Here is a 144179-nt window from a genome sequence, read left to right as displayed (position 1 = left end):
GTACAGTATGTGGCCACACAGAACATTAAATCTGGGGAATGTTGCTGTGTCCTCAGACATTCTAAAACCAGTTGTCATTAAGATTGTAACATGTGCACAGAAAAGTAAAGAAAGACACTGTAGCAAATATGTTACACAGTAACTGTGCTATTATATGAGATGTACCAGGGCACAAACAGATCAGAAAATAAATCATTTTAAATATCAATTATTTTTTTGGCTTTGGTGCCAAAATGTCATATTCTATTATCTGCAAAGCACTACTCCATACTCAAAGACAAAGTAATGAAAATGAAACAACTGGCACAAATGGTATGAGCATGGAGTAAACCTGAATGAGGAATAATATATAACAAAAGTGCAATGGCTTTCTGTGTGTGTGCATACATGTGTTTCCACACACATCTGAGAGTGTGTGTGTGTGTGTATGTGTAAGGACAACGTGAAATTTGAATTTTTCCATCTCCATTATCTTGTACTGGTGTCTAATTATTGCTCCGATTGCTTTTCTCTAATGCTGGATTTTTAACCACAAACAGGGAACAGGATTTAACTGCAATTTAATACATTTTAACAGAGCATGAGTGAGGAAAACAATCGGAAGAAAAAAATTGAGTGGTCGTAATTCTCAACATTGCAGCATGGCAGGCCACTGGATGTGAAGGAAATAGAAGAGAAGATTCATCACTGGCTTTAATCACATTGCCTGGTTTCTGTAACTATAATATACTGTACCTCCATGGGGTGTTTGTGCTACTTTCAGTATGTTTCAGCGGTTGTTCTCTGAAAATAGATTTTTTATTAAAAGTGTTCTAGTCTACTGCCACAAGGTCATCAGGAACGTGGGGAGCCTCAGATGGATTTGCCCCATCTTAATGAAGGGGAGAAAGTCACCTAAACCATATGTATGTGTGTATACAGACACCAAAGAAAGCACATAATTATAGGCATACACGTTGAGGAGGGGGGGGAGGGAGGAATTGAAGGACATAGAGTGAAAGATTTTCGCTTTGAAAATTGCTTGTGAATTTATTCCCACCATCATGACACAAGTGACGTTAGCATGTCAGCAATCAGTGAGAATTTACAGTTTACTGCCCTTGGGCTTGTGTCTCTGAACGAGATTAAGCCACACTGTGAGGTCGGGTTCCCGAAACCAACACACTGGCTGGAATCCTTTGACTCACTCTGCCCCTCAGGTCAGAATGAAATAAGTGACCTGTCCATTTGTGCGTGCTTTTCGGCAGCAGCCTTGCTTCCTTCAGTTAGCTGCATGATAAGTTATACTCACTTATTGTCCATCCTTGCAATGGTCTTTATTCCAGGGAGAAAGTGCAGTGGTCCCAGCACCAATCCTTGTGGGACACCACTTTCCACAGTTTCCTGCTCAGATAATACCCACCCCCAATTACGACTCCTTGTATTCTACCCTGTAGCCTGTTCTGAATCCACTCTGAAATACCTCCTCTAATTCCCACTGTCTTCATTTTGCTAACAATTCTCTCATGCTGTACCTTATCAAATGCCTTTCAAAAATCTAAAGTATATAATATCAAAAGCCTGCAATATCAAAAACATGCAACCCACGCAGGGAGAGGGAGGTCACACACACACACACACACACACACACACACGTGAACAAAAAGGGTGGGACGCGACTCGGCTCGCGCCAAGAAATGGCGGGCCTCCTCCACGTCCCAAAATAAAAAACTAAACCCAAAGAAAAACAGGCAGGGACCGCTCCTTCAGCTCCCTGGAACCACTGCGGCCAGACGTCATCGTTCTCCCAGGTTACAGAATCCTCCGGACGGGGGAACGGGGCCATTCTGGGGAGAGGAGCAGGGGCAGCACCAGTTACCCCACTGTGGACTGGGCAGGACAGAGCACATTCACGCTTCACGGCGTTCCTCGGTGCACGTCCCCCGAGCCGAGTGAGGGACACCTCTGCTGGCCTCCTGCCCAGCCCAGGGCTCACTTCAGGTTGCCTTCTCTTCCCGCTCGTGTTTTCACCTAGCCGCTACCACCGTTCCTCTCCTCACTCGGCCGCCAACACGGTTCCAGGTCTGCAGTCCCCCCGCCACGCACACGCTACTCACACCTAAAAAGAAATCCCCCCCATGGGATTTCTCCCCCAAAAGAAAATAACAAAAAGAAAAATGAAAGTCAAAAAAGCAAATCCAAAATCCTCAATGAAAAAAAAACCCAGCCGTAATAACTAAAGTAAAAAGAAAAAGAAAATCCAAACAACAAAACAAAAATCCAAAAAATACCCCAAGTTAAAAAGTCTGTACAGAACCTGTTCCTTCCTGGCCACCCGAACACAAACTGCTGCAATCCCTGCTCTCTTATCCCTCTCCCCATGTCCAAGGAAACAAGCGGCAGCTGCGTGAGCTTGTTTACTGGTGAAGTGGAGAATACCAATTAACCCCAGTGCACATACACACGTGTGCTCCCAATTACCAATTAAGAAGTGCTCTTACCAAGCAGGCGGCTTGTCGGGCTCACCTCCTGACAACCACACAATAAGCAATCATTTCACTAAACTAGCTAGCTACCTCTAAATGTGAGTTTTTAAAAAGTTAGCTAGCCACTTAAGATAACTGTCAAGCATCACATTTGAGTTACCATTCTGTTTTTCTGCATAGCTTAGCATGTGGTTGTATAAAATGAATGTGACATCGATCCTACATTTTGAACAGAAAACCTATTCAACAAGCTATTTATTCTTTAATGAATAATGTGTTTTAATAGGTTTTTTTATATCTTCTTTCAGGGAAGATATAAGAAGGGGTGCAGGATCAATTATGTGTCTATAAAAATAGAATAAAAAGTACATTTGTAAATATTCATGCTAATAGCACGCAAGGCAGCTGAAGGAGATCTCCTAAATTGTCCAACTGGCCACAGAAGGATTTTTTATTTATTTTTTTGCTTATTGGCGAGTAGGCCCAACTGTCTACTCTATAGCAAACGCACAATAGATGAGCCTCACGGAAAGACTGAGTAATGGTATCAAGAGAAATCATCGCCATATAAGGCTGCTGTTTCTCCAGCTGCTGAGGGTTCCTGCAGCACTAGGCCCCCAACCACAAGCAGCTGCCTACCTGTGATTCTGGCTCGAAGGGAGCCTTCAATTGATTGCTAGGCTCGATAAAATAGTTTCCACCGGGACTTGGCAGAGACTGGGTCTATTTGGCAATACTACCTTGACTGGAACAAATGTGTGTGTATACAGTATGTACAAGGATTATCCTGATATAGGCCAGATGTTTAAGAAAGCCAATCTGAATTTATATTGACCAAGATTAATTTATAACCCCGAACAGGTAGTATATGAGGACAGATGTGCATTGCCATAGCTTTAAGTTCTCCTTATGAGAAATGTCTTGGTTTCTAAGTGATGTAGCTGTTTATGTGTCATCAATAAATATTGCCCACTCATCCTGGTTCGGCCACTGGATATGAGAGATGATTAGGAAAATACTTGTGGCCAGTGAAATGAATCCCAATAAGGCCCCTGATGTCATAACATTTGTATTCCAAGTTGATATCGCTATCTGTTGTTATCAGAGGAAGTACAAGCACTGACATTCTTTATGAGACGCTGAAGGCAACACCTTATTGAAGCTAGAAAGCATTGAGTTGTGTCAAACAGCCACAACATTCCTTTCCAGTGGCAAGCAATATCTGCTCTGAAGTATCCTAATTTTATTGCCGACCAGCTACATATTTGTTTCTCTCTATGGCAGCAGAATCCAGTTAGGTTCAATCATTAGATAAACATTTAACTTGTCTTAGAGATTTGAAACCTTCAAAGTCATTAAGGAATTATCACTTCAGGCGCAAGATAATGGCACGTCTCTCCCTGCCCTGCCAGTGAACTGTGTCACCTGGTCATTTGTGACCCAATACTTCAAATCTTAGGTTACAAACATCACTTTAGTATTAGGGCCATGTGATGTAAATCAACAACAGCTTAGTTTCTTGGTGTACTTTAGCTTCTTACAATATCCAAGCTAAATGTGTATTAAATAGTGACGTAGGTATAATGATTCTACTTGATTTCTTAACAATAACACTGGACAATAACAGCACACAATACAACGTGCAGTAATACAACTGCATAATATAACACAATATTACATTGTCAGTAACATAACCAGCAATGCATATATTTTTTGATACAGGTGATACTCATTTTCTTCAGTCCTCTTTCACCATTTATTTTTTTATAACAAAGTTCTTATTAATTCCTTATATTTGTCACTATTACTGTTTCCCCTTTCTACTTCATTCCTCATCCCTGTTTCTTCATTTCCAGGCTCAGTTTTACAGGGGAGGGGCCCAGGGTCAGGTCAGGCTCACCTAATCTCCTGAGGCACACCCCACCACATTTTAGGACTTCCTAATTTAGGACTTTGAAATTCCTCTACATTTTAAGATCATTGTGCTAATGACCTTGCTACCTGTTATCAGCAGTTTTGATTGACATAAATTTGCTTTCAAGTGATAGCCCAATTATTAATTGAAATTGTTACCGAGCTCTATATACAAAGACCAGAGACCACAAATTGCAGCTATAAAGTCTATAAATAAAACATCAAACATCAATACTAAAAAAAATTGTGAAATGGCAGGTAGTAAACTTTTGAAAAGAGCCTTGAAGTCATTTTCACTGGATCTCACCAACAGCTTTTTCATTTCAAAGTATAAGGTAACTAGCTACAAAAGGTCAGTGGCTTGGTTTCTAAGAAACTGCAAGTTGTGAATTTGTATTCATTGTTGCATTTGTTGTATTGTTGTACTCAACAGCAAACCTGTGGTGCTCTGTTACAAGTAGCTACAGTGGATTTTGCTAGCTCAAGGAAGAGTCATTTAAAAATTTTAACTCAGCATACCTCAAGCAAATGTAAAGTAGTTTCAGGTGGACTTTCCCCACAGGACCTGGAAACAATGTGCAATTTTTATATATTAAAGAGGTTAAAGAATAGCTTGTTTAGTCCATTTTAAATGAGTGATATCACAAGTCTATATTTAATTGTCTTTAATCCAGATAATTATATTTAACTGGCTAATCCAGAATAAAAAACCACCGAATGAAGCAAGCCGGTCGATAGCCAATGGCAATTTGACACCTCATATTCTGGGCTGAACCAGTAAAAACATATTGTTAAGTATACTGCCAGCTGGTGTCAAAATAAAAGCCTTCTTTTTCAAATATTCAGGGGAAAGCCTCCTTTTGGAAATATTCACCAGAACAACTCTAAATCTAAATCTGACTTGTCATAAAATTTATCTTTTTAAAAATATGTGACTCATGATGTGAGCTATTTCCCTGGGCCTGCTGAAAACAGTGATTTGAAATATATGTGTTTGTGTTGAACAGGTATGGTTGTATTGGGGAAAGACGTAAAAGTCTCTAAACAGAATGCAAAAATACCTCTGAAACTCATAAGGAATTTTTTAAAGAGGTACCTAGTCAGGACAGCAGTACCACAGGCGCACAGTTTCAGTACACCACAACGTGTCAAACTCAAGGCGCACAAAGTTATATACAGCCCCCCACAAATTTTTATCTGGCCCGCATATCAATCTACATATTCAGTTAAATCTGGCCCGTTAAATAGTGAGGACATTTGGTCCCTCGCAATACTCATTTGCAATGCAGGGCACACTGTGCTCTGCTATGGTCACACTGCATAGCATGCTTTCCCTCAATACACTGCCAGTTTTTCCCTTACAAAGACTCATTTATGGTGTGCAGAATATCAGCACGCCATCACAAAATGAAAAGTTGGTTAATAATGGGATTTATTTAGGAGCGGTGTACTCTTGCCCTCTTATTTCAGAGAGATGTGCCGTGTGCTTGCCCTCTGTCACAGCTAAGAAGATGCTCATCTCGAGGTGCTCAGCTGTTGCTTGTAAACACATCACATCAGTTCTCCTGCACCTAACACCCACTTGTTTGGAGACACAGTCACCAGAGATGAATGACCGCAGAAATATGCAACATCAACAAGGCCACAGAAGATAACTTTTTTGTTGAGCTATTGAGTGTTATTGTAACAGTGGAGACAAGAGGTGTAGCCAACCAGGGGCATCCCTGACTGAAGCCTTGGATCTGATTTGTTGAGCCCCAAACATGTTTGACAGTCAAATTATTCACTATCCATGATTCCACTCCTCCCCCCCCCCCCCCCCCCCCCCAGTCTGTGATCACAGTGTCCCTCCCCGATATGCACTCACAAGCTTTCAGTAGTGACCAAATTTGATTGGTAGATTGGGTAGATTAGATTGAGGAGAAGAGTTAAATCTGAGTCAATAGACTCAAAGAAAGTAGAAGCAACCACAAAATTAAACCCTAAATCTTATCTGTTGTAATTTTTATGTTGTGGTGTGATCCAGGTCAGCAGTAACTGATGGCTTTCAAGACAGGAAAATACTAACCTTTGAAAGCTCAGTTATTCAAATATAATTTCTGAAGAAATGTTTAATCTACTTTTGAATTGCTAAATTTTACTACTGTAACGATATTGCATAAACATATATGGAATGCCCTAGCGATCATAACATGATACCACAAAAAATATTTACATCAAGTTATTTAATATTATGCTTGTAACTATACAGTATCACAATGGAATCCTGGATAAGGCCACCACCACACTGTAATGATCAGCCCTGGCAACTTAAGTGTACTCAATGTATTCAGATCCTGCTCTGGTAAAGAAGAGGGTAGAACTGACTTCAGACTGATTTTAAGGTGTTCCTTTGCCCCTGTGCCCTTAGGTGCTGGAATTAATACTTGGTGATATACATACTGAATATATTCATAAATGAAGGTCCAACCAAGCATCTGATTGGGAGGGTTTTCATTGCAGCCTAATGCAACTGGCCTCAGGCAATAATGAAACAAACTTAACTGTGGGACTTTTGCTGCAGCACGAGAGAAGCAGAACACATTCACACTCCACAGTGCATGTAGCCTGCTCACCAGGGCGACTCAAATTGCATTTATCATGCCATGGTTCTGCATAGTCAACAATTATACCAGCCCAGGCTTGGCTCTTTGGCTTGTTCATCCCTGTGGTTAACACTGATGTGCAAATGTGTAAATCTCACTCCGGAGCAGATGGCAGATGCTCAAGCACATGAATGGCTGTTCCTCCACCACCATTTTACCCTGCAGATGAACTTTCCTTATTGTGTGTAAATGGCTATGAAAAAGATAACAGCAGCTGTAAATCAGCATGGGTGAAAACAAGAACCCATAGACCACTTAATTGTTTGACCAGACAGGAAACTACTAGGGAATAACATGCAAAAAGAAATGGAGAGAACAGCTTTGCTGGCTATCTTTTGTTTCAGTGCATTCCCATCCACAGTCACATGACTAAATTGATGATTAAGTTTGCCACACAGTAGTTCTGGGGATTGCCATGTGGTGCAGATACACCTGCCTTTACTCTCTGCAGCATTCATCTCCCCGCCCCCCCTCATTTCATTTTTCATTTGGATTTGTCATTCCGCACACATACTCACCTTAGGTTGCGCTGCCGCATTATTCCTTCCCACTGCCAAACATGCTGTCTTTCTCTCTCATACACACTCACACTCGCACGCAGAAAGAAAGAGAGAGAGAGACAGAGAGAGAGAGAGAGAGAGACTTATTTTGAGTTTTTAAAAATTGGTTTTGAAGGACTTTGTTTTACATCTTCCATTTGGAATTAGTACTGCAGTTGTGCTGTTTTTTTTTTACAGTATGTTAGTTTAGGCGTCCATTACATAACAGAGAAATGATCATGATCCCTGTCACTGTTGTCCTTTTCAGGTATTCAAGCCAAAAGCAAGTCATTTACAGAAAAACTGAGGTGAACAATGGCAGTGCGCCATATTCAACTCTTTCCTTGATAAATAACAGGTTCATTTCTGTGGTGTGGAGGATGACATGGTTGATGTATTGAGATCCTCGATGCAAACCCTCTGTGCTCAGCCACCCTATCAATGTTGTGCTACGCTCAAAGACAACACATGCTACTTCAAGAGTTTGACAATTTTTTTTTAATTTTCGTATAAAATATAAAGTATGGGGGTCAACTGAATATGTTGGTAGTTAAAAACATAACTTTCAATAGCATTTTTCCCCTGTAGTTTGGACCATACTTACAAATTTAGCATTTCAATGCGTTTGGTGAATGAGTGATGACAGACCTTGTGAGCTATGTGGAACTCCATCCACATTGATCAGGTAGAAAAATTGCTGTCAGTAATGTAATGCTGTGCAGTTCAAGAAAGATTGCCTGTAGCACTTAAAATGATTGCATTCAAAAGAAGACCAAAAGTTTTTTCCTTTACTGATCTTAAAAAGCCTTTCAATAGACTTCACAATCAAGAAGTAAAACAGGCAGCATTCTGTGGGCTTAAATTCCCACTGTTCAGAAAAGAGTGCTCTAGTATTCTCCATACATCTACAGCCTGCTCTGACCTCCCATTCAAGAGCTGAACCAGAACATTATTAGTCAATCTCCTCTGGTTCTTATTACTCCCACCTGCAAATTGGGCATATTATTGTAAATGAGGACAGTCAGTCTCTGAAATCAGGGTTCCATATGATGGGGAAACGAACCATAAAGCTTTCTGCTTTTGGTAGTGCAAAAGAGAAGAACAGCTTAATCTTCAAAAGCAGTCTTGAAGTTGGTTGTTTGTTCACAGGTTGTGAAACAAATGAATGAATAACTACTTACATGAATTTTTCCACCTTCATGAGCATGATTTGATCAGCAGAGAGAGTTTTATTGACAGCATTGGTTGAACAAGGTAGTTTCCACTGGGTTCTCTGGGCACTGGGCCAGTCTGCTTTTTGACAGTATGTGGACAGTATATGCTACAGGTACTGTATTGCAGACTGAGGCAGATCAGTGGAATAATGCTTTATGTTTAACATGGGAGCTACTCCATATTGGTCACAGTTAAGGATTTGGCATTTATCCGTGGTCTTGTGAAATAAAAGCTGTAGGCATGCTTCTAATAAGTTTATGAAAGTTATTTCAATGATAGTTTTTAACGTTTTATTGGCCCCATGTTTGAAATACTTTACGAAACGATGCTAATCAATATTGGCATTATTCGTCAATTAAGCATTCTATTACAAGAAATGCACCTAAATAATACATTTCCCACATTTACCGAAACATATAAAACCTTTCTTTAATACCTTTTAAGAATTGTCAAGCAAAATTAACTAACAGCAGTCTGAATCAAATTCAGTAAAAGGCAGATTTTTAATAAACAGAATTTATCCTAGCTCACGTATTTAGTCCTTAACATACATCACTGCTGGGCTAGTGTTAATGTACAGCAGTCCCTTTGCATGCTCTTTACAATTCCTTATGAGACTTGAAAGACCAAATTGTCAACCAAGACACTCACACACACACACACACACACACACACACACACACACGCACAAAACAATATTTTCATGGACTGTATCTATTATTAAATATACTTGCTTGCACCTGGGCTGTGCTTATTGCTAGGTTATTGCTGACTGACGAATGAAGCCTCGATCGTGTTACATTGCTATTGTCTGCCATCTGTTTGCTTCTATATTTCATTTCTTTCTGTTGTGTGTGTGTGTGTGTGTGTGTGTGTTTCTATGCAGCAAAGCATTTAAGCATGTTTTTGCTGGTCAGCACAGTCATTTTTTGCACATTACTAGCATTTAGATTAGCCTCTAAATTATTGCTCTCCCAGTATCTCACAGAAGGCCTCATCGTAATCTCACACACTCACATATTTTCAGTAATTGTCATGAGACAGTTACAAGTAGGAGGTGCTTCTTGTTTGGTTGCCTAATTTTGATTCATATTGCATTTGTAGCAGTTTCCTAGTGTATTTATTATTTTACCCCACATCCTGTGCTCTCTATTTCCTCAGAATATTTAAGTATCTGCTTGTTGTGCATCAACATTATTGGTTTTACTTACTCATTTGTCACTATAATTTGCATTTGTATCATTTAATGCTCTGCATGGTACTCTGGATAAGGGTAAACACTATTTATTATTTGTAATTAATGCATTACAAATTAATTCAAATATTGAAATCCAATTACTAATGATTTACACTTAATTTGTAAAAACAGTTTCAACTATTGCCATTAAATAATGTATTTGTTATTTTATTCTGAGGTACCAAATGATGTATCAATGGAACTTCATTGTGTTTTTCCAGTTAAAAGCTTAATTGTAAAACAAACACAAATGGCGTTTGTATTTTTTCATTAACAATCAAATAAATCACTGTAAAAAATATTGTTCATTGTATGCACACTTGCTTTTGTATATCGAAAACTAAATTTTGCCAGCACCTTTTAAACAAAAAGAAAGTATACACATAACCTTGAATATAGAGCAGAAGGCAATAACCTCCTCTAATAAATGCAATATAAAACATTTTCACATAGATATGTCCCCACTCTGCTGCCTCAACCTCCCCACTCGCCTCTGCACATCCATCCCACAGCTAATAAATCCCTTCCCAATACATGAAAGGCATATTACTTTCTGCCCCTCTCTGCATTCACACTGAATGCAGTAAGCCCCTGAGTTCAGGTTAGTGGGCTTCACTGAGTGGAGAGTTAAGTGCCTTTATATATTGACATATTGGTTACAATTAGAAATGAATAAACAATTAATTACCATGTATATTATTGTGTGCCTTGAGCCCCTCTCAAGAGTCGTGGTTTAGCTTTACAATCATTACTTACTTGAATGTCTGACCAAAGCTTTATTCAGTTCTAAGTAATATTGTTAGCTATTTAATATTGATATTACATTTTTTTTTAAACTTCAAGATGAACCCCAGAGAGTTTACTTTGACAAATGAAGTCAATTTCTGCTCATGCTTCTCTCAACACATTGCATTAGTTTTATTTTGGCATGGATATGAAGCCCCAGGTTCATTTTAAGTAAGTTATGCGAGTAGAACCTCATTAACCAATGCCAGTATTTCACCTTCTGTTTACCAGAAAACCTTGGCATGTCTCACCCCTGAAGTTGTTGTACAATAGGATGGCTTCTCTCCTTCTCTGTGTGCAAATGTACATGTATGACTCAACTTCAAGCCCAAATGAGTGTGCATGAGTAAGGCTGACCCACAAAGCTTCTGCGTGTACACTAAACACTGTTTTGAAGGAGTGGAGAAGGCAGTGCCCCATCACCCTCTCGTATCGTTTTCCTATGGCCTGGTTTTCAGATGATGCGAGAGCTCTCAGCAGCTCAGCTGGCTATCACCGTTTTTCTGCCAGTTAGCACCAGCATGTGGAATATGACGTCTCTGTGTCTGACTATTTGAACAAGAGACTCCCACTGCCACATTCTGGAGTCATTCCTGGCCCCTGGAATGCAGGGGTCACAGGTGTCTCTAGCCAGGACACAGGCACGCACACACTCGCACATACACACACAGCTGTCTACACTGAAGGGCACAAAGACAAGCACTCTCCAACATTTCAATGCGTGCATATATGTGAGCATGCACAATGGTCCTCACAAATACACCAGTACATACACACGTGAGCATGCACGCAGACATTCACAAATGCATCAACAGTTACATACATAGATGAGAGAATGTGCTTATGTGCACGCATGCACGTACGCACGCACACACGCACACAGGATTTTGCCTCATTGATCTCAACCTGCCTCACATCAGCATCTTAAACAAGGGGAATTACCCAGGCTTATTTCTGTATTGATGACATCTCACCTACAGAGGAACAGGATAGGATGGGGTGATTGGAGGGGGGGCTCTGGGGGGGGGGGGGGGTGAGGGGAGGGGGTGACACAGCTTTGTTACCTGCTCAGTTTAAAATTTACAGACATCCGCCTAATTCTGATTCAAGGTTATCCGGCCTTGGTTCCAATTGAAATTGATTTGAAGTAATGCTTTCTCCCCCTCTCCACATAAGTCTTCATTAGCCAATCCCCCTGACCCACACTAAACCGGTGTCATTACCACAGCCATCATCAATATCCCCTCCTGTCCTATAACCAAACCCCACTGCCTCTGCTCAACGGGCTGCCCATTTCATTCACGTCAGTTCAATTTTAATCTCACTGCTGTCACAGCACATAAGCACTAAACCAGCTCAGCGCATGCTGGGATCTGCAGATAGAGCAACAAATGGTGTTCAGTGCGTCTAATAACACTAGAATCTGTTAGTATTTCAAGCCTTTTGCAATGCATGAAAAACGGGTCCTCATACATGGAATTCATTACCGATTGCTTCTGTTTAGTATGTTTTTTTATTTTTTTATTCTTTTTACCATTCTTGGCAGCTGCCTCAGCAACTCAAATTAAACTGAGGAAAACAAACACATAATGAAAGAAAAAGAAAGAGACAAGAGAGACACTGTGACAAAGTCTCAATTGCAAATTGGGTGCCAGGAACCACATTGAACAAAAGATTGAAGAAGAGGGCCTTGCATGCATGCGGATACAGGTGAATGCACTATAATGAGCAATTAAATGGTATCTACCTTAACCACCTTTGGGTATTTGTGACTAACTGAAGCAGAGAGATAAGGGGGAAAAATATGAACATGGAAGGATTTGAAGGGGATGCACAACCTAATTTGAAGCATGAAAGCTGCTGAATGGGGTGGCTCAAGGCTGAATAATCCCTGTTTCCATCAAAAACATAGCCTATATTTCCTCTTAAGCAGACCTCGCTGAAGTGGATGGAGCTTTAATGCAAATGTAATGGAAGTAGGTTTGCAGCTGGTTCTGAACTACAGCCTTTCTTCGTGGTCAGGACAGAAGATAATGTAAAAATTGCCTCAGTGAGCTAAACTGACCTAGGTCCTTTTCCAAGGGAGCCAAACGTATTGTTGACCTGTCTCTAGGGGGTGACAGCATCTTCTGGAGTGGGCTCATGTGCATAATTGAACACCATTACACAAACAACAACATCAACAGCGATAATAATAGATCTAATCTAACTGAATTATCTTCCCTTACAGAGTCTCCGGATCATACTTTACAGTGAAGATGCCTAGCACCCACTAGGGTGCGGTATGACAGCCATTTAGCACTAGTCAATTATCACGTGGTGGAGAGGGAGAGATTATTAAGACAAACAAATTGGAGGACTGAAGTTTACTGCATCGAACATGGCCATGGAGATAAGTAAGCAAAACATAATATAGATTACTTCTAATAACATCTCACACAGTTGAGCCCTTAAGGACAGTTGGAACAAATGCAATTTCCAACAAATACAATATATCTACTCTGCACTTAACTAGATATTAAGGCAAGTGACAGTGGATTCCTTAGTTCAACCAAACAAAAGAAGAGTCACACAAGCATTTAATTTGTTCCTGTGGAAAAAAATTGGAAATGGAATTGGTTATGGAAAATAGAAAATTATACATCTGAGTCATGATTACCACACAGTTGTTTATTTTATCACTGTATCCAGTGGTGACTACAATACTGTGGAATAGTTTGCCGTGAGATCTCTTGAACCTGCAAAAAAAACAACAAAAAAAACAACAAAAAAAACAGCAAAACTTATATATGTTCCTGTTTTTTTGTTTTTTTTTTTTGTTTTTGGGTGACAATTAAATTAGCATGTTGAGATAACGAAAGGAATGTAATGGCTTTAACTCTGATGACTTGTACTTAAGGGCTTGAATAGTATTTCTTTGTGTACTCGTATCTATTGCTGTACCATTGATTTTGTTTTTCCTGACCCTTTGTATGTATCTGCTGCTGCTATTTTGGACATGTTTCCAAAAAGTCCTTAGAACAATACAAGACTTTATGCTCAAATCATTGCCATTTGATAGCAAAAATAGGCCAACAATGTCTGATCTATGTTTGCATAAAATCCAGAATATTAAATTGTCATAGATACAGGGATATTCAAGACAATGACAAAAGGCCTCTTTCAACTGAGGAAAAATAACAAGAATGACAATAAAATGAAGTAAAACGATGATAGATACAGTTCAGATCATTGAGGGATTTTTTTATAACACAACTGCTATAAAACATTGTACTTTTCTTATACAAGATAAAAAATGAAGCTGTACTTTCAAAAGACTAGGGTAAGATGTGGTACAGTAGAAGTTTTTTACTTTCTGAAAATGGAATTGCACCGTGGCTTAAGTAATTATAGTACTTATTTGGATCTCCCTGCTGAAAATCCCAGCTAAAACCAGCTGGGATTCTAAGCCGGTTTATTATGGTTTAAAGCTGTGTTTTTCACACTTCAAGCTGGTCAACAGAGTAAGTTGGTGGTCGAACTGATGAACTAGCTACAGTACTATATAGGCTGGGCTGCTGGTGAAGTGTTGCCCTGTGATAGATTGGCAGCCAGTCCAGGGTGTATTCCTGCCTCGCGCCCTGGGTTAAGCACCAGCACCCCCTGCGTCCCTGCCCAGGATAAGCGGGTATGGATGGATGAATGGATTTACTTTATTAGAGGAGCCAATACAGTTGAGGCCAAACGTTTACATACACCTACGCTAAAGACATTCAAACTCAATTTTTCACAACTTACTTTATTCCCATAAGAGGTCATTTCAAAGTAAGAGCTAAGAGACAGATTTATTTCAGCTTCTATGTACTATATCAGATTTTCAGTGGGTCAAAGGTTTACATACACTTTGTTTGTATTTGGTTATTTGTAATTGCTTAACTTGAATCAAACGCTTTAGGTAGCCTTCCACAAGCTCACAACACCTTGCTGAAATTTTTTCCCATTCCTCCTGACAGAACTGGTATAACTCAGGTTTGTGGGTCGCCTTGTTCAGACACGCTTTTTCAGTTCAGTCCACAAATTTTCTATGGGATTCAGGTCAGGGCTTTGTGTTGGCCATTCCAATACTTTCACTTTGTTGTCTTTAAGCCATTTTGTTACAACGCTGAAGGTATGCTTAGGATCATTGTCCTGCTGGAAGGCCTAGTTGCGACCCAGTCTTTACTTTCTAGCTGATGTCTTAAGGTGTTGCTTCAGTATTTCTAGATAATCCTCCTTCCTCATGATGCCATCTATTTTCAGAAGTGCACTGGTCCCTTTTCCAGCAAAACACCCCCACGCCCATGCTTCACAGTTGGGATGGTGTTCTTCGGATTAAAAGCCTCACCCGTTTTCCTCCATACGTAGTTCTGATCATTATGTTCAATTTTAGTTTCATCTGACCAGAGAAAACTCCTTCAAAAGGCTAGGTCTTCATCCTGGTGATCACCTGCAAACTTCATTCTGGCTTTGTTATGCCGGTCTTGGAGTAGGGGCTTCTTCTTTGGGCGACAGCCTTTCAGGCCATGTATGATTCTCTTAATGGTGGATGTAGATACTTTGGTACCTGATGCCTCTAACTCCTTCACCAGTTCCTTTGTTGTTGTCTTGGGGTTCAGTTGAACCTTTCAGACCAAAGTTCGTTCAGCCCAGGGAGTTAATTTGTGCCTCCTTCCTGAACGATGCAGGGTCTGTGTGGTCCTTGCATCGTTCAGGTACCATTTTTATATTTGCATACAATATTTTGTACGGATGCTAGTGGTACCTTCAGTTGTTTTCGAAACAATCCTAAGGAGGAACAGGACTTGTGGAGGTCCACAATTTATTTTTCTGAGGTCTTGGCTGAGTTGCGTGGATTTTCCCATGGTACCAGGGGCATTTTTGTATAGAAATAAAGCAGTTATTGGGACGACAAGAGACTGAAATGTCCTTGGAGCTTTTCTATTATCTGAACATGTAGCCTTTCAGCTACAACATTTACCTATAAAACTTCCACAGTTGAAACAAAAATGAAATATCACAGTGAAAGGGTTCCCAAACTAATTTCCAAGCCCATGACCTGGTTAATAAGTTAGTGAGCACGACCCATCACTGCATGTAGGCCTGCTGCATGAAATGACTGTCATTCAAAGTGTACATCGTTCCTGTGTGTATGCATCACACCTCAACCTTTACATGAGTCCTGAGACATATTCTGTGAACCAGTGGTGTGTACTTTTGAGAAAAAACTGAAAAACAGCCATCCACACTATTGGACAAAGTAATGAATAAGTTTTTGTGAGATTCAGCATTGACTTGGATGTACTTACTGTGGCCATGCAAGCTTGGTGCAGTTTATAAAATAACTGCATTCTTTATTGTCCACATTGATATGTTCATATTTCATTTTCCACATTTTTGTTTGTGGTTATCACATTGTTATTCTTTGGTCATGGCCCAAAAGCATAAAAAATAATACACAGTATGTTTACCATAAAGCTGACTTCCAATAGATACAGCTTGAGTCACTGAAAATACAAAATACTTCCAAAAATAATAACATGAATAACATGCATGTACCATGGTTTTAAAAGCAGTTCATAATAAAAAATAAAATAAAAAGTTAAAACTAAATCAGACAGAGTAACTTGAAACAAATATGGGACTACAGTGGTAGAGAATATTATAATACTTTATGGGCCCTCAGCAACTTAAACCAGTTTTATTTAGAGCCATAATAAAAGGAATTGCATTTTTCTGTTTCGGTTCTCTGCGTTTGCACACAGCTCCTAATAAACATAACAAAACTTTCATAAAATATGACCGCTTTCTAAGCTCATGTTGCTGAGAAAGTGGTCATATTTTAATTTTCACGTAATATGTATATTGGTTGCCATTACAGAAGCCAAACCAAGCTTAAAATCAAATCATATCAACGGCTCTTTTCAAAAATAAAAACAGGATAATACTGAAATATGAAACAATATACAGCAGCACACTAGTATTAAAAGGGGAGAGGATTTTTCAATTTGGAGCAAAGATTTATGGCATTCCCCCCAGTAAAAGACGGGTCTGTGTATACAATGCTGGAGCACACATCACAAAATTTACTTCCCGCACTGTCCTTGCCTACTAAGATGGACTGGGAGTTGATGCTTCTGTCAGGTATTTAATCCCACTTGGCTAGTATAACACCGTGTCGTACAATATTACATATCAATACTGTTTATTCTCTATTCACAAGATGAAGCCATCATGTTCCATTTGCAAACCAACACTCACACAAAATAAATTCTAATGACCATATGCTATGAATATAAAATGGGCAGTTTTGACTGAGCTAAACAAGGACAAAGTGGTAAAAAGTTCTTTATGCAGTAAAAATAAAAGGCGAATCTTAAATTGAAGCTCACTTTCCCACAACAGGCTTTTCACTAGCAGCTATTTTATTTGAAGTTACCTTAAATTCTTTGATTCTGAGACGAGTTTCTTTTTAGGATTCTGCTTCCAGAGGGGTGAGGTTGCAAAAGTGCTAAGATTTAAATTAGTTATGAAGTTTCAATAGACAAAAAAGAAGACTAAAAGCCATTTTGAATTGAATAATAAACCTCACCATTCATTAAATGAAGAGAAAAACACAAGCAGGCTATTTCCTCCTGTACTTCTTTGAAGGTAGACGATGGGCAGTAAACGGGTAGTATTTAATAACTGTTTGCCAAGTCTATTCACGTGGCACTGGTAATGTGGCACATGCAAGCATGAATAAAAAGATTTCATTATTTTTATGATACAATTGGTCCGCAGGCCAGAAGCAATCATGCAGAAGGTGTAGATAGAAACTGTTCTACATTTTACTGCTGAAAGAGGAAAGTAGATAGCAATTTATTTTCAACAATAAAAAAAGTTATAATTTTAAAATGATACTTGTAATAGTACTGCATGTCTGGCCCTTGATTTGATTCACAATTCTCTACATGGCCGTCCATACAACTGAGTTTGACACCCCCTGCTGTAGACGAATGACAGTGATTCAGGTAGGCCTCCCATTCACACAAATCTCAAGGTTTGGAGGATCAGCAAGTGACCCTGATGACAAGGACCAAACTTTCCTTTCAAGGCTGTCCTCCATGCTGTTATTCCTTTCCCTGGAGTTCTCTTTGAATGACCCTGTTGAGGTTTGGTCTCAGAAAACTGTCACAGCTAGTTGAGGGCTATGTGCAATGTGCTCATAGAGAAACCTGACTAGAAAAATGATTTAGCAATATAAATTGTGAGCAAAGTCTACTATACTGCCAGACAAACTGCACAACTCTTAAAACTACTATGTACACTAATTATAATAATGGATTGTACATACCATGCAGTCCATAAGTATTTGGACAGTAACACAAGTTTTGTTGTGGCTCTGTAGTTCAACACATTGGATTCAAAATGAAACAATGAATATGAGGTTGATGGTGTTTTGGGTGATCTGTGTAGGAATTACATTTTATATATAATTACCAATGTGTACTGTCCTCAAATAAAATGTGCTGGAGTGCAGTGCCAAACCACAAAAATTCTGTCACTGTCCAAATATGTATATTGATCTCATTTAGAATAAATGGGGTAACTCATCTTAGCCATTGCCAAAGCATAGTATCACCTGAGTAATGCATCTCAGCCATTTCACGCTAGAACACACACAAGAACACACCCAGATTGGGAGAGCCATGTTTGGAATTTATCCAGGACACCTGGGAATCCCATATTTTTGGAAACATCACCAGAGGATCTTTTATGACCACTTGAAAACTATGTAACCTACTTTGAGAACTGCCTGAACTATAGTCAATACCTTCAGCAATGGTCATTGCAGGTGCATGCTATTTGGGAAGTCTTCAACAAACCTAATTTTAAAATATTGCGAGATGACTGATTATTCATGCTAGCGTTCCCAAGTACAATTTAAATGATCTACTTTCAAATACATTTCTCCAGTCTAAATGAGGAAAAAAATGCCAATCATTAATGATTAGAGTACATGCCAAAAATAAACAATTCTTAAATAAAAATAACATTATATATAGTTGCATTGTATATCTTGAGAGTGTAGTCACCTGGTGCTGATTAGAAACGCACAGCATTTACCACATTATCCTGTTGCAGGAATACAAGCCAGATGTAAACAACATAGAGAATGGCCTTTATTCTTCAAGCCAAAATACGAACAATACTTGCCCTACAATCAGGACTTGCTCAGGCATCTTAAGGTTGACCGGCATTGCCTTGGCTGCCTCCACAGAAAAAGACCTAGTGCACAGTGATATTGCCATTGCTCTTTGCAGTTTCTATATAAATGTGTTGAGCTGCGATAAATTCCAGACATGAATAGACTGTTTTCAAATTATTATAACAAAGTTTGTTTTAAAATTTGATATTAAATTCCTTACACATCGCATGTTTTTCAGAGATACCCTCCTGAAATTTCAAGCACTGCCTTAAACTCATTCACCACTCTGCTCATCAAACACCTCTTCTAATCACCTATTCTCTGGGTGATTTTCATTATTAGTCTTCCAGGCCACAAACAGCCTTGATGTGCTGCTCTTGTTGACAAACTCTCCTTCACAGACAATAGAATATCACTTAAGTCTCCCATTGCTGCAGGTTCTACTTGAAGAAAAAATATTACAGGAATAAGTTCATTTCTCACCCTCCTCTCCGGCGGAATTGGCCCTTGCACTATAATGATCAGACAACTGTGACGGCTTGTTGGATGGTCTTCCTGCACGCGCTACTGAAAGCTGTGCCTAGCAGCATTGATCAGAGCGATTTGTCTTAAACCTCCTAAAACATGCCAGTGTTTCTGGTCTCCTTTTCTGTCACTTTTTTGTATTTCTACATCTCATCCTTCACACCTGACAGCTAGTGGCATCATGACACTAGCACCAACTTAATGGGCAAAGGCAAGGGTATGGATATTATTTATTTTCAGTCAACAGTCACCATACACCTCTACACAAGCTCTCCGCCCATCAATCTCTATTAATCTCCTATATCGGTTCCTCCGCAGCTGAATTTCACCCCTTACTGCCTTCTCTCTTCCAAATGGTAGAATTAAAAACGTCCTATAATGCACAAACATGACGTGATATCACCTTTGCTCAAAGAAATATGAAATGCCCTGCATCTAGCATACAGTATTGGAACATTTCCAATCTTCAGGGAACTTGGATTACAGTGCAATGCTGCTTTCACTTCAGCAAATACTACCATATTATGCAGCTAAAAAATATTTGCTTAGATCACTTTCGGACACATTGTAAGGCACTATGGTGATATAAAGTAATGCAGATTTTATGGATCATTGTTGCGAATGTTTATTTTAATGTTCAAGTTTTGCTTGTATGTTTGACACTATGGCATGAAGTGAAATGCTATTACATCTTTAGAACACAATTAACATAATTGACAGAAAGTAAGTAATTTCCATTACCAAGCAAACCGATTGAATAAATACGTTATCATGAACACATCTTGACTTTTTGGTTGTTTTCTTACTGCAGACTTGCATTTTGGAATGTTCAATCATATGTGTTGGCTTGTCCTGTCCCTACAATTTGGGAAAAGCAGACAGGTACGCAACCATTTAAAAGCATGTGCAGCCAGCCTCCTTTTAACCTTGTGCCCACAAGCTAATCAGAGGAATACACTTATTGTACAGGTGGTGCATGCAGACTCCTGATTCCCAAATAGTGGAAGGGCACTAGGTCATTTGCACTTAAATTCTATGGAATTTAGTAGGCGCAATTATTCAGAGTGACTTGCAAATCATACATTTTTAAAAGTTTGATGCATACTGAAGCTACTCAGGTTAAGTACCTTGCTCAAGGTTATAATGGTGCTAATCCAGCTGGGATTCAAACCCACAACCTCGGAGTTGCAGGCGGAGTCAGGATTGAACACCAGACTGTGGGGTGTACCACCACATTGATACCTGCCTTCATTTGTCAATGTGAAAAAACAGATCTGAGGTTATCCAGCAATCTATTCACAACACATACACAGCCTAACTGCAAAGTAAGAGCTGAACCAAGAATGAAAGGTACATTCCTCACCAGTGAATACTGTGATTTACTTGATCAAAAGCAGTGAGAAATTAGGAGGAATCAATGTGGAGGGCAGAGAACAATCAATTACGGATAGAGTGTCAGCCTCTCTTGAGTGAGAGGAACTAAGACTCCAAACCACTGTGGATCCGGTAGAAAGAGTGCCGAGGAGAGGGGGAGAGGAGCTCAGACACGGGGTGATTGCTCGAGCCCTCTGACGGCACAGGGGTGGAGGCCAGGGAAGCTTGAAGGATTGGCCACTTTGAGATGATGTAATGCAAGCCGTCAGAAGAGAGAAGGTTAAGTGTGCGAATGAGTAAGTGATGCAGAACAGGGGACACTGTATCAAGCAGGAACATGAATACCATCCCCTAGAAGGCAGGCAGTGGGGTAATCGCTGTTAAGAGCTCTGAGTAAAGGACTGAATAGTAAAGTAGGAGAATAAGCACACAAATCAGTGGAAGAGGAAGGATCTCTGGTACAGTGATAAAAGATCACATCAAAACTAAGGTTACAAATAATTGCAGTCAACCAATGTAATGATAAATATACGAAGATCTTGTAAGATAGAAGATGATATATGTGTATTGCTACAGTAAGTGCTGTACAAGCATCTGCGTGTATGCATAATGCTCTGACAGATTATAAATGCGGATAACATTAAAATAGAAACAAACAGTGTATGGATGCAGCTTAGCTTCTCCCTCCAAACAGGAGTATTCTGCACATGGCAGGCTGTCACCATGGTGGTGTTTTGCTCAAAGGTGAAGATGGGCTGGAGGGCAAGAAGACACTGGCAGACGAAGGCACTCACTGGAACGAGGGAAGAAAAGGAGAAAAGACGTGCCATGTGAAAGACTGCAAAGTGAGAGGAAGACAAAAAAAAGAAAGATTTTATCTGAAACAATGGCAGTGATGGAAAGGCTTACCCTACATCAAATACATTGACAGAAAACCCTGTAGTGGAACTAACAAATGAAAGAGACTCATTCAGTAAGGGAAGTGCTTCTCACTCTCATTTCCTTTAACAAAATGTGAAGTATCTTCAGAAAGTGCTTCAGTGTAATATAATGGGTATCTTTTCAAATGCAGACCAATGAACCTGTGAAACTACAGGATAAGAAGTGTAGTGAGCGCTCCAGTGTTACAGCATATGTAAGCCTTTTTGCAAAACAGAAGTGGACAGAAATAAGCCTTGTTTGTTGTCATCATAACCCAGAGGAGTGGTACCATACAGTTCTCCATGGTCTGTCCTCCTGTCAAGACTCAAGTGGCGCATTTGCTCAAAAGATATTAAACTCAAACCACAACTTCCTATGAGGACACGCAGGAAGCTATAGCCAGGTGTGCATGTCTGTCAACGTTTAAAATGAAGACTTCTATGGAAGTGGTGGAAGCCTTTTTTTTTTGCATGCTTTACTGATAGCTTTACAGCAGGACGGAATGAGAGGCGAGCTGAAAGCTGGACGCATGTCATCTGCAGGAAATGAGAGGGGTCTGCTGCAGAGAAGATAATGGTATTGGACCAGGGAAGTGTTTAATGAATGTCTTCTGTTCTTACAGTTCACATTCACAACAACAACAGCATACATGGCAGCTGCAAACCCTGTCCCTAAACTGCAAAATAAGTCAATCCTAAGTATTTTAGTCTTATATTTAAACTTGAAATCTTTTATTTCTATTACTTTTTTTTGCTAAATAAGACAAGATTGCCAATGAGGTGATTGCTTTGGTCAAGATTTACTAATGGGGTAAGATTATTTCACTTGTAAAGCAAAAAGTACCTTGGAACAGGCTAATATTTTATTAATTAATATAGAAAATGCAAATGGTAATTCCAAGGGGAAAAAAAAAAAGATTTCAAGTGTCATTACAAGACTGAAAAGACTTTTCAGACTTTTATGCAGTATAAGAAGAAACAAAATAACCCTACTGTGATAAATGGATGACAAATCATTTATCTTTCCAAAACAATGCGGTGGCTCTCATTATTGTTATTTTGTATTTGCAGTCAGCTACAGGCCTGGAGTGCTGAAGTACTGCACATTGTCACATACTTTGATTGTTTTTAATCAGTTTTTCCAACTGTGGTCTATTTTTATTGTTATGGTCTTATAAATGAAACACTGTCACTGGAATAAAATTATATCCTGCAGCAATAATGTTCAAATAACATCAGTTCAGTAAACACTGATATACTTGCAGTTATTCCATTGCTGTTCAATCTACTGGCATTTTTGAGCAAGAACCAAAAGGTAGAAAATGGATGGACAATAACAGACAAAGGTAGATAGGACACCCATGGAGTGGACTTTGATTCAGGGACTAATGAAACAAGGCCCAAAGAACCTGGATGGTACTCAAAATCAAACTGAGTAAGTAATCTGACCCAGCAAGATAAAAAGAAAACTACATTCAACTCAATTTGTTCCGAAACTTCAAAATCACACTCAACTCTTGGAAATCTGACCTAAACATTTAATTAGACCCCCCAGTATAATGAAAACCACACACACCCATAATTTAACCTCACATGATCAGAATCAGACACTCAACCCAATATAGTTTACCCAACGGGGTTGTAAGAATCATTGACATTCTGATCTGCAACACACATCTACATTGCAATAATGAAGGCTGGTTTGTACTGATCAAGTTACTTTCAGCACCCTTGCTCTAGCTGTGTGGAGAAGAATATTTTGTCATTCATAGCTGACACGATTTCATCAATAATTCAACAAAAGAAACAAGCAAGCGTGCCTTCTCAGACAAATACAAGGTCTCATCTCAAAGAATATCAAATCTGAGATGGGCCTGGTAACATGGATTCAGAAATCAATGTTCACAGAGCCCCCAACACAGATCAATAGTGGGGTTTGAGGGGAATTTCTCATCACATACTACTGGCTCATCTCCACAGTAGTTGTTCTTTTCCACACTACCCCTTCCCTCAGTCCACAAAATTGCGACACTGCACAGAACCACCACGCCTCAGATTCATGAGGGAAGTTACCAAAGGCACCTGTAAGCAAGGCCACTTCTCACAATCCAAATCTTCACCTTCTGTCAAGCATAAACATTTTACCAGTTGTGGTGCTCATTTTGTGTGGGCTATTTAATCTTTTAAAAAAATAATAAGAATACATTAACAGTCAAGTTGCATCAACCATAATGATATCTGTTATTCATAAAAGTCCTGTGCATTGCATTTCCCTGTGGCTTTCATACTAGGCAACATCAACGAATGAAATTCAACCACAGACTATTTTGAGATTTGTGCCAACCCAGGTGGTCATTTAATTCATGCCCTCAAATTTTGTTTCTAAAAGGCGGAAGGGAAGACTGATTCTACCCTCACAATTTGAACGATTGGAACATTAGACTTCTCAAGTTGCAGCTGTTCATGTAACCAACAGTCTTGGGTTCAAAAACAACAGCTTAATTGCCATTTAGGATTAAAATAGATTTTAACTAAACTTTTTAATTATAGTGGGAGTCAACCTGTGCAGCAATTACTGTAATTTGCCAGTAAAAGTGTGAAACGTTACTGTGAGACGCAGTTAACAGGAGTATCGAATTAATGAGACAGCACAGACATTATCTATTGAAGTTGCATGTTGCATAGCATAAAGTCCACTTCGAAAAATACTTCCAAAAATTGTTAAAAAATGTCGCTTGGAGAAGAGTTGAATGCAATGAAGTTGAATGAAAGTTTTGGGTTCAGACAGCCTAAATTTCATATTATTTATTTATTTTTTAAACAGATGGGAAGTTCAGAAGTTTGTTACTTGAAGAGCATGGAGCTTACAGTTCAGAAGAAAACGGGCAGATATAATGTGTACTTCACACACCTAGTATTAATTGAGGACAGTACTTGTACACACTGTAGGATAATGTAATTATTCAACGCCAGTCTCATCATACCACACTTACACAAATTTGTACGAGATTGAAAGATGGAAATACACCCTTCAATTTGTGAGATTAATATGATCATGGAGGCACACCACATTTATATCTACAAACACCCTGACAATTAACAGATGCAAAAGATATGAAAATCAGCAATGGATATTCAGAAAACCTGTTTTTTTTTTTTTGTTTTTTTAAAACAAAACAAAAAACAAAAGCCCCCCCAGGCTGTGAGAGCTTACCTTTATTACTCATCTTTATACGAATTTAAGAGAATTTCTCTGAGGTTCAAACCCATAACTACTTGAGTCACATAAAGGAGCGACTGAGGAGCTTACTTCACTGTCTGTAGCTGAGGGGATGCACATCACTCAGCAGTCCTGTCAGATTGGGGAGATTTTCTGGCTGTTACAGCACATTCGCTAGCAGACAGTGTAATGCCAGGAGCCGGCTCCATGACTGCTCACACTACACTCCACTGTATCTGGAGACATCCTCCTTTTCTTACACAGTTCCTACAATGGTGATTTTTTACCAGTTTCTGTCCTAAGGGGATAACATCTCAATTGCATTAAAACAGGCTTAAAAAAATGGACAAAACCATGAAACAGAAGGTGAAATATGCATTTTATTTCTACTTTTTTTTTGTATTAACACCCAATTTCAGAATGGACCAAATACATGGGATTACATTTAAAAAATGGCCTGCGCACTTTTCCCTTGGTAGCACGCGAGTACTTTGGGCAGCTTAGTCATGTGATCAGACAGCCAGCCCGCTCCTCTCCTCCGTCACCCCTCTAGCTGTTGTGCCCTTGGAGAGCTTCGGCCATGAAAAGCTTGCCCAGGTTCTGCGAAGTGAACTCTTTCACGTTCTGGCAGTAGGTGTTGATTTGACCTGCGGTAGGGGGAGAGAGGACACAAAAACAAAGACAGAGCGCCAGGTGAGTGTGGGTGGGCGGCAGTGACAGAGCAGCCTGCTGAACCGCGGCGGTGTTAATGTCCCATTATGTCCGGGGTGCGCCGCGCGACGGAACACGGTCCCTCTTTAAAGATTGGTTTTCTGCATGGCGAGGCCAGCACGCCTCTACGCTCATTTAGCTGAGCCGCTGTTTTAAACAACCACCAGTGACGGAGAAAGATGAGGTTTCTGAGCTCAGACTCAGAACACTCCATCACCCAGATCCGGCTTCTTACACAATATCTGCAGGGAAAGGAAAGAATGTAAACACAATCCTGCTGTCTAACATTAGTTAAGTTACAAAGATTGGGGACCTACAATGAAAAATGTGTTGCTGCTGATAGCAAAATCAAATTCAGAAGTGCTATAGCTTCCAAAAGTCTGACAACCTTATGCTCAATTTGAAAAAATCTTAAACAAGACCATCTGTGAAGCTTACACTGAAATTACAGCCAAATACCTGGGGGGTCATATTAGTTTTCATGTTCACTGTGACCTTTATTTTGAAGAGCTGCCTACCAGAAATTACAAACAGAATAATTAGAGTAAGAAATGAAAAGCTGATGTTATGCACATGCATACATGTATGTTTCCATATTACACCAAAATATGTTTTTAATCTTTTACTCTACTACATAATTATTCAGTAATACTTCCACTGAGTCTCCCCTGGCTGGGCTCCTTTGTGAGAAAGGCAATCTGGACACAGGCAAGGTGTGACCAAGAAGCAGCTGGAATAGATGTTCATGGACCAGTAGGGGGCACTTTTACTACTGCAGCAAATAGAAATCCAATGCTCCAGCACAGAGAGGGGGCACTATGATGGAGGTGCTGTCCTTCCGATGAGATGTTAAACTAAGGTCCTGACTCACAGTGGTCATTAAAAACCCAATGCCACTTTCAGAAAGAGCAGTGGTGTCCTGGTTAAATTCCTATTAAAACTGACATTCTAAATCTCGCCACCTTAACCCCTACATCTGACTGCAATTCCAACCAACTTCGACTCCCCAGGCATCACTGCAAACAAATCTAGTTCTCAGTTGACCTACTTGATTAAATAGGGAAAAAAATCATTAACAAGAGCCCCTTGATTTTAACCCTTGATCCACCCCTCAGAAAGAGCTAAAATCACATTTAAAATGCCAACACCACTTCAAATAACCCATCCAATCAACAAACAAGCCAACCCCCTTCTTGCCTTAAACAGAAATACAGACCCTGGATACATTCAAAATTGATCTAGAATGCTGTCCAACAGAACTGCATTTAATTAGCAGTAAACAAAAAAAAATTCTTGCATTGACATGAAGCAAAGGGCAGATGACACCTGCCTCGCCATCAATGTAATGATGTGGGTTGTTCAAAGGGAAGGAGATCAATTCACAACAGGAGATTATTTTATTGGTAAGAAACAACATATCAATTCATAGATTTTTGGTTCCTCTTCAAGGTTCTCCAGTAGCCCCCGGCTACCCTGATCACACGGCCTCGTTCTAACAGCAGACTATCCCTGAGAGTCACACGTGTGCCCGAGTGCTTTCTAAGTCAAAGCTGTGCTAATCCTTGTCTATCCAGTCTCATCCACAAATGAACTCCACATATTCAATTCCCACTGAGATAGAGGAGGTGGAGTTGCTTGCGTTTGCGTGCGTGTTTGCTTGTGTATGTGTGTGACTCAGTCTGATAACACACAAAGGGGACAGGGAGGTCGGAGTGGACTGCCTGCGCCTGTCGCTCCCTCTCCATGCTGCAGCTGGATGGATAAGTCACTGGAGCACGGTGATTTATCACCATGCCTCTAATCAAGTCCTATAAGGCCCGGGCATGAGAAGATTCAATGTCCTGAAGCAGCATATTTCTCATCACGTGCACACGCACAAATACACACACGCACACAAAATCTACATGTAGATTACATGTAGTATACATACATACATGTACGTAAACACACACTCTATCCTCAAAGATCATCTTTTTCATCCTCGATACAAACCGTGGTTTGTTAGCTTAACATTAGACTTATTGATTATAAATAGGCCTCAGTGCCTTCCAGCCTTCCGGAGAGTAACACTGATGTTCTCCACTACTGTACATTGCTCTGGATAAGAGCATCTGCCAAGTGATTGTAATTTAATATAAAAAGAAAAACCACCCAGTCAGGAACACTACCAATACTGTCCACAACCAATCATATCCAAAAGAATAATACCACATTATATACTCTGGTTTTGACTAATCTATATAACAATAAATGAAGGTATAATTGCATATATATTTGTGTATCATTGCATGGCAACCTGCGCAAAAACAAAAGGAGCTGTAGATGAACCAGGAGCAATATATGGCCACGTTAAAAATAAGCAACAATAAACTGAGAGTTGAGAAAACAACTTTAAAATATAAAAATCCTTTCTAAAATAAGAAATCCAAACACGATATAGAACAGAAAAGCCCACAGCATTTCTTGGCTGAATACAAAGTTGATAATTGAAATAGTTTAACTAGAAACTGACTTAAAGGTTAGCAGTGCATTTTACATCAGTCTGTCACGGGCAATGCACAGCATTACATGGATCATTTGGGGTTGTACACAGTGAAATACGACACGCACAGCTCATAATACAAATACGCTACACCTAACCTGTTAAAAGGACAGCTTTTAACATCTACTCATGGAAGGTTCTGGCATTTCCTGGTGTGGAAGGAGATGTGGTTCACTAATGTTCCCACCCAGAGCTCATGCAAGCAGTTCAAAATACTCACAACTCTAATGAAGGCATTGTGTTTAAATGGCGGCACTGCTGTGGTGCCTGCAGTCAAAAAGCGTACTAAGCTTCCTGTCCAAACAGATTTTCAGTCACTTTCCCTCAAAAAATTCTAGCAATTACATGCCTGTCAACCAATTTATCATTTGTAATTCACCTTTATACCTGAGATGAGCATTGTGTGCAGGATCACGGGAGCATTGTGTGCAGAAGGAATCACGTTTTGGACATTTGACATGTTTTCAAGTATTAATGATTTCCTTAAACCAGCAGTAGTGGAATGTGCCTTCTTTGTTCACCTTCACAGAAAGTACTGATTTTGGCAGGAGGTACGGATCCTTATAAAATAATGAACCGAGCACCTCTCATTATGAGTACATCTGGTCAGGAAGGCCACCCAGGTGGAGGCCCCAAAAAGTTAGAGCACTCCTGAAAGAACTGTTAGGCTTTGGTGCCATTTTCTTCTAACTTACAGCCTCATCAATGCAGTTACTTGTACAGAACAAGGACAATTCTGTACTCTACAATAATTTCAATTAATTATGGTTTCATTTGGTCACTCTGCAGCACAGTGGAATGTGTCATAATTCTTTTTATCTTTAGTGCCTAAATGTTCTAATTATTAAATGGTTTTTCCACGTTCCCTTGAATACTAATGAAGTACTTCTGTCTAAAGCTGCGGTGGCAGCACTGGGCTGGAGACCGAGGTGTGTGCATAATTAAAGATCATATGAATGCTGCAGTGGGGAGTCTGACAGGAGCGGCTGATCGACCTTCAGTGCAGCGCAGCCTTCTTTAGAAGCATGCAGGCTCGATATACGCACACCGGCTCGCCAATTTATGCACTCCCGCTTACTAATCCATGCCCCCTCCCCTCACCTCCAGACATGCACCCCTGTTCATTAAGTCCCCAGCATGTAAATTTCAGTCAGAGGCCTGATGTGGAACATTATAATTACAGGCAGCCATGCCTGCCGTATGTAGCACAGATTGCTTGAACAGTTGCCGATGATTACAGCAACTGAACATGCAAAGCAGCATTTCAATTCGTTTATGATTTTTTTAAATGACATTAGTTTATTATAATCTTCAGCATTACCGTGGCAAAATGAAGTCACAGCGACCTAAATAGGTCAATTCCAATCGAGAGGCAAATTTATTAATAGTTAGAGTTAATGGTAGGATGTTGAAATTGGCTAATTGGTTTTTTTATTTTTTTTATTTCTTCGCTATCATTTTCACCTCACCATCAGTCAAAGCTGCTCAAGTTGGAGGTATTAACAAACCAAGAGCCCATACAACAAGAGGCAGATTAACAAGTGACGCTCTGAGCAAACAGCAAGTCATGCACAGCCTGAAAAAGAAAGGTCTTTGTGTTCTCGTGGAAATATTAGCACATGCTGATTTGTTCTGTGTAATTCTGAAAGGTGACAACCTTATAAACACACCGCCAAAGGTCGGTTACAAATTATTTGTGATGCTTGACCGAGAAGAACAAGACCAGCATGCGCTTTACTAATGCAATTAAAGAAGCATCCCAACTGAGCCAAATGTGAGTGTCAGAGCGAAAGCACAAAAGAAACCGTCCGAGAGAAAGTTAAACGGAAAAGAAATAAAATGACAAGAAAAAAGGTACTGGGTAGGGGAAAAAATGCGAACACAAAATAGGGGAGTGATGAAAGTGAGACAGTTGAACATGAACTGAGTGGCAGAAACCCATGAAGTGGCCAGTTTTGAAAACACTTCAGCCTGGCAGGTGCACAGAAAAGGGGAGGGGCCGTGGGACCATCATGCAAGTGGAGCAGCCCGGACGTATGAATCACGGCCGCCCGCGCAGCCAAAAGATACACGTTCCATTCCTGACCTGTAACACATTACTCTAATAATCACCAAGAAATAACATGTCAAAATAATTCCCTCTCAACCAATCTTCTCCTTAATGCAATTCATACATGACTCCGGATCACTCGCTCCCTCTGCATCTGCGCCCAGAGTGGGGATAAACTTCGCTCTTTAAAAACATAAATTAGCAGGAGCAGAGGAGAGGGGGGTGATTAACGCGGTCCCTAGGGGATGCGCTCTCCGTCAGCGCAGATTCGATCCCCACCCCGCATTCCCACGTTCGCCCGACGATGCGAGGACGGGGAACTGTTCTCGCTCCTTGCTCACACCAGGAAGAAAGCGCATCACGAGAATTTAAAGATCTCATGAATTTCTGATCGATTCTGGAAGGCTTACAACTGCGTCCACTGCAATTCGTATTCACGTGTCCTTTTTCAGAAGCAACTGGGCGCCATTACATGCGCAAGTGAGCCCTTTTGATGGCACTTAAATGTGGCCATCCTATATGGTGAGTGCTCAACTTCAGCCAACTTTAGACTAGTTTTGTGCTTCAGGATCGAGGTTATGGCACTCTTACTGGTGCCCTGCGATAATCTGACAGGGGGTTTACTGCAGTACTGTTATACTACACATAATTTAATTTAGCTCGTTGCGTCTGCACATACAAGGATGCTAATCTCGGCTTACTGTATTGACTATTCTGCAAGGCACTCTGGGTAAGTTTACTTACTAATGATGGGGCTTAGGGGCAGCCGGGGGAGGGGGGTGTTTACTAACGCGGTGCTGAGGAAGGCGTCGATGCGACTGCCTGGGGGTGTACTGACCTGCGATGAGGAGCGTGTCCATGCGGGCTGGGGCCTGGGGAGGCTTGAACATTTTGCTGAGGTCCTCCTCAGGCAGCGGGAGCTCTCCGCGTGACTGCCTCTGAGTGTTCTCCTGCTGACGCCTCTGCAGGTACTGCGCACACACAGAAATGAGAACATGAGAACGGGTGACCACTGTCATTTCTGCTTCTGACAGTACTTCATCTGGGCCTGGGAACAGAACCACTTTACAATTCAAATTGGGGAGAGAAGAGAGAGAGGGGGAGGGAGGGAGAGAGAGAGGGAGAAAGCGTGTGAGAGCAAGATTTATTTTTTATTTTTTTTGAGGAGAGGTTTGCACGATTGCTTTTCAGAAAAGTTGGGCAAGAAAAAAACCATTTGCATTAATCTGATCTTTCTCTACACTGTCAAACTCCGTATAGCTTATGCTGGACCAGTTATCTTTTGACTTGCAGGCACAGGCCGAGCTCCACCCCACCCCAGATCCACACACAGACAGGGCTGAAGACTGGCGCTTCTTCACAGGACCGCATTTAGTGGGCAGCACTCTGCATACAAACATCTAATCCATACATGGCTGACCTGTTCCCGTTTCAGTGTGACCCTCCTTATCGCAGCGTGAGGACCGCAGTGCACGCTATGTCCAATTCCCACAGCACTCGCTTCCCCGTGAGCGCAGGCCGCATCAAAGAGACCATAAAAAAACATTACCGTTATGAAGTCTGGTATGCCCAATTCAATAATACTTTATGGAGTATAAAGTAAATAGAGCGTCTGGACAAGTTTTCCAATTTCCATGCTGACAACTTATCTGGGCAGGCAGAGATACCTGCCGGCCATTTTGTAATGTTTGAGAGCTAAATTAAAAATGGTTTCTCCTGGCATGGCGATGAGAAATTGAGATTAATACAGGTCATTTGGTTTATCTAACATGCTGCAACCAAATGCAGAAGGGGGGTGGGGGGATGAGCGATGGAAACAATTAGAGTTGTGACGCAGCTCAGAGGCAGAGGGGGCATCTTGTGGCACTCCCTCCACGATTCAGAATTCTTTCCGGCAAGATTTGGGTAGGGCGGGAGACCCAGTTAGGATTCTCCCCTTGGCGGACACTAGCTGGATTCCAGTGGCTAACCCACCATTCCCCTCCCCACATCCAGCTCCCACCCCTCGTTTCGTCTCGTTTCTTTTTGTTTTCATTGGGTCTGATCCGTTCCAATTTCTGCTTTTTCCACATCTTCCCCTGAAACCCAATCTCTCGCTGGGTCCCCTCCTTTTGGGTCGAATAGATTCTGGCTGAGAATTTGTAGCCATCTCACAGACGCAATGCACCAGGAAGAAAGAATTCATGGCTATTTTTAACCTGCACATAACTGCAAGTCGCCCCACCCACACCACTTTCAAACTGAATGTACACTACCCTGGTACTTCCCTACACAGTAACCTTGATCATTCGTTTACTGCAGAGGTTGCCAAAAAAGTTTCAAATTAATGTTCACAAATTTACATGACCCCAGCCCTCTACACACGCCTAGTGCCTGCTGTAACAATACAGTTTTGCTATGACTACACTGAAATACCACAACTTCTCATGCCTCATTGGCTTATAAGTTAGGTTTGTTATCAAGTTGGACATGTAATAGTCTACATTCACATTTTACAAAAACAAAATATTACAAAAATTTCTTTCTTTTTTTTTTCTTAAACTTTTTCTCCCTAAAATGTTCATGCGACCCCCATCCTCAAGTCAGATGACCCCACATGCTGTTGCAACCCACAGTTAGGGAACCCCTGCTTTATTGTGTCTCAGCCCTCCCTTACAGATTCCATTTCTACAGTGGCAGTCCAGGTGGGGTAAGGCTCCCATCGGCGGCGAGTACCCATTTGTGGGGTTTATACTCAAAACCCCTTGGATCACTACAGCGGAAGCATGGCCTTGACAGCGGCAGTGCAACTGGTAAATCCCAATTCTGGGCAAAGAACAAGAAAAAGGTTTCGCTCTTTGGAATAACTTCTTTCCTGCGCACGCAGTCGAGGAGGGCGGGGAACGTGAACGATGGGGCTCGGAGCGGGCCTGTTCTCCAGGCATGCGTCGGGGGTGAGCACGGCGTGTCGCTTCGCTGCTCGCAGCCGGAGAGACACAGCGGGCCCCCACATCAAAGCAGGGGGCTGCGAAGGTGCCCCGTTATCAGCACCGGAGCTATTTCACACCTTTTACAGATGGGAATGGTGCTGGGGCCCCGCGTGTCTGGCCTGCTCTCAGCTGAAGGCTAATTGAATTACGGAGCGATAAGGCGCTGGGCTTTGAAAAGTGGTCCGGAGCCTGCGGTGTTAACAGACGCAAACGCCTCAGCAGCTCTCCCCTCCACTCCATTGCATCATGGATGCTCGAAAGCAAACCAGCGCTTATTCAGATGTTACTAATCAATAGGGCACAGCTGGGGGGGGGGGGGACCCTGGAGCATCACATGCAAAATGGAGGGCATCTTTTATTCCATTTGGGTTTGCCCACCTCCTTGTGAGGAGTCGCGCTGGTTACAAATGTGTATGCTGGAACACGGTAAAAGAAAAGCAGAAGGCTTTTTGACATTTAGTCTGCCAGGGCCATTAGCTGGTCTGTATTGGGTTTGAAACGACACTCAGATCAACTCATGAGAATTTACTTGATTTCTTTCTTTAAGCACGTCTTTTTAAAAGGGACGCAAGTCTGTGGTACAAACTGACAGTCCTGTGCGCTAGAGAGATATTTGGCTCTTCTCCCACAAAGCAAGAAAAGGGAAATCATTCAAGTACTGGGAAATGTACAGACAAAGAGAGAAAACATGGCTGCATCTAATTGCAGCTTCATCTGGGGCAGAATGATCTTTGCATCATTGGGTCCAGGTAAGGCTACATTGCCCAATGTAAGATGGGAGGCCCAGGACTGACAAACACCAAGCTTCTGGTGATAGCTTTCTGAATGAAAGGGTTGAGAATATAAGCAGATTTACATTCTATGCCAAAAGATAATGAAGAAAGAACATTCAAGAATGGGTTAACTTTATTGAAAGATGTCTCCATACACATTTAATCAGAACACACCCTCATTACAACAAGCCAGGTCAAATCAAATGGGAAAAACATGGTTGCGAGAGGAAGTGAAAAAGATCATGCAGAGAAAGGCATCCTAACAGCATGAAAGAGGGAGGGACCTTAGACAAGAAACAGGTGGAAGAGATGGTAGAGAGAAGAGTGAGAAGAGATGTGCGCATGCGTGTGTGTTACCTGGTGCTTCTGCTGTTGCTGTTTGCTCAGGTTGCGGCTGTAGGTGTTGTACTTGACGATATCCTGGCTCATGTCATCCACCCTGTCCATCAGCATCTGCAAACTCTTCTCCAGGTGGTTACTGTGGGAACAGAGGCAAAAGCAATGTTGACAATAATGCACAAGCACCCATGTGGAGATTAGAAAACGATCACATGAGAATTGAGGAAATATTGACGGAGCGACAGCTTCTTACAGGACAGAAAACACGAATGTGGTTCGGGTGAGCTTTCCAGCTTGGCAGAGATAAATCAGATATTTCCCCATGGCTTGTACATGGACCCATGATAATGTGGTGCATGACTGCTGCAGCACTGCCCAAGCACTAATTCTGACTTGTCAAGGAGAGTTTCCTTCCTAAACTAAGAACACCCGCAATACCCCACAACCAGAGCCTCTCGGCCAAGCAGCATTGGGTTACTGTGTCAATATTCAATCCATACTGATAGGACCCACTCTGACAGTGAAAACCAAAATTCCTTAGTTTAACGGAATCCACCCTCTCCTGTTTTCCTTCGATCGGTCCCTGTGCAGACCAGAATGAAACCAGATCGCTCGGTCGCTGCGTTCTGTGCGGCAAACGTCCACGTGAGCATCAACAAATAGTTAGCCAGATGTCTGGACACAAAGGGCTCTTTTCTCTCTCGCTTTCCTTGCTGTTTGGTTTTAAACCCTTATCTTAGCCTCTATCAAGAGAAAAAATGTCAACCACTTTAATAGATGTCTTCTAGTTTTTTGGACCACAAAAGGCACAGCTGGAGTCAAACTCCAGCAGGAAAAGAAAGCGAGAGCAACCAAAATGACAAACGGAATAGGCCCAGTTACTGATCCCACAGAAAGCCAGTACTCTTCAGGCAAAGAATTTTCAAAACATAAAAACAAACCAACAAGCCATGTATAAAGATGAGATTTGCATAAATGCATATGCCAATAGATTAAATACCACTGTATACTTTAATATAGGCAGAAGATATTTAAGCAACTAACCCATTTAAAAAGATTGGTGTAAAGCGGAAACAAGTGGATGGTTAGCTACTGTCGATTGACACCGTTTTCTCCAATATATTTAGAAACTGAAAAACTAAAATCAGATTCAGTATTTATATATCATTTTACCAGTCGCCTTATCAAACATTAACAGAAAGTATTGTGCTAGATCACTGAAAATGATGCTATGTCGCACATAGAAGAGATGCATTCTAACCGGCTGATGTTCTGCTGTCCGCTCAAAGAGACGCTGTCTCTAACAGTCTCACGTGGTGTTCTGAACTCTTAACACTAAAGAGTGAATTCACATGTACCGAACAAACAGTGTCCTCTGCCGAGATCCAGATTGTCACCCGGCCCTGCTCACACCATTTTATTAAAAAAATCAAGCATTAATCTACATTAGGTAATAATTATCTGTGATAATATGTAACATTAATCTAAAGCACCACAACCACGAGGTCACTTTTAAAAAGGATAAGGATCAACAGATGCTTGTGGCAAGGACATAACCTGACTGGAAGAAAGGGGGGATGCAACAGTGAAAAAGCAGAGGCTCCCCTCCCTGCGCATTTTTAAAAAAAGTGGTCACCTCCCTTACAGTTCACACACTATCACTTCCCTTCCACAGGAACTTATCTGACCCCAAACATGAATGAAATTAGCACACAACATGCAAGAAAATTCATTAATCATGGTTACAGTGCCGTTGCTTTATGATAGAGTTTATACAAGCTGACAATAGAGAGGCTTGTTTGGAAGTGCATAGCTCAGTAGAGCCTGTGGAAGGGGGGATAAATATCAGCACACTTAATCCAGTCTTTACAGGGAGGGAGCACAGGTCACGTCAGTTCAACTGCATGCTGGAGGCAAAGCCATTGTGTTGGTGTGATCTGTCAAATAATTTTTTTTTATGAAAAAGAATGACATTCACACTAATGTGTATCTGACTGACTGACTCTCCTCTGTTCTGGAGTTTGGCAGGGTCTGCAAATGCACAGACAATATCATCACTGTAAATATATCAGTCGTCTTTTTTTTTTAAACATTCTGTGAACTGCTGCTACAGAACAAATTATGTATTTTGCAGACTGTATCTTTTGCCAAAATTCAGGGGGGTGGCGGCGGTGGGGTCTTGTGTGTGTGTGTGTGTGTGTGTCCGGGCGCGTGTGTGTGCGCGCATGTGTGCTTGTGTGTGCCTGGGTCTGTGTGTGCACGTGTGTGTGCGCGCGTGTGTGTGTGTGCGGGTGTGTGTGTGTGTGTGTGTGTGTGTGTGTGTGCGTGTGCATGCGTGTGTGTGGCCCTGGCCAGCACAGTTTAACTTTCTGTAGAGGCTTTATGAATGAGTGCAGATCCTTCCTGACCCCCGCCCTTTCACAGTGCGCTCTGATTATTCGCTTCAGTCTAACGCACATGCACAGCTCACTAGCGCTCCCAGCTTCATCTGTTTGCACTGGAAAAGGCCTCTTTCATTTCTGTGTGCAGGTACAGCCGAGCGAGGGTCAAAGGAGAACAGGCATAATATGCATTTGTGAGCATGTGCAAACTCGAGTACTGCCATCTTTAACAGTAGGAGCAGCAATACTACTGACTTCACATTGCCCGATTCAATTTTCAGTAAACACAACCGTACTATAATTGAATAACCTTTCCCCCTTTTTTTACGTCAATGAAAAGACTCCCTGTGAGCTTTCCTTTAAACAGAGGGAAAGTCCAATAGCAGACTGATGGTATCAGACAACAGAACAGGGATGTGAAAGATGCGCATTTCTGACCGTCAAATAGTTGCTGTCTGAAAAGGGTAATTACCAACAAATCTTTTTAACTATTTGATGTAGGATACGGCTAAGACCAACATGCCACCACTTGAACCAGCGCAGATCACAAGATTAAAATGTTTTAAAAATAAAAACAACAAGCACACCTATATTTTTTCCAGAATGACTGCATGCTTTTTCACTTACTGCACAGGTTAATTCATGAGCCAATCTTCAACAAAGGGGCAAGCTATTGTCAAGTAAGACCCCGATTGTCAAGTAAGACTCGGAATAGTTAGTGCTGCCCACACATAGATGGTCATCACAACATTGTCGGACTTGGATAGAAGGTACGGAGAGAGGCAGCTTTTTCCACTACATTCAAGTCAAGCCGTGATGGTTTTTTGCACAACAGTACATCGCACAGGAGTTTATTTGGGCTCAACAAATGCCAGTAGGTCCCAGAACACTTCCCTCTACCATGCTTATGGGGGGCAATTAAATCTGTTGTGGTTTCAGCTGGACAGCTGTCACACTGAGGTCTCACTATGAAGCTGGATGCTTGTTCGCTGTGATCCCTTGGCCTTGGATTTTTGGTTCTTAGGTGGGTTAACATCATAGATCTTGACATGTGGTATGCAAGTTTGGCAGCCTATTTTTTTGCAACAGTGTTTTCATTGAGCTTTTCAAAATCATTTCATACATCATTCCTTTGCAAGCTGGCTATCTTTTCAACATCACAGTAACTAAAGTGAATGACAGCAAGCCCCGCCCACACCCCCTATAGCCCATTTACAGAAGTGACAGCCCTGTTCGGTGATCTTATATTTTGAACAGTTTGAGAATTAAAGCAAATTTTTAAAAAATTGATAATTTAATTTAACAATCGACTTGCAACTGACAATCAATGAATCAACAAATCTGTTCACATTCCGACACCAGTACCATCAAAAAAGCCCCCCACCATGCCAAAGCAGTCCAGTGCAAACACCCCAGTCCTTCTTACTGATCTCCACAAATACAATAAGGGTTACAGCAAGAGCCAAATTAATAACATGCAAGAAGCCTTTGAATTACAAAGCCTTAGTGTACAGCAGGACAGGCTATGTGGGCCTCCGTGTCAGAAAGACAAACACTTACTGCACAAAAACAAAGGAGGGCCTGGGCCTGACCCATCAATGACCGAACGGTTATCAGCCCCAGTGGCCGTGGAAGCCGCCGACGATTGATAAAATCAAACAAAGCAATGATGCTGCAGCTGACATGGAACTGCACCTCTGCACTTCAAAGAAAAGCGATGCTGTGGAAACCAGGACTGAAACACACAGTCACTGATTGATACTGGATTCCCTCGAGTCCAGCAAAAGCGGAATGGCGTATTGAGCTTTCGATGTGCGACGCGCGCAAGGATCGCTGACGAGAAACGCAAAACCGCATTCATGTCGGCGCTGATGCCTTTTTAAAAAAATGTAGCGAGCACTTCTGCAAAAGTTCAAAAGGACACAACATACGAGTACGATTTGGTTAGACGCAACTTTCAAAGAGAGAATTCTGATTTTTGTTTGTAGACTTCGTGTGATAAGGTAACATTTTTAATGCCCTGGTTTTTAAGTTCGTACAAAACTTTCTAGCTCTGTGCATCAAGCATTCACTGGTAAACAAACAACCCTTCAAAGACAGTGCATTTTCCTTAAGGCACCACAAATAAAAGAAAATGAGCAGATTGCTCAGAGATTAAAGCAGACTTAAAACGAAACACATGATGGGATTCCAAAGCAGACAACAGACAAACAAAAGAAGATAAAACAAGGGGGGGATATTGTTCAAAGGAAAATTACTCTGAAGCCACAAATTTCTACATGAATCTTCAGACGTTGCGTAAACAACGCAGGGCTGTATAACGACGGTCTGCCTTCGCACTCATGCAAAAGGCAACGATAAGACTAAAATACGCAGTGCAATCTCAGCTGGCTCTGGGAGATACACAACCTGTGTGCTACAAAACCTGCATTGCAAGGAGCCCTGCTCGTGAACCTCTTCAAGATGCTTCCAGCTCGTAAGAATAATTCTCAGTGTGGTTGTCGAAATGCCGACAGAATCGAACAATGGTCACACGGATACGAATACAATATCATTTCCAACATAGCCGCATTTCTAAGGATTTTTTCCCTGCTCTGACTGAAAGGACAACACCACCACAACAAAAAGAAATGACAGATCTTTTGCTTGTGTGTGAGCCTGATTTAACTTTTAGATTAATTCCTCCCCCCCCCCCCCCCTTCTTGCGGTTGGAAGCAGTCAACCCCCGTCCCCACCCTATTAAACAGGGAAAGATTGATGGCACAGCATGGGGACAACGGCACTGGGGACATAAGAGCTCAAGCTGTATCGAGCACAGGCGAGCTCCCAGACAAAAAGGGAGAAACACCCTAAAGCTTATTAGAAGGAAGAAAAGGGGAGCAGGAAGAAAATATGGCCTCTAAAGATTTAAATTCATATAGTAATATGGCATATTTTCTTTTTTCCCCCCCTTGCCTCAAAACCAGACTTACAGGATTTTCACAGACCCCCACACAAACTGAAACGGTCATAATTCTTTTTTCCCCTCATTTCTCTTGAAAAAAAAAATGAATAGGGGAATTCAATTTTTGCTGGTGGATGAGGTCCACTGGCTTGCTGTGCAGCCTTCAGGATTGGCGGCTGAGGGGGGGTTGGGGGGGGGAGCAGAGAAACAGGGAGGTATTGTGTTGAAAAGGCTGCAATGAGTCCATGTTTGCTTTGGTTTCTAGGGTAACACCAGACTGCAAAGAGATAACTTAAACAGATGTGGAGGCAGGCAAGAAACGAGGGAAAATAAAAGGGGGAAAAAAGCCACTGATAAATCTGTCGTCTCAGAGGATTTTTCTTTTTTTTTAATCCTACCCTTTCAAGGTCCAAGTGCACACCCAGCTTGCTGCTAAAACACTTTACGGTGCCAGATGATTTTAGAATAATTATATGCAATTTCTCTCAAAAAATAATAAATGGAAAACTGTTCATAACATTTGTGTTTGGAGAACACTCCTAAGTCTATTATATCTGAAATGTACAGCAACATAGCAAAGTAAACAGTGGGAAACTTGATGCCACGTGGGTAAGCTTTTACCAATTTGCTAATTTGAATAAAACTGTCTGCCTTTCTTTTTGATGGACAAGCGATACATTTTAATATGAGGTTGGCTGAACGGCTAAGATCGTGATTGTGGGGAAGGAGCTTGTGGTCTTCGAAAGGAGAAAAATAATTAGGAATGTATTCTTTCAAGTGCTAAACAGTGCAGAGAACGTCCTTACTTTGATCTGGCAAAACACTGTATGACAGGTCTTGAGTTAAGAGAGACAAATTAAAAAGATAAAATTCCCTTTATAGTCAAGTGGAAGAGACCTTCAAACCTACTTGGCCCTTTGACAATGAGTGGGTAAAATATAGAGATAAAATATTTATTACAAAAACAATCACTGTAACCGCTGTATCACTTCTGTAGATAATTAAAACATGAAAACACCAATAAAAATAAACTAAAACTGGATCTGTTTATTGGCACAAGGTACTTAAGTACAAATTGTTCTCATTTCCACTTCAGTAAAAAACATAAATACTGATGACTGTAATTAACAATTAATTGAGAGACCAAGATTCACCAAGCAAAAATGAGGGTGAAATTGAATGAAGAAATAAAATTCTCTTGGAATGGCAAGAGAAAATTCTCCTCAGAATGGATTCTTCCTTAATTAGGCTGCAGGATCTTCCAAGCCTGCTAAAATCAACATCCTCTTGATGGTTTGCCAATCTAGGCCTGTTCGTGTCCAAATGCAGAAATACAGACAGCCGTCCCCTTTGCCGCTTTCCCTGCCTGCGTCAAATTCCCAGGGGACGTCTCGGTACGGAACCAAACCAAAACAGTTACCTACCAGCTGAATGCTAAATTACAGACTCAGTGAACTCTCTCAGTGAACAGGGAATAGAGCTAAAATGTACATACCTTCAGTCTGCAAATCAGCTCATGTCCTGCATTTCATTTGGGGAAAATAGCTTTCATAAACAAGTATGAATAAAAATAGCTTTTTTATTTTTATTTTTTTTAAGAGAATATGCTTTGTCGTTGGCTTCAGTTAGAGATTTTTTTGATCCTGTACAGGGGATGAACAGCACAGGCACGGCCAGCATTGCCAAATATAGAATGTTGGACTATCAATTCTTTGAGACTCAGATGGACTAGAGTGTTCAGAAAAGAGACGAATAAACAGGAAATCACCTGGTGTGTAAATCTGTACTCTGAATGAGAAATTCTTACTGTACCAAACGTGAAGGATACGCACGACTAACTGCCAGATCTGTTAGTCATTCAATCGTCATTCAAACGTGAATATTCAGATGAAAGCCAAACAAAGTATAAAATGTTCAACTCTTGTGCGTAGATGGGTTCATGACCTTGAGGGTAAGAGTCTGAATGAAAATGGTAAGAGTGTATCATGCCCGCCCATCGTGTGTGTGTGTGATCCATTTGCCACAGCTGTCTGCTAATGTTCATGCTCAAAATATTAGTGTTGGGGTACCACAGGACTGATGGAACATGCAAGCTGTCTGCTATCCAGTCATGTGGTGTTACTTATAAAGATCATGCTTTCAGGACAAAAGATCATTCTGAGCCAGAGACAAAAATGATAGAGAAGTGCCCGGCACACACTGTAATTACATAGCAACATGAGTGCATGCTTGTAGTTCAATTAGATAATGATAATGGAAATTAGTTGGAAAATGTGACTTGACTGGAACATGCTCAAGTACAAAGCGACACAGCCACTTTTTGTTCAAGTTTAGGTCTTTCAGAAATTTTCCACACTGTGGACGCCTCCATTCCCTCCGCCTGGTAACAGTCTACTTCAGTATTCCACACGGTCTCCTCCCTTAATCTTTGTTTGAGCAACTACAAACAGAACACGTAGCTGGCATTTCAGAATCGGCTTGCCAGGGACAGTGCAAAGACACTGAGGTAAGGTCCTTCTGCTCATCAGAATACAGTACTAGTCCTTGGATGGACCTGCACCTTTGGTTTCTAACCTACAAAATCCTTTACATGCATCCAGTCACCATGAATATAAGATTATTAATAAAGGGAACAATCTGACTGTAGTAAATTTTACAATAGCAGGCACACTATACATCTCATTCCACATTTAGGAATTCTTGAATGTGTTGCACACATCTAATATGAAATGGTCAGTTAATTGTTTACTCATCACGTTACTGCAATATGCTGCATTAATATCAGGGGAGCAGAGACAAGCTCTTTTCACTCTGATGTCCACTAGCTGTGCATCAGAGAAATACATTTAGTGTAACTGGCACAGGCAAACTGATGGGGGTTGACTGACAAAAGCAGTCAGACTTTTGCAAATGAAGAGCCATTTAACAAAACCCCTCCCTAACTGACAAACGCTACAGCAAGCCAAGGGGGGGGGCTGGCAGGTAGAGTCCTGCATAAAGTAGGGTATCCATGGGAACTGCTAGGGGGTGTGCTAAAATATTTCTACAGGTAATATCGCTTATCACATCATATTAATATGCATATCAATACAGTAACGCCCATATCGATATTTTACTCGTCAGCTTGTTTCCTGACCCGTAGTCACTCGGGACAAATATGCATCTATATGTAATTGGGATAACTAAGAGGATTTTGCGTTTTCTCCTTCTTCTTCTGATTCTTATTTTTCCTGCCGCCTATCCCACTAACAAAATGTCTCCCCATTGGACATTTCACCGACACCAGCCAAATCTTCACCTACACGACCCAATCAAAAACGCGCATACACACGCAAAATACCCATACCTTTTTACCTTTAGTCTTGGGAATGTGGGGTTTTAGGTTCAAGCCCAGCTAGGAACACGTTTCTTCAACCTGCTTTTACCCTCACTAATAATTGTCTACTACTTCTCAATTATTGCTTTTGCACCATATCTACCCACCGTTCACCAAACGTATACACTGCATTATGACGTACGGTCTGCACGTTCAGTTATTAACCAGCTACAATATTGCAGAGCCATATGGATTCAACGGGAGCTCTTCTGTGCTTACTGGCCTGTGTTCTTTAAAACCACGGACAGGTTTGCTAATGATATTTCACGCATTGCACAGCTATGTCATGGTGCTGCACTAACAAAGTCACACACTGGTAAACCTCCGGTTGAAGGATTGAATCCCGCCTCGCCCTCTCTTTCCTCTATTTCCTCTTTTACACTAACGTTTTCTTACGCTTATATTTGCTTTACCAAAACTCACTCACGGCCACCCATATGCATTTCATGACGGCAAATGTATTCCTTTTATTAAAAAAGTTACACCAGTTCACCACTGTGCCATTTCTACTAACTATATTTCTTCACTTGGCTACCCTACAAAACCTTCTTATCAGCAAACGCCACGTTTCTACATTCATGTTACCTCGCCCTGTTCTCTATCTAGCCACATACAAACAATTACTACGCATGTACGTTCTGCAACTCCCCATTAAAACATTACATTTAAAATCATGACTCACTCATAATTATAACTACTAGTACTAAACATGACAAAAGCACATCAGTGCAATAGATTTCACACGTTACTTAACCCTCCACTTTAACGATCAATGCTTTCTACAGACTGTTATATAGCCTATACCGTTCAATAAGGAAACTAAGCTTGCTCATGGTCACTTCATTTACTTTGCACTATAGTCTGTGATCATGTCAACCTTCACCTAGATGCCCATTCTGCTAAAAACATATTGTTTCAACTACGCAATTTCTCCTAATTTATCTCACACTGTTATTTTCTCATATGCAAAGCCTGCTGGGACATATGCGCCTGCTCCTATTCTCCACTATCAAGTTTTCCGGTTCTAGCTTAGCAAAACAGCGAAGAGGATTCCTACCTGCAGATAAGCCTATCAAAATACCTTATAAACCTTACAAACACTAAAAGTGCATCTCCACAAAATAACAGAAAACGGAGCAGGACAGAAGGGTACACAAGTTGCGACCTAGGGAGCTCTAATTCTACGGGCTTGCTGATTCTTTTGTCCATCAAGGCTCGTTGGATGGCCGTCAGATCCGTGAGTACATACACTGGCCATATTTCACCGGCGCTTCTGATGCGTTTACACTTACGCCACCGCACCCTTTGTCACAGCCACTGTTTTACATACATAGCAAACCGAAACTGCTAAACGGTACACACTCATCAGACTGTACAAATTCACACAAGGATAGCCATAATCCACAACCGTTTCTTACAGGGTCACTTCGCATTTCTCACTCTCATAATAAAACGCTTTGCAAAAAGAAATGATCTCTCATAAAAAACACGTTTTGAACGTACAAAAATTCCAAGTTACTCACACATACAAGACATACACCGTCTATAACTCATTCATTCAGACTGCCAAAATCCAGGCCTGCCATTAAAAGTATTAAAATGAGGCCAAATTACGGTACTACAAACAATATAGGCTATCTTGCCTCGCCGAAATTAAATAAAATGTATTCCAAAGCAATGCTACCCAATATTTCCTCAATTCTTTCAATTCTTTGTGTGCAGTTGGGAGCTTGATCGCAGCTAACGTTACAACTAGCGCTTGCCAGGCTCAAAGCAGATGTGTGGAGGCATTTCAGCTTTTAAGCTTGATGTGAGTATTGCAGTATGTTACGTACAAATGAAATACAGTGGCAATACTAAAAACCTCCGAATTCACATCTCAAGGCATCATCCGGATGAGCCAACAGTCAGCGAGTTAGATCAATGAAAACCTCTCAAAGCAAAAAAAAAAGCAAGGCTTTTCAGACAAAATTTCCAGCAACCTCCATACGTTCGGAGAATTTCTTTTTTTTTTTTTCTTGAGAAAAAAAAGTCGCTTTTAAGTTTTATTAGATTTGTGGCCATATAGCATAGTGGAGAATGAGGGTTTCAGAAGTGACTCAATGAATTTCAGTCACATCAATCCACAAACTCATCAATCCATCAGCACAGCAAAGAGAGTAGCACATTAGCCAAGATGGAACAGTGCATACAAAATGTTCGAGCGGTTCCTGGACCAACAGACAGCAGAGTGTGTGACAAGTAAAAAGTGGGAAATGGTTTTAAATGGATTTTTATTTGCTGTTTTTTTCCCCCAAACAATACAGCACTAGTTTGTAGCCTATAAAATGTGATTCCAGTGCTAGTTTGTACTTGGTAGGATTCTTGCTTGCTGAACAAGCTTACTCTACAGGGTTGGAGTCCTGATCGATGTGGTCACTTCTGGCACTACGATCCTTACTTCACTCTAGTGTTTCTTTTGCGCCTCTACATCATGAAACCTATGCACTTGTTGTACGTCGCTCTGGATAAGAGCGTCTGCTAAATGCCTATAATGTAATGTAATGTAAAATTATGGCTTTTTTCCTGAACAAAAACCTTTCAAAACTCGGTAAGGAAACTTTCAAGCGAAGTTTAAAATTATGCTGAAAATGAATCCTATAAAAAACAATGGAAAACATTTTTTTGTAAACCAAGACTGTAGCCTATAAAATGAAGTTGTAATTATTTAAGTTTTTGTTATGACCCAGTGCTCTAGGGCTATAGCCTCCTTGGTTACATCTACAATGGAAATAAATGAACTGTTCTTTGAAAATTTCAGTGAGATTTTCTTTGAAGAAAAAAAGAAGGAAAAAAACCCCTGCAATGTACTGTATCAGGCAACGTATCATTTTGTGATGATCGTATCCGGATACGCATGGCATTGTGAAAGGCCTGCCCTATTGCCAATGGAAAAAAACACTAAAAATACAGTAGGAAGGCTGATGAAGCCCTGCGTATGAGTGGCTGGGAAGTGGAATGGCTCAGGGCTGGGCAGGGCAGGTCCATTTGAATTATGCAATAACAAAAATAATTCCCCAAACTTTTCTGAGCCTTAAAATTATTTTTCCGTGTGTGCGCGCATAAGTGTAAGCGTGCGTCCGTCCGTGGCATGTGTGAGCAGGGGGTTAGGCTGTTCTAGACAATACAGCAATACTGAATAAACTTCCCAAAAGCGTACTTTTTAAAACAATTTCAACAATCTCTTATGACTTATAATTATATGTCAGACCTGTCTGTCCAGTGTGGAGGGTATTGGTGGAAAGGCTTATTTTTTTTATCCCTATGCCATTTTCTTATTGAAGTCTTCAATAAGTAAGTGTCATGGAAAAAGTGAGAAATGTTAATGGGATTCGTTCTGCAGGTTTTACAAGCTGCAGTGACATTTCATTCATTAAAAAAGGCGGATAATGGTTAATAATACCAAGACATGTGCACAGGCCTACAGTACATGTAGAACATTTGGAGGCTTGTCCAACCTTTGCCAGACATTTTCAAAAATGCGTACTCATTTTCGACGGCACGGCGGTCTTCATTCACTGCACATTCCACACTCTGCTCAGAAAAAATGTTTCATAAGCGAAGAACTGCTTTATTTGTTCGGCAAACCTTTGGCTCAGTCAATATTAAAATACTCATTTTCCATGGCACCGCATTCTTTATTCGCTGCGTCCAATCTCAGAAAAAAAATTTCATAAACTGTAAGAGGTGGGGATATTGTGTAAAAGGCCCATATGATGACAGGCAGCGGGGCGAGGTCAGGGTTACTTTAGTGCGGGTCAGGTGGACTGCAGGCACCGTTTCTTTTTTGAGATGTTTGGTCTCAGAATTAATAAGCCAGGAAAAAAAGGACCTGTGCAGGACTCTACTGCCAGCCATAGTCAGCACTGGTCCCGGCAAGATTAGAAACCAGACCATAGGTGCAATGCACCACGCTATACTGCAAATCCATGCTTTAGTAAGGAGTGTATGCTACAGTGAAGGCCATACGTTAGCAGGAAGTGTAGAATACACTATACAGATACACTATACAGACGATACAAAAACTCAAACTTGCATTTGAATGAATCTCTATGGGAATTGGGGGGTGGGACTAGATTCAGATGTAAATTATGCTGATACAATATGAAACACATTTGTTGGCTAAATGGCTTTAAGTCATCAAGGGTCCAAGGTATCAAATGAGCCTCAAACCACCGTGCTGCTGCCAGATATGCAGTAGATACTACAAGCGTTCCCCTGATTAATTTTCAAAATATCCAATCCAATGATCCATTTTTGTTTGAGTGAATACAAAAATCCGGCATTAGTAGTTAGTAGCACACTGAACTGCAGTTCTTTAGCAAGAAGAGCCACTCTGTAGCCTCCAGTTGGGCATTTTAGAAGGAAGTGATACACAGACGTGGAGAACAAGAGGAAAAATGTGAGACCGGGCAAAGACAGGGGCATGAGGCAGGGACACTGACCTGCTGGACAGGTTGAGCAGCTCGTGTTTGTCTGCCACCGTAGACTTCTCCTCCAGCTCCCACATCAGCACGTTGATCAGGTGGGAGTTCTTAATGACGATCGGCACCTCCTCAAACATGTGCTCGAACCCGATGTTCGCTTTCTTCAGCCTGCGGACGAGAAGACGAGCAACAAACTCAGTGGAAACCTACAAACTGCACCCGTTTGTGGACTGCGGGGGGGTGGGGTGGGACTTTTGTGTTTGTATTTGTCTTTATACAAGTCATACATTCTCAAAACTGATCGACTGTCTGGATTAATGAGTTTGGATGTGTCCTGTCTGTATGGCCAATGCTGAATGCGATTGGTATTCAAAACCAAACATGGTTATTGGTTATTGTTTTTTGTGTACTCACTCATGGGCCAGCAACTGCATTATCGCTGCCTGATGCAGTGATAAGCACAGATGCAGGCAAGACACGTACAGCTTAATAAAGCCCTTTCATATGAATAAAGCACCCCTGACACAAATGTAAATAAGAAATAGAGGCAGTAAGAGCTAATGCTAATGTTGCTGCCGCGATGTGCATAGCGCCAAGGCCTGGCCATGCTCCCTTACGCGTCTGAGGGAAGGGAGGGCCATGACTTTTTAATTTAGAACATCTCGAGTTTCCAGACCCCGCAAAGCTACTCAGATTAGCTTCATCGCTCACATACAGGAAGGCACACACCTCTCTGGGTCTCCCAGTCTCAAAGCGGGGTGGGGAGGGGGGGGGGTTATTACTTACAGCTTCCTTCAGCATTTGAATGAGGGAAAGACAGAGTGCGTGCGACACTGGGAGACGGCGCTGAGGGGAGGGGGGGAGGCAGAGACGGAGAGTGAGGGAGGGGTGCTCTGTCAGAGTGCTGTCAGATTCGGCCCCAGAATGCTGGCATCCAGCGATCCCTGCAGGACGGGGGGGGGGGGGGGTGGCAGGCGTGTGAGCGGGGCACCAGCGCGTTTGCACCCCCCCACAGAGGCACGGGCACACTGCAGTGACACGGGCTTCATCTTCAGCATCTCTATTTACCCACCACCAATTTTACTACAATCAAACTCATCACCATCCCCTTCGCTCCACAAAAAATTATGCAGGCAATATTCTGCAGCAGTAAAAATGTGCAATATTCATAAAAGTTCTTAATAAAGCATAAGCCTTTCAAAGCCTGGCATGCCTGAATGAATAATATATACAAAGAAATTATATTATAATTAAAGTTATTTAATATTTTGTTTTAGTTTCAACCTCACAAACAGGGTCTAATTACACCTGTGGGGTATGGAGACAGGCATACACACAGACATGTGACGAGCATAGGCCCGCATACACGCAAAGGCACACAGACATGCATACACGCAAGGGCACACAGACACACACACACACGCAAAGGCACACAGACATGCATACAAGCAAAGGCACATAGACATGCATACACGCAAGGGCACACAGACACACACACACACGCAAAGGCACACAGACATGCATACAAGCAAAGGCACATAGACATGCATACACGCAAGGGCACACAGACACACACACACACGCAAAGGCACACAGACATGCATACAAGCAAAGGCACATAGACATGCATACACGCAAGGGCACACAGACACACACACACACGCAAAGGCACACAGACATGCATACACGCAAAGGCACACAGACATGCATACAAGCAAAGGCACATAGACATGCATACACGCAAAGGCACACAGGCATGCATGCACGCAAAGGCACACAGGCATGCATACACGCAAAGGCACACAGGCACGCATACACGCAAAGGCACACAGGCACGCATACACGCAAAGGCACACAGGCACGCATACACGCAAAGGCACACAGGCACGCATACACGCAAAGGCACACAGGCACGCATACACGCAAAGGCACACAGGCACGCATACACGCAAAGGCACACAGACACACGCGCACGCAAAGGCACATAGACATGCATACACGCAAAGGCACACAGGCACGCATAGACGCAAAGGCACATAGACATGCATACACGCAAAGGCACATAGACATGCATACACGCAAAGGCACACAGGCACGCATAGACCCAAAGGCACATAGACACGCATACATGCAAAGGCACACAGGCACGCATACACGGAAAGGCACACAGGCACGCATACACGGAAAGGCACACAGGCACGCATACATGCAAAGGCACACAGGCACGCATACACGGAAAGGCACACAGGCACGCATACATGGAAAGGCACACAGACACACGCACACGCAAAGGCACACAGACACAAGCACACGCAAAGTCACACAGGCCAGACGTGATCTTTTCATGGCTGTTCTTTCAAAAAAAAATTATCCTGAGGGGGCTTGTTTCTGGACCCCCCTAGAGGGTATGGTTCCAGTCAGGGCTCCAGGCACACCCCCATAGAACAAAGTTGCCTTGACGGCCAATTCTTTCCATCTCATTTACAATGAAAACTTAAATCCAGGGCTTCGACCCCCTAGAGCTATGACTCACCCAGACAACCCATGGTAGGTCACACGTTCCTGGGTCGGGTAAGAATCCTCCATTCAATACAAGATGAAAACTTTACACCAGTAAGACCCCAAAGAGAATGCCATTATTGCATAACGTGAACACTCCGGCAGGACGACAGAAAGAAGGTCTTTTTGTGATGGAGAGGTGGAGAAATGCGGTTCTCGCTTAGTCCTTATTGTTCACATAGACCCTAATGCCATTTTCCTTTTGAGCTTCAGAAAGAAAAAGAATTAATGGTTCTCTGACAGTGCTACTTGAAAGAATCTGTCAGTTAACAGAAGAGGTCATACTCAAACCATGTTTTCAGTGAAGTGACGCCTCGCACAGATGATTTTCAAACACCAAGCACCAAGGCTATAAGCACATCTAAATGAAGGATAGAATAATAAGGCTACACAGCAGGCTTCTTGTATGGCTAAGTGCTAAAGACTATGCAGAATGATATGTACCCATTTTGACTGTAATTACAGGTATGTAAAAGTACTTACAAACTTGACATTAAACAGAAGGAATTACAGAAAGAGAATTACATACAAGGAAACAATGTGCACTAGCATTCACAAAGAGTCTTTGTTGGATGAACATCAAAAACATTAATTCAACTTGTGGCCTACAGCCTTCTAATACAAAGAAGAGTCGCCTTTCTCACTGCCAATCAAACTCCAACCTTTCTGAGGTATTCACGTGGGTGTGAAGAAATATTTCACATCTTGAATCTGTACAAAACTGGAGATCAATGTTTGTATAGACCCTACATACAAATACACCACTATGAATTGCACTCCAATGAGCAGTCGGCTAACTGAAAGCAAATTCATTTTTCTCTCCCCTAACCTCCCCCACCCACCGCCTTACAACCCTATGAGCCAGCGGCGCATGTTCGAAACAGGAATACAGTTAAATCATGTTCAATTACAAATATTCTTTCAGCTAGGAAATGGTTCAGTATCCTAAATGGAAAAAATATACAGCAGAACCTCAGATATGAACCCTTTAGGAACGGTGGTTGTTTGGGCCTCTGAAAAGCACAGAATAATTACTTTCATTACTCACGCCTTTTGAGCAGATTTTTCCCAGTTTTTTTATTTTGTTATTTATTTTTTATTCCCAATTCTAGCAGGACTCCTCCTCAACGACAACACTCATCGCGATCCTGAACACCAGCAACTAGCACTAGCCCTCCAGCAATGCCAGCAAAGCAAGCCAGCACTCTTTTCTCCCACTTGGTTTGTTGTGACTAGTTACTAGGCAAAGTAACACACTTTGAGGAGACCGCCATTTTGTCAGAATCAGAGCTTATGCAGCTCTGCAATGCCAGCCAGGGGCAATGGGGAGATGAGGGAGAAAAAACCCAGAATGTTCGCTCCGCGGGGATGCAGCCAACTTTGTTCCTGGGGCGGCCCGTCACCCGCCGCCAAATGAACCCGCGAGCGTAGAACCGGCGCTGGAGTGCCCTGCCCTGCACCGGCACCTGGTGCCTTTACTGGCTGCATCGGCTGGACACCCTGCCTGCCTTATTTTTTTAAACAGGCTGTCATTTCACTGCTATAGATGCTTTTACGAGATAATGCCCAAATAAAACAAGCCTAAAGGAGGATTTCATTAGAACATTAATTCCTCTTCTGTTAGCTGCGCGAAAGAGCCGACACAGCATAACAACATTTCTGCATTCGCTACTGTCCTGCATTCCTAAAAACAAAAATATTAACTGGAGAATTGATGTGTTTTGGATTGCAGAGAAATGGAAAACTAATGAGCAAAATTTTATAAAGTAGAATACTGCAAATGGACTGTTCGTTCAAAGCAACTAAGGGACAATTCTAGCCATATCATACAAGACATCTCATCAGTGATCGACAAACATTCTGGTCAACAAACTGTGTCTAGCCCTCCTAATTAATAAAAGCATCAGACATGAAACACTTTTATGGATGCATTATTTTATTCAAGAAGAGTAAAATGTGTTGAAAATGAATGCAACGTGCTTATCCAGGTTTTTAAGCAATGGGAACTTTGTTTCCAATTAAAGCTCCCTTTTGGCATCAATGATAGTAACTGAAAATCTATTTTAATAAGGATGTTGATGGTGTAACATTATGTCTGGGTTTATATCTCAATTGACTGGTCAGACGTTTGAATCTCTGAGGTCCTGTTGTACAAGGAAATATTGGCACCTATTTTAACAGAGCATCAACTTAGTGCAGCTTGTTTTTACACATAATTTATACCTGCATGTGCCATTAATTACATTAACCATTTGATGCAATAGTGAAAAACTGTTTCTGGGTATGACATTGTCATAAGGGCATGAAACCAAGACAACACTTTTTTTTTTGTTGCTGATGCAAATGCATGGCGCACGCACACTGCGTTATAAAAGCACTGCAAATTGCACATATTTAAAACATAATTTGTAGAACTATTGGCCCTAACTGCCAAAAATGCAGTGATGAGAAAGATTTCCCTAGGCAAAGCTGGCATACAACAAAACCGCCCGGTCGAATGAGCAGAACTGAACCGTGAAGAATAATCATTAGATCCAGAAAACAGACTGGGGAAGAAAAACGTCTATCAGCGCATTCCCTGGCACCGGTGCTCTGAGACCCCCCCCCCCCCCGAGTTAAACCACTGAGCTCATCACCGCAGTCGTCTCCAAGTACACACCGACCCTCACTTTAACTGAAGCTGGGGTTTTTCTGCAAAGTCACGTAGTCGTGTTGGTACAGTTAGCAGTGGATTTCTCAGGGTGTTAGCATCTCTAGTTTGGAGGAAGAATCACGTTCTGACTGAGCATGCATTTTGACAACTGCAAGTGGCTCTCAAAGGATGTACTAAAGCCATAAAGCATCTGCACTTTGGAGAACATGGACAAAATCATGAAAATTAAAACTTAAGCAAGTGAGCTTTAAATACTGAAACTGGTCACGAGTTAGTTCAGCTCTGAAGAGCTGCTGCGTCACGCACTGTTTCCAGTCAAATATACCAACTGCATTTACAGCCATTAGCCATACTTTTGTCACCGCTACACTGGAAATCATAACATTTTCTCCTTTTCATGAAATTCTTTTGAGCGTGATATTGAGAAACAATGCAATTTATATCTTGTGTATTTATATATAATAGTTTGGCTACTCAGTCAAGTAAAAACATTAAAGATTAAAAGGAGAATCAGGCAACATTGCCTGTATGGCAAGAGAATAAATAACATAGAATTCTGAACTGCAATCCAACTGATAGCGGTTTTATAAATCTGTGGTCTGGTGATCTTCAGAAAGATCAGCCTGTCAGGAAGCTGTGCATGTATCAGTCAGCCTCCCTACTGGAGCAGCACAGGGCCTTACCCACAATGCAGGTGTTCTCAATGTATCAGTCGCCCTCTCTGCTAGAGAACCACAGGACGTTACCCATAATGCAGGTGTTCTCAATGCATCAGTCGCCCTCTCTGCTGGAGCACCACAGGGCGTTACCCATAATGCAGGTATTCTCAATGCATCAGTCACAACAGATGAATTTTCACTTTGATGTTATGTTGCCGCTTGGGTATTAACTTGCATACCGAACATTTAAAACATGTTCTGTAATTGCCATTGTTATGAAAGGAAGAACTTGCTCTACTTCCTCAAAAAAAAACAGCTAGAGTGGGTGGTGGATCATCAGTTTAATGTATATTTACAAATGAGAAGGACAGCACTGAATAATGAACAATGCACCTTGCCAGTCATAAGTCATTGCCACACTTTCAAACCAAAGACTGACAAAATACAGAAATAAACAAACTGCATACATCATCAGCATACAAACAACTCCCAACAAGGAGGGCTTAGTTTTATAAATTGGGTACATCATTGTGAACACAATATTTTAGGTCACAGACACTAAAAAACTGGGGTCCGGGAAAGCTGAAGACTATAGGTTTTTGTTTTTATCCGAGGGTCTCCTAGACCAGGGTGGCAGACCTCTATGATCTATGATAAACTTAAAAATAATACTCAGTGCTCAGATATATGAAGGGACAGACCCGATATAGCCCATTGAGAAAAGGAACACTACCATGTTTCTTTGCAAGCAACTTGACAGAACGGGTGGGGGGGGGGGAGGGGGGTGGGGGGGGGAGTTGGTAGTGGGGAGAGGGACTACACTTACCCCTCGGGCGAGAAGTCCTTCTCCTTGCAGATCTCCATCAGCTTAGGCGTCAGTCTGTATGCCTTCAGGCACAGTGAGCCCTGTGCAGTCTTGATTGGGTCTGAGCAAAAGGTAAGGGAAAAAAGCAGAGGTGAGACAGTCACATATCAGCTAAACCCTTACCAGTCTTCACAACTCGCTATTGCAGCGGTTTCATAGTGTACTCGTGGTAAGCCTGGCCCCTTGTTAAGCACCTCTGGCACAGGTGCCCCCTCAACTTAGTCTTTGCAAAAACTGTGCGTCTAGCACACACCCACGTGGGAACCTTCTTAACCACGTCTACATTTCTTAGTCTGCCTTGAAACTGGTTCAAGCAAGAAAGTGAAGTGAGCCATTAAACTGTCAATCAATGTCATGGCTCTTCACACTGAATGCTTAAAATAGCGGAAAAACAAAACGTGCTGCAAGCTTTTCACGACCCAAATGCAATGCATGAATAAAATCTAAACGCGAGTCCGTGGGTCTGTAAGGGCACATGTAGATGTAACCATATGGAAAGGGCCAGCAGATTTGTAAGTGAGTCGCAGTGGATTAATTCTGCTGTCAGGGAAAGGACATTTTCTGTCTAAAAGGCTTTATTAACCTTCCAGCAAAGCTCAGCACAACTGTCACTCATGCTTGCCTACTGACACATAAGGAAAAGATTCTTAAATTCCCCACATTTTCCCCCTTTCTTCCCATTAAATACTATCAGTCACCCCGGAACCGCGTGAAATAGCGGAGGCACTCCAACACAGTGTTCCGCTTCTGGATTCGCAGGGAACTCAAATGATGTAAAGGTCAAAAGTCAACATTTTATCTGAGAAGACAGATTGCAAAAATCAAGAAAGATGTGATGATTAAAACAGACAAAAGACACTAAATTGGCTGTGGGCTGCCTGATGCTGTAAATCTTTAGTTGAGAGCTGCCTTTTAAAAATCTCTTCCGGACCTAAAAATCAAAAAGCTTATCACTTACCCCTGTATTGTACAGCATGCTTTCAGATAAATGCAGCTCACACGGGGTTGGGGTTTGTGTAATGCTTCTTTTTTTCTGTCCGTTTGATTAATTTGTCATTCGTGACTTACTGTGATACGCCCAAGTGACTTCTGACTGTCGCATTAGTGAAACATTGGCTCATTTTTCAGAGGCAATCGTACATGTGACAAAGTGATTTCACCGGCAGAATGTCAAACCTGGTGAACATCAACACAGGTAGAGCACACACAGGAACCAATAAGCCTCATTTACCAAGGAGCCCACCTGACTGCGTGGCACTTTGCTGAAGAGAACACCGTTGTTGCGACCAGACATTTATAAACCGGAACATAAAAAAACGATGACAAAGATGGAGTGCGATGAGGTGTAGATCTCGGCAGGGCGCTTTGAGTTGCCCCCAAACCCTGAATTTTCACTGCCACTCACAACCGCCATTCCTTTATAGGCATAAACATACCCACACCACAACAACAGAAATAGTTCATATAACCCTATTCTTACATGTAAGTTTTTGGCCCTTGTATTAGTTTTATCATAATCATCACATTACCATGTTAATGAGGTTTTGATATTTAATGTAACCCCATCTGAGGAAAAAACGAATAATTACATCGTTCACAAGCTTCATTGCGTTGGTTTATTTCCACAGAGTTTTTTGTTTTGGTAAGGGGTGTGGAGCACTAGTTGAGCTTAAAAGAAAATCCTGATCTCTGCTGGATGAGCAGAGTGCGTACCCAGGGGAGCCAGCCAACTGGCATGTCCAGAGGCTCGGCGGCAGGACGGACAGGGGAGTCTTTACTCCCTCAGCAGAAAACGCCGTCATTCTTCCCTCAGCAGAAGGAGCTCTCTTCCAGCTCCACAGACGCATTATTGATAGGCAGTTGACAGAGTAGCTTGTATTAAGAATGACAAATGACTGAAGAACATGAGCCTGTAGCCAGTCAGAGCTGTTCTACAGGGCTGGCACCATCTGTCTGTCAGTGTGGTGCAGCAGGGGCGAGGGTGTGGAGGAGAGGGAGGGGAGGTAGAGCTTGTGTCTGTCAGTGTGAGGGAGGGAGAGGGTATGGGATAGGGAGCAGAGTGTCAGTGTGAGGGAGGGAGAGGGTATGGGATAGGGAGCACAGTGTCAGTGTGAGGAAGGGAGAGGGTATGGGATAGGGAGTAGAGTGTCAGTGTGAGGGAGAGAGAGGGTATGGGATAGGGAGTAGAGTGTCAGTGTGAGGGAGGGAGAGGGTATGGGATAGGGAGTAGAGTGTCAGTGTGAGGGAGAGAGAGGGTATGGGATAGGGAGTAGAGTCTGTTAGTGTGAGGGAGGGAGAGGGTATGGGATAGGGAGTAGAGTGTCAGTGTGAGGGAGAGAGAGGGTATGGGATAGGGAGTAGAGTCTGTTAGTGTGAGGGAGGGAGAGGGTATGGAATAGGGAGTAGAGTGTCAGTGTGAGGGAGGGAGAGGGTAAACCCCACAAAAACTAAAGTTCTTGTGTTCCAACAAAGATCCAGACTTCAGGGACCCAAAATAAATATCACATTAGGAACATCTAAAATTGAACAAACTACAAATTACTCATATTTAGGATTAAAAATCAGTTCTACAGGAAGCTTTCATTTGGCTGTGAATGAACTTAAAGAGAAAGCAAAAAGGGCTTTCTATGCCATTAAAAAGTCAATTCAAATATTACATTAGAGGCATTTAGCAGACGCTCTTACCCAGAGCGACTTACACAACTTTTTTTTTTTACATAGCATTTTTACATTGTATCCATTTATACAGCTGGATATATACTGAAGCAATTTCAGTTAAGTACCTTGCTCAAGGGTACAACGGCAGTGTCCTACCCGGGAATCGAACCTGCGACCTTTTGGTTACAAGCCCAGTTCCTTACCCACTGTGCTACACTCCGTCCAAATAGAAATTCCAATTGGCATTTGGCTAAAAATTTGAACAATTGAACCAATTGCACTTTATGGCAGTGAGGTGTGGGGTCCACTCACACAACATGAATTTGCAAAATGGGACAAACATCCAATTGAGACCCTGCATGCAGAGTTCTGCAAAAGTATCCTACGGGTTCAGAGGAAAACCACAAATAATGCATGCAGAGCAGAATTAGGCCAATAGCCACTACTAATTAATATTCAGAAAAGAGCCATCAAATTTTGGAAACATTTAAAAATGAGTGACCCCCACTACTATCATTACAAAGCCCTGAAATGCCAAGAGGTGAATATAAAGAAGAGTCCCCTCAGTCAACTGGTCCTGGGACTCACTGAATAAAATCCTAACACCACTAATAATAGTCAGTCCCAGGACAGTGACATCCTCCTAGCTCAGAGAATTCGACCAAACACAATTATAATGAAACAAAAAGAAAAATATTTGACCTATTGGAAAGAAATGACAAAAACTCAAAATAAACGTAATTGCTATTTGGCCCTAAACAGACTGTACACCATGGCTGACTACCTGACCGTGGTGACAGATAGCAAACAGAGAAAAACCTTGACAATGTACAGACTCAGTGAGCACAGCCTGGCCATCGAAAAAGGCCGACACAGGCAGACCTAGCTGTCCAGAGAGGACAGACTGTGTTCACACTGCCGTCAAGGAGTGGTTGAGAGAGAGCTACACTTTCTCCCAACATGTGGAAAATACCTGGACATAAGAGAACATTTCTACCAGAAATTCACAAAAACATGCCCCGAATTTGAAACTCTAAATGACCACCAAAAACTCCCCTATTTATTAGGAGAACACAAAAAATGCATCAGACTAGCGGCAAATTATATCACAGCTTGCCATAAACAGAGGGACAACCAGTGAGCCTATTTGGGTAAGCCTGTAAATATGTCTGTAAACTGTATGTCCACGTATATGTTCATGTGTTCAATTGTGTATGTTCTTTATATGTTCTTTTCTATGCTTTCGCAACATAAGTTATATCTTGTCATGCCAATAAAGCATTTTGAATTGAATTGAATTGAGTAGTCTGTCAGTGTGAGGGAGGGAGAGGGTATGGGATAGGGAGTAGTGTCATTGTGAGGGAGGGAGAGAGTATGGGATAGGGAGCAGAGTCTGTTAGTGTGTAGGAGGGAGAGGGTATGGGATAGGGAGTGGAGTGTGTCAGTGTGACGGAGGGAGAGGGTATGGGATAGGGAGTGGAGTGTGTCAGTGTGAGGGAGGGAGAGGGTATGGGATAGGGAGTGGAGTGTGTCAGTGTGACGGAGGGAGAGGGTATGGGATAGGGAGTAGAGTGTCAGTGTGAGTGAGGGAGAGGGTATGGGATAGGGAGTAGTGTCATTGTGAGGAGTGAAGGGTATGGATAGGAGTAGTGTCATGTGAGGGAGGAGAGGTATGGATAGGGAGTAGAGTCTGTCAGTGTGAGGGAGGGAGAGGGTATGGGATAGGGAGTAGAGTGTCAGTGTGTGGGAGGGAGAGGGTATGGGACAGGGAGCAGAGTCTGTTAGTGTGAGGGAGGGAGAGGGTATGGGATAGGGAGTAGAGTGTGTCAGTGTGAGGGAGGGAGAGGGTATGGGATAGGGAGTAGAGTCTGTCAGTGTGAGGGAGGGAGAGGGTATGGGATCGGGAGTAGAATGTGTTAGTGTGTGGGAGGGAGAGGGTATGAGATAGGGAGTAGAGTGTCAGCGTGAGGGAGGGAGAGGGTATGGGATAGGGAATAGTCTGTTAGTGTGGGAGTAAATGTTTGGGCAGGTTGCTATAAATGTGACCAAACAGCACCTGGCCATATCTTCCATTATACCTCCTCCCTATTGAGCTTGGAAAATTCAAGAATGGTGGGCAGAGGCTAAGAAAATAAACAAAAAAGGAAAATTACAGAAAATGGTCTCGGGTAACAGTGAGCTGGTTTGATACTAATATTCACTGCAGCTTGTGCGGCAAAATTTTTAAAGAGAGGAAAATGACCTAAAGCTCTGATACGCCACACATCTGGTGTGGGGGAGAGGGAGGGAGAGAGGAAACTTACTGACAGGACTGTGCAGGGGGGGCGGCGGGGGTGGCTGCTAAAAACAGTTAAGGTTTTGTGTGTGCCCCCAACCCCCACGCACAACCCTCCCACCAAACTTTTTTTAATCAGAGCTTATAAATGGGACTTGCTGGCAGGGGGTGAGAGCGGGGGTGCTTTCGGGGGGTGGTAGGGCAATATGTCGTAACTATACGGTCGCATACTAAGTGAGGTTCCAGAGGTGCAGTTTTCTTTGACATCTGGTCGGGTTCCACAAACCATCAAGTGAGAGAGGAGGGAATGGGGGTGGGGGGACTTGTTGGAAAGAGGAATAAAAATGAAGCAGCTACTCAGGCATTCCAAAATGTACACATCAGGGCTCTGATAGCAAGAAAAATAAACAGCGAGAAGGAAACCCTGTCTAGACTGGGCTGCTGCTGCGCCTGAGACAGACACTGGGCTGGTATTTACACAGAGGGAACTGCCAAGCCTGCCCACAGAGGTAGGGCCAGCACGGCAGGGAGGGCCTGAAAGAAAGGGGATAGGAGGAAGGCTCAGCAGACCATGAAGACAAAAAAAGGAGGATGGACCAAAAAGAAATGTGGAAAGATGCAAAAGAATAAATATGAAAGTAAATAGGCTGTGCAGAGAGGGCTTTCCGCACGGAGGAGGGGAGGGGGGAGGGGCAACAGTACTAAAGTAAAGCGAACAGAACTGACAGAAATCTCCGAGCGCTGCTCATTAGCTGCGCACGGACGGGCGAGCAGATTAGATTTTGAGACAGCCGTACCGTAGATGAGCACCACTGACTCCTCGATGGCGTGCTGGTAGCTGAACTGGGAGTCCAGCAGGGCCCGGCTGACGAAGGAGCCGTAGTAAGTGGACTGGTACCAGCCCACATGCAGGTGGTCAATGTTGACGTGACGCAGGCTGCGCATCATCTCCATCTGGTACTGAACTGGAGGAAAGGAGGACACAAAACAGTTACAAAAGATAAAGCAACAACTGTGGACAACCCTCCTTATGCTCTGGTTAAAAACACACCGTTGGCCAATTTGGCTTAGAGAAAAATTAATTTAACTAAACCACCTATTTCTACCCTTCCCCTCATTCAAAATGAAAATATATAATATCTGACAGGAGGGATGGTGATGCAAGCAAGAAATTATAGCAGGCTGTCAAGCATTGGCTTAGCCCATTTGGCTCACTTCTACTTCTCAACCTCATGTACTGTTCTACATCACCCTCATCCATGCTGGACTCCATTTCTTTCTCTGACTGAAAGTCCTTATTTGTTCTGCCTAGTTGCCTGGTTACCAGACCAATTTGCTAGCTGCATGAAATAATCCATATCAAGTTCCACACATAAAGAACAGCACAAATAGTACCCAGACAAATTCCAAGGTGCAAAATGGTACTGGGAGTAGTAATAGCAGCAGAATATTGATAGCAGATGACGATTAAATTAAAAGATTGCCTTTTTTATTAGAAGGTGAAGATAAAGCTTTTTCTAAATCAATGAATATTGCATCACTTATTTGACCTGTGTTTAGGGCTTGACAAATATGTTCTGTAAAATATAATATTGCAGTCATAGCGGATCTTTTAGAACAAAAACCAAACTGATAATTACTAAGATATTTATTTTCCAGATATCGAAGTTGATTCGCCAAGATTTTTGAAAAGAAATTTTGACATAACTGGGAGAATTGATGTTGGTCTGTATTTAGAAATGATTGTGGGATACTCAAATATATACATTGGAGGAATCGGGGACTGTTACCATTGCTTGGGAAACACTGATTTTGTTATGCAGATATTTATAAGATGGTGTATAATGGGGAGAAATGTATCAATATGAGAGTTAAATTCTAGATTCACTTCTTGAATATCTGATGCAGTAGATTTATTTAAAGAATGAATGATATCTAGTAATGAGTCCTGGGACCTTGTCAAAGGAGAACAAAGTGTTGGGTTCGGTCAGTTTTGAGGTCATGAATTGCATTAGTGGAGTGTCAAATTCAGACACAAGTTCTTGGACTGAAGTAATATACCATTAAAGACACATGCAAGTTTTAGGGGCTCAGATAGTAACAGCCGATCAGTAACAATACTAATCTTGCTTTGACTTCCCCCATCAGATCTACCCATAATCAAATTTCAGATTGTCCACAGCATTTTGGGATTAGAAGCTGCTCCTAATGCGAGTGTTTGATAAAAGTTGGATTTTGCCCTTCATAGTTCAGTTCACATATTTTTCATTTGTTGAATGTTTATCTTCCTTAGATCTGGTAGTGTGATATTTCCTCATGCTTTTATCTTTTATACTTTGAGAATATTCAACATTTCTCAGGTTTATCGATGGGAGGGAACATAGTCTTTCTCTGATTTTAATGGTTTTTAGATATTTACTTTCAATATTGTCCATATTTGTATGTATTTAAGAGAAAACGCAGCAGTTAGATATCGTAGTCAGATGGACTGACTCTTTATTTGTCATTTCGTAGATGCGATTTATGTCCTTGTATTTTTTATTTTTTATATTTTTTTTTTACAAATCTCCTCATGGCAAAAGTCATATAATGATCAGTGAAAGCCAGTTGAACTGCTCCATGAATTTTGTATTTTCCTGATTTGTTCTTAAAAATAAGATCTAAAGTTGAACTGCATGTTACATACACATGTTTTTTTCTAAAATTAGTTGTTCCAGCTACTTGGTCAATTATTCCTTCAATGGATTTGTGGTGGCATCAGACCAGTTTAAGTTGAAATCTCTGAGGATAATATATTCCTTCATGAATGAGAAATTGAAGCATCTACTTAAGAGCTGCTCTCTCTCTCTCTCTAATGATTAAGAGAAATACTGTGGCCCTGGATTTAAGCATATCGGCACTTCACTCGCCCCTTTCCTGAGGCTTCTCTCCCCTCCATCAACTGAACTTGGCCCCTTGGATTTGACTACAGAATACAGCCAAATCTACACTTCAGCACGGTACTTAACTTGAACATAAGACTCCTCGAAAGAGAAACGGAGATTAGTCAGTTGGGAGGCTGAAGGTTGGCCCATGTTGGAACAGACACCAGGACAAGCGGGGCACAGAAGAGTGGAGTCAGCTGTCCAAACTGAGCAGCGGACGGGCAATCGCGGGGGAAAACGGCAGAAGAGGCGGAGTGGGCGCAGTGGGGAAGCACGACTGGCGCTGCCGCTACCTTAACGAGCGCGCGGAAGCGGCTTCGTTCCAGGGGGCTGCTCAATTCCCGCGAGACGGGGCCGCCCGTGGGGTCCTCGCTTGGCTGCTCGGAGGGAATTAAGCTGTTCCGCAGTGAACACGGATCTTTCATCCGAGTCTCTCCATGCCTGCATCGGCATGGACAAACAGAGACTCCCCCCCTCCCCAGCCAAACCCCGCTGTGTCCCAGTCTCCGTATCACCATTTCTGGATCTAGCCATCCATTCCTCTCAGTGCGTGGCGTGTTAACAGCAGAAATATTGGTTTCATGCTGGCCCTCTCTCCTGCAGTTTATGAGCAGACTGACAATGTGGGAGGAGGCTGGAGAGAGAGGATGTATAACTGGGGAAGGGGCTTCCACCACACAGAGGATAGCAGAGCTAATAAACCCCCCCGCCCAGACACACACAAGAGTCACTGGACAGGCACGCACTGGAAAAAATTAACAAGCTAGGCTCAGGCCCCAGATAAGCCTTTGTCTCTTAAGGCAAGGAGCAGCCTCCCGACGCGGCCTGGAAGATCCCACTCTGAATCCCCATGAATGAAAACGGAAGACATATCTCCCCATCAAGAGGGCGACCTAATCCCTTCTCAGACGGTCTTCGATTTTTACACTAGTGGGGAAAGAACGTTAAAATTTCCTTTTCTTCTTTTTTTTTTTTTTTTTTTTTTTTTTAAACGTGAATGACTTCAGGACGATTCTCACTGGACTTCATTCTCATTTTGCTACCCTAACTGTGCTGAGGTTGACCGAGGTTATGAATGCCATGAGCAGGTAAGGCATGAAGGAGCAGGACAACCGGACGCAGAGGAACAGAAAGGGAGGGTGAGAGCAGAGACTTAGGGCCCTCTGTGGGCTGAACTGGGAGCACCCTGGCGCAGAATTCCCGGGGCCCGCTGTGAAAACACAGACAGGCCTCCAGCCGGCCGCGGGAGGAGATATTTTAAGAGCCGGGCTCGTCCGGCCAGTGCCTGTCACGCACGTCTAACGTGGCCGGGCTGTGCCAGCCCAGACAACGTCTTGAGAAAATAAACACATAAATCCCCATGTGGAGGATGTTACGCAGGGCAAAGACCGCCACCGCAGACGAGGGTCCCCTCAGTGCAAGGGCCACCAGAATGCCGAGGAAATCAACAAAAGCCCTTCACTGTTCTGAGAGTCCATTCCTACGCCTACGTCCACATACCTGGCACTTCTCGTACTGAGCCTTACGAAACGTATCCTCAAATTCAAGTACACACCCTCAATACCGAAACGCTGGTGCATCTATTCAACAGAGGCTGTAAGGAAAATCCATTTTGGTGCCATTGGTTTGCTTGCTGTCTTTAGTTTTTCATATGATTTTGAACTGGGAAAGCAGAAGTTGCACCATAAGCAACATAAACACGGACTGAAGCCGTCGTGCTTCAAGTCGGAGCGTACAGGGCGTAAAGAGCGGTCGTGCTGCACAGACCTGGCCCCGTGGGTTATGTGCTTCACGCAGCTACAGGCACACGTCACTCTGCATGAGCGACGGCTGCAGCCCCTTCCACTGCTGGAAAAAAATGAAACATCTCCAGGCCCACCTGTCCAGACGGTGTTTGGCTGTTTTGCCTGCCTGAGACAAACAGGCTTCAGAAGTGGTCTTTTCTTTCCCCCTAATTGTCATCTCAAGTGGATGTGCAATGCAACTGCGCTAATGAAAAACAGCCTGTGTCAGAGTGCAGCTTATTTCAGGTAGGGCACCATTCTGATCCATGGGAAGCTCTCCAGGCTATCAGGTATTTATACAACGGAATCTACCGTTACCTCATCAACATGACTTTCAGAATGCACAAATCCCACACAAAAAAGGAAAAGAGCATAAACATTCCTCAACACAGCGCACAGATCTGACCACAAACCAGATTTCTCAAGGGCAAACAAGATGCACATTGGGAAAACAAAATAAAAACCAAAACCGCCAAAACACTTCAAACGACAACAGAAAAAACAAGATAATGAGCATCTTGCCGATCGCACGCTGTAATTACCCAACATTCTGAACTAGCAAACTTTACCCACCAAGAAAAAAAAATTAGGACATAAAACGGCCGGTTGCATGAAAGAAATATGACTTTGGCACAACATTGCAATAACGTTTTGCAAACTTGCTATCGCCTTCTGAAGTGAAGGCCCGCAAACTGCCGCAAGCTTCAGAAATGAGAAGAGACGGCAGAAGATAAAATATAATTTAAAAGTTCCTAAATTATCCACATTCAGCTCTCGGGTCTAAAGATCTAATAACACTGAAACTCAAAAACAAGTGACTGCTAAAATGTCAACTATTTCTGGGGAAAGACCGATTCAATGCCCAACTATACAGGAAGTTTAACAGGCAGAAAAAATGCCTACTTTGAGATCCCTGTGGGTCCCAGGAAATCTTGAGCAACATACAGTCTCAATGTCCAATACCAAAAATTGGGACAGAAATACTCAAAACACTTTAAATAAAAATATGTATTCGGAGACTTCTCATTACAAATATCTACCCAAGCATCCTAAAGTGGACATAAAGTATACTTAGAGCACCCCCAAAAGCCTTTGCATGTTAAACGCAGCGTAGTGCACCGAACAGGTGTCTATGAAGCAAACGGTTATCACACTCATACACACGCCAAAACAGACTGCATGAATCTGGTGTGTTTAGTTTAAGGGCTGGGTACTACTTTTTAACAGGAGTACACTGTACCAGCAATTTTAGCCACACCCAATGTAACTTGAGTTTGGATTCTTCCTTCCCTCACCCCTCAACCAACCACCCTCCTGCCCCGCCCATTAACTGGAACACAACTGATGCCTGTTACAACTGCCAACAAAATCAAATAAAACAAACATCATAATTGAAAAAGTAGCAGGACTGGGCAATCTGAAATTTAGTGGGGGAGCTTGTTTGATTTCCAGCAGATGACTGATGGCTGAAGTGAAAGCTTTCACATTTTTAAACAATTTAAATAAAAACAGAACAAAAACAAAGAATTGATGGTTCCCAGTGACTTGTGCATTTTATGAAGTTAAAAAACATACCACTTTTACTTCAAGAGGTACCCAATTTTAAGAAATCCCAGAGTCTGTTGCATGTGAGGTCTATCAAGGGGATACATTCAGGATGTAGAGTGCTGTGCTATGAGTTATTTCCAAGATAACTGCAATAACTTAGTTGAAGGATGCTTTGAAAATACATCTTTACATTATTCATATTCAGGAACCATTACAACTGTCTTCCTGAAATAGACTAACAAAAAATGTGTCCTGCAGGCTATTCAGCTCATGCATGTACCTTGCCTTTCATCTCAGCATTAGTGATGCCCCACAGCTCACATCAACAATCCCCACTTCCTTTCAATTTTGTGAAGAGAGAGACACCCAAATTATTTTAATGTGATTGTATTACAATAAACATTGCAATAATACTAGTATATTTGTTCATTTTTTCTCCGTTGAATTCTGTTATCACAGTCATGGTCATCCATCAACAACATCGGCATCGTATACTGATTTAACATTTCTCTGGAATTGTTGGTAGGCATATAAAACATTTATGTCCTGGCCAAATCCGATATTCACCAGAATTTATTTGCTGAAATGACATGGCAAAATATTAGTCAAGCCTCTCCATCAAATAAGTAATATCACTTAGAATTTCCTGACACAGGCATAGTTTATCATTTACCTCAGACACACTCAAGACTACACTCACATGCACTTCCCCGTGAGAGGGGAGATATGCATGAACAATGTCAGGTAACAACAGAGTAGTTTAGAAAAGATATAAAGTACATGTTTTGAAAGAAGATCTAAATAATGGAAAAAGAGGACAAAAAAAATCAAACTGGTAACCAAAAAAAATTATGGCTGCAGGTAGGAGTGGAAATATTTCTGTGCTGACAAAACCTTCAACCTCTGACCCTGTGACCTGAAAAACAATAAGCGTCTGAGGGCCACAGAGGACAAAATGCTATAAATAATATCAGAGGCTTAAAACCACTTGTGTGAGAAAAGGAAGGATGGAAGGCTAGGAGGAGACAGGGGTTCCCAGAAAAAAATTGCCCTTTCATTAATTTTTTGGATGCATTTGGGAAAATATTTAAATTGTGGAAGGTTGTATTCCAAAATCCCATCATTCATCACAGTGCTATGAGCACATTCTGCTAAGTTACTGAATAAAGAGTCTGAACCAGTTGAAGAAAAAGTGTCTTCAAAATTTTTCTTTAGTTTCAAAGTTTTACTTTAAGTATGCAGAGTCTGATATACTGGCCCACTAAAAATCATAAATGACATCTTTGCATGACCCCCTTACCAGATTCACCGGGGGGAATAAAACAAAGAATAATGGTACAGTTTGCATTGCAAGTAACTTAACGTAATGTTAGAACTTAACACGTAGCCAGCAGTAAGTTAGTTTTTTAAGGTCTCAAAATGTCACCTTATACCTACAGAAGTTGGCCAATATAGCCAACGCTATCCATGCAGCTAAGGTTATGGATTCATATTGTAATTAATAATGTTGACATCAGTCATGTCTTGTATTAACTTTTCGATTTGGTGAAGTAAGCTAGCAACCTAGATAGCTTCAAAGATGCATAACGCTTAGCATCAACTGGTCAACTAGCTGTCAATGTAGCCATCAGCTGTGAGTCTGTTTAGCTAATGTTAGATCAGTAATGTGAGCTAGTGAGCTTACTAGACGAATAAACTACCTATCTAGTTACCAAAGAATATTAGCTATAGTAGCAAAATTATTGCAGCTAACTCAGTAAAAACAAGAACAGGTCAAAACCTAGTATATGGCTAGACCTAACACATTTGCCCCCCTGTAAATGAATCCTGGATCAAACCTTTTTTTTTTTTACCAAACTGCAATAGATACCACTGTGAATAAGATATTGCATAAACACACATTTGTATCACACATCCCGGCCTTCTTTTTTCTTGTTAATATTTGAATCTAGAAGGCATATCGTGGCTCTCTGCTGGACTGACCCAACCTAATGAAATCTACATCTGTAACACACTTTTGTAATTCTACCTCCTCCTCCCCTGTCTGAGAGCGAAACCCTGGTGATTCCTGCCATGATCCATGTGGGCCAATAAGAAAAAAGCTTTCAGGGGACTTTTTTCTTCATGGCTGAATATGGTGCAGTCTCACTAACTTGTTAGTGCAGTAATCTGCGCTATGGGTGGGGCATTTTACGATTTTCTCCACACGATGACAAGATGATTTGTCCTTGAGACTACTCAAGTACTCTTTTTCTGGGGTGCCTAAAGCCCCATTTTACAGCCGGAGATCCTCTTAGAGGCTCGCAGGGCATTTTCTCTGTGTTTCTCATACATTCACTATTTGGATGGGCTGCCCAAATAGATTTTTTTCAGCGATTCCTCTACCATAGACATTAGAGGGTGGGCCGGCCACTAATCGTGAGCAGCTGCCCAATAAACACCCCCCCCACCCCTTCACCAACAGTTTTTAGTTTACTGTGATGCATATGCAGTCAGCGCCGGATCCACGGATCACACGCACAGTCGTGCGAGGACCTAGATTTACCATCGTTTCTTAATTTCACCCGTCTTTGTCTCGGAGCAGCATGTGCACTGAAGAGCTGGTGCCATCATTGATTCAGGAACAGAGCACTCGTATATCGCACTGTGAATTTTTATGTTGTCGCCAGTGTAGCATCACCACCCCCATGCGCCCCCCGGTCAACACCACCACCCACCAATAAATATGTTCTAGGGGAAACACGGTCTCCGGCTTAATTTCACACAGAACACCAATACAGGAATAGGTGAATAAGAACCTGACAGCTATCGGACTCCTTTCCAATAATTACCAGGCTTAAGTAGAGAGATAGACAACAGACAATTTTGATAAACATTTTATTTAGCCAATCTAAGACATAAATAGACAAAGATCATCATCTTAGAAATCCTTAAGCCCATAGTTTGGTGTCTCTTTTGTGCACTGCACCCAAGGGGACGTGGAATGACAGTGATAATACGAAGCCTTGTAGAAAATAAATGCACCAAAAAGTCAGCCATCTCAAACTTACTGAACCAAAACAATTACGAGAGAGGGTTACCAAATGTGCTCGCAGGAGAAAAGGTGCAAGCCTCCTGCACTGAGTATGAATAATTACGTGCTGCAAAAGAGATTTATGGACTATAATATCAAATTCTGACATCAAAACATTTGTCCCAAACATTATGATGCCATGAAATGGGGGGACTATGTATGAACAGTGCTATAATTGCTACATGGTGAAGTCAAAATATATAAAAAATACCCTTAAATAAAAGCTGAGACTGTGCACTTTAACCATGCAAATTGCTTGATTACAAGTAAAATAGTGGAGTAGAGAGCCAAATCAAGAAAAAAATGTCTGTCAAACATTATGGAGCTTAATGTATATTCATGAGCCAAAGTACCATAGAAGTAAAGTTAACGTTAATTTTGACACCAAACAATTACATATTAAGAAACAAAAGCTTAAACATACTATGCACAATTTTTAGCCAAGCTGTGGTTCTGTGTTCACAAACAAAGAATTCTCCTCCTCCATCTTCAACCCCACCCACTCACCTCCATTTTCATATTTTAGTTTTTTTATACCGTTTTTCAATAGCTGTCGCTATCAAGGAGCAATTTCAAGGCTGACTCTGGTTTTAGAATGAGCCCTCTTGGCTTGTCCTTTCACTTCCCTGTACTTCTGCTTCTCACCTCACCTGATCCCAGCCTACAGGCTCTGCAGCCACACCTACCCCTCCCCACACAGAAAAGAGCATCACATCCAAAAACATCCCAAAAACATCTTAGAACAGCATGGATTCGGTGAATGTGCGCGAAGACAGAGACATGACTGAGAATGGTTATTTTTTAGTACTTTCAAGGTAAAAGTCCTGCACAGTTTACAACCTTAACAGGACTCACGTGCAAATGACAAACCCTATCGCGAGGATGCTAGTTAATTAAACAATCTATCGATAAAATGTCTGTGAGTGTTTGTGTAACATTTCTCACCGAAAAATAAACAGATTAAAACCAGGTAGAGGGGACGGGACATAAGCCTGTCTAATTTAAAGCCAGCTTGCTAGTAAAAGATTGAGTATGCGTATTCAGCGATGTGGAAAAAAAAGATTAAATATACAATCAACCTTTTATAGAACCAATCTCCATAAACATAAACATTTGTGTATTGCCAGCGCATTGTTTTCATTAGCCAAAAAAAAGTCTGGTTTCCCCATTACATTTTTTTCAAAGTGATTAAGCACTCGTTTGCTCAAGTAAACGGTTCAACCCCTAATCTGATGAACTCTAGCATGTCGGAGATTTAAAGTAAAACTCCAGGCAAAAACTACCATTCTTATTAAATGTGTAACAGCAATGTGTAATTCATTCCAGGGTTTGTTACCCGATATTTGCAATATATTTTATTTTATCATCATTTCAGATTCTTCTCTTGCTGAAAAGTGTCAGGCTTCTTCCAGATCTGCTCCAGTATGTTATTTTCCTATGTTACCCAGGCCTACTTTCACCGCCCGCCTTTGTGAGAACAATAGCTTAAGAAAAGCTGGAGATCGTGGCCATGCCCCCAATCACCCACAAAGCTACGTTGTTGCATTCTAGACTACTGAGGCTGCTAGCATGGAATAAATTCTTCACAAATCATTGATTTCTCCTAGTAGTGCAGAAAGTTAGCAGGGATTGAAGACAAAACCAGACTTGTTATCCCTGATGTGCTGAAATGAATATCTGATACTTATAGTGCCTGCTGTGGCTATATTACAGTGTGGCGTATAACTGCAAAAACAAATAAAACAGGCTAAATGAAATACTACATAAAATAGGAAAACAGGATCTGGGTTACATTTTACATCACTAATAAGCAAATTCAAACAATGTCAACGTTTTTTACGCTTTTCCTTAAATACAAGAACCTCCTCACACTGGAAAATGTACCTCAAATAACTATTCAACTGCCTCAGGGCTGCAGTCATTCTCTAGAAAATACAGTTCATAAGGTCTAAAGACATTTAATTTCCTTTATACAAGGAAAATGAAAGATAATTCACAACAATAAAAAAAGAACCTTTGAACAATTTCTCTTTCTCTAATCGCACACAGTATAAATAAAACTCTCACCATGGCATACTGCTTGTGGGCCCTTAACAGGGACACGCAGAAGTTGAGACCTGAGTCTCAACAGAATGCAGGCAAATACCAGCATAAAGAAAAAAATGAAAACACGGGTGGGAGAGGGGGAGAGGGGTTGGGGGGCACATGTAGCCGAAGTCTTTTACATTTACATCCAGTAAAAAAAGGAGTAAAAACTAAAAAACATAAATCTCATCCCACTGCAGTAGTGTAGCTGGCAGGAAGGTAAGTGCAAAGCTACAGCTTTCCCCGTCTATCTGTTCTTTAGAACTCCTTGAGGGGCGACAGATCAGCCACATTGGACAGCTGACTATTAGCTCTGGGAGATGGTGTTCACAGCCTGTTTACTGGAGACAGATGTGCGGCTAATTCTCATGCCCACTGTTGTGCTCAGTAGCCAGCACAGACTGACCTTTCAAGAGGTGACTAGTACTAGTGCCCGAGACTGCAGCTCCTTTTAAAATGGTCTGAATCATATCACATTGAGGAATTCAAAAAGTCTCAAAAAACTGAAACCAAAAAAGAAAACAAATGTCTGTTCTTTTAGGACAGCCCGGATCATTAATCGAGAACAGTCTTATGCAAATGACCAAGTTCCCAAACAGAGGTAAGGAATAAGGGTTAAAACATCAGAAACTCCATGAGCTTGGATTCCCTTTGTAGCCTCTTGATGTAAATGGGGCTTTTGAAGCTGCTGTCAGAGGGGCTTTGGTCCAACCCTCGCAGGGTCTCAAGACCAAGGTTACAGTGCCATCTAGTGCCTTGGATGCCAGAATGAGGAAATGTACCTCACAGTGAGCATGGCCATCTCTTTGTAAAATAAATGCTTAAAAATGAAATGCATTCAAATTATGCAACCATCGAAAGAAAATGCTTGCGCTAAAGGCGAGGCCAGGTTCTTGGCAAAGTGGTAATTTTCAGACCCAGAATCTCCACTCCATCTCCAGCCAAGCGAAGGGAGGCAAGGAGTTGAGCTGATCTCGATACAGTGTCTCAGTAGCAGCAGCAGAACATCCGCACTGTTCAATATCATATCTGTCCTCACGGGCTGCCAAGCAGAACTAAGCCCCTTTAAGACCAGGGGCAGGCAACTTCGGTCCTCTGGGATGCCAGGGGTTTTTTGGGTTTTTCCGACCGCCCTTTGGTATTGTGACCCTGGAATCATTCACCACATCACCCATTTTCTCAGAAACAACCTCCGAAAGCATGGATGCATCTTCCAGCCCTTGAGGACTGAAGGTGCCTTTCCCTCCTGCTTTCCCTCCCCGGCGAGCAGCGGGCTTTCAGGGCCACTGGTCCCTGGAGGGGCGCAGTGGACAGTTTAAGGGAGGGAGCTGGGAGAAATGGTGCATGTCCCGAGCGTGTGCAATGTGTTGGGGCAGCAACATCAATTTAAGCTCCTCTGCAGTCAGCCAGTAGCGAGTCGCTCGGGAGAGATAAGAACCAGGTGGCCAAACACCCTCCCAGCTTTCTTCACACGGAGCAGTTCAACATTAAACCACACGCACTCCCGAACCGCTTTTCACTGGCGTACAGGCTTGCCTTCTGCCATATTATAAATATATAGCCTGGCACAAATGATCTAGTGCCGTCTTATCTTTGTGTTTTGAGATATGATATTGACAGATAAAATAATAAATATTCACATAAATGGTATAGATATCCTTTTTTCATCAATCTCACACAGTGCACATTCGGTTTGGCATCTGGTTTGCTCCAGATGCCAAAGATGTTGAGATTTGTTCAATTAAACTGGAAGCCCCAAGTTAGGAGACTATTCAGGCACAAAGCAGCAGCCAATCAAGACAGCTACAGTAAGTGGTGCAAAGCAGAGCAGGACGAAGAGACTAAAAATCATCACTAATAATCAGCCACTGTAGAATCTTCCAGACCCCATGCAGCCATTAGCACAGTATTGTCTACATTAATGCTGTACACATTTTTGTACATCTTACTTCCTCCCTCCCTAACCCACCATCCTTCCTGTACAAATTTCTGTGAGCACGGCACAGAGCGAAAGGAGAGCTAAGGGCTAGCATCCCGAGAGAAAAGGCCGAGACGAGAAACTGGGAGAGTTCGAAGTGGAGAGCAGGAAAAGCGGGCGAGTGTGTCAGATAAATCTGAGGTAACCAAGGTTACGCAGCTGACCTCAAATCAGTCCCCTCTTGCCAAGCCTAACCAAACTGCTCTTAAATAAACACCACGTATTCATCTTGTGCTCTGCTTTCTGTCAGGCAAGGAGAGCGACGCCCTTTTTTTATGACAGATGGGGCCCCGGAATAAAGTGGAGTACAATAACACTCAGACATTTTCCATTAAAAAGAAGTCAGCTGGGGCTGGGCAGAAGGGAGGAGTGTATGGTAATACAAAGCGGTTTTGCTCAGAATGCATTACTAGGCACCGCTGCTCTGACCAAGTTTGCCTTGCCTCAGACGCTTTCGCAGACGGCACGCCATCTTGGAAAAAAATAACTACCAAGATATGATGATAAAAACTGACAGAATGAGAAGCCTAGCACAACCCAGCAGAGACCCGAGCAAGGGTTTATACAAAGGCTTGTGTAGCGCCACGATGATCTTTAAAAGCAACCTGAAAAACTACGATGGGTGAATGCGGGAAGCTGACGAGCAGCACGCACGGCTGTACACGGGCTCCAGCGCGAGTGACACACTCGGGGAACGGTGACACACTCGGGGAACGGCGACAGCGCTGCGTCTGCACCGCAGACAACACCAATTTACCCTCAGCAGCGCTGGCCTCCCAGTCGCAGCACGAGCTCCGCCGACCCCACTCCCTCAGACCCCGCCAGCGCTCTGCCTCAGGGGGAGCGGCGTCCAAAAGCACTACATCTGCGTAATGTCCCTTCCTGCAATATTAATACAGCTTGAAATTTTTAAATAAATAAATAAATTTAATACAAACAAACACTATTGCCGTACCCACTGCAGGGTACTCCAGTGGAGTCTGTTCTAGAGGGAGCATGTAACAATAGAGGTGATCGGCCTCAGCGATATCATCACAAAACGCACAATGAAAAAATAAATCCAGCTTTCCACTTCGTTTGCTGCCCTTTGCACAGGCACAAATGTTCTTTCACTCCGTGTCTCTCTCTCTCTCACACACACACACACACACACAGCGCCTACATGCCACACACACACACTCTGCCCGTAAAGCACACTGGTGTAGACAGGCGCTGGAACCCACGCAGCGGGAGAGAGGCTTCAATCGGCTCTGCGGAGGGCCGAGCCGCCGCAGCGAACCCCGTGACCCGGGGAGTTCAGAGAAACGTGCTTTCACTGACGGAACGGGGGGGCACCGGAGGGGAGGCCCGGACACCGCTCGCCTCAAGCTGCACAGACCAGATTAAAGGAATTAGACGAACGCGGCGAGGGTCAATGCGCCAAACGCTCCGCCCGGTCCGGCCCGCTACCGTGGCAAAGCGGAGGGCTGGCAGGGGGCGGGCAGAGGCCTTCTCTGAATGCAAATCTACGGGCATGTGCAGCAATGCAGCCCATCCGCTCGCGCGCCCTCACGCAGGGGAGCCGGGAGCCTATACTGACACAACGCAGTGAACACAATGTCCTTGAGCATCGGCCTCTGCTGGGACTCAGGGTGAACAGCACAGCGCTCTCTCTCCCCCATCAGGCCACAGCGCAGAGGGACACGAACGGCAAATCCCCCTAAATCACGCTCTGACACAAAGACTAATTCTGTGCAAAAGCCTGGGTTTACAGACGAGGTGCTCCAGTGAGCAGGTGCGGGCAGCGCTGTTTCCAGAGGGGGCTGTGTTTGTCTGCGTCTTTTCGGGAGCTTTGTTCGGGAAGCTTTTGGCTCCATCGAGGCCTAGCAGAATGAGACCCGTTCATCCCTGCATAACCACCGCAAACACTTCACGCGTGAAACCTAAACAAGCCACCGTCACTCTCAAACAGCCCCCCCCGCCCCCCCTCCCCCCCCCGCCGCCGCGGTAAGGTCGGCCGGGCCCTGCCTGAGACATGGTGCATTGTGGGCACGTCCGCTAACGGACTCCACAACGCCGGTCTAATTATCACGGCTGACATTTCCTGACCTCGTCTGGCGCGGGGCCAGAGGACAGGCGAGAAATAGTCTGGCGACGGGTTCGGTCAGTTCTAGCGGCGCCTAACAAGCGACCCCGGGGCTCCCGACGCGGAGGTCCCGGCGGGGTGAGCGCCGGGCAACGGCAAAGGGCCCGGCGCGGCCTGAGTGGGGACCTGCACGGCCGTGCCCATTACAGAGACTGCCAGCTCCACGTCCGGCCGCGACCTCCAGCCTGGCTCCCAAAGCCATTTATCTGAGCCGGGGAAAAGGAACGACCCTCTTACCCAAACTCTCCGCCTGCCGCCGCTCGTGTGGAGAGACGCTAGTGTAACGACGTCCCCCTCCCGCCCTCGGCCGCCTCACCGTGCCACTGGAGTACGAAGAGAGTCATTAACGGCATCACAACTTCCATCCTCAAAACAAACCCTGTTAGCGGCCCCTCCAAGCCTCCGCCACCTGCTGTCAAATTCTCCGGTGAGACGCCTCACTGAAAACGCAGAGCTGGAGGGAGGAGGGCGTTCGGCGACTGCCATAACTAGATAAGTGTATCTGCCCGTGCAGGCACGCGCCGTGCTCGCTCGACGCGGTCCCGATTCGCCGCCGCTCCAGGGCCTCTCAAGCAGCCCGCCGCCGTGCCCCCTTGTCAGGTGCATGAGGCGCGACGCAATTAGCGGATTCTGTAAAGGATGCTCGTGTCAGGTTACTGTTAAGGCGAGGACGCGGTGTGCAGGCATGCTAATGAGCCCTAGTCTTCACCGCCCCCCCCCCCCCCACGCCCAAAAAAAAGTTTTGCCGCGCGGGAATAAGGCGACTGACTCTGCCCATGCGTGCCCGAGTCTATCAGGGTCCCGAGAGACTCTGAAATCGCGGTCTAAGAGTCGCATGGAATTGGGAGGCTTCTGCTCGTCCTCCGTACAGCGGCCTCGCAACACTAACTTGAGCTGCAAATAAATTAATGGGCACTATCAAGTCAAGAGCTAAAACCTCCCACAGACAGAGCCGGGGTCAATTATAATTAATACGTTGCAATTACAGCAGCCTTCTGCACCCGAACTACAGCTGCCTGGCTGCCTGACTCTGCCAAAGATTCAATCGTTACTTCTGCGTGTTCTGAATCCAGTCTTGGAGGGAACCCACGTAAACGGGCCTTCTCGTTTTGCCAGAGGAGCTCCTCTAAGGATAGCAGGTTCTTGCCGATTCGTGCAATGCATGTTGATTGACAAATAACGATATGGGGATTAGAAGGCAAACGGGGTGCTTATGAGTAAATTACACGTGGGGAATTCGCTTTCACGTTCTAAGTACCTCTAAATCTTCATTCCAAGGGCCATTGACCTGCTGCACGCTTGCCGCATCCAAACGCACAATTACACTGGGGTTCAACTTCAAATTTTGATGGTAAAAAGCTCCATTAGATATAGGCAATGCGTCACAGAGTTACAAGGCATTTGACATGTGTCACATGGTTTCTACAAGAAAAATTAGGCTACCGTTTTTTAAATCTAATCTCTAACAGTCATTAGAGGAGACCTCAAGGGTCTACTGATAACTTCATCTGTTGTCACATTTCAACATACTGGTAAAGTTCCAAGCACAAGCACTAAAACGAGCAGGCCAATGAGTCAAACATTCTCAGAATTTTATTTTAGTCCCATACATGAAACAGCTAGAACAAGAAGGCAGAGAACCAGTAAATCCATCACGTTGAGCTGGAGTGCGTTTCAGTTACACAGACATAGTGAAACGACACCTCTGGTGTTTTGCCTAGCACTTCAAAGGAGAGGCTCAGCACCGCGCTTATTAACAGGGATAATTAGCAGCATTTAGACGTTGGACTCTCATCCTCGCGCTCTGGATAACAGCAGATGCTAAATGAGAAAGTAATCTTTGAAGCGCTACTTACACACGTGCTACTTACAAACATGCTACTGAAGGGAATTCATTTCCCCACCCTGGAGATAGAGAGGTGCCACAATTATGAACTTGTGGTTATCAGCAATGCAGTAGAAATAAAAGTACAAATAAGAGGCCATGATATCCAAGGCGCTGCAATGTAGAAACGCCTGTCTAAGTACATTGAATACTGCTGGATATGTTATTTGAATGTAACAAGTGCATTTACACATGGTCATAAATAAGTACTGGGGCACAATACTGAAAATCTAAATGGTGCCACCTCCACAGCAACTGCATGGATTTCAGTAAGGCAGGAGGAAGCAAGAATGCTCTTCAAACAGTGCATGAAAATACTCTGGACCAACTGAGAGTGCTTTCTGCAGCAGACGCAGGTGTGTGTGTGTGGGGGGGGGGGGGGGAAGCGTGTACAGTCAAGGAGACAAAGGGAGAGGAGGGAAACAAGGGAACAGATGAGTTTGCAGTGCTGCTAACAAGGTGCAGAGGGGTGCATTTCGAAACCAATATTTTTCAACCAATATCATCTCCACGGAGACGGGTGCGGTGTGGCGTACCTCCCACTGAAGCCGTAGGGCTGCAGTTTGGCCTGCCGCTGGTCAAAGCGAGATTTATTGAAACTTTAATCCATGCTGCCTGCCGGAAAATGGAGTGAGGTTGAGAGGGGCTGAGCTGCACCATCTGCTGGGCAAACAGGGTACAACACACCGGATGAAGCACCGTTCAATGCAGCGTTTGAGCCCATCAGTGCCCGCATCCATCAGGGCTTGGAGGAGGGAGAGCGGGTGGGGGTGGGGGGGGGGGATGTCACCCCAGCCACAGTAACTCATGTAGACCTAAGGGGAAGGCTTTAATCCCCCTCTGAGCCCCCTCCTCAGCGTGTGCTGGAGGGGGGGTCAGAGGCAGGGTTACTGGTTACTGGAGCTGAGGGAGCGGGACTGAAGCTGTGATCTGATTTTAACGGCTTCCAATGGAAGCGCAGGGAAACAGAAGCATCTACGCAACGGCCCATGACGGCCGTGGACTAGGCCGCGCGCTCAAATGGCGCCTCGGCTGAAAGGCACGAGCGGGGACCCTGCGACGGGCTGGGGAGAGGAAATCGCTCCCACACTCTCGCATTGGCATTTCACATCACCGTGACGATCAAACTCTGAGACGACAGCCCTCACGGGCCAGACTGACGGATGTGTGTGTGCCCTGCCGTTCCCCCCCTCTTCGGTTAGGGCTGGGCACTGCGGCGACTCCAACCCTCTGCCCGGCGCACCTGGCTCAGCCGCAAGCACGCGCCGGATCCCCAGTTTGTGGAGCGCAGACTTAAAGGCAGACAAAAGAGGAGGGGAATAAGCGGGCGGATTTGACGCTCCCTGTGGGGAAGCTGGCAGCCGGACCCCACACCAGAAACAGGCAGAATTAGCCAGTGAATCCACTGCAATAATGACCAGCTTACGGTTTCCACGCGGGGGAGAGCTGCAGGGTGCGGGGGTGAGCTGCGGAGTGCGGGAGGGACCCGCCGGACGCGTGCGGGGGTGAGCTGCGGCGTGCGGGAGGGACCTGGCAGACGCGTGCGGTGCTCTGAGAGACTCTGTGCTACGCGGTGCTGAGTCATCCGCTTCTCCGTTTTACTCCGTGAGAGGAAGCTAATTTGCAACCCCTTTAGAATACGCTTCTTAAGCATTTCTGAGGTTTGGGGCCTTTCCCCCCCCTCCGGAACACAGATAAGCAGGACGTGTCTATCCGAGCGGTCGATATGGGCGTGTCCAGCAGGGTGACGGGAGGGAGGGGCACGTGGAAGAGGTACACTGTGATGCTGCTCCACAAGGGCAATCCTGAATTAAACCTCTCAACGCACTGCTTGGCACAGCAGAAGTTTTCATTTGATGTGAATGAGAATAAGGCCCATAAGAGCACACAGTGTTTACCAATGTCTGTGTCTCTGTCACAGCAGACAGCATATGCCCCTTTCCAAAGACTGAGAGCCTCATCACTGTGTGAAAGGGGAATATTAAAACCCAGGAACACTGTTCCAGTTCGCAGAAACTCAGTCTCATGATTATACCAAGTCTAAAACTTTATCCATTTGAATTCTACACGGGGCTAGAATTGTTACAGAACTTACAGCAAACAATAACCATACCAGTCCAAATGCAGCATACCATTTTAAGCATTCTATACAGCTTCTATTTACAGAACATTTACCACACATTGACATACAAAAACATTTATTTACTAAGATAACATGTTCTTGACAAACACAACCTGTCAAGAATGGTTTTCCTGCTTAGTCTTGTTAAACCGTAGAAACGAAATACATAATTTTTTCATTTCTCAATATAAAAAAACACCCAGAAAATACCCTACGCAATTTATGAATACTGAACTGCAGTCTGTCCAGCTCCATACCAGCCAGCGGAAAGACCTCCTGCGGCATGGCGACACGGGGTCAGCGACCTGTGCTCTCGCGTGAGAAACCCACCAAAACAAGCACCTGGACAGCCATGACTAACGCGCGCAGCGTCTCGCAAGCAACTACAAATTGATATGAACGTGCTGGAAATAAAGGTTAAAGAATGACTCGCACAAGCTTGCCACCTGTAATTTGAAGCAATTTCTCAAAGACACGGTCATCGGAATGCTATTAATTAATCTCTCCTGCCTGCAACGGATATTTCCCGTTCCTAACGACAGTCACAAGGGGTCCTCGATTCCCACCCCGTCCATGAACGCGCAGAGAGCAAACCTGCTATTAACACCACGCTGAGCGCCGGGGGGTCAGGGGTGGGAACAGAGTGGGCCAGTTTCTTATGATTTATCGACAGTTGCAAGCACACGTATAATTTCAGAACGGCGCTTCTGAAGGCGTGTGAGGCAGTGTGAGGCAGGGTGGGGAGCAAATTTACTCCTCTACGGCTCGGGTGCGGGAGGTTTTCCGCTTCAGTGATGAAGACTTGAGGAATGATGTTTGCGAGCTCTAACCCGGAGAATAGCTGCGCCCGCCACGAACGGATCGATCCGTTTTAAATAGTCGATGGCGCGCGAGGCAGACCGGCCGTGCGGGCTGGACCGGACCACCCGCCCCAGCACGGGGGGGGGGACTCCACGGCCATCAGCTGAACGCGTTCCAGCAGGAGGCTAGCAGCCCCGCCGTACGGGGAACAGACGCTCACGCGTGATCCCCGGACCTCTGGTGCGCGCGACCACCTCCTGCTGCTCCCCACACAAGGCATCCCCCCACGCCCGGAGCATATGCACCACTACTTTCCACCTTAGCCTATTTATCATTCCCCCCCACCGGTCCTTAAACTCCCACATCTAATTTCAATTTCCGCAGCGATAAAGCAGAAGTCAGATTCCAGATCCTTATCGTCTTGCGACAGCCATTCGGGCTCTCGGAACGTCGATGCTGTTGCGCAACTGAAAGCTTGGCATGCCCGTCACAGACCGTACCTGCCATTAGCTAAACGCACACAATCAGGCGGAGGCCGAAATGTTTAATCTACTCCCATCACCCTCCCGGAACTCTGAAGTTAATCACTTAGATCATTTCCACAATGAATCCTCTATTTTTCTGGCAGGAAATATGAGTGTGGGATCATTCGAGACAGCAGGAAACTGCAATCTTTAAATCATACAACAGTATTATTTATGTGTTTACCAGACCAACTCCCTTGTCCCCTCTTTCGCTCGCACACAACTCGCACTCCGTACCGGCCTCAGTTTCTCATGTGGCACCACAGTGCCACCTGGTGGCGGTTGGTGTGGAGCTGCAGCCGCAGAGCCGGGTTGAAACCTGCCTGGTAGCTGTGGCAACGGCTGATTGGAAATGCACGGCAGCCCTTCAGGCAGACACTCCTGACACTTCCACCCCTGCGAGCGTGCCCATGCTTGTCACCATTCTCTGCAGAAAGCTGCCTTCACAATCTAAAGTTAAAAATCTGCATCCTCACGAGTGACGGAAGAACGGGAATAAAACCTTGACGCGCAGAGCACAGGTGCGGAGGCTAAAACGCACATCTATCAGGAGAAACTGCGTGGGCGCGCTCCTGAATGGTGTGCAATGCACGGCGTAATCACTAAAGATATCCCTCACATCACTTACACATGACCTTTTCCCAAAGGCGCAAGTGTTCCGTAATCACCGCTGCTGATGGCTCCTGATAATGAAAAAGGCAGGGGGGGCAGTCCTAGAAAACGATATCCAGTCCTATATGACTGGGGGGCTTGGGGAACACAATCAATGGGTCTGAATATTTCAGTAACCTTCCAATATCCCAGGTATATTACTGCACAGCAGGGCAAAAGACACCTCTTTAGCTTCACTACAGTAATTTGGGGTATGCAGAATAATAAAAAAGGCGCTCATTAAATACAAGGCTGGCTCCACTCTGAGGCATGCTGGCGGGTTAGAGAATGTGAGAGGTGCTCGCTGCTCAGCAGGTAAAAACAGCCCTTCATAACACAGTCTTAAAATGGCATACTCTGCGGCACCTGCGATGAATCCAGGGCTCTGAAAAAGGAAGGGGGGGACTACAAAATAACAGCTATCAAGTGTTAAAAGCAGGGCTTCAGTGTTTGGCAGAAGGGGAGGGAGAGGGAGCAGGAGAGGTGGGGGGGGAAGGGGTAGAAGCGGAAAGAGAACAAGAGAGAAAGCAAAAGGGAGAGGGGAATAGAGAAAGGAAGCAGGAGAAAGAAAGGGAGAGCGAGGTAGCTAGGGAGAGAGGGATAAGGAGAAATAGAGAGAGAAATAGAAGAACAGAGTGAGAGGGAGAGCGAGGTAGTGAGGGAGAGAGAAATTCAAAGAGAAATGGAGAAAGAGCAAGCGAGAGAGCAAGATACAGAGAAACAGAGAGGGACAAAGAATGGGAGAGATAAGGAGAGAGGGATAAGGAGAGCGAGAAATAGAGAGAAAAATAAAGACAAAGAGGGAAAGAGAAAGGGAGAGTAATGTAATGGGGGAGAGGGATAAGGAGAGAGAGTGAGACGGCGGGAGGGGGGGGAGGCTGGGAAGCGGGTTTCTGTGCTGCTTGATTCTGCGCAGAGAAACGCTGCCAATCCTACAGCCAGTAATTAGTGACAGTGGCTGTAAATAACCAGCATCAGTGTCGTTTAGAAGAGTTTAAAGGCATCAGAGGGCGAGCGGGAATAAATAAGCAGCTCGGAAGGAGCCAGGGACAGAGGCCGAGCAACCGATGGCCAGGGCAGGCGAAGGGGCGGGGGGCTGGGTCAGGACTGCCGGAGTGGGATGGGTCAGAACTGCCTGAGTGGGACTGGGCAGGCGAGGGGCGGGGAGCTGGGTCAGGACTGCCTGAGTGGGACTGGGCAGGCGAGGGGCGGGGAGCTGGGTCAGGACTGCCTGAGTGGGACTGGGCAGGCGAGGGGCGGGGAGCTGGGTCAGGACTGCCTGAGTGGGACTGGGCAGGCGAGGGCTGGGGGGCTGGGTCAGGACTGCCTGAGTGGGACTGGGCGTGGCGGCGCGCAGTTTGGGGGAGTGGGGGGTAGAAGAGGGCACCCCAGCGCAGGAGGGCCGTCAGGATGCAGGGTGGAGGTCGGAAGAGGGATGTAGAAAGATGAGTCTTGAATCAGCATGGCTGCAATTGGACATTTGAGATCACGAACACGGGGAAAGCACGTCACACCGGCCGAGGTACACTGGGAAAAGCCGCCCTCCACACCAGCCTCACGCACGTAGGTCACAACACTGGGGAAAAGCACGCCCTCCACACCAGCCTCACGCACGCTAGGTCACAACACTGGGGAAAAGCCGCCCTCCACCAGCCTCACGCACGTAGGTCACAACCTGGAAAAGCACGCCTCCACACCAGCCTCACGCACGGTAGGTCACAACACTGGGGAAAAGCACGCCCCTCCACACCAGCCTCACGCACGCTAGGTCACAACACTGGGGAAAAGCACGCCCCTCCACACCAGCCTCACGCACGGTAGGTCACAACACTGGGGAAAAGCACGCCCCTCCACACCAGCCTCACGCACGGTAGGTCACAACACTGGGGAAAAGCACGCCCCTCCACACCAGCCTCACGCACGCTAGGTCACAACACTGGGGAAAAGCACGCCCCTCCACACCAGCCTCACGCACGCTAGGTCACAACACTGGGAAAAGCACGCCCCTCCACACCAGCCTCACGCACGGTAGGCCACAACACTGGGGAAAAGCACGCCCCTCCACACCAGCCTCACGCACGCTAGGTCACAACACTGGGGAAAAGCACGCCCCTCCACACCAGCCTCACGCACGCCAGGTCCAGCAACAAACCAACGCAGAAATGCTTTACATGCAGTGCACCGCCTTGAATGGCCAGGAAACCAAACAGGCGGGAAACCAACACAAAGCATGGAGCTCTTTCCACCAGACACGTCTGCACACTGCATTGCTCCAAAACACATGGGCAGGGACAGCACTGCTGGTACGAGTACAGGTCTGCGAAGCAGCTCCAGCATCAAATCCAAATCCACTAGTACACCCATGAGAAATGTGTTTACCCACAATGGCTTCAATAAATATTGTGCTGTAAAAAGATGAAGGTATTACAGCGATATATAAAAGGCATTCTCCCCATGACTGTGAGGTGTCAGACGGAAATGTGAGGGAATTCATTTGTCCTCCCGCCTGCGGGGAAAACTTTTGAGTGGTGCCAAAGACGTAACGCAGGTTTCCAGCCAATTCTGGATTCCCTCTAGGTCGACCGCTAAATCCTGCAGCATCACAAATCCTGCACCAAGTACTTGTATAAAAAAAGGTCTTTTTGAACAACTTGTGAACTTGAACGCACAGCATAAAAGGGCACAGATGTTCCCTTTCGCCCAGGTTATTAAAAATTAATACTATTAAACATAAATGATTAAAACTGAATATATAAAGAAAGTATAACCGCAGATAATATAATGGGATGGTCTTTGAGGGACTCTGACGTGGAGTGCACAACCTCCATGACCCAGACCCAGCACACATTTACAGGGTGGTGTTTAGCAGGCCAACCCCTGCCCCAACCGCCCCCACCCCCTTACCCCCACCCCCTTTAATATCCCAGCCAGACACCCAAGCATGCAGCAGAACTGGAAAGCTTTGTACGCGCTGGTCCAAAAAAACACATTTTAATGCACAGGAGCCATTAAAATGAAACGGAGAGGCCACCCGCTGGCCTCCATTTTTCGTAAAGCTGCTGAGGTTATAAGAGCGGACCTCCTCGGCAGATGCCGGGCATTTTTAAAGCGGGCACTTTGGGTCACCTAAGGGCTCCATCAAAGCATACTTAAAAGGTTTGTCATGAACAAAGGGCGGGGAAGGAGAACACTTTCCTAGCTCTCTCAATATCAAAATGACATTAAATTAAGCAAATGAGCGAAGAAAAGCAGGCCGCGATGCACAAAAATAAACCCGCACCTGACGTGGCCCGCATCCTCACGCACCTTCTGTACTGCAAGTGAAGTGGAAATGCCATTGCACTCAGTGACTTTTACAATACTTTCTTTTGCTTTCCCCCCACTATTCCTAAATCAGATAAGCAGGGAAAATGGCGCTCCCACGCACAGCCATTTGCACCATTCCAGGGCCTCCTTGAAGCAGGTCAGAGCACCGGGTGAAAGCCAACTCTTTTAGAACAAGACCTGGAATGACTCAAACTGCAGTGGGTAAGACAAATGAGTTTCACCCCTGCAGTCCAGGCAGAATGCAGAACTCAGTAATCTTTGGTGATTATTGCTTCTTGGCTCAGGCAGCCCAGCACTGAGATTAATTTTAGAATTTTCCAACCTGGTGTCCTAGGATACCAACATATCCAGTCAGATCATAGAATGATCTAGAAGAGCTACAATGCAAGTGATTGGAACTGTGATATATTAATGCATGGCTGATTAATACAGTTGCTGACAGTACAAATACAAATTCAAAAATTATTTATTTGAAGGTGAAATTCTGAAAAGGATTCTTGCAGTATAGCTGTGTGTCAGCCAGAAACCATGGAAAGGATTAAACTCCTTGCCCAGAGAAGATGAAGTCCAGTCCCAGGTGACTTGCCATCCCGCTGCAGCATACCGTGCAGGTCACTTCTGCAGAAAAGGCCAAAACTGGCCAAAGGAGAGCAGTATATGCCATGACCCACAGAAACCACAGCACAAGCAGCTAAAACACCAACTGGGTCCACTCCACACTAGCTTTCCCCATTTATTCCTTCTTTAAATTATGATTTAAAATATCATCGAATTGAAAATACAGTTTTGAGGACAGTGATTAGGGCAATGATCACATTAGTAACGTTAATGCTGAAGACAATCATAATACAGCTCCAACACATAAAAAACCTATCCTACGTGCACATAGGACACCACAAGTTTTCCCTTGAACAGTGACCTTGTAGAGGTCAACGGTTGGAGGTCCAAAATCAGTTTAATGCAATTTGATGGGAATTTTTGAACAGCCATAGAAACACCGCTTCACAGAACACACTTAGTTCTGTGATGTTTGCAGCAATAACGTTGAAAAAGATACTATTTCAGTTAAATGGCTTGATTAATTGGGACACGCCAACAATCAACTTGCTTGTACCCACGCTCAAAGATACTCCAGGCCCCTCCCTCTCAGTTATCACAATATCAATAACCCAACATGCTGCTCTTCCTCCTTTTGTATCAGTCTGAATTCATATTGCAGAACCATAAATAAATAGGACCATAAAACAAGAACAAGTCACTCTCCCTTCCTAATCCAAAGGACGTTGAAGGCTACACATTCCGACAGATTAAGCAGATTAGTCCGTGGAGCAAACATACACAAGACCCCACTTTGTGGTGCCCCGAGTGTTTCAGGCTTAAAAACAATTCTTGGTCTTCTGTTTCTAACCATTTTCATAGCTCTGGATTCAACTGTGAATTTTAACTCCTTGTACCACACACAGCGTAAATGATACTTGTCAAGTTAGCAACTTGACTTTACCTGTGGAATGTGATCCTTTCAGCAGAGAAGTTGAACAGCCCTGCTTTTAGCCTGCATTACTCGCCACTTCAATGTCTTATAGTAAAGAAAGCGAAGTACCACAGACAAAGAGAATTCGAATGCAAGGCCCTTCGCGAGAGCTGCGACTGTTGGGCCGCACTCCTCTGAAAACAGAACAGAAACTGAAAATAAACTGAAATTCTGCTCCTCCACATCAAACCTCTCCCGACATCTCACCCTCATCTACCCCCCCATCGGTCCCAGGTGAGCGGGAGCTTTGTGGGGAGAACAAGCGAAGGCCTGCAGAGAGCGAATGAGCTGCTCACTGGACTGGAGCCCCGCTCGCCTCAAAGGCAGGGTCAGACTCCAGTGGCCAGACCCAGCCCCGCCGCTGCCCGCCAGCTGCTTTGAAGTGGATGAGGGCGGCGGGCATCACGGGGGTGTGTGTGTAATGTGAGGTGAATCCAGTCTAATCTCACTCGCTCACGAGGGAGCGTTGCGCAAGACCGGAGCGCCGAAGCCTCCTTCGGTCTGATCTTCAAAGGCTCCCGGACTCGTTTCATCGTTCCATTCGCAGGATTTCCGTCACTTGTTCTGCCTTTGCTGCGATGCGCGAATCACATATTCTCTCCCGGTCCCCCGGCCCCAGCCCCCACCCCACCGTCTCCTCGCCTCCTCCCTCCGCAGTCTTTTGTTCCCCTCTGCAAGTAGGCACGCAGACTTACAATTTTAAAATCAATGTGTTGGCTCAGGGAATACTTGACTAAAGTATTTTAACACAGGATGTTTTGACACGGATATCAAATTTATTTTCCAGAGGCAAAATCAAAACCCAATGAAAAAAGCTAAACAAACAAACAAAAGAAAATCAGGGCAATTAATAAATGTGTTTAACTTTCTTTTAAGGTAATGAACCAATGGTGTATTTATCCAACATAAGACTAAGAAACACAAGTCTCCATGAATCATTGGGGTGTATTTAATATTCTGGTCATTACAGAGACCGAGGGACTAAACCCCGTGGCTCTTATCACCATAGCAATGATGTATGATGTAGCTGCTTGTGAGGATACATCACATGGTACGTCTGCTGATGAATGCATGGCAACAGGTTAGCCATTTCATTGATGACTGTTACCCTCAATCAGTCATTCCGGTCCCTTTGGCTTCCCAGCAAGCTTTGCTGATGGAGAAAACTCGCACATTAAACACAGTCACAGCAACTATGGAAATTTCATGGGGGACTTGCTTGGCTGGAATTATAAAGTAATTACAATTTGCTTTAGCAATATTTCATATTATGAGCACCATCAATTTGCTAGCTGATTACTTTCCTTGTTCCTAAGGCCATTCATTTTTCAAATTCTCTCTCATCTTTCATTCATGGGGTGTCGATCACATTCGACTTTCAGTCCACCGAGTCCTTCGTTTGTTTTCTAATGCCCAACACCGTGATACACAACATGATTACAATCACACTTCAAATGCAATTAGAACTTGCGTGTGTCCTTCTGACAGACAGCACTTGAAAGCAAGAAGAAAGCCCTTGGGTCCTGACTTATTGAAGAGGATCGGCAGTAGCAAGGTAAAATGGCATTTCATTATTACACCACTGATTTGATTCACATTTCATCCACCACTGCAAAGGAAAAAAAATTGCAGGGTGCAAAGGACAGTTCTGCAGCAAAAAATATCAGTAGTTTATCTTGAACTTATTTGACATGCATCACTCAATGGATTAATTTTAAGCTTTAAAGAAAAGATAAGTAACCCATGTCAAATTGAATCTGTGGGAATGACTTTTTATCTGTAAATTTCTGCCAAATGCATTCCCAGAGTGCTATTCTCTTAAAGAGACAAACTTTTAAGAAATCACCCTTTGTACCGTCTACCCTTCCAGAATTTCAGTTTAAAGGCTGCATTCGGTTCAGACGCCAATTATTTTAAACAGGCCAGGCTGAGAGCAAAAAATGTTTTCAACAGCCCTGACATGTTGATTGAGCTCCATTTTCTCAGCTATGACAACAGCAGCAAAATCTCCAGCCGCCATATCGTGAACACTGCTATGGTTCCCTTGTGACTGCACTAACCGCAGGAGAGGCAGGGAAACCATCTCCGGCTGCAGTGAAGGTCACACGAGATATCCACGTCTCTTTGTATAGCACATTAATGCCAGGACCTAAAGGGGAAAAACCTCTTTTCGGCATCTCATCACCACAGAGATGGATTTCTGTCGTCACGTTCAAACTTACCCCCGGGCTCAGCACGTTCTCACTACCTGCGTATGCCGGGGGCTTGAAGGTCCTTAACAGGGCTTTCCTACCCAAGGGTGCGACCACCATAGAATCAAGCAGGTGCACAATGAAAGAAAAATTCATTTTAATATTGGAGAAGACTATAAATGAATGAATCTTTATCAACGAACAGCTTTATGCTAAACTTGTGGGAGGTATAATTAGCTACAAACAGGAAATCTGACGAGAAGATGCTTGAACCTGACAAAGGGTGTCTTCAACTACAATAAGAGTGGCATGCTGCAACATTGCCCAGATTCATATGCACATGGGATCATAATATGCAGCATAATGCTATTTAGCACTGTCTGGAAAACAATTTTTGGCAATCCTACAGATGATACTCTAGCCAAGCCTAACAGCTTTTCCTGAGAACAAAGGATCTAATTTTAATTTTAAAATTGTTAGTTCCACAAAACACAGAGAGAGGGGTGTTCAGAGTGTTGGGCTGGGGTATCGGAAAAAACAGGAAGAATACAAGAAAAAGGGATTTACTACATACGCATTATCTCATAATGATTTGTCCAAAAGCCTTCAGGTGCATTATCAGTTACATTTCTTGTTAATAGTGTATCAAGTGAACCTTGCTTTTAGGTATAAAATAAAATGAAGGTACTGTGTGTGCTTTGTGTGCTGCTGATAAAGCTTCTAGAATCTTCCTGTGTTCTCCAACTTTTCCCATCCTGAGGGACTAGTGTGCCCTCTATTTTCATGTAGTGGTTGAGAACAATAGTGTGTCATCATGTTCACGCGCAGACTTCGAGATTTGGCCCCACAGGGAAAATTCTGCTCAGGAAGTTATTCTATATCATCTTCCACCTTTCATGTCTTCTCCTTTTAAATGCAAGGCCAGTTATCAGTGAGTGAGGGATGAAGGTGGGATATTCCTAATCACACATAAATATTAGGTACTGATGATGCCAACTGGATTTTTGAAAAGCCTGACAATGCGCATTGGGATTTAATATTTTTTTCCTTCAGAGCCTGTAGGCCTAGATTCTAAAGGCTTCAAGTCATTTTATTTATAATTCAAATAGAAAGCTGAGATTGCTGGTATAGTGGGCTCCAGAAAAAAAACAGCATATTCTTTAAATAGACAGGAACAAACTCCATTACTCCTGGAATCAGGCAGTATATGCTCCTTAATAGACGCTAGTATCACCAATTCTTCAAGGCTTTCAAAGACCCGTACCGTAACCAAGAGTCACTGGTAAATACAGTGTCAACAATGACAATTTTCACAAATTGTCACAAATCACATTGGAATTTGGAAGCAGTGGCTCATCTCACATACAGAAGCACATGCGTACGCACACACACACACACAAACACACATAAAGCAAAGACATTTCTCAAACAGCCTGCAACAACTGAGTGTCGTCACCAAGGTTAATATGCAAATCAGGAAGTCATCCGAAGCTCTTGCACGACCTGGCTCCTGCACAGAGCAAACAATTACTCCTCCCCTATACATCTTCATTAACTCAAGTCAAAATGTTCTGTTGTAATGCATCATTCAGACAGCTAGGATTTTTAAATGACCAGGACTACATTTGGACGGTGCTGCTCAAGCTGTGGTGGCAGAACTCGATGAATCGTTAACGCAGGTGAAAATTATTTTCCCCAGTCCTCCTGACCTCCGTTTCACCTGTTCAGCCACGTCTTAAAATGTCACTTGTTCAGTGTTTCCAAGTAAAACTCATCAGGAAGGCTAGCAGTAAGGCAGTTTAGATCCTCTTAATAAAGGTTTACTGCTGTAAACTATAAAAATGATGGGCCTTATGTGGATGTAAAAGGTCAAAGTTATATTTCCATCACTTTTAAAGAACAGCCAGCTTCACCGCAAGGGTAAGGTGGGCATTTTTTTGAAGTACACACAGACAGCTGACACTGTGCCATTTATTCTTCATTGTGGATTAGCGGGGAGGGCTGGATGGTACAAGGGAGCGCCAGCTCCTTCAAAGCGCCATTTTCAGTGGCGTGCTCCCAGGCGATCTGCTTTGAGGCGGCCGGTCGAGCAGGGGATCAAATGTGGGAGAAGTCGCCGCGAACCCGAGGCTCCGTTCAGCACACGGTGGGAGGTGCTGGGATTAGGAGTCTTCTTAATCCCCCTCTTTCCCAGCCTCCTACTTTCAACCCTGTTTCCCTCGTTAATGATTGGGCGGTTGGAGCCCACCTCCTTCCCAGCGGTCAAGCCTTGCACGGCAGCTCCACTGGCATTCCTCTATGGCCAAGCTTTTCACTCCGCAGTCATTTCCTATGCCCGCTTGCGCCTGTGCGATTACCTATTCGTAAGAGGGGGACAAGTTTCAAAGGCGACCTGCTATCTCAAACTCCAGCGCCTTCGGTGCGGAACAGCAGAGACGACCTCAGTTTCAGGAAAGACCTGAATGAGATTTCACAATGCGCTGAATGCAGAGTGGAACAGAGCAGATGAAGGGAGAAAAATCTCCACTGAAAACGGAGGAAATAACAGTTGTGTCTGCAAACTTGCGTTTCAAGGTAAAAGTTTCATTTCAACACATTACAAATCAGCTCCACCGTACACTGGAGAGTTTTCCTGTTTCCTTTGTGCAGCTCACATCACTAAAACACACATTCATTAATAATTGCCAACACCATTCGTTTAGCCACACTCCACATTGTTTACACATCTTACCTGAAGGTCTTATCCATTCGACCAGCTTGATAGTCACAGACGGACTTCAGTAGCAAAACACCAGAGCTCCAACTCGGGACTGAAATCTGCAGCCCCCTGGTTACAAACCAAGATTTCAAACCAAACACTACTTCACTCTGGTAGTGACCTAACTGCCCGCTACGGTGATGTGAACTTGAAAAGCCAAGACAGCACTTATGGCGGTGATCAACAGCAAGGCCATAGATGCTGTAAAATGGCCATTAAGACACACTGCAGGGCGATACAGAGTTTGCTCTGGACCATATCCTAAAAGAGACAAACATTGACGGCTTCTATGCCCCTCTGGCGGTGAGAGAAGGGCGTGCCGTGCCCTGGCCAGTCATAATTAACAGCGCGGCTCAAGCTGAAGATTTAAATGACAGGAACCCAGGGGACCCTGGTCTCCACCCCCGCCCGGCGTGTAGGCCCAAGGTCAAACACTAATCCGCTCTCTCTCTGCATCTCCAGTCAGGGGTGTGCCTGTTACTTCATAAGCCAACCGTTTTGCTTCAGACCCACAATCCCTACCGGAACACATTTAACACACTCCTAGCCACTCGGAGGCAGTGTGTGTCTCTATGTCGGGCCCCCAAATTTTAGTCTGACCAATGTTTGCCCTTTGCTTACACATAACATGCTAAATTTGAGAGCTTGCCAACAGATGTATGCAAGGGCTATTCTGATAAAGTTCTACACCAAGGAATGGGCATCTGTTTTCCAAGTGGAGTGAGTACAAAAAAGAAAGAGCAGAATGAAAAGATATGAAAGAAAAAAGTATTCCAGTCTGAATTTTACAACATGGAGGTACAGCAACTTGTTCTGTAAGAATGACACGTTCAGCAATCGTTGTCCAATGGTCCAATATTCCCACTGAATTTTGACAATTATTACTGTATCATCCTTAACATATTTAGTGTTTACTTAATACTCCCAAAAAAAAAAAAATAGGCCTACCACTAAGAATGCTGGCCCCACTTGACGTGACAGGACAGGAATTTCAGGGGGATGCTAAGATATCCACTTCATGCATTACTGCACTTGAGAACTCACCCCTGCGTCGGCTGACGCGGCGGCAACAATAAATCTCATTAGCATCATCTCCGCAGCGCATAATCACACATCCACCCGTAGCCCTCCTCATTACGGCGCCTAATTTGAGGAGAGGCTGGGAACCGCGCGGTAATGAGGTCAGAACTCCCATCAAGCAGGACTGTCTGTCACGCGCGGCCCTGCTCTTCCATGCCGACAAAATTGATCCCAGAGCTCTTGTCCTTGCAAATGCCCCTTTCCCCCTCCTTTGGCTCGCTCTGTCAGCTTTCTTTAAACCCGCTGTCTCTCACCCGAGGCATGCCAAAACCCAAGTTCCGCCATATTGGAAGAGTTGAGTCCTTTCCGTGACTAATGAGTTTGTTCGACACAACCCACCTTGCACCCAGTTACAACGGAGAGTGAATTCTAACTCAGTTTCTGAGAACTTGTTCCCATAAACTTGCCCCCATCACCTTAGACCAGGGGTGTCAAACTCCAATCCAGGAGGGTCACAGTGTCCACAGGTTTTCGATGTGTTTCAGCATGAGTGATTTCATTTACTGGCTGAAGAATCCACTCCCCGTGTTCTCGAGGCCTTAATTGGCTGCTGACTGAAAGAGAACCACAAATACCAGAAGACTCAGCGGCCCTCCAGGACTGGAGTCTGACACCCCTGGCTTAGTCCATGACCTCAGCCAAAGTGATAAGCATGGCCTTTTCAGATGTGCAGTGTCTGCAGAAAGCCAAGTCTGTCTGTAACCATGCCTGATCGTACATCGACGGGCCTGCCTCAGAGCTAAGCCTGGCCACTGCGGCGTATTGAGTCTGGCGGGTGGGGGTAGCGTCACCGCGCGTCTCCCCTTCCTGTACGCTCGCTCCAGCCGCTCGGTTAACTCGCCGCCTGCCTGTGGAGGCAAGGTCACCGGGGCTGACGGCGTATCTGACGCCAGGCTGACAACCGCCTGACAGGACCAGGCACGCCCATGTCCAATTTGTGCAAACATACGCTTGAGCTGCCTCGCTGGGGGAGGGCGGCGGCGGCGCTCCAGGCGGAGGACGGAGAGGCGATCGGCCCGAGTCTGAGCTCTGAGCCGCGAGCGCTCGCCGCCTCCGCGGCCCTAATGCTCCGTCACCTACACCTAATGGACCAAATGACGAGGCTGCATAACAACCAACATTTTAAGGTCAGTCAACACCATGCATTAAATGAGCGATTCTGAAATACCGTGCTCAATGAGACTGAAAAGGAGGAGGGCTGATTTATATGCAGCTGCGATTTTGTACACAGCAAATCAGAAAGGGTTGAGCAGGGGCAGGGGGACGTCCTCATCCACATTCAAGTCAATTATGCAGCGCTTTGGGGATGGGACGATAATGGACTTGCCGTAAACATCTCTTTTTAAAGACATATTAAAATTCAGTGCCCTGCACTTTTGTAGTCTGGCGGCGCCAGTCTGAACGTGTATTATTCAAACGCAATCATGTCCAATGGGCATGACTACCATCACTTCACACCGGAAAAGTTGTCATCTAAGTGCACTGCCCAGTGGCAAATGCTTAGGATTTCACTAACAAGGTGCACCACCCTCTCTCTACCCATCTTACTCCCAAACCCAACGGCTTCACCACGCAACACCCAAACCAAGCCCACCCGCTCACCTTCGTCAAAGTCGGCATCGTCTTCAGTGTGCTGGGGGAAGGGGAAGCAGTTGGTAATCTCCAGCCGGTCCTCCACTACCAGGCCCAAAAGAACGCCCTGCACCACCTCGCTGCCCTGGCCCTCCTCCTGGTAGTGCTTAATGATCTTCAGCACCACCTGTGAAACGGCAGAACACAAACCACATGAGAGGGGCGTATCGGACTGGCAGAGACAGAGAGAGGGAGTCACAATCAGCGCAACAAGGAGCTTTATCATGGCGGTGAATGCATTCAAAGGGAAAAAACGTGTAGAGCACTTTAGACAATTAAGATTTTACTAAATTAATAAACCAATCCCAATCAGGCCCAAACTCTTTCACAGTGTTTTACAGCCGACTGCACTGTAGGGAAATTAGATTTAAGGTCCACTCAGTAAGCGCACCTACACTAGATGAGACAAAGAAATGAAACTGACATAAATAGATTATCAGCCTTACTGGGGGAGGGACCCACAGCATCACTGGTTGCACAGTATGTGGCAGCGTGCCTGAGACTGTAAACACACAACCTCACCAGCACACTGTCCCTAGGACAGTTTGGTCCTAGCCTATATGAGTCTCGAATAAGCTAGTCTTCATTCATTCGGTTTCAGAGCTGTAGCCTCCTTCAACAGAACAACAAGAGCCATCGTCATAATGACAGATGGAAAACTATCCAAACTATTCAGTTCTGTCCTACAGTAAGTGAAGTCAATGAGATCAGAGGATACTCCTCTAAAATGCCTTTTTGATTAGAAGAGTTTCAAGCACCAGCATTCAAAGCACCATTTCATTTGTACAATGGATGGTTAATCAAAACTGCTGACCCAGCATATGAAGCGGATGCAAAAAAAAAAAGAAAGAATTACGGCTATGGCCAACTCATCAATCTTGCATCTCCGAACCGAGGCGAGCTCTGTTTTTGAAAAGTCACTTATGGGAAGATGTGGGGGAACGGGCGGTCGCAGAGGTGGTTTATGAGAGTGCAAAATGGGCACGGAGAGCGAGGGCTCCTGCCAGAACACCTCCATCAGCTCCGGGGAGGGTATCGATTCCACTTAGGGTAGCGGCACCCATCAAGCCATTTTGCCAATCAGATAATTCTGCCAAAACATAATAAGCGCGATGATGCCACAGGCATGCAGAAGAAGACAAAGGGTGATACGAGGACTCGGCGCATTAATCAGACGGGAGAAATAAAGCAATCTGCTGCAGGCACAGAGAGGCTACATCAGACTGATAAGCACCGTGCCAAGTTAAGCAACGCGAGCGGGCCCCGCTTCAGAGAGGGTCCAGCGCACGGCGGGGCGAGCGCTGCGTGGCTGGCCTTGTTTTGCAAACAAAGCACTATCGATCGGCGCGTCCCGGGGCCAGCATCTGCCGCCTTATAGATCGCAGCACAGGAGCGGAAGGAAGGGGGCACATTTGCATGAAAGCTGCTAAAAAAAGGTAAATGAATGCATCCGGCTGAATTAAGGCTTTTCCGGAAAGTCCGCAGCAAGGACAGCTGGGGATGGGGGTAGAGACTGAGGCTACACGCCCAGGGCTTTGGGGAGGCAGAGCTAAGCCGCACGCAGCAGAAATACACGGCTTCACGACCTCCAACACAGACCTCGGGAGCGCGGGCAGACTCACAATGGAGGGAAAACGCACAGCAGAAAAAGGGCAACGTTCGGTGAATCTCAAACCATCAAATCTCACGCCAATCTCAATCTTCCCCTTTAGGCATCGGGTGGAGACGCCTGAACGCTTGCAGACTGATGCCTGCTGGGATTTCGTAAACAATAAAAGTCAAAATATACCTTCGGTGACGTGCTGAAATTTACCCGCCACAGGGAAGTAAATGGAGGCTGTGAGCCTCACTCGTAGTTGGTGATGCCGTGCTGCAGAAGAATCAATTCAGGTAATTGCAGGTTTGCTTAAGAGCCCTGACATTTGGAGTGTGCATGACGTGTAGGCTCATACAGAAATATCACAGGAATTCAGAGCCAGGGGGTGACAGTTAAGTGGGAGGGGCAGAGTCAAGGGTGCAGGCAGAGCAAAGCTCAGCTGACTCGACCAAGCCTTCCTTTGCGGCTCTGTTCATTAGCAGTCCCGTTCCTCCTCCTCTCCCTGCCCTCGACTATCCAGCACAAGCTCAACATCTCCAAAATAAAGCTTGGGCTCGAGCTCACTCGAAGCAGACAGGCTCTGATAGGAGCGCAGTGCTCAAAGGCACCTTGGATGGCTCTCTGTCAATGTTTGATTAGGCGTAGGAGGCATTTATCAGCCAGGGTTCTGAGGGACGTCCACCCGGGCTGCCTGTCCAAATACGGATCCCGGATCGATTTTTTCTGAAGCCCACTTTTCACAAATAGCTTGACGTTCATTCCAAGCGGCTGTTAAATTACCCGCCACTGCAATGTTTCAGAAAACTGGTTTCACGCTGTACGTGGCTAAAAAAAGACATTTAAAAGAAACAAATAGCATAGAAACCATCTGACTGCCTACTGACAGACATCTGTGCTTTACACTTCACAATATATAGAATTAGGATTCTACAACTTGAAAGCTTTGACAAAAATGCAGAGAGCAGATTCTATCGATACAACAAATGGACAGCATGTACACTAAAATAAAGACAAAGGCAATAAAAAAGGCTCCGCACAGCTTAAAGGTTACATTTCTCTTTGAACAACAGCAGTTTCAATCTGTGATGCACTGCTGAACAGTTTGGCACCCTTTTGGTGCGGCTGAGCACGAGCGGCTGGTGAAAGTGGCGGGAGCACAGGGGTTCTCAGCCAGATGGAAAATCGTTATGGGAGACGGCGGGCCAGTGGAGGCTCGGGAAGCTGTGCGTTACGGTGCAGCGGGCGGCATCTGCGATGTTCCACACACCAGTGACCATGAGATGCTACGGCTCCTTGCCAGACTGAAAAATTACAAATGAGGGTCGTCTCCGACGAGTGTGAGGATGCACTTACCTTATGAAATTACAGAACAGAAATAATGCACTTCAAGTGAAGCAACAGTGAGAAAGATGTTATGAATCGGGCAATGGTGTCTTTGCAGGCATTTTGTTGGTCAACTTCTTAGGTGGTAGTGTACAGAATAAGCAGAATGCAGTAGGCAGAACGCAGAGGTTTGGCTGAGGCAATTGTAAATGCACCAGTAGTAAGAATTCTACAGCTGAAATATTTATCAGGAGCCACCGTGTTTAACTGTGATCCTGGGCCTTTATAATTGAGGACCTGGGGGGTTCGGGATAACAGCCTGTGTAAATCTTCATTAAAATCCATGCATAAATAGCATGCTAGAGACTGAATACCTAAAGACATATGAACTACACTCAGGCAGCATTTACTTTCCTTCAGCCACTAAGACCTGATAATTACTGAGCTTCAGGGAACGCTCAGGACAACGTCTGTCACAATTCATCAGAAGCGCACAAACAATCGGCAACAATAGAGTCTGGAAACCCCGCTTTACGGTCTAGCCACGTTTACATGACCAGGGAACATAATGCCACTTTGGTAGAATTTGTTATCCGGGCAGAAGAACAACTGCTCTTTCACAGATGTGCACTGAATCCCGAACCTGAGGCTCCATTGGCCTTCAAAGCTCACATAGCAGGGGGGGGTTTCTATTCATGTTTCCTAATCTGTTAGCTGCTGGAGCTCTGCCATCCGATTATCAATAACATCGACAGCATCTGTGCACTGCAGTGGGCCGTCAGGGCAGCCGTCCAGGCTCTGACTCCGCCCACACCGGTACAGCCCCCCCACCCCCCCACCCCAGCATCTCAGCCCTGGCCCTCTGGCAGAATTCAGCACGCGGCAGAGGGAGGAGCCTTACGGCTCCGCTTCGCAAACACCGCGGTACGTTCTCAGAGAGGAAATTTAATTCCACCACCCCCTCCTCCTTCCCCCAAACATTCCTCCATCTTTCTCCTTTGAGGCAAGGCAATCCGCTGAGCTATGGCCAGTGATTAATGAAAAGGTCTAGAGCCCTGCGGCATGCTGTATGAAACTCATGGTATAATTCTGGGGGGAAAAAAATAAAAATACACAAATGCTTAAAATGTACATCGAAAAATGCAGTTTGAAAAAGCTTTAAATCGGACAGGTCCCTGTGTACAATCTATTCTTAACATAAAAATGTCTCATCCTTCACAAGAATGTTCTTCCTAAATACTTTCGAAATCTAGTATTAGGAAAAGTCATTTACATCCCTGGCCTTTTTAAATTATTAATCTGGCATTTATTTTCAGAAATAAAGTGATTGTATGTGCTGCATTATGGAGCAGAGGCATCTCAATCAGGAAATAAAAAGGTTTGCGAGTCACATAAAGAGCACTAGCTTTGCATTTATGCTGGCCGAAATCATAATGCACTAATTAATCCCCACACAGAAACACACATTTTATTGCTGGGGATTCAACTTGCATTATAATATGATCATTTTGGCCTCTTCCAGAACAAACTAGAAAAAAGTCTAAATTGCTTCTCATCAAAGCAAGCCATCATTCAATTTGACACAGTTATTTTATTATATAATTATTTTTGCTTTTTGTGCTGTTTTGATGTTTAGCCTACACCTTTTAATCATTACCGTTCTTTCAATTACTAATCTTTACCTTCCTTTAAATTAAGACATAGGCATCTGAAAAAAGTATCCTGCAGCATACTTGAATTTTAATTTTATAAAATGAATACCTTAAGCATGCAAGTAAAATAGCATATAATAAAATTGTATTCTTGAATTTATATTGAAACTCCATCCAAAATAACTTTACCTAAAGACAAAAAAGTCATATACAAGCCACAAACAGTTCTATATGAAATGATGGTTAAAAATACAAAACTGTAAAAACTGCCAACTCTTAGATCACGACTGAAAAAAACTTAACCTGATCCCCTCCCTAAAAAATAACATCTTACCCCCCTCCCACATAACTCCTTTGACATTTATCCAGCTGAGAGCACGAAATACTGACTTACAAAAAGTTTCATCATATTCAGCTTACTTTGATCTATTTAGATGCAGGACTGAAATAAATTCTACAATAAAAAACTAAACGCCTAATTAAATGGCAAAATAATTTGCTCAGGAAATAACTTCCATTTACTTTTTCTGTAACACTGGCTTGTGAGATTATTTTTCATGATTTAAATTCCCTGTTGGATAGTTTCACTGACGCAATATGATTAGGCTATGTCAAACCCTTCCATTCAGGGCATAGATGTATCAGTGTGATCAGTGCAAACAAACCTATGAATTCAGGGGCAGACTATATGAGTGGATATATGTTGCAGCAGTGTTTCTAGGACAAATCCACAATCATTTTTGCAAGTTCCGTTAAGATCTCACACCCACACAAGGGGGTGTGCCGTCAGGAGAGGTCAAGCCAGAATTTACTAATGTTTGCACCACCAGGGAATGTAGGACATTTTTGGAAATCAGATTATTGAGAGAAGGTAATAAAACAAATTAATGACACAGCTATAGAAGATTTACGCAGGACATTTGGCCCAGTTGGCCCGGTGTTAATTGCATCAGTTGACAGACTTCAGCGTTGCTCCTTGGCACCACAAAAGACCACTGGGACAAAATGAATATTGCAACATTGGCCAAATGTACCCACCAAAAAAAGTATGGTCTGCTTTAGGTGTGGAACTGTTTACTCCAGTAAATTCATGTGTTTAGAAGAAGAAAAACTGTAATTGAAAAATATTTTCACAAATGATTTCAAAAAATTTCAAACAATCTTTCAAAAATAATTGCCACAGTAACAGGTCAAAGCGTGTACAGCTTACATGCGTAGGTCTCAGTTTGCAATTGCTCCTACCACCCTCTCTCCCATCACCCATGGTGGCATAGCCATGCAAGCTAACAGTTCAAAACAACCCAGTGTCTTACCAAAGGGTATTTTTGCACGGGTTAGGAGAAAACACTCTGCAAAACCTTTAAGTTGGTTTGCAGCTGTAAAACAGACTACAGGCACAAAAGTAAAATGAATAAGTACTCAAATAAAAGCCTGCACTCATTAAGAGAAAATGCAAAAATGTCCCACCCTAGTCTGCTCTTTGGGAAACGTGCCATTTATCTATTGTAATGCACCAGGCCCAACCTCAACTGCCAAACAGGCATTTGACTGCTGGGGATATTTACTGTGGCTTTGATGGATGCATACTAGTTGCTTACAGAACGGCAATAGTTGATTGATTACTGCTCAACTGACAATGTGCCAACGCGTAAAAAAATAAGCTCATGTGAACTTTGGCTGCTACAGTATATACAGGATTCATATGGGCCAATCAATTAAATGTGGCATGTAATTATGCCTTACCAAGGTCATCATCACCGATGCAGAAAGTCCAGCATTATACGTGAGCAGGCAATACTTTCTACTGATAAACTACACAAAGAGCCAGTGTTCGACGTAAAAAGAGCCAGAATACGGTTTGCAAGATGCCAAAGAATAAATGCTCTGAAATCAAATGTAGGGTAACCAATTCGATTAACCACTCATTTGATTAATGGATATGAACTAAAACAGAAGTTTGTAGTGTGAAATAAAATGAGTAGGCCTACTTCTTAAAAAAATACGTCTACAGGAGGCAAGTAATGATTCCAGCAAGTAAAGGATTCAAATTCTTGTTTTCAATGGGTGCATTCTGACTTTCATAGTTACTTTCCATGTTTTTAATGTTTCAGACCTCCATTCCCAAATCGATAGTATGAGCAGAAATTAGTGCCGGCAGAAATTAAATATGAATCGCACACATATGGATACCTAGAAAAAGCAAACAAGTAAATCAAACCACGATCAGCATGATTGATAGCTTGATACTAACGATTTTTAGCCACAGATGACCAGAGACCAATTTCACAAGCAAGCTACGTAAAGATCCGTGAAGCTAACCACAATAAGACTTCAGGTTTCAGGCAGCCGGTTTGAATTTGCAAACCTTTTCAACCAAAACCACAGCATGTTCTTCCTCTGTTTAAGGCATTAGAATTCTGACAACAGCTTACACCTTAGGTTGCATTTATGGAATTTAGAATTCTGAGAACTGAATTTGAAAGTGTACTGAACTCAGAGGTTCTACTGCTACATGATGAATGTTTTAGCAACTTTTGATCTCATTTTAATTGAAATTTGTTCCCCACACTGAGCAGTGTGCATAACCAAAGACCAGTTCTTGATTTCTCAAAGACAGTGATTTCACTGCATTAAGATTTCATTTCCCAATTACTGATCAAGGAATCAAAGGTAACGTCTCATAGCCACAGATACCACCCCACTGGGGATATGATCAGTTCACTAAATTAATTATTCATCCTAAGTTTAAAAATTAACTGAATAATACATTTCATGCCCAAAGACTAAATTAATTTTTAATTAGCCTACACATTAAACAATGACATGAATATAAAATTAAGTCATGAAGTAATGACAAATAAACTATTTTATTACTTCAGCAATTATATTTATTTCACTTTTTTTTTTTAATCTTGCATATCGATTAATTTACACTATTCAATTTTAGCACGTCCTACACTTCTTATATATATATTTTTAAAAAAATAATAATGACCACTTCTCTATCAGACACATCAGATCAGTACAACCTTGCCTTGGAAAAAAGTAAGTGCATATTAAGGAAGTAATAAATAAATAAATAAAAGCAGCTTTCCCTGAGGGCTTGTATTGATTGTTCATTAGAAAACTATTTTTGCGGGCATTAAAGAGGTGAGTTTTTGGCAGTCTCCTCAAGGCCACTGTAGGCCAGAAGTCTAGAGCAACCAATGCACCCCGCAGCATTCAGCTGCAACAGGCTACCCAACCCGCAGCATTCAGCTTCAACAGGCTACCCAACCCGCAGCATTCAGCCGCAACAGGTTACCCAACCCAAAGCATTCAGCTGCAACAGGCTACCCAACCCGCAGCATTCAGCTGCAACAGGCTACCCAACCCGCAGCATTCAGCCGCAACAGGCTACCCAACCCAAAGCATTCAGCTGCAACAGGCTACCCAACCCGCAGCATTCAGCTGCAACAGGCTACCCAACCCGCAGCATTCAGCTGCAACAGGCTACCCAACCCGCAGCATTCAGCCGCAACAGGCTACCCAACCCAAAGCATTCAGCAACCAAAGCACCCCGCAGCATTTAGCATTTAGCTGCGGGGTGCAACAGCCTACCCAACCCAATGCATTCAACTGAAACAGGCTACCCAACCCGCAGCATTCAGCTGCAACAGGCTACCCAACCCAAAGCATTCAGCTGCATCAGACTACCCAACCCGCGGCATTCAGCTGCAACAGGCTACCCTACTCCAGACTACTAGACTTTAAGCTCCAATAGTCTCGCTGGGGAGGTTTGGTTTTGTGGCAGAGTTTGCATGTATTCTTGACTTGCTTTCTCAGCCTTCACCTAAAATAGGCTAATAGTGGGCTCACTTGCCTAAATGTCACAGCAATTTACCATACTAGAATAAAAAAAAATTTAAAAAAAGCCAGAATGACATGTTCACAAAAAAATGACAGCCAAATTCAGGAGTGAAAGGCCTAATTTATAAAACTGAGAGATAATACGTAGGGTGATTATACACAAGTTATACAAGCATTTAAATCTGGGATACACACAGTGGGCAGAGTCTAGTGCGATTTGCTAATGGAAACAGTGTAGTGAATACATTTGAAAGCTACTCAAAAAGCAAACTTGCGCAAAAGACATCAAAACGAGCTTTGTTTGTACCACCAAATGGAACAGTGAAAATGTTCAACTGCAATAACGCAAAGCATTCCTTATCAGCAAATACAATTTATTTTGTTGCAACCCAGTGGCCTGTGCCAACACAATGTTTCACTTCCTGTCAAGCCAGACTGCAGCACCAGGCACCACAAGAGCTACTGGCTCAATGGAGACGTCAGTAGCTGTCAACTTCCAAAATTATTCTTTAGCGGATTTTAGCATTCTGCTTTCTGGGTCAGTACCCGTCGTCTCCCCGTCCCCTGCCGTGACCAGTTTTTATTTTTTTACGCGCTGAACTAAGAAACAGTGGCATAAGCAGAAAAGGGGCCGACTTCTCAAAGTCACTGCCAGCCAGATTCCCCGCGAGGCCACGAGCGGTCCCGAGATGGCCCGCTTCACGTGAATATTCAGCTCTGAGGTTACGAGGCAAAGCGGAAAAGCGCAGATGAAATGGCCACTTCCGCGGATTTCACCTTCCACAACGAGGCGCATGAGAAGACGAGTCCGTCTGTTGCTTGGATAAAAGTAGAAAACTTCCTGGCTTTGAAAGTAATTCCCCGAAATATGGCTTTGTACCCAGAAGCTTTGGAAACCATCTAACTTAGCAGAAGCACGTATGACAGGCTTCTCTGCGTTTGCCCAGTGGGCCAACTACAAGGCTCCGCGAGACTCCCTGACTTCCCACAATGCAACGGCATGCTCCTGTTCCTGCGAGATGAACAGAGCGCGCAAACCCACCGGCGAGGTTCTAAAAACGCGAGTTATTCGGGTCTGCTGGATCTGAAGAAAAAGGCAGTGGGCTACCTAGGCCCCTTCCAGTTACACGTCTCTATGCGTCAAACCTCGGCCATTTTCTACTCAGCCCATTCATGGTCATTTTGAAAATTACTCACCAAGTAAACATCTTTTGAGGCTGCGAAAGCTCTTGGGAGTACCATTTTCACAAGATCACTGAGCTGACAATTTATTACAATTCATATTTCCTTCTCGTAATAATAGGACTCAATGACATTAAATGAAATGCCAAATTCCAGAATTTACAAGGCAATGGAGGTTCTTAAGCTGGCTTCACTGCAGCTCTCAAACTAATCTCTATTATGCAGTACAAAAAAAGCAGGCCTAATGTCTGAGTTATTACAATTAAAAATTAAACAAAAAATATTACATAACCAAAATACAGCAAAAACAGAAATGAATGATTCTTTAGACATCAGGCTCCAGGGCTTCTGCTGGTGGTGTTCACAGTCCGGTGCCCGTCACCACCACAGCCATATAAACACATGAATAAATAAATCGCTGTAATCAGGCATGTCGTCCTCCCGGCGGCTGGAAAGGCATCGTTTGCCAGCCCTGAACCTCACCTCGTACCACTCCAGAGAAAATGAAGCGGAGGAAATGGCCTGGAAGAGTGCGAGGTGCAACTACAGCATCAGTCATTTGGGAAAGCAGAACTGCAGCCCACATGCACTAGATACACAATGTGCACTTATGACATATGCAGGCTGTTAGTTTGAAATGTGTAAACCATAGGACGATTTTTTTAATCAAGCTATGCATGTCTCAGATAATGCTAGTGTGATAAACTGACAGTGAAAATCTATTTCTTGCCATCTGTTGCTCTCATTGACATAAGAAACATAGAAACTGCATTAAACATCTACGTCATAGACTGATTTTATCATAGATGTTGAAGCAAAAAGTCAAAATGCGTTAATTGATATTATCATTAAAATGAGTTTGATTTCATGATAGCCATAATGACAGTGGCTTCAAAAATCATAGGCCCTCAATGTCACTTAAGCTGCAACGATCTCAAAGACTGACAATAAATGGAGCAAAAAACGCAGACCAAATCTGCCCACTTGTCAAAGCACAGCAACAGGCTGCCACTTTTCCACCCATCCATTTACTTAATATGACACTACGGCTCTGCACAATCTCAATTACTCACGTACGAACAGATTAGGCCAGAGCAACGGGCATCACACCATTCATCATGTGCGCGCAGCGAAGTTCACTAATGAGACTGGTCAGCAGTCATTCTTTATTGTCTTAAGGGAGAAATAAAGAGGCTGTTTACCCCAATCCGGGAGACCGGCTGCACGCGTATCCCGAGGGCACGGAGAGATTGGGCAAGCTTTCACGACAAAGTCACAAAGTTCTTTCCCGTTTGGACCGGACCCAAACGGATCCTGGGCACCCCCCGCTCTGAGGCGCTGAGGCAGCCGGCTCACTGAGCGTGCTCAAGGACGCGCTACGACTTCTTCATTCCTCCGTCTCGGCTCTCGCTGGCTTCCTCTTTGCGGAATCCTCCAAGCAACACCGCCATCAATCTCTTTTACGCCGTCTTCAGAAGTGCTCGGAGTTTACAGGGAATAAAGTCTTTCGCTCTGACCATTAATCTACTGTACGGAGTGCTGCATTCTGTCTCTTCCACAGGTCAGAGTTTGGGATAGGCTCCCGGGCTGACATCTTTAATCTCCCCCCACCCCTCAATTTTTTTGTTTCAGTTTTAACCTCCCCAAATGTCACAAAGTGAGATAGGATAAAATGCTGAATTAGCTGGAACAAAATGAAACCGTTGAGGCATACGCTAGCCTGGAACAGAACCACGCAGAAGAATAGAAAGGTCTTTACCTAAGCACAATACCCTGTGAGAAATGGTACACAATAAGGCAACAGCACTCACATGCAAGAAATCATAGTAATCAATTTTGTGTTGTATTATAAAACTGACTGCGAACTTCTGAGATTTGGAGAACATTATGGGCAACGCGGTAACTCACACAAAACCCAGGCACAGAACCGGCTCTGACCTGTCTGCGGATTAGGGCCAAGGCCAGAAGTTCACAGAGTTCTGCTGATCAGAGCAGTAATTAAGAATGCCAATTCACACAGAACAGATGCTCATTTCAAATTGTTTATTGATTGCCTCTCTGCACAGCATCTGAAAATGTCTAATTACCACAAAAACGTGCTGGATTTTAATCGGCGATGCCGCCAAAGGTTAACTCAATTGCTTAATCAAGTATTTAAAAAAATGCATCACTTTGCATCCAATTAGCACTGACATGAGTGACCACTCTAAGGGGACAAAAATGCACCCAGCTTTATAGTGCCATCCTCTGGAGAGCGGTAAAGAAAAACACAAACAGCTGGCTTTTTAGAAGTGACCCCCCCTCCTTCCCATACTCCCTCTGGCTCGGGTTTGTCAGTAGAATGACTAATAAGACAGAGGGGCACTTCACCCGTCACTCAGACCCTCTTGAGCAGGGCTGGTAGCAGCATGGAAACAGCAGGCGGCTTGTGGAGTAGACCCCGGCACAAAGCCTGCTCCGCCGCACGCACCTGGAGGGGCTTTGCATGAAAAACAACGCGTCTCATTCACCCGCGGTAATACCGCGCGCCGCGGAAGGAAAAAAAAAACGCCGCGCAATCACGGAGCTCATCTACCGAACCGAACAAACAGCTCTCAGAAAGGCAGGCCATCGCAGGAGCGTCGAGCACGAAGCACGTCTGTGCCACAGACAACAGCCACTAGAGCCACGCTTATGAGAAATGCGCTTTAGAGAACCAATGCATTCCTGCTTTAATTTCACTTCGTGCCTTTTAATAGTGTTCTGCTGGCACCTGGCTAATGGCATTACGGAGCGCAGTAAATCTGATGGATGAGGAGGACTTGGGCCGACGCCCCCCCCCCCTTTTCCCTCCTCGCAGCCACTGAGCCGAAAGACCATTTTTAACAGGTTTGTATTAAATGTGCAGAAACCTAACCTTCACTCCTAGACCCGCATAATTCAATATCCATGTTACTTTTTCATTTTTCAGCGGCTGTACGAGCGGCTTCAAAACGGCCGTTTGGTGCATCTTAAAAGATAAAATAAACAAATGAATTATTTTTTGAAGCTGGTTCTTGGTGCAGATTAGCCGCAACTTTAAAAGATGGTACCCATAAAAGGCAGAGAAACACAGCATTGCTAAGCAACAGCTGATTAGAGCCCTTGTGTGTACCGCACCTACAAAGTCAGACCTGACCCTGCTGTCCAGCAGCAGCAAGAGCCCTCCTCACCTGCTCTGCTCTGCTCTTCATAAAGCCAGAGGCTGTAGAGCACATTGAAATGGCTCACATATGCAAGCGTGTGTATGTGTGTGCGAGTGCGCTTGTGTGAGTGTGTGTGTGCCTGTGAGCGTATGTGTATGTGCGTGTGCGTGCCTGCTTTTGTTTGTGCTTGTGTGTGCGCATGTGTGTGTGTGTGTCTGTACATGTGCATATGCACACAGGTTCTAATCAAATGCAGAGAGCCTTAAATTAGACAAAAAACAGAATATCAATTCAGCAATGTAAATTGATAAGTATGCATGTTCTGTATGTCGTCTATGATAAGGACACCTGCTAAATAAATAAACAATTCCTCCCGCCCACACCCCCCCCCACCCCCAGAGAGGGGGAAATGAGATTACTAGCTCCCCTCCCTTCCCCATAAAAAGGCAAAAATCTGCCACAGCAACAAGGCTTTGTGTGTTTAAATGTGGAGTCAGGGTCGATTTATCTTTTCCTCTCCTCTGCGTCATACCAGCTAGTGCTTCCAATGGTATGCTTCTGCCCTCTGCTGTCTCAATGGAGAAATGGCAAGCATCTCACTTCAGGTCATTAAGGAGGCTGAAATTTGTTGATGTCTTAGATATACACCCTACGGATCTATGGTACACAATTGACTGTGTTTGAGCATGCATGTACCCATCATATGTTTTTATTCACAGGTGAAATTTTTTATGGAAACTGCAGACTATAGGGTTTGTCACAGATCCACAAGAGAACATTGAGAATCTGGCTGTTTTAGAATTTAATTTGAACTCCTAACTGAATAAAATGACATGTTTAATAGATCACATCAAACCATAGCAGCCAATTACCTTAAATGAAAAATGAAAAATCAATTTCCATGTGAAAGTAAGTTACTCAACCAGCACCATCCATCCATTTTAAAGTGTATTCCTGCCAACAGTGTTCAATATTCACACAGTTTTGAAATCCATCATATCATACGATTTTTCTTTTGGAAACAAAATTTTGCCATGTTTCTGAGCAAAAATAAAAGCATTCATAAAAACATACAGAATGACAGAGCAGTCTCATTAAAATGTGGAGAAAAAATAAAGCAAGAAAGCAACATGATCCAATTGGGCGACATCCTATTAATCTCCCAAATTCCATCCCAACTAACAATGCTCAATCAAACACTGGCAGTAACCGTAGGGCTCAAATCCGACGGCACAAACAAGCTGTCAATGTCCCAGTGGGGAAGTATGCTTTGCTGAGAGCACAGACTCTGTCAATCAATCACTGCTCAACACCTACTCTGGGTTACAGCTGCAGGTAGGCTACATCAGGACGACTACACCCCAACTCCGACTCCCAAAATATTCACTGGCAGCAGAAAACTAGAGGGAGCCTTTCTTACAAAAATAAGCCAAAACAGGTCTCCCTTCAATCTTATTTTTCCCCTTCAAAACATTTCCTCCCCAGTTGTGTGAGATACAAAGTACAAAAAATTAATTAGTGTTTAATTAGCTGTGTTTTTTCGCTGTGCTAGGCAAAAAGCACAAATGCAAGTGTGCGAGTGCAATGGGAACAGCTGGGCATGGGGTAGAAAGTTCTGGAACTCTTGATTACTTATTCTGAAGTGCCACAAATTGCAAAATCTTTCAGGCTCACTGTGCTCTTAACCGTGCCCATCTGAAGCATTTGAGAGAAAAGAATGTTGCATAAGATCAACCCTACAGATGTGGCATATAAACTCATTACGATACTACATGGATTCAGACAGATGCATTAAAAATGTAACTTTCTGAACAACTGAGAGAAATTGTACCTTATTGAATATTAACAATAACAATTTGTTGTACTTGGGTCACAAAGGTTATGACTAATTTGCACCATGACAGGAAAATATAAATAAAATAAGGATATCTGTGATTCATTACCCCCTAATGGGGATTTGTTTAACTTTCCATTTAAGCAGTTTACCCAGCCAGAAGTAGGATATGTTAATCCAGCATCTTTATACATTCATTTATGCATGTACTCAGTGAACAATCTGGCTGTGAGAACTCTCCAAAAAATGAAATAAAATAAACAACCAAGCAATAAATAAGGAAACTGAGCTGAGGACACACAAGGAAAGAGCGGTGTTCAGCTCTGGTAAAATCAGCAAGAGGTAAAAAGAAAAACAAAAGAGTAAAAAAGCAAACCCCTGCCAGTCAGAGTGCAAAGTGCTGTGCTGGTTTTTATAATTCACTGCTCTTTTCAGCAACAGCGTGTCTGGCGACAGCAGGGGCCCCGGTCCGGTTTTCCCCATTGCGGGCTTTGGGCGGAGGGGCGTTTGTGCTCGGAATGCAGCAATCGCACCTGCGCTGGGATCCAGTCGCCCTGCATTCACCCTTGAGCCCAGGCCCGGGGACCTGAGAGGTCTCATGACAAGTGTCACGGCTTGTTTAGTTTTCGCCGCTGCTGTCGCAGTTGCTGCAGCGCTTTAGGCCTGAAATCGAACAGCACGCACCCCGGGCCCCGGTGGCATTAAAAAGCCGATATCCCGAGTGCCGCCGGGCCTGTTTCTTCAGTTCAGAAATGTTTGCGAATCGCACATCTAATTCAAGCTCACGCGGAGGCAGACAGGCTCACCCGAAAGCCCCCTCATGCTGCACACCAGATCTGTGACAGCCCACCAGCAGCTGACCCGTCGGCCCAGTGACACAGACGTCCTACCGGCCCCTCGGCTCTGATGTCTCCTTTTACAGGCTTAAAGCTCAGACGTCTGCAAGGTTGAGAACTACAAAAACAAGCCCGGCGCACAGCCCAAATTAACGTCAGCTCTGAACATACGGTGAAATTGGCCCCTGAAAGCCATCACCCACCTAATTAAACTGCATTTGATATTGAGAGATAACAGCACAGTGACTACTGTGGGGGAACCAATTAGGAGAGAGCCTGCTGGGGGATAGGTTGTCACTGAGCAGAAATGAAAGGCTTTACAGTGGCAGTTCAGAGCGCGAGGGGTGCGAGGGCGGGGGGGTATGGGAGAGAGGGCTGATGGCCCAGTGTACGTGAGTGGGGGGGGGGGGGGGGGTGTAGCTCGGAGTGCTCTCCCTTATCGTTGAATGGCTCCCACCTGCCCACGTGCTCAAGCAGACTCAAACATAATTTCAGCTGCAGACTGACACCGTGCACAATTAGTGGGAGAGACAGATACTGCTTCAGCCCCAGGGCCTCAATCACACATCTCTAGGTGACACTGCAGTTTTGCCCACATTATATCTACAAAAGACCCTGCCAAACCCATTACTATTACTGGATCACAAACAACTGTGAAAATCTCTCCTGACCAGATGGGCTTTCACACTTAAACACAACACATTTATTATGCACAATAACATTTGTACATTTCAAAGAGCACCATTATATGTGATGAGCACAAAATGACTTCATTCATCACGAATGGCATGTGTACCTTTCACCTGAGCACAGCCTTGCAATATCAACTCGGCAGGAAACCAGCTAGCTACAGACTATCGATTATGCGATTAATAAAAATGTCACCTTCACCAACAGACCACCAGGGAGATGGCCTATGTGCCTGTTTGAGAAATACAGGTCTAAAGGCACACCGTTTGACCACAAACGAAGCCATTTCCTTCAAACAGTGTGGACAGAGGTTTCAGGCTACTGAGGGTGACATAAGGAAAACTGAATATTTTCAGTCAGTTTCCATTATTATTCCTCTAGGCTGCCTGCAGTTCCTTCCCAATAACTGCACTCTCTCGTTCCCCCTTCTATTGCATCGGGCACAAAATGTTTGATTTACGACCGACGGCCATTTAAATTAGGGGAAGAGACGAGACCACCGAGTCTGGGAACTGCAGGATTTCCTTGACAAGAAAAAACGAAAATGGCGTATAACACGCAGAACTGCCCGCTCCTGCCTCATTATGTCATTCATTCCAAAAGTTTCGCGGGAACGTAACGGCACGTATCAGAGGCGGGAGCTAGTGTGGACAACGCCCATGGTCTCTAGCGGTAAGGACCGGTCGGACCCGGTGGGAACACAACACATGCTCAAAATAAGTCACAAAAACGCACCGTCCAAAGGCAGGAAGAAAAGAAGCATGGGGGCCAGGAGGGACATAAATCCAATAACTGAGCTGAAGGAAACCGGGGGTAAAAATTCTTATTTAAGGAGAACCGAGGCAACAGGAGCCATAGGAAATCAATGAGAGCCAGGCGGCGTCACGGCTACAAGCAGTAATATCGCCCGCTTTATCCTCCCCTGACAGGCGCGCTAACAGCGGCTGCCTACGCAAGCTGAGAATAAAATGAGGCCGCCCTGCGCGAAGCTCAGCGTCTGCTCATCGCGGGCAGAGATGGATGAAAGCTCCAATTAAATGACCGCAGAGCTGTCCGCCAGAGACTGCGGACAGGAGGCGCTCGCCACACGGTTCATTTGCGGAGAGTGGTCCGCTGGGACCGTGCGCTGCAGGGATTCGCTGTGAAAATACGCCTGGATTTAACCTGAGGCCGAGATTAAGAGGAAGGTTCAGTGCGCAGGGGCTGGAAATACTCATTCCTCCCGTTTCACCTGAAGAGAGCTCAAGCCTCATACCTGACAGCCATTTTCTTTTTTCTAATGAGATCAACACGGCCCCCAAAGCATATGGCAGAGAAAGCCTGCTCTTTAACAACGTTAGCATTGAATGGAGGAAAAACAGCAGCTAACAGCATGTACTAGAAAAACCCAGGGAAAACAATTAAGGCTTATGACAGGCACAACAGTACACCTGCCTGCCACACACAGATACATACAAACAGAAATTCACAACAAACTCAGGATTCAAAATGGCCGAATTCAATAATTGACACAACAGACAGAGCACACAGCATTCTTTCACTAAAGGGCCCACAACTCCAAAATAGAATGGCACTCAGGGATGCCTACACCCACCCGTGTGCACAGGGAGCTCTCAACCCGTGTGGAGCAAACTATTAGTAGCTAGTAGAGAGATGCTGACTTGCAGCGAGTCTTTTTTCCATTTTCCATGTCACCTTAACAAGCTGATTTTTCTTATATGTGTAGGTGATCCGGGAATTCTCGAATAGTGATCGGGGCCTTTATTTACCTCAACTGAAGAAAGAACCAGGCCTTTATTTGAGACGGATCATTATTAGAGACAAGCCATTATTTCTAACATTCTAGTATTATATTTTATAATATTTTAGTACCATAATGTTTCATTTCTAATTCATCCTATAAGGATTTACAGGTATATCTACTACTGGAATATAGCCTATATGTAACTCTATTTAGAGAATTAAAATATTAGGCCTACAATGGCCGTTTGTGTCACATTATAATGACATGCTGCTGATGATAGTTAATAGCAGCCAAATAAAAGCAATATTTGGTAATACAGTATCTACGGGATATCTGATGAGTCACACAAAACAATCAAGCTTCGATATCGTAGAAGTTTATTTGTCAGCAAATTCTCAAATAATATAACATAGCCTAACTGTATTATGGAAACAAAGGCCTACACAAGTAAATTTCACATCGAAAGTGGACCCTTACAAATTAACTAAGCTACGTTAACTTGATAGCAAAATAGCCAAAATTTAAACCACACAGTTGGCTAGTTTTGTAAGGTAAAGATATTTAAATTTCAAATAAAGTTAGCAGTTAGGTGACTAAGGACTAACAAATGTCCAAAGACAATAATCAATCCTTCCAATCTAACTTCTTTGTGAACTCACAGTATGCAGGCTAATGTTAGCTGCAATCAAACATAGTTAGCGGTAGCAAGTGTCGGTAGCAAGCCTTCAAAGCTTGTGGACATTACCTTGGTTATTCGGTATATTTCTATGAATTGTCCAGATGTATCTATGCCATGTTGTTTTGCTATAACTGACTTACGGACGGAAGTGATTGTGTCACACAGGTGCAACCAGCCAAATTAAATAAAACACACAATGCCCAAAGCACATGAATTGTGCTCTGCCGACAAACCAATGTGAATTACATTAGGTGACGTTTCAAAACAAACAAAATAAATCCACATGCCAAGAGCAATCCAACTGCAGCCTGAGCAATATCTGGGATGCACTGATTAACGGACAGCAAGCCATGCAGTTCAGGCCTTTCTGGGTACCCCTGAAGTACCACCACTCTGAATTTTTAAATACTTAAAAACAATAAGAGTCTTCATAGTACTTCTAGAACTACACTGCCAATCATATTTTCAAACATCTGACACCCAATAAAATTTAATCTTGCCATTTCCATCGTAACGTCATACTGAGCAATAAAGTTCGCATTCCTAAGGAAATTCTACATGCACATTCACAATTGCAAAATAAAATTCATAAAATAAGAAAACAAAAATTAAAGGGCTTGCAAAATCCAAAATTCCATGTGAAGTCAACCTCATAAAGAGAACAATTTTCTTAAGATATGCATAAAAGCGAATAAGTGAGGTTTGCGGTTTTCTTGCCAAAACACAAAGCAATGAAATTCCCACCCACACTACCCCTGGGGAAAAGGGCTACACCTACAAAAGGTCAAATTACCTGAAGATCTGCTCAAAAATGTACTTTGAAGACTGAACCAAAACTATTCCGAAACAATCCAACAGGCTATGTGGAAAATTAGATTCTGTGCTTTTTGTCCAGGCTCATGACCCATCCATGAACAGAATCTAACTGCATTCATGCATGAGCATGCGATTTTCACTTGAAGTGTCACAGCCTCTCCCCAGTTACGTTTGTCCTCAGTGGGCACGAGCAGAGAAGGGGCAGATTTCACCAAAATACAGGGTCAGTATCTCGTGCTTTCACCGGAAGGAACAAAAGCAGTCAGCTCACAGCACGTGTCCTGGAACACGTTTCAGAGCTCGACTCCAACAGACAAAACATGCTGTACTCTGCGTGTCACCAATTTGTAAAAGCCAGGAACTCTTGCTCATTAACGGCCGTTCTGCAGGAGCGCTACTGTGGGAGTTCAAGGGCGCGACAGTTCAGGCTTGTGCATGGAAACAGGCACCCATCTCCGGAAGGGCCCCATCTGTGTAGCGAATTGGAAATGCTTATGAACCGAGTGGTATTCACAGCAGGGAGCCTGTTTGCACATGCATGCTAACTCTAGGCTGATTGCTAGCATTAACCATCACCATCCAAGCAATCTCACGCTTGAGGTGCAGAATCTCAATTCCGTGTGCCAGCTACAGTCTGAGCAGATGGCCAGCACTGCGTTAATAACATGGAAAGTTCTGTCTCTAATGTTTAACCAGAAACGTCCACACTGTATGCATGCTCCTGAATGGCAGTGGCCAGTGCACAGTGTTTGCATGTCCCAAGACCTGGAACATCATGAATATTCATAAACCTAATGCAGCACTCAAAATCTATTACTGTATGAATGCAGAGAGAATTGATGGACCACAGGAACAGGCCGTGTATTGAACATCTGTCACTAAAGAGAATCAGTACTTGGTCTGTCTGTGAATTTTTTTTTATACGCTGTTTGAAGGTGCATAGAGAAATGGCACAGTATGCATTCAATTTTTCATTCCTCTGCACTGCTGTTTATCTGATAACCTTTTCTGAGGAAACACTCACTTTTAAAGGACACTGCAGCAAAAGCCAAAGGAAAGACCTATACTGGATGCATTGTTAGTTTGGTTTTGAAGCTGAACTGAACAATCACATTTGCTTCAACAAAAGGCACGACATGTATTTTTATACAGCACAGTGTGATGTTATATTACAGTTACAACCTACACACAGCTGCCCAGACGCAGAGGGTTGACTGAAGTCTTAAAGGAGTGGGGCTGCCATATTTCTGCGGTGGTACTTTCTGCATTATTTTATTATTTTTTTAAATACAAGAGATAGAGACCCCCACCCTTACTGAAGGCTGAATCAAATGTGGACAAAGTCTAAAATTAAACTATCTTGGTCTATGACACAACTCAAAAACATCAATTCTGGACTGCAGAGACAAAATACACAAGTGCAGAACTCTTTGGACGTACACTTGCTGCGATTTGGCTCTCTGGACGTTAGCACAAGCAGATACAAGACTATCAGAGAGAAGAAACAAGAGACTGACAGTGGCTTCTTTAAATTTGCTCCACTGTTCCAGGAGATACAAGGGAAAAGAAAATCTAAATGAAAGGGAGACTTCAAAGCCCTGTAAAAAACCAGTGACAGTGGCCCATAGAAAGGACATCACTTTGAGATTACACATATTCCTGTGCTGAAATTTCACAGACCAGTTGCACTACCCTGAATAGTGGGTAGCAGCATACTTTGTCACTGGCCTTTTTGTGTGACTGTGCAGCTATTTTAATAGTAATTACTTTCTTGGCCATGTTTCGCTTTTTAAATATCATTCATAGCCATCAGTCATCCGAAAAAGCTTCGAAACGTTAGAAGATAATGATGGCATTGTGACCGAACTCCTGGAGTGACCACCAGACCTAGCTAGCCTACATTTCAACTGTAGTGCCTGGCCCATTTAACATGTTTCTGTCAGGGGTACGAAGTTCCAAAATGTCCTGAACCAAGTGGGACAGCAACTCATGTACAGTATGACAGTATGAGGAAAAATTCTCTAGAGAGAAAAGACTCACTTGCCACTGTTCATTTAGACTGATGGCCATGTACTCTTTCACACTAATACAGTAAAGACAGAATTTTTATTTTTCTCATCTTTCAAATTAACAAAATGTAGTTGTTTTTTTGCTTTAGCTTGTAGTGTGTATACATAAACAGTGTGTATATACAAGTACTAGCACTTCAAGCTTTCAGATGTGCACTCTAGCTAAAGGACTCAAAACAGAAGACATAATATTATACAATGACGAGAACAGGCCATTCAGCCCAACAATGCTCGCCATTTTCCATAGTATCTAACACTGTATCAAGCCTAGTCTTGAAAATCCCCAGAGTTTCTGCCTCTACTATGTGACCCGGCAGGCTATTCCACATTGACTACTCTGCATGAAAAAAATCTTCCTAATGTCTATATAGAATCTACCTTTTGTAAATTTCCATTCATGTCCTCTTGTTCAACTAACAGAACTCAACCTGAAGAATCTCTTGTAGTTCACTTTGTTGATCCCCTCTACAAATTTAAAAGCCTCAATCAAATCACACCTGAGTCTCCTTTTACTAAGCTTGAAGAGGTTAAGCATCTTAAGTCTTTCCTCATAGCTTTTATCTTTCATACCAGGAATCAATTTTGTTGCTCGCCTTTGAACTTTTTCCAGAGCCTCTGTATCTTTCTTGTAGTACAGTCCCCAGAACTGCACACAATACTCTAAGTGTGATCTAACAAATGTAATTAAACTATTAGCTGGGCCTCCAAGTTTTGTATCATCTGCAAATTTGACTAATATACTTTTCCCAGTCAAGGTCATTGATATAAATGAAGAAGAGCAGTGGTCCCAGCACCGATCCTTGAGGGACTCCACTTCTAACAGCTCTCTACTTAGATAATGTCCATCCTTCTACTACTACTTGTGTTCTACCCTGTAGCAAGTACCAAATCCACTCTGAAATAAGTCCTCTAATTCCTACAGTCTTCATTTTACTAACAAGTCTCATGTGTTACCTTATTAAATGCCTTTTGGAAATCTAAGTAGATAATATCCTACGGCTTGTTATAATCAAAACACTTGGTAGCTTCTTCAAAGAATAAAAGAAGGTTTGTCAGACATGACCTTCCCTTACGAAAACCATGCTGGCTATCCCTTAGGATATTGCTATTTTCAAGAAATACCACCAACTTTTCTCTAATGATAGATTCCAGTATTTTACATGCGATGAAAGTAAAACTTACGGGCCTGTAGTTTTCTGGCTAAGTACAGTCCTCTTTCGTATACATTGGTATTATTTGATCGTCATGTTTCTAATTCCAGAAAAATGCCAGCCTTTTGTTACACTATGTCCAGGGCGTCATGTGCCATTCAGAATGTCAAAGTGAAATTCATTAGTGTTATAAATTATGTAGAACATACATTACAAGGTTTTTCCCACATTGGCATGTCTTAGGCTGCCTAAATGTTTTTCACTGTATTAAGCTACAATGTCTTGAAACGCATTTCAAGACACATTTCAATTCCAAATACCACTATTGCTGTAGAGAATGACAATCTTTCTTCAGTATAGACTATATTTCCCCCCAATTTTAGTACGTATATATATTTCAATTGTCCCAATTTTTTAAATTTTGGTCACACATTTAATTTTTATAAGCTACATCTCAACACACAGCAGTTGCCTCTTGAAGACCAGAACTTCATATTGTAAACGTAGCGAAACATAGGGAGAGGACGAGTGTCGTAGTCGACAGCGGCAGGGAAGCCAGACCGACCCAGTTTCTGTCACACAGTCACAACCTAAGCTCTATTTTGAGCCTGGAAAAACATCAGTAAGTTCACATGCACGTGTTCTACACTATATGGTCAGAAGTATGTGGATACCCAAATATCGCACCCATGAGTGTGGCTGAACATCTCATTCAAAGACCATTATTCCTCCTCCACCAAACTTTACAGTTGACATTCAAGCAGGTAGCGTTCTCCTGGCATTCGCCAAACCCAGATTCATACATCAGACTGCAAGATAGTGAAGCATGATCCATCAATGCCAGACACCGCATTTCCACTGCTCCAGAGTCCAATGGCAGTGTGTTTTACACGACTCCAGCCGATGCTTGGCATTGCGTATGGTGATTTTAAGCTTGTGTGCGACTGCTGTGCCATGGAAACCTATATCATGAAGCTCCCAACGAACAATTCTTGTGCTGGTGTTGCTTCCACTCTGGAACTGGGTAGTGAGTGATGCAACCGTGGACAGGCAATTTTTTTATGCGCTACACACTTCAGTACAGGGCGGTCCCATTCAGTGAGCTTGTGTGGCCTACTGCTTCACGGCTGACCTGTAGTTTCTCCTAGAAGTTTCCACTTCACAATAACAACACTTAAAGTTGACCGGCAGAGCTATAACAGGGCAAATATTTGACGAACTGACTTGTTGGAAAGGTGGCATCCTTTGACAGTACCATGTTGAAAGTCACTGAGCTCTTCAGTATGCCCCATTCTACTGCCAATGTTTGCCTATGGAGATTGCATGGCTGTATGCTTGAATTTAGGCGCCCGTAGGCTGACATAGCCAAACCCACTAATTAGAAAGGGTGTCCACATACTTTTGGGCATGTAGTGTACATCTTCAAAATCTGTAATATAATTTATGTCCTATGTTCTTTCTTTAATTTTTTAAATCACACAGTTGTTGGGACAACTACCTTGACATTCAGCTTGGGGGGGGGGGGTGATTTGGGATTTGACTGTAACATGGCTAAGGTCAAAACATGTCCTTATTTTTTCTCCTGCATTTTAGAGTAAATCAATCAGTATGATACAAGTCTACAAAAATATTCGCTATGCTGTAGCATCTCAATTTGTCAACCCATACCCCAACACAAACATGACCTTTAATAATGCATGCAATTTAGAGACAATGATCAGTACTGGATATTTAAAAGTAATGCGTGTCAAGACCCGAAAATAATACATTGAAACCGCCATAATGCCAACCCAAACTGCTCTGGCAGGCAAAAATCCTGAAGACAGTGGTGGAGGTATTTCAGCGGTTTCTGGTTCCGCAGGTTTATAGCTCCATCTACTGTATTGCTACGAACCAGTAAGTTAAAAGCCTCATAACTACACCGGCTAAAGTGGAGGGAACATTAAAACTTACATGTTAGGGAAGAAAGTAATTTAGTGAGCTAAAGTGATCTACTGATGACATGTTTAGTAACAACCAATTACATCCGGCATTATAGCCTGCTAGCCAACCAATATTCAGTTCTGACTAGAGTCGCAAGTAGCGACCAAATCGCTCGAACTCATGTGTTAGTTAGCTAACGTTATGCAAGCTAACTTACAGCGTATTACACACTTACTTGTATAACTATAACTAGCTAATACTTGACGCGGTATGTGCTATGTGGAAATTACACATACGTTAGCAGAGTTAAAGAAATTAAGTCACCACTGAAGCAACCGAAAAAGACGGATGAAAGGAGGTTTTTAGCAAACAAACTTTAAAAGGCGCTGAATAATTATAACACACTAGTTTCATAACCGGTATCCTTTGTTGAATATGTAGTATACTTTAATTTGGTTACTGAAATAAGTGAACACCCAGTTACCTTGCACAATACGAGTTATATACAGTGTTAATTAGTCTAAGTTAGCATTAATCAGCTATCGGGTGATGGTCGGTCGCTGTGCGTTAGCTATGATCCTGGCACTACATCCCACTGAAATTTAAGTCACGCCGTACCATCAGACAATGGACCAAATGTTTAGCTAGCTTCGTGTTTCACAAAGCTTCATCTAACTAGCTAGCAATTAGCCGCCGATAAGGCCTGGTGGTGGTGTGATGATGTCCATGTGTTCAGTCGATCAGTAGCCTGCTGTCCGTAATGAACGTTAACGGATGATCATAAAGGCTAGCTGGGTTTGCAGAACTTACCAGCCCTTCTATCTGGATCTGCTTGACTGGTGAGTCCAGTGTGTTCTGAGACGGCGTGGCGGGTGCAGAAGATGCCGCGGCAGATTCTTTGCGGGCTGCCATCTTTCTAAATTACTGAGAGCGAAAAGGAAGGAAGTTGGATAATGTTTCCGGGAATATAATGTAACACTATATTGTGCTCGGGTCGAATACCAGGTAGATGGGATGTGTTCCTGGCAACACAACCACAGTATAACACGATAGCCCTAGTATGGAAAGCATTTATAAACCGTTATTAAACATAATACAATGTGTTTATCTATAATGATATAAATAATATAAAGTACATTAATTATATGATTAATCATTAATATTACTTAGCTGTCACTGGGAAACCCAGACACTTTGTCTTCGTTTTCCAACGGACATTCTTCCTTGTAGCACGGGTATATCACGTGGTCAGTTGAGTAGTCGTGCTTGATTTTTTAAATATCAAATTTATACCATACTTTGGAGGTTCAATAAGAGCGTGTGTTGGTGCTTAGCAGTGTATATAAGATTCGAGTCCGCTTGTTGCAATGAAAATCAAACGGCAGAAACAAGCAAAGAAAACTATTAGTTTTTATAAGTACAACTTCAGTTTTAGGGAACCATTTCAGATACTTCTCGACGGCACGTTTTGCCAAGCAGCTTTGAAGAATAAAATTCAAATTAAAGAGCAGATGCCAAAATACCTGATGGGAGAGGTGCAGTTGTGTACCACCAAGTAAGCTATGTTTCAAACTTTTTGTCATAAATTAGCTGGCTAGCTAGCTAGTGAATGTTATGTAGAATTTATATTCTTCGTTGTCGATAGCTAAAACATGGTCGCTAAATGTCATTTTTTGTAATATAAATTGTTTAATGTGTTCTACAGTTGTGTTTTGAAGGAACTTGAGTCGCTGGGGAAGGAACTTTATGGAGCTAAAATCATCTTGCAGCGTTTCCAGATTAGGAACTGCTCGCACTTTAAGAATTCTGTCCCAGCTTCACAGTGTCTTCTGTCAATGCTAGACGCCAACAATCCCCACCACTACTTCATAGCGTCTCAGGTAACATACCCCTTTTTCAGATGAATATAAATTTGAACAGTATCGCGACTTATTTCGGTTGTAACAGTCTACAAGTCTTTTTTTAATTATTTTTTTTTTTAGAACGAACAATAGATTCATTACTGAAGCATCAGTTTACCTGTTAGACATGTATCCAATACAGCATTATTTGCATTACAACGATATAGTGTCTTTAAAAGTTATGTAAAAGGTGTTTTTTATCGGCTCCCCCGAAAGGTTGTTCTGTTTTTCACATTTTATTTTTTCTTCAGGACCATGAGTTATCCGCAGCTGTGAAGAAAGTTCCTGGAGTGCCTCTTCTGTACATCATACTGAATACCATTGTTTTGGACAAACCTTCCCTGCGCTCGGTTACCCACGTTCAGGCAGTGCAGTCAGGAGAATTGGTGACTCCACAGCAGCAGCACAGCATTTGCAGACTTAAGGAAGAGCAGGGTATTGCACGAGACGGGGCTAAAGGATGCCACAAAAAACGCAAAAGAAAAGTCACAAATCCAAACCCACTCAGCTGCCTGAAGAAGAAAAAGAAACCTGGAGTACCGACACCAAAAACGACGGATGACGAGAAAAAGAAACGGAGTCGAAACAAGAGACGCAAAATTTCTGGAGCGCAGGGTCCCAATCATACAACTCAAGTCAGCACCAGCTAGGGAGTGATGTGTTTGTGGTAACCTTCCCATTACGTTACATTTGTTGCCGTGTAAAGGGAAATAGGCTGATGCAAATTCCACGAGCAAAATGGATAATGGTTTTCTTATGCGGGACCTGATGGATAGCCTGCATGTACCTTCCCCCTCTACTGTCTGGTTGACATCTGTTAGGTACCGAGACCTCACACACTCCCACAGGAAACTACCAACCATGTACGTTACATTATCCAGGATTTCAAAAAGGACAAGTTGATGCATTTTGTGTAACCAAGAGTGGCCTCATAAAGCAGCAGATTTAAGTGTATATGTATCCTGAAATGAATGTTCAAAATGTAAATTTTCTTGGAAAATTGAGTAATTATGGCATATCATCACCAGACAAAATTCTGTACATTCTTTTGAATTAAATTATATTTCAGAGCTATATCCCTGTCCAATTTGGAATAAATTGTACACTACACCAGGAAACAGGAAAATCCACTTGATTTGATTTTAGCATGTAAACTGATCCTGAAAAGCACAAATTCCTGTTTTTGGCATACTTTTCCAAACATTGTTAAAATACAGAAATAAATCCCCTTGTCCATACAGTATTTATATACACATTACTGTTAATGTGGGCGGCAGTGTGGTATAATGGGTAAGGAGTTGGTCTTGTAACCTAAAGGTTCAATTCCCCACTAGGACACTGCCTTTGTACCCATGAGCAAGGTACACAACGTGCATTGCTTCAGTATACACTCACCAGCCACTTCATTAGGTGACAGGAGTGGCACCCGGTGTGGTCTTCTGCTGCTATAGCCTACCTGCTTCAAGGTTTGACGTGGTGTGCGTTCAGAGATGCTCTTCTGTATACCTCGGTTGTAACAAGTGGTTATTTGAGTTTCTGTAGCCTTTCTATCAGCTGGAACCAGTCTGGCCATTCTCCTCTGACCTCTGCCATCAACAAGGCATTTTTGCCCAGAGAACTGCCGCTCACTGGATATTTTCTTTTTTGGACCATTCTCTGTAAACCCTAGAGATGGTTGTGTGTGAAAATCCCAGTAGATCAGCAGTTTCTGAAATACTCAAACCAGCCCGTCTGGCACCAACAACCATGCCACGTTCAAAGTCACGTAAATCACCTTTCTTCCCCATTCTGATGCTTGGTTTGAACTTCAGCAGATCGTCTTGACCATGTCTACATGCCTAACTGCATTGAGTTGCTGCTACATGATTGGCTAATTAGACATTTACGTTAACGGGTGCAAGTTTGCAGTTGAACAGGTGTACCTAATGAAGTGGCCGGGGAGTGTATATCCAGCTTTATAATTGGATACAATGTAAATGCTGTGTAAAAAGTTGAATTCGCTCTGGATAAGAGCGTTTGCTAAATGCCTGTAATGTAATGTCAATGAATCCACAAAAACTTGCTGAGCCAGAAAAGTAACAGTTTTATTAGAAAAGTTATACATAACATAGCTGCTAGGGTTTAGAACTAGTGTTGAACTAGAAGCATAACATAACAAACTACCAGCATTTATTTTAACACACTGAACTTTCAAAATCAGCCATATCTACAAGATTACTTTTTATACAAAAGGAATAATGCAAGATTAGAGGCACATTGTTAAAATAAGTATGCTCAACCAACATGATCTGAACAGTGTAAAATGGGCCAGACTAACAAAATATACAATGGGGATGCATGTTTGCCTATTCAGTTTCTAGCAAATACATATTAAAAACAGCTTAATATGCATTAAATATTTGACCGCAGTTCTATTCTGACAGATCCCACTCCAACATCTGATGCCCAGCACTCACTGGTCAAAGTAGCCAAATGACCACAAACACATTACTCTGTTTTACAGTGGAGACATGGCACTGGGTTAGATGAAATCTTAAAAAAAATAAAGTTTTTTTTTGTCATCCCCTTTGAAAAGACAGGTATGTATACACAGCAGGCATCTGCATTTAGTTTTCAATGAACTGAGAACATGTGCAGTAAAACTAAGCCTTTCACTTCTTTTACTTTTTTTTTTTTGGAGCAGTGTCGATCACATGCTTGTCAGAATTTTGCCATTCAGTTCTTAAGCTTGCTGAGTAGTAGAGAACACCTCAGCGGTATGATGTACAAAAAGATTTTCCATAATTCTGTCAAATTGTTCAAATGTAACTTAAAGAAATCAGCACCGACAGTCACAATCACACCAAGGAAAGTGACTTTTTAAAATAAGGGCTGCACTTAAATGAACAAAAATGAAGCATGTTTTTCTTAAAATGTGAAGTGAATGTAGTACAAGTAAAAATTATTTAAACTTCATTTAAAATCTAAACTGAAGCAATGATTTCTTCCCCCCATCAACGGGTACTGGAAATGAAAACTGACATTTTCTAAAACTTAAATGATGGCTTTTGTTCTTGAGTTGAGCCTAAAAGAGTAATGAAGAGCACTGCAAGACAAACAAGCAGGCCAAACAGAATGATCAAAATTTAATCTGTCTTCAAGACAAAACACTGATGTATCCAAACAACTTGGTTGCAAATTGCATTAATTTAGTTATCAATAATTGAAAGGATTGCTTCCCAATACTACATGCTCCTTTTGGGTACAGTATAAAAGAACAAGAACTATGAATCTTTTAAAAAACCTACCCTTTAGTCCATTTAACCCCAATATGACTCGCAGCACAAATAGTTTAAAAAAAAAAAACACAAACCAGAACAATAACACATCATATACAAACAAAATATTAAAGAATAAAACCTGCCAGTGTAAATTCACTCAACGATATATATAGAACGTCTATACGATTTGGAATCGCGGTCCAGGGGTAGCAATGATATCGCTGTACGGCTCGGACTGGCTGAGCTCGATGGCCTGCTGCTTCTTTAGTACCAGGAAGCTGTAGAACTTGGCTGCTGCCTGCTTCTTGTTGTTGTTCCTGCACAGTTCCAGCAGGCTGATGGACTCCGCTCCCGTTTTCGCCATCACCCTCTAGACACCAGGGAGAAAATATCACATCAGATAGTTTTCATAACAATATGGCATATACTGTAGTCTATGCAGCAATACTTCAACAAGGCCTGGGTTCTTGTTCGGGTTGTTCTTGTGAAAAACAGATGGGGGTGCAGGTTTTTGTTTTAGCCCAGCGGTACAACACCCAATTCAACCAAGTAATCACGGTCTTCAAGTGATGCCTTCAAAAGTAGAATCAAAAACCTGTACCCACATTGGGCCTTTTCAGATGAGACTGGGAACCCATGGATTAGATTCTTTCCAGGTCTACCCTGGATCAGACTGAGAGCATTTACTCTGAGGGTACTTGCTGATGTGTGAAGATGGACTGAACAGGGATAAACATGTTAATTTCATTCCAAAATTATGGAATAAAAATGATGGGGATATTATTTCCAAAATGCCTCCCACAAACTGTCACTAATAAGCAACTATCATTAGCAGTATTATTCAGACAGCCACATCTAAAATAAAATTAAAAAGTCATGAGTGGACCTCTTTGGTGTAGTCACGAAATGTAACTGATAGTCAAAATAAAACATTACAGATGTGCACTGAAATTGGCAGAGATATCTGCCTAACATTAGCTATAATTTGCCAGTTTCATAGACTGCATCCATGCAAAAAAGAAAAAGAAAAAGAAAACATCCTGCAAGAAGCTGCAAATGACACTTGGAGATGTCACTGTCACAGATGGCCAGCTCATATACAACTCATAGCTTCCGAACAAAAAACGATTTTATGATTCTGACATTGGAAGCACATGATTGAAACGGCTAATCGAATGATAAATCAATAGTGTCGTAAAGCAGTCATGCTTCATACTTTAATTTACCAGTGAGTGGTCATCACATCAATATGATAAAACTCAATAATTAATGTTGAAATAATTTGAACATTGCTGCATGCCTGTTCATAGTCGCGACTTCTGCACTGTCCTCTCCATTGCAAACAAAGGGCAATTGGAAATTGCCCATTTTCACTCCCCTTTACTTGTTTGTGTTCCGTCCCTTTCCACATTCATATATTCCATCTTATGCACTTTGTTCAAAACAGGAGGGCATACACTCACACACACTTCTTATATACACCAATAAAAGGTGGAAAACTGAGAAGTCATTTCATCCATTTAAAATGTACCTGAAGGCCGTGGAGCATCTGCTGGGTCCTCTTATTCCATCGCCTCTCTTCCTGATCTTGGTCTCCACCCTGACCTTCTTCTTCCTGTTAATCAAACACTTACATCACTGACAAATCTCCAACAGCAAAAGCAGTGCAATGGTTTACAGTATGTATACATGCACACACGCGCGCGCTACTCTCCGACCAGCCACCCATGCAAATGATTGCACGCTTTTGCCATGGTATAGTGAGGGGGCACCAGTGCGCTGGGACTTTGTGGCCATGTTGACCTCTGGCCTCCTTACCTCCTCCTCCTCGTCATCATCCTTGTCCTTCTCCTTGCCCTTTTCGCCCAGCAGGTCCAGTTCTGGGATGAGCTGGTTGAGGTTGGACACCTCCTCGGGGGGCAGGTCCACCTGAGGCATGTCCAGCTGTGGCTGTGCCAGGGCAGAGCGCTCAGCCTGGGACTCCAATGCGCCCATCTGATGAGACACACAAGCACACAGCTCTCACCCAAGGGCTTCCTCTCAAAGGGCCAATGTTTAAAACGTGCACCCCAGCAGACCCATCTGCTTTCTGAACACAGCCCATTTTCTTATACTTCAAACCAGACATGACAGTTCACAACCTTTACACCCACACACGCTTCAGTATGGCCAGCCGTGCACTCACAGGTAAGGCAGGCTCGCTGTCCTGAGCCTTGCGCTTGACTCCACGCTGGGCGGAGGGCGGAGGCATGATGGACTCATCCAGGGTGGTCCTGCTGCTCTCCATGGCCGACGCTTGCAATACACTGGGCTCCTCGATAATGGTCTGGTCTACACAGTGACAGAATAAAAACATTCGCAAATTAATTATATTTTGGTCAACTGGGATTACAGCATCTTTCTGCTCACTATCAACCTGCATTGGTCAATCTGGTGTTGAGTTGGTGCCTCAATTGTCTCCCTTGGACTTATGTCTGTGTGAGCCCAACTTGTGAACTACAGTGCAATGAGAGGCAGTGACTGACACCATACTTCAGGAGGGCACAAGCTTGTCTACTCTCCCTAACTGAGAGGGGGTTGCTGAAATTAAGGCCAATATGTTTGACTGGGCATTCCAACCTGGGAAGAAAAAAGGGGGTAAAGCTTAACAAAACCAAAGAATTACTAGATTAACACTCAGTATTTAGCATAACATCATCAATGAATGCTATATTTAGCATTCATTGATGTCCATCCTTAATTTCAGTTCAATTAACCAAGGTGGCTCGAAATCAACATTTTAAATTTAAAGATGACTGGAGCCTGAGCCATCACCTCTTTAAAAATCAATGTAGTATTGGAACTAAATCCACCAACTGTAAAAAAAAAAAAAAAAAAAACGTAAGCTTAAAGAGGTGGAGTCTTGTTCAATTGTTAATGGATGCAACTTGTGTTAGATGTCTAACTTGGAGGATCCTCAATATCAATTTCAGTGAAAAAATCTATCAGTAACTGATATTACCATTTAATCACAGAGTGAGGTTATTGTGGGATGTGGATGAACCAAGGATTAATTTTTTTATAATTTTTAAAAAAACCAGCCTTGAAAAGCTGTGCTGTAATTTAAAGGTCCAAGAAACTTAAGTATGAACACTTGCCGATGTGATTTAATACTATTTGCATTCATGAATGGCCCAGAAATATTTAGGAATGCTTCTTGGGGGAAAAAAAAGACCCAGAAAACTCTTGTGACTTGCATTCCCTCTTGGATAAATGCCAGGTCTTCAGAGCACGGGGTTGACCTGGGTATAATGTACCTCACTAGAACGCTAAAAATCCTTGAAATCCTTTCTACCTGTAATATGTAAATGATCCTCTTGGCACCTGTGTGGGTAAGTAAAGTTGGAAATGCCTAAACACTGCACCTTGTGTGGATGCAGAAAAACCAATAAGCATTTTTCTTTTCCAAAAAAAGACGCACAACAAATGGGTTTTATTTCCTGGATGCATATGAGCACTGAAATATTGCAATAATCCCAACAGTTAATATTTGTAGTGCCCATTCCTGTGAGGAAAACTTGAACCATCTACAAAAACAAATTAGGTATTACTACAAAGCTTGCCCTGGTGCATGAAGTTTCTGGAAGATATCTAACCTCTTAAATCACAGGAAAATTTGGATGTGTTGGTTGTGAGTAGTATTTTCCCCATGCAAACGTGTACTTCCAGAAAGTTCTGCACACTCCCAGGCCACATTTGTGATGAGGAATTTCTGGACCCGAATATGCCTGATTAATTCATGGACTCTCACTACCTGCACTGAAACGTCATGGCGCGTCCCAAGACATGGATGGCCATGTTTGGTAATATATGCAAAGTGTCTGGACAAGAACACCGCCTTGCACAAAATTATACGATTAACTATAATATGGAAAAGCCTAGCTTGTGTTGTGTTCTTTCATTATGCCTGGTAGTCTAATGTAACTGCACAGGACAACCTGGTCTAACCTAGTAACAAGGAATGGTCTACATATGAATTAATATTCATACGCTTACATATATGAATATTAATGTGCAGAGGATACACGCCCACCCTATCCTTATCTGCTGAACAGGTCACGATAATCTAATAGTATTTATTACAACTAAATGGTTATAATTTGGTTAAAACTCTGAAAGAAATATTAAGAAAACAATCAATTGTAACTTCCGGGGAATATAACCACAATCTGAATCCAGTTTCCTGGATGTTGGAGAGGAACTCACCAATGATGTCTCTCTGCTGGGGCAGCACCTCATCTCTGGGCACTTCTGGGTTTTCCAGGTCCTTCAGGAACTCATCCAGGCTGTCAGCCTCACCACCCTTCTTCCTCTTACGCAGCTCATCTGGCACCAGCGGCGTCAAGCAGCGTGTGAACATCTGCTCACAGACAGACATGATTGTCAGCAGCAGCATCCGCACGCATAGCGTCAGGCAGCATATCAACGAGCTGACACACGGACACATTTACATGGAGAAATGCTCCAGCATATATTCCCAGGTCATGGGAAGTCAGACTATATACAGAGATTTGGACACCCCTGGTCAAATTCTAAATGGACAAGAAGTTAAGACAACCTCCACAGGGAACAAACTTAAACATGACATATTTCGGAGAATTTTAAGTTAGAAACATTACAAAATGAAAAAAAAAAAAAAACACGTTCAATGGTCAAATCAACTGAGAAGATGTTTGAAATTCCCACAGAACTCACGAGTACCACCAGTGGAACTCTACGCCATTTATTTACAACGCAAGGAAAATTATCCCACAGGTAGGTTTTAGAAACCAATCCTGCACACATTCACAGGTAAAATCAGTTAAGGGTTTTTGCAACATTTCCAATCCCCTGACAGTGTGGTGGACTTGATCGTTTTAAGGAGCCGATACATTTTTTGAATTTTCAAATGTGTTTTAATGCTAATGTGTGCAAGGCCTTAGACTGAGCAAGTGGCTCATTACTATGGAAGGCATGCCGTAAACAATGGGTACATGAGACATTTGCCTTTTGATGTCCTATTCAGATTTACTGGACCAATATTTCGAAGTTTTGTGGGGAACGGGGGTATGGGGGGCAGAACAGATGACTGTACTTTTGGACAACAGTTTTTGCCAATAAGACTATAATACCAAATAATAAGGCCAATAACTTCAGAAGTTCAGTGACAAATAATACTTTCAAAAACGCTATTTTATGTTATTCATTGTGCCTTGGGTCAGGTCTGGGAAAAAGTTATTCACCTCAACCTCGTTCAGATTAGGATAGCAGGCAGTAGAGTCAGATGTTATTTTCAGACCCACGAAGGCCCTTTGTGTAGATGTCAAACCCTCCAACGTTATTTGGACCTTACACTATTACTAGTCAGATTCAGTGTGTGTGTGTGTGTGTGTGGCTACCTTGAGAAGCCTGCTGTTCCACAGGGGCTGTGCTGGTAGAGAGAAGAGCTTCTCTACTCCACCCGTCTCTTTCCACATCATTAGCTTCTTGGTGGGTGGAGCCAGGTCCAGTGTGGTGACAATGTCGGAGTAGTCACTCAGCTGTGCACGGATGGTCTTGCTGTCCAGCTCCTTCACACTGTCCACAATTAGCTTCCTCTTCCTCTTGGCCTTTGTCTCTTTCACTGCAGAGGTCACAGACAAAGTAAAATCACTGCCCTACAATCTACTGCAATGCCGCTTGAAAAAGAACCTTCATTTTCACCCTAATTTTGAATACCTGCGTGCTGACACCCTGACTAAAGGCACTGCAAGTGAGTGGAGATTTTTATTTGTCTTAAAATGACAAATAAAACCCTCCAATCCAAGACGGTATAAAATATGCCACCCAGCAAGAGCTATGGCTAGCGAGCAGTGGTAAGATCAGAGTCCCAACCAGGCCACAGGATGGACCACTGCATTGTATAGGCTTGCCCAAGAAAAAGGGCACAACTAAGGAGATGCTTTAAATATAAAATGTAACCAAAGTTACTATGCTAAATTGCAAAGAAGCCTGATGTATAACCACTCGATGCAGTGTCAACTGATGCACTCTTGACCACAGAGAGTAATAAGAACTTAAATCTCATCTATTTTTAGACTTCTTAAAACTCATTGTCGCTTGCCTACTTTCCTAAACAGAAATCTGAAACTGCAGTTGCAGCCTTCTTCCGTGCTTGTGTTAAAATTGCCTGTGAACCAAATCTGCCTGTTGTTTCCCTCTGGCCGCTGCTTCAGCCATCTCTGCCAGGTTCCTCCCAGAATCCTTCAAGTTTCTTACAAAACAGAAGTTTTAAAGAAAGTCTGAGGGCTCACCAGTGATATCTATGGGTTCCAGGGCAAAGGCCTCCTCCTCGTTGTGGACTAGTGTCGTCTGCTCCGTCTGGTCTGTCATGGTGGGCAGTGGTTCTACAGGGCCAGAGTCAGGACTGTCTGGTCCCCCAGCTAGAAAAACCAAAAACAAGTAGCTAAACACCAGTGAACGTTACTTGGCAGGGCAAAAGTTAAAGCAAATAAATGGCCGAATCAATCAAGACGACTGAAATTTACTTTGTTTGCTCAGTTTAAGTTCATCAATATTTTCCACCCATTTGTTCCATTCACCAAGTACAGATTAAAAACTTTTTTTTTTATTTCTTTATTTTTTAAAAACACCACTGGACTGATTTCATGGCCATCAATATATCATACATTTTCATATTGCAATAATTCAAGATGAAGCATTGTTCTGTCACTGCTACAGTTAGAAACAATGCAAGAGCAGTCTCAAATGAGGAGTACACGACACATCAAATTACTTACGAGACAGGTTATCAAAGTCATCCTCATCGTCACCATGGTCTTGGGGCATCATCACACTCTCGGTGATAGCTGGAGGGTCGTCAAAAATGCCTCCCCCATCCTCATTGCTGAGAAGCTTGTCCACTACAACGGAGATGTTCTGAAATAGGTTACTCAACACCTGCAATTCATTTGCGTATTAAAGGTGGCACGGGGAATATTTTAATAGTCCCCCCCCTACAGGAATTGGTTAAATCTTTCTCCCTTTTATGCTGTGACCATCTCCATCACACTTCCAGCACTTTCAGACCCCTGCTTAGTGTTTGGTGTAGGGCTTTGTGGTACACCAATACGATAAGTGCACGCCGGTACCAAAATTTTAAAACAGCACTATAGCAGCATGTAGTAAAATTCAATACTTTATGAAAACGCACCCAATGTTGTTTTCTATTGCAGGAAAATGATTGCCACACATTGGAAAATCAACTGAATATACCTTAAGTGTACAGAGACCCCTGCCCACCCCTCAACCGCCTCCACACCTCTCACCTAGCATTCCTCCCTCACTGCTCTCCATGTGGTTGTCCCCAAAGTCGTCTTTGTATTGGTCATCGTACTCCAGATGATTGGACTTCTCCGCCATCTGTCCTGAACCGGGCTCCGGCTCCAGCAGCAGGTTGGAGGCAGATGCGCCGTGGATGATGTCTACCTCAAACGCACTCTCTTCCCGCATCATCTCACGGTCATCCATCCCAAAGTCAGCTGGTTTTTACGGGGGAAAAAAAAACTCAATACAAGCAGCAAGGGTGGTAAAATGTTTTAAAATAACATCTACAGGCAGTAGGCTTTGGGTGTAGTCAGCTCAAACATACCGAAGTCATTCTCCTGCAGGAGGGTGAGGTTCGCCACCTCCTCCCGCATGGTAATCTCCTCCACTCGACTCTGATTTAACGTGAACTGCTGTGCAACATCAATGTCACTGTACAAAAAAAAGTGGGAAACATTAACGCTTCTGGGGCTTCAGTTCTAAACCTAGCAGGGATTTCTAGGGTACAGGAAGATTCAGTTGATTTATTGATCTCTAGCGACTCTACTAGCCAATCTGGCACCCATGGACTACATGTTAAAAGCCACGTATGAAAGGTCTTCCTCCAACTCAGCTCTTCCTTGGCAACACCAAATGTTTCAGAGGAGAATCATGGATGTCTACATATCCCAAAATCGTATGTATTCCAAAACTGTAAATCACCAGAAGGGATGCACTCTAACTGCTAACTGGACATTCCAAATTAGGGTGGGAATTGGACATGTTCAGCCCCACGCTGGGTACCAAATTAATTTTTTTAAATAATAAGAAGTTTAATTTTTTTTAAATTAGAGCATCAATTCCAAAATTGTGTACATGCAAGATGTACAAAATCTGTGTGTAACCAAATAAAGTAATGCATTATATTCAAGAATGTACGGGAATGTACAGGAATGCAAGTCAGAAATCACAAGTATCTCAAGAACTACACTACATGGCCAAAGGTATGCAGACACCTCACATCCGACATCTCATCTAAAATTACGGGCATTAATATGAATTTGGTCCACCCTTTGCTGCTATAACAACCTCCACTCTTCAGGAAAAGCTTTATACTAGCTGTTTAAGCATTGCTTCAAGGATTTTCTTCCACTCTTCCAGAAAACAATTAGTGAGGTCAGGCATTGACTGCAATTACGCCTGGCTCGCAGTTGGCTTTCCAACTGATCCCAATGTGTTGGATGGGGCTGAGGTCAGGGCTTTGTGCAGGCCAGTCAAGTTTTTCCACACGGAATCTCGACAAAACCATTTCAATATGGACATCACTGTACGCCTGGGGACACTGTCATGTTGAAACAGGAGAAGGCCTTCCCCAAACCGTTGGGGCCAAAGAATCATCTAGAATGCAATTGTATGCTGTAGCATTAAGATTAGCCCTCACTGGAACTAAGGGGCCTAGACTAAACCATGAAAAACAGCCCGAGACCAAGGGGTGTCCATATACGTTTGGTCATATAATGTATGTGCATATAAACAAGCTTCCACTCCACCCAGTGACAGCTGAGGCCCCTACTGCATAAGATCTATTACTAATATTGGCGATACAAACCAGCCACTGAAATATAGGGTATTACCTTACTTTTCTTGTCTGACTTCACATATTTCTGTGGCCCATTTAATTAAAAAAAATAATTAAAAAGTGAAGTCAAACTAAATCATACATGCTCAAAAATCAAACCTAAATGTTAGTCTCCTTCATAAAATACAGCGTGGCCACAAGGACCAGTCTGCATGCGAAAAGTGGTCTCAAATGCAAATCTTGGGGGTCCCCTCTGCCTGTTGCTTTTAAAGTGTTACTGCACTATAGTGCTTAATTTGAGTGTCTGATCACAAAATCACAAAAACCAGCAGAGACTGTGGCCCTCCAGAACTGGAGTTAACCCTCCTGTTCTGTTCATTTTTTAGGTACAGCAAAAATGTTCCCGGGTGATATAAACATACAGGGGGGGTTTGCAAATACATGAAATGAACCATTTTCATTTAGAATGTTGATTACACTAATTAAGGCCAGTAGAAGAAGTTTCATACTGAAAAAATAATTTTAAGTATTTTTCCTAGATTTTCAAACTTTAAAAAGGGTCAATTTGACCCGCAACATAACAGGAGGGTTAAAGACCCCTGGTCTAGAGCTTTGGACCACACACACAAATTTATGATAATTTCGAGGTTTATAAATTACAACACTGTTGTGTATTTCAGCATACATTATTGCAACAATGTAACTTATACACAGGAGGTTTGTGGCCTCTGGCTTCCTGACCATGGGACTGACCCTCCTCAGAGTCACATTCACACAACATCTCTGGTCAGGCTTAATGAAGTGCCTGTCCCCTTCCTCTTGTGACCCTGCAATTAACTCACTGCTTGATCAATTAGGCACCAGTCTGAGGGGAAAATGGAGAATTAAATTGAATACACTGTAAACATTAAAGCAGCAATGTTTGATTGACAGCGCCAATACAACGAGCCAATCAAATGTTCATGTGCCAAACTCATCTACCAATGTGGTTCCAAGGAACGCAAGTGGGGCACCGGCGCGTCAGTGACTTCGTGAGCAAAAAACTCTCCAAAACCTTAACAACTTTGCTCTGATGGTAAAAACACTTGTTTAACCGACCAGATACATTCCTTAAGGACCTTGACGAACTTCAATGTGTCCCAACCTGTATCTTGTCTGATCGAGATAAAGTTGTCCTGCCACCATTGGTAGCTGGTTTATTTCCCTTCGACAGCAGGTTTGAGGAATAAGTAGTCTTTTACTCCGAAATCTCCCTTGTGGCCAGACCCAAGTGGAAACCTACGCACATCCCAAGTCGTCTTGACTGGAACATCTCAACCCCAGCTTCAATATATTGAAACTGTAACAACGGTCACGATCAGGCACACACCACTGAAGTTTCCATACTAGCCCATCTGCACACGACAACAGTTGTAGTTCCAATATAGCAACTAGTAGGCAACTTTTAAAAGCACATAATGGCATTTTTACAAACCGTTTTAGTGTCTACATTATTTCACCAAGTTGCACTCTACAGATGTACAGAATTTGTTCTGAGTAAACCTGACCAAACCTCACTACATTAAATATGAATGCTCAACATTTTGTGAGGCCCGTGGTTGTCATTTTTTTATTTTATTTATTTTTTTTACTTTTTGGGAAGTCAAAATCATTCAAGCTGAAATCAACATACGTTTTCCCATTCACATGCTTTAATTATGCGTGTCAGCACTGCAACACAAAAACTATTTAATTTTGTCCATTTCATAGGACAGTGAAGACACGGTCAATGTGATGATGCTACTGGAATTAATGACAAAAATAAAAATTTGAAGAGCACTTTTCTTGGTTGGTGGACAAATACCTTCACAACATAAGTATAAAAAAATTAAGAAATGAACTGAATAAGAACAATAACCATTGAGTACTGGTTACCATATAACCATTAACCATTGAGTACATCAGTTTACTGGTCAACTAGTATATCAAAACTGCTAGAATGCTCTTACTGCAGAAAAAAGTGGAAAACATATTGCAGCAACTCACTCTAAATCTGGTAGTGGTTGATCAAAGTCATGGAACTCCTCTGGCAAGGTGATAGCATTATAGGCAGCCTCACGGTTCTCCTCCGGTAGATCAACCACCCCTAAAAAAATTGAACAGATGAGGCAATAGATACTTAGCCCTAATGCACAACCACTGTTCAGGGTCCTACTGGTCTGGAGGAAATGAAACGCCAGTTTTCATGCTGAGATCATATTCTATCAAAACATGTATGCATCAACAGCAGCACAAAATCTTACAATCCTCCAGCCCCCAACAGATCACTACAAACTACAACAGATCAAATTTAGTACAATAAATTAAGTAATGAAAGACACATAATGCAAAAACATTTTAAAGTTTTAGGACATGAATACAGGACATTTATTCTGCATGGCACGGATAACCATTTCTTACACATCTATGAATGTTTACATATACATATTTTAATAATGTAAATGATTCAGTCAGCATTAAAGAACAATCAACTGCTTGTTAAAGTTCAGATGTTACAATTACACAGTCAGCACATGCAACAGGTCCTGGGGACCAATTCTGAAATAAGGAGAAGTTACAACCATACAAGCAACAGTCCTTTCCTGAGGCTTCTCTTGCTCAATTATACTTTGTTATTACAATCAGAATTTACCTGGACGGAAGGCCATCTTGATCTTAATGAAGGCTTCATTACAGTCAGCTAGCAGGTACTTGGCCTTCCTGTGGTAGATTCTGACCACACCAAGAAGCAAGTGACCAGATGTTCGTAATGCCATTTTCACCTGTAAAATAAATTGAATTTCTGGAATAACACTGACCTTGGGAATTTCGAAAAAGCTACTCAGTTTTCAATCACTCGGTGTTGTTGAATAAATTCCACAGATGATTTGTTCTTTTGTGAAAAAAGTTAAGTGACTTACATCCAGTTTCAGTAATGTAATTTTAATTAGATTAAATCTAGTGACGAAAAAAAGAATCGTATTTTTGTGATGAAATGGATGAAACTGACAATGATGCTCTGAATCCAGTAAAAATTAAAAAAAATATTCCACCTGAGAACCAGATAGGAGAATGCAGAAAGTCCAGCCAGCACTCTCACCTTAGGAGAGATGATGCTCTCCACGCTGCTCTCCAAGTTGCACTCAAACACATGCGCCTTGGTGAGCTTCTTATCCCAGTGGGCCGCTAGCCATATTTTGGCCAGCGGCCCACGTTTGCTGAGGACAAAGTGGGCATAGAACATTGTCCCAGCTTCTTCTCACAGCCTGGGAGAGGAGGCGCCAAACCTGAGACAGGAAAGAAAGTCAAAATATCTATGAGTTCACCCAGCGTACATTGCGACAAACACATCATTTAGGTTATTTACTTAGCAAAGTGGTTCTCAACTTCGGTCCTGGGGGCCCACTGTGTATTCTGTTTTTTGTTCCAACCACACTTGCAATCCTGGAATTGTAACAAGCTATTATTTTTTCCTTAATTAGGTGCTTCTCATGTCAGAGGGATTATCTGCCCACTTAAGCCACCTTGTGTCAGAAATAGCTATGCATGTCATAAAGAATAAAAGTCCCATATTCACATTGTGCTATATTATACATGATTACGTAAAGAGGTTAAAAACAAACTTTTTAACTAATCAAAATAAAGACTAAGGCAAATCAACAGGTTCCTAATTGGGGAAAGTGTGGACACCTGGCCACTAAATCTAATAATCTGATAGATAACGAAGAATTCAAAAACAAAGAAAATGATAATGAGTCCAACCTGTATTGTGCTATTTAGTTTAAGTGAAATATTATGCACTAAAAGCACTTAAACACATGCGTTCCGCAACCTAATTAGGAGCCTGTTAATTCCCCTCGTTAATTCGACTTGTTAAAAATGTTACCTCTTGTTTGTAATCACTCAAAAAGCAACACAATAACACAATGGGATTTTATTCTTCATGCCACGCATAGCAATTTATGACAATGTGGCTTAAGAGGGTAAATAATTCCTAACATTAAAAACACCTAATTAAGAAAAATGCAATTATGGTTGGAACAAAAACCAGCATACACAGTCTGCCCCCAGGACCGAGGTTGAGAACCACTGACTTAGCATCAGTAATGCACAGGCGCCAAGTGACAGTTCGCTTATTACAAGGAAATAAAAAACATCATCTACTACAGACGTAAACGGCATTGTGCTTCGTTAAAACAGTAGCTAGCCTAGCCGGCCAATTTAGAAACCAAAAAGTGGTAACAGTATGCTAACCGTTTCCAATTAAATGGCTAACGTTACATTTACTATAGGATATGCCGCATTTCTTGAAACAATTCCCATGTAACGTATAGCCACTCCTGTTAAAACGGTAACTTTGTTGGTTGCAAGCCGCTCGCTAATCTGACAAGAACATTTACATTACATTCATCAACATATGATAATGGAACTGCATGCTCGAAACTTGTTAGCTAGCTCGTTCTCTTAGCTAGCTACTTGGCTAACGTTACCTTCGACAGACCACATTAATATACAATTTATAAAGCTATCTCATGCCTATGCGTGACCGTGCAAACAGGCCAGTTGTTATTATAGAAAAAATAGTAATACAGTTAAAGTAACCAGCACAGTTCCTCGTATACAAGTATTAAAAAGCGCATGAAATCTGTCATGTAGCCACCAAGGTGGCTTCTTTAGGCCATGATCCAGACCGGTCACTTTCCTGAGCTGTCCATACCGCTGACTGGCGTCGGATAGCGGCTGCTGAGATCGGCAAATCTCACGAATGGCGGCAGTTTCCCTTATTCAATGTGTAGCTTGCTTGCGGACTGCTATGTACGCATGCTGACATTTAAGCAAATGTCCTGTGTTGCAACGTTAGGCAGCTAACTCGTTAAATATCAGCTACTCATTGAAACTATAAATATGTATATATATATATATCGCTTTAACCGGTAACGTAACCAAAACCAAGCATTCAGTCTGTTAAAATGTATAATCCGAAACGAAGGCCCGCTGCCCGGGATGAATGAACTTGAGCCTTCTACCTTGCAATTGTAATACAAGTGTTTAATTTGTAGAACGTCCACGACCATTCATTTTAACTTTAATGACTATCTATCGATAAATGTGCACTGATTTTATCAATCGGTGTGCAACGGGTTTCTGTTGAGCAACAACACGGCGCAACACTGTCCGGTTAGCTAACATCAGTCCTAGCAAACATAAGACCAAACCTCAAAATAGGAAACGTTGTGCATGTACCAGGCTGTGTTTATCTACGCGCAAAAATTATTACATTTATTTGCCTTACCGATGTAACTCTTGCTACCTTTTCCTTTTTTAGCGGCTGTTGCACTTTTTTGTTCCCCCTCCTCCCACCACTGATTCAACCGCTAAAACAAACAAGATGGCGCCGACCCTTTTTCCTCTTCCTCCCGCCCAAAGACCTCTTTTAAAATCCACAGGATGTTTACGGACAAAATTTCGGCTTTTTGAGTAGGCGGGATTTGGTTGTTTGAGTGGCATATGTGAGAGAGCCGGAGACACGCGCCTCTCCTCCAGGGAGTAATTTGCATGTTGAAAATCAGCATAGCTACCCTTTGTAACCAAATATCAAAAGGAGAGGAGTTTAAACGAAACAATCAATCATTCAGTCATATCTTTGTTAATTTAATTTCCGTATTATGATGTAATGATTTGGATGTGCTGTATGTGGAAAATGTACTGTGCACTACATTTTGGAAAAGGTGACTATTACAAACTACAAAAAGCAGTACATGAACAATTGTTATAATTAATTATTTTTCTGTGATGCTCATTTATTTTTGCCATACATTGCCCCCTGACAAACTTTACATCTTCAAATAAGGAATTCTCAGCGATTATAGTAAATTATTTTTAATTATTTAAAAATGATATTAATTTATATAAAAATAAGGCTCTACATCTGCATGTGTGTGAGAGAGTGTGTGTGTTCTGGGTAACATGAGGCTAGATTTACCTACAGTTACGACCCGGTGAGGACTACATGAGGGTTAGTTATGTCCAATGTAAAACCATTGAATTAAAAGGGGTTTTAAAAAAAAACTAAATCACGTTTTTGGTTTTTTTTGGTTCTAAAGTATCTTGTCTCCATTTGATACATCACATTAGTCCTATAGTAAAGACTTTTAAAAAAAATAAAAAAGCGGCAAGCAGCGATGTCACTGGACAAGCACCAAGGCTGAGGCGCAGAGCACTGAGTGCAATTTGTATCTTTCTGAAAAAACATAAACAAAGTAACAATTTAGTTGCCTTCATACCACAGTTGTGCTGCTGGAGTGCACGCTTCAATGGGAGAGGGAGATAAGCAATGTGCAAGGTCCATTCCTTTGTTCCTCTCAGCATGGCACATGCACACATATGGTCCTTATGGTGGTGGAGCAACAGACCATTTACCCTACAGAGCAAAAGTACCAATTTCAGCTGTCAATATATCACCCCTTGTCTGCTGAACATCCTTACATTTCTGCCTGTCCTGTTCTCTCGCACAAGCACTCATGTATTGCCAAATGCAAGTAAAGCACTCTCAATGACATATGATTTACTATTTGGCCATTCTCAGCCATAGGGAGCTTCAAAGCGCTAGCATAGCTGGGAGGAAAGACAGTGACACAAAGCAGGAACTGGGGGGAGGGGGGCGTAACCATTTGACGTGTGAATGTATATGTGTGTGTCTGTGTGTCGGAAGGAGTAGCCTGCGTCTTTTCCCCCCAAACCAGTTTAGCGCAAACCACGCCCCGTAGTTGCAATGATTGGTTGACCAAAATGACAGCTTGCCGGCAGAATTTAACCAAGCCCGCGGGACGCGAGTTACTCACATCACCTGCGAGTTTGGAACAAATGGAATAAGTTTAAACTAAGGACAGAAGGAAAACACGCACTTTAGAAATGGACGTGTCTGATGCACCCTAATATATATTAAAAGAAATATGCATACATAAATGGGTGAGTGAATAAAAATGAAAATAAGGAGGAAATACCGATTTCACAGTTACATCTCAAACGTCGTGAAACTATGCATAGTGCAGTAAACTGAAAAGACCAAACTGTAAGCTCAAACAACAATGTAGCATACATTACATTGGAATGAATTGTAGCCAACCAGCACGCGTTCAAGAAACTATACATAGCGCAGTAAATTGAAAAGACCAAGCACAAACAAGCGTTAAACTATACATAGTGCAGTACATTTGAAAGCCCAACCACTAAGCACAAACAAGAATTGTAGCCAGCCAGCACGTGTTCATGAATGTAGCGAACTTTACTCAAACGTCTTCAAATACAGTTGACAGCTGAGCGCCGCTACACGTGTGTTGACTAATGCAAATACGGGGCGTGGTTTGTGCTTTGCGCTAAATATTGTTGATCAATGTTGAAACTACGGGGCGTGGTTTGTGCTAAACTGGTGTAGGGGGAAAAAAATTACGCGGGTAGCCTGGGAAACCCCATGCTGGAATTCCCATACTCATAAGCTTCTGTACTTTAAAAAATGGGTAATATACCTACAGGCAATATGTTGGACATTCTGGGCTGGCCATACCAAAAGAGAGAAAATCAGTGTCACTGCTGACTTTGAAATTTGGTCTGTTGCTTGATCTAGTGTCTCCACATAGTAGCTCACAAGTATTCCCATAATAAGCAAAGCTGTCCCTCCAAAAAGATATGAAAATCCTTAATATATAATGTCACCATAATTCTCACATGAAGAGAGGGTTAATTGACCTATAATCTTAAAAATATGTTGTATTGTACATTGACCTGAACCAATAATTATATAAGGGACACAATCAGTACCCATTGGGTCCTCCCTGATCATTAATTAAGTATGCACAGGTCAAGAGTACAAGGAGGTGTTCATCCCCCTCCTCCCTCCTCTCTTTCACTAGATAAAAAAAAAAAAACTTTCTTTCAGTCAGCAGTCAGTTTGGGCAACTTGGAAAGAAGTCAGTTTTTAACAGTTAGTTGGAAGTGGGCATCTGAGTCCTGCATCTAGGTCTGGCATTCTACATTTCATCTCTGGTCTTTTGGAATACCTTGCTGTCTTTTGGTTTTTGAATTTATGTTTGGCACATCCTTGGATTACTTTGGGACAAACACGCTGTGGTTTGGTTATTTTCTTTCATTCCTTCTTGTGTGACCGTGAACTCGTCCATGTCTGCAACTTTTGTTATTCTTTTAAGGTAGTTGTGCCTCGTCTTTAGATTAAATGTGAATATTTGTTGTATCTTAATAAAAATCTTAATTTTAATCTGGTTGTGAGTTGTACATTTTTATAAAGGTTGATCCAACAGGTTGCTCTGCCTATCAATGAATTTGGAAATTTATTTGATCACTGATATCTTTGATAATAATTACCACATTGAATCAAACAAATATATTTAACATGTTGGATAAGTGAGGTGTTTGACCTGCTGATGCACTTGTGTTTGGTGCCGGACATTAAACGAGGGTGTTGACGGTTAAAACTGTCATATTTGGAAAATTAAACACATTTCACATAATCCTCACTTTACCTGACAGCACGCTACCCACTACATTAAAAATATAGAATAAAAATATAGGCTATTGATTACAACTAATATGTTCCCTGGGTTCAAACAAAGTTGGTTATGCAAGAATTTGTGCAGTGAGTCACGACTGCATAATTCTGCATGCACTTGATTGTAATGTATGTGCATGCACTGTAGCTTTAGCCTGCATTTAGTCCAATTTATGGTGATGGTGATTATTGAGAATAATTCCCTTCACTAGGTTGGTTTAAGATAGAGAGATGAAGTTGTGATAATGATGCTATGATTAATTAATTCAGAAAAGCTTATTTATAATCAGGACCATAATATGAACAACAAAGTCCAACAAAGCTGTCCTGATGGGAGAAATTTGTATCATATAGTCCTTATGCATAGTATATTTGTCATGTTTACAAAAGGTGACCTGCATAGCCAGTGACAGCATCTTACAGATTTTGCAGTGATTTGTGCAGTTACAGCATATGATGCATGCTTTCCATGCAAAATAAATTATGTCCTATTTACCCTGCTTAGCGTTAGCTGCTGGGAAATCATTTAAAGGACATACATAAACCTCGACCATTTTCCCAAAATTGCTTTACAAGCACCCTCTGTTTCTAGTTTCCGCGCAAGGAACACGTTTCCTTGGCTGCATCCCATTGGCCAAAACGTCTCTGGCTGGCTCTGATTGGACTTTGTAACCAGGAAGCGGTAAAGACATGAGGTGTAACTTTCAGCCAGTCGTTGACCTCGATGCTTGTGCTTGTTATTGACGCCGGCGTATGCCTAAATGAGATGCCCTTGAACTTGATATTATGCGCAAATTAGAATGGCTTGTATTAGAGTAATACAGTAATTATAGATAAAATAAACTGCATAGTGATTTTCTAAAGGGTGAATTACCTATACCTAGCAACTTTCAAGTCTCGTAGAGTGTTCTTCCACACCGTTTTAACATTGGCACTGAACGACGTCTGTCTGAACAAAACGTAAACAAACACGATATCTCAAAAATAAAGAAATTTTGTTGAAAAGTGTTCGAGGTTTATGTAAACTATGTGGCCGATGTTGACAATGGACAATGACATGTAGTAACATTGGTATGGTCCTTTAATGTCTTCTAAAAAAAAGTGATCTTCTTTACATGGAAGTGTTTTATGAAGTATCATAGTCTAATGAATGTAGAAATGTATTCCAGCGGTCAGGGACCTTTTTATTACCTTAAAAATCTAATTCAGTTCTTAAAATGATGGATGAAAGAATGCACATGACCATTATACTCACAGAAAACAGAATATAACTATTAAGGTTCAGGTTCAGGAACTATAACCTGTTAAGGTTCAGGAACTATACACTACTGTTGTGTGTGTGTGTGTGTGTGTAGCAACTTTGTCAAGGACTGCAAACTTTATTCAAAAATTATCCATACTAAATTTGGTGTTTATTGGATGTAAGGCAGATCTCCAGTAATGATTTTAATATTGAAGTGGTATTGTATCGCCACCTAGGTGGTAGGTTCACTAAATGCGATGCACATGATCTACATGGGTCCCTTTTGTATATTTCCAAAAATGTGAACAGTGGCTGATCAAATATCTTTTTCACAATTTCTGCATATTCATGTTTGATCAGAGTACTTTTCTCTCAGGAGGTAAGCTGTCTGAGGGTTTCTGTGAAATTTCGTACAATTTGGCCTAATAGAGCCTAAACAAATTCTTTTTTTGCACCATACAGACCATATTGCACTGTAGCACTGCAAACCTGCGCATACTTGTCCGCAATATGGCTGTCTTTCATCCCCTGAAGTATTGTCACAATTGGCATAAATGTGTGGCCATATAACCATCTGAGGTTTGCACCTAATTTTCCAAGCCAGATCTGATCCAGAGCAGCCTACATGAATAGATGTATACTCAAGAATAGCAATAAAAAACAAAAAATGACAAGACAAGAAGACATAGACATTAAACGTAGACTTCAAAACAGGGCCGGCCCTAGGATTGTGGTGGTCCTAAACAACGGGGGGGCGGGGTGCTGTTCGATTCTGTGTGTGGGGGGGGGGGTTGCTGTTGGATTCTATCAAGCCAATGGGAGGGGGGGGGGGGTTGCTTGATAAAATCCTTCTTACATTATATTGTTACGCAATGTTCTGTTGCCATTCCATTCTATAGCAATAGGGGACGACTAAGAAAAGAACGTTATATACCTTAGATAAACACATTGAATCGTGTGGCCCTAAACAACCGCATAGAGTGTTTATGCAAACATTAAAACAGAAAAGGTCTTTTTGAAAATCTATGCTGGTTTAGCAGTTGAGTAGTAGAAAAAAACATTTTTACAATAGCGATCATGTTGAGTGTAAACCACAAATGGAAAATGAGGATATTCAAATAAAAACTGGAAAAATTTTATCACATTCACATCACATTCTATGGTACAGGAAGTACTTTTGTTGCAAGCACATTCAAATCTGAAGATCCTGCACTGAATATCCCTCATGTCAAAACAGACCTCTGAAACCATGGATTGAACAGAGCATAAATGATATGATTTATTGCATAATTCAGCTAATGTATTTCAAACTGCAATACACACAGATTTGTTACTAATATATGCTTCAAGGAAAGCACATACATAGAATGGTACCAAGCACAGGACACTAGAACCCCTAGTGCTGTCACTGCTTTTCTTATTGATGTCACAGAAGCATTATTTGTTTTTGTGCATTTTGTGGGCCCAATTTATTTACATGATATTTAGCAATAAAAACAATTTTCAGGTACATGATTACAATCATTAAGCATAGCACAATAAATATAATTAGACAGTCAACAGTGGCCCAAATTTCATTAAACTGAACAGCACACTCAATACATTTCATATTTTCCTTTGTGTCAGGAATATTTACATTGAAGTAAAGAACCATCATATTGTACATTAATCAACATAAACATACTATGGATATTATCCTGAAAGTTACATTCAAAGTTGTTTTCATGGAGTACTGAAAATGGTTGTAGGTAGCAAAACATCGGCCCATTACGATTAACCACATTATTGTATAAATTCAGACAAAAGTAAGGTAAAATTCTTGTACTATGCTAATACATGAAATGGTGTGCTGTATACTGTTCTAAAGCACTTCTGTTGATCTATCAACATAGAGAGGCATTTATTCCAACAAGAAGGTTCTGGGACAGCAGGAGGAAATTAATTGGCATCTGAAGCTGCTTGAATTCACAGAAAAAGATGATCACAAGTAAGTTTCCACACACTGTCAGTGAGACAACTACTGCTGCAGACATATACGGCAACACATCCACTGCAGTTAGTGAAGTTAGCAAACAGGAAAAGTTGGAATGGACAGCACGCTTGATGTACTTCTGTGAGATTCATTCTGGAAGAACAATGGTTACAGTTTCACTGAACCATCAAATGTCCCATCATTATACTTAATATAAGCATAAAAAATCTAAATTGCATTAAAAAGTTTGAAAAATGCACCTTGCTATTCTTGCAGTGTCCTTGGAATATTTTAGTACCTGTAGTGAAGGTGTAACATATGTGATTTGCTTTTTTCTTCTAGGAGCTGTTAATGAATCCCATCAGAATAACTGAATAATTTTTTGCAGGGTTGAAGCCAGAGAGCACAAAAAGAATGGTCAAGGATGTAATAATGTTAATTCAGAGAGGCTTTCAACGTGCACATGTTGATTCCAGGAGTACAATGGTAACAGTCAGGTGGATGGATAATGTCATGAGACAGATTATTTTTCCTCATAAAGAGACA

General features: G+C 43.0%; 3 protein-coding genes across 5 annotated transcripts; 1 reads left to right on the top strand and 2 right to left on the bottom strand.

Moving 5' to 3' along the window:
• Window positions 1-25408: 25408 nt before the first annotated feature.
• eif3hb (eukaryotic translation initiation factor 3, subunit H, b) lies at window positions 25409-118763 on the bottom strand. The gene is made up of 8 exons (XM_064348425.1): window positions 118606-118763; window positions 93257-93413; window positions 60064-60231; window positions 54295-54394; window positions 47616-47765; window positions 34449-34569; window positions 31188-31320; window positions 25409-25693 (listed from the first exon to the last, which is right to left on the bottom strand). Exons 1-8 carry the CDS (start codon window positions 118705-118707, stop codon window positions 25596-25598), a joined length of 1029 nt encoding a protein of 342 aa, XP_064204495.1. The 5' UTR covers window positions 118708-118763; the 3' UTR covers window positions 25409-25595.
• Window positions 118764-118997: 234 nt separating this feature from the next.
• Window positions 118998-120770, top strand: utp23 (UTP23 small subunit processome component). Its single transcript, XM_064348426.1, has 3 exons — window positions 118998-119350; window positions 119501-119675; window positions 119948-120770. The coding sequence occupies exons 1-3, from the start codon at window positions 119163-119165 to the stop codon at window positions 120344-120346; spliced, it is 762 nt and encodes a 253-aa protein (XP_064204496.1). The 5' UTR covers window positions 118998-119162; the 3' UTR covers window positions 120347-120770.
• A 989-nt stretch (window positions 120771-121759) lies between these two features.
• Window positions 121760-137298, bottom strand: rad21b (RAD21 cohesin complex component b). 3 transcript variants are annotated; one of them, XM_064348424.1, is made up of 15 exons: window positions 137149-137298; window positions 135091-135142; window positions 134956-135039; window positions 134509-134638; window positions 133863-133962; window positions 130605-130711; window positions 130282-130494; window positions 129754-129876; window positions 129268-129396; window positions 128374-128597; window positions 127202-127355; window positions 125142-125287; window positions 124775-124951; window positions 124488-124571; window positions 121760-123326 (listed from the first exon to the last, which is right to left on the bottom strand). In XM_064348424.1, exons 2-15 carry the CDS (start codon window positions 135097-135099, stop codon window positions 123135-123137), a joined length of 1872 nt encoding a protein of 623 aa, XP_064204494.1. In that variant the 5' UTR covers window positions 135100-135142; window positions 137149-137298; the 3' UTR covers window positions 121760-123134. The 3 variants fall into 3 exon arrangements, with proteins under 3 accessions (XP_064204494.1, XP_064204492.1, XP_064204493.1); XM_064348422.1 differs by having other exon boundaries at window positions 134956-135142; XM_064348423.1 differs by having other exon boundaries at window positions 134956-135121; window positions 137149-137276.
• Between the last annotated feature and the right edge of the window lie 6881 nt (window positions 137299-144179).

Source organism: Anguilla rostrata, chromosome 8 (assembly GCF_018555375.3).
Source record: "Anguilla rostrata isolate EN2019 chromosome 8, ASM1855537v3, whole genome shotgun sequence".
In the NCBI taxonomy this organism is placed as follows: Eukaryota; Metazoa; Chordata; class Actinopteri; order Anguilliformes; family Anguillidae; genus Anguilla; species Anguilla rostrata.
The sequence above is the reverse complement of the archived record's forward strand: the minus strand, read 5'-3'. Positions and strand labels throughout refer to the sequence as shown.

What these genes read in the sequence shown, in the direction of transcription:
- rad21b (XM_064348422.1), bottom strand. Translation starts at nt 135,099, where the DNA reads ATGTTCTATGCCCACTTTGTCCTCAGCAAACGTGGGCCGCTGGCCAAA. An exon ending in CAAGATGGCCTTCCGTCCAG is followed by an intron (nt 133,963 to 134,508) that starts GTAAATTCTGAT and finishes CAATTTTTTTAG; the next exon opens with GGGTGGTTGATCTACCGGAG. An exon ending in CAGTGAGGGAGGAATGCTAG is followed by an intron (nt 129,877 to 130,281) that starts GTGAGAGGTGTG and finishes TCTCCGTTGTAG; the next exon opens with TGGACAAGCTTCTCAGCAAT.
- utp23 (XM_064348426.1), top strand. Translation starts at nt 119,163, where the DNA reads ATGAAAATCAAACGGCAGAAACAAGCAAAGAAAACTATTAGTTTTTAT. An exon ending in GTGCAGTTGTGTACCACCAA is followed by an intron (nt 119,351 to 119,500) that starts GTAAGCTATGTT and finishes TGTGTTCTACAG; the next exon opens with TTGTGTTTTGAAGGAACTTG. An exon ending in ACTACTTCATAGCGTCTCAG is followed by an intron (nt 119,676 to 119,947) that starts GTAACATACCCC and finishes TTTTTTCTTCAG; the next exon opens with GACCATGAGTTATCCGCAGC.
- eif3hb (XM_064348425.1), bottom strand. Translation starts at nt 118,707, where the DNA reads ATGGCAGCCCGCAAAGAATCTGCCGCGGCATCTTCTGCACCCGCCACG. An exon ending in AAGGACTTCTCGCCCGAGGG is followed by an intron (nt 47,766 to 54,294) that starts GTAAGTGTAGTC and finishes TCTCGTCCGCAG; the next exon opens with GCTGAAGAAAGCGAACATCG. An exon ending in GGACACGCTCCTCATCGCAG is followed by an intron (nt 25,694 to 31,187) that starts GTCAGTACACCC and finishes CCCCTACCGCAG; the next exon opens with GTCAAATCAACACCTACTGC.